This window comes from Silurus aristotelis (assembly GCF_946808225.1).
Source record: "Silurus aristotelis genome assembly, chromosome: 6".
In the NCBI taxonomy this organism is placed as follows: domain Eukaryota; kingdom Metazoa; phylum Chordata; class Actinopteri; order Siluriformes; family Siluridae; genus Silurus; species Silurus aristotelis.
The window spans coordinates 29743763-29887941 of record NC_139579.1 but is presented as its reverse complement, the minus strand read 5'-3'; the positions used below and the strand labels follow the sequence as shown (position 1 = coordinate 29887941).

Below are 144179 nucleotides of genomic sequence, written 5' to 3'. Positions count from 1 at the left end.
ATGGACAAATATAGATGCTGAATGCAAATGTATGTTTATTATTAGTGAAACCAAACTCAACATGGAGCATGAAGACAAACTATTCTTGTAAATGTTTTAAAATAATTGTGGTGTTCTCAATTACGTATATTATCAGGACATTACACGGAACTTTTGCGATGTTTCCACACGGACGGTTTTAATTGCCGGGGATGTGCATCATGGCGGATTTGGTGCTTGATTTGCGACTTGGTGCATCGGTAACAAATTTTTAGTGTTTACAATTAATTTCTTAGTGGTATTTTTCATCATTTTTGAATATCTGAGTAAAGAAAGTATGTCGTAATTAATATGTGTGTTTGGTTGAAGGTTTTATTTTTATAATAATTTATTTATATATGTAATAAAAAATGACAAAGAAATGTGCGCTGCATTAATTGTGCATTAATAAAAAAAAAGTGTGCATTTATATGAATTTGCGTTTTGACAACCCTTGTATTTACATGTATGGAATTTGGCAGAAACTCTTATCTAGAGCGACTTGATCTCATTCTGTGCAGTTATGGGTTAAGAGCCCTGCTTAAGGACCTGGCAGTGGCAGCTTGGTGGTGGTGGGATTTGAACTCATGACCTTCTGAAGTCCAATATCTTAAAATACTGAGCTACATTTTCCCAAAAATATACTGTGTTTAATGTACCTGGAGCATCAACTACAAATTCATAGATGAAAATATTATATTACAGTGCGCCGAAATACGATTTGTAGTACATTATGAAACTCAGATTTTGTTATGCACATGCGTGAAAACGCTGCCACCTCTTGTGACTTTACGACAATGTAGTTTTATGTACAGCTTCATGAATTTCTCTTAAAAGGAGAAAATCCTGAGAATAGAGGATGGACGGGTGGAAGGAATGAAGACAGTTATCCCCTGTTTATATATAAACGTATAAACAAATAAAACACGAAAAATGGACGCCACCCCAAAAATGCTATTTTATGTATACAGTACTGTACTGTATTAACATGTTACTTCATTTTACAATTAATAATTATATTTTTATTAAAATTTTTCATCATTTTAACATAAAACTCCATAAAAACAAATCCCTATACTTAATCAATTTAATTTGTGCCAATTTAATTGATTACTCAATTAAATCAATATAAAAAAGTGAATTGCATTCATTTGATTTATTACATTTTATTTTATTGTATTTTATTGTAATAAAATATTAGATTAAAATTATTTGTTTATTAATTATTATTTAACCAAGCATTTTATTTTTAACTTGTTTAAAAATGTAAACTGTTAATGTTCACAATCTTTCTAAGGAGTCTCCAGAGGCAGCATTCTGTTCCTTGTACAACTGTTATATAACCCAGACATTAGGGTTGAACAAGCCAGTGCACTCTTAGTGCCAGTCCCAAGCCTGGATAAATGGGGAAGGTTGCGTTAGGAAGGGCATCCAGCCTAAAACAAATATCCAAATCAAAATATGTGGATCAGAAATCAGAATTTCATACCGGATTGATCGAGGCCCGCCAACAGGTATTGTTAGCCAACAGGGTACTGGTGGAAATTGGGCTACTGTTGGCCGAAGGAGGAAGTGAAAGCAGCTATTTTTAAGAAGAGTGAAAAGATTCCAATTAGGAAAAGTGGTAAGTTGGTTGGCCCAGATGACATACCGGTAGAAGCATGAAAAAGTTTAGAAGACATAGCAGTGGAGTTTTTAACCAGGTTGTACAAGATTTTGGAAGGTAAGAGGATGCCTGAGTAATGGAGAAGGAGTGTGCTGGTACCGGGAGATGTGCGGACCTGCAGTAACTACAGGGGAATAAAGTTGATCAGTCACAACATGAAGTTATGGGAAAGAGTAGTGGAAGCCAGGTTGAGAGAAGAGGTGACCATCTGTTTGCAGCAGTATGGTTTCATGCTGAGGAAGAGCATCACAGACGCATTATTTGCTTCGAGAAGTATGTAAGTATCATGTTGATGAAGAAGTATAGAGAAGGTCAGAAGGAGTTGCATTGTGTGTTTGTGGATTTATAGAAAGCGTACGACAGGGTGGAGAGAGGAGTTGTGGTATTGTATGAGTAAGTCAGGTGTGGCAGAGAAGTATGTGAGGGTGGTGTAGGACATGTATGAGGACAGTGTGACAGCAGTGAAGAGTGCAGTAGGAATGACAGACTGGTGGAGGTGGAGGTTGGACTGCATCAAGGATTCCTTTTTGCAGGGGTGATGGACAGGTTGATGGACGAGGTCAGACAGGAGTCTCCATTGACTATGATGTTTGTAGATGAAATTGTGATTTGTGGTGAGAGTAGTGAGCAGGTAGAGAAGAGCCTGGAGAGGTGGAGATATGCGCTGGAGAGAAGGGGAATGAAAGTCAGTAGGAGTAAGACAGAGTACATGTGTGTGAATGAGAGGGAGGGCAGTGGAGGGGTGCGGTTGCAGGGAGAAGAGGTGGAGAAGGTGGAGGGTTTCAGTTACCTGGGATCAACAGTGCAAAGTAATGGAGAGTGTGTTAGAGAAGTAAAGAAAAGAGTGCAGGCAGGGTGGAGTGGGTGGAGAAGAGTGATAGCAGGAGTGATTTGTGATAGAAGAGTGTCTGTGAGAGTGAAAGGGAAAGTTTATTGGACTGTGGTGAGACATGAGATGTTGTATGGATTAGAGACAGTGGCATTGAGTAAAAGACAGGAGGTGGAGCTGGAGGTAGCAGAGCTGAAGATGTAGGACTTCTGATCAGAACATTATGAGTTTAAATCCCAGCACTACAAAGTTGCCACTTTTGGGCCCTTGAGCAAGACTCCTAATTGTCAGCTGCATAGTTGCATAATGAAATAGCTGTAACCTGCAACTTACAACAAAGATGTTGATTTTTAGTTATTCAAGGCTAATACACTTCTTATAAACTGCTTTAGATTCTAGTCCTAAGATATCTGGACTATATACACTACTGCTGTTAAAAACAACAACAAAACAAAACAATAGAAACCCATATAGATGTAATGCCTATAATGGAAGTTGTATTGGTTTTAGTGTATGGTCTCTGGTCAATGGTACATTTATTGCTTCTACTGGTTATGTGTTATTGGGGACCAATAGAGCACCTTTGACAGCTTAAATGAAACCAGACATAAAGGAAACCTGGTGTTAATGGTTTTAATGGTTAATTGGATAGATTGGAATGGAATTTGTAAAGAAAACAGTTAGAATTTCTGTGATGGTTTCCACTGGTCTTTTTGGGAGATTGGGAATAACAGAAAAATAATCCCTAGTCAAGTTTTATTTCTGAAATAGCTTGAGGTTGAGGTAAAGACAGGCATGATGTGTTTTATGAGTTCTATGTGCTCTATGTCTTGGAGGTTTCATTTACCAACACTTGGCAATAAGCTCTTCTGATTCTGATCCTGGAGAACCCTCTGTTTTTTCAGACTCGGCTAATTCACACACTCCTCAGATAATTACCAGCCTGGGCTGGAGACAGGTTGTTCACCAGGACCAGGGGTAGGAAATTAAAACAGGCAAATGTAGAATTGGAACACTAGATGGCGTCATTGTTAAAGTGTGCACCGCAATCACGTTCCCTAATACCTCCAAACAAAAAAAGATGCTATTTAAATATGTTGTCAAACCATAACAACTATCAAAATCACACATTAGCTCCTGGTCTGCTGTTCACATAAATAAGCTTCTCCTAATTTAAAACTTGATCACATCTTATGTGATTGGAAAGAGTTGTTCATCACAGGATTTGTTTTTGTTTTTCATAGTTTCCTTAGCTGATTATAGGCTAACACCTGGATGCTAGGCTAACAGAGTCTTACAACAGCATCAGAACTGCAACAAAAAAAGTAAAGTTTGTTGGGTAATGAAACTCTAACATTACTAAATCTTAAGTGAACTGTTTTGGAAAAAAATACCATGACTTTAACTTAGTAAGTAAATCTATAACCTATAAAATCTGAGACTATATATCTGATAAACAGACATAACTACTATACAGATAAACATACAGATATAAGCGATAAACAGAATAAACTGATGTACATATATACAATTTACAGATTTATTTTATATACAGATAACCTGTACATATATAAATTATATTTAAATATAACTGAAATACATATATATAATATAAACAGATAACATAGAGAGATACAAACATAAGTGACATACATACATATACAACATATACAGATATAACTTGTATACAGGTGTATATATATAGATATAATATATACATATAAAAATAACATATACAGATATAATGGATAGACATAATTAACAAAGATATAACTGATATACAGGTATATACAGAAATAGTTTATATATAGATATAACATATATAACAAAAATATAACTGATTTAGATATATAACACAAATTTCAAACAATTTTAACTGATACACAGGTATAACATATACAGATAAACCTTATATGCATATATAACTGATATACACCATAAACAGGTATAATATTTACAGATTAAACTGATGTACAGATATACAATTTACAGATTTCTTTTATATACAGATAACCTGTATATATATATATATATATATATATATATATATATATATATATATATATATATATATATATATATATATATATAAAACATATATCACAAAGATATAATTGATTTAGATATATAACACAAAGATACAACTTATATACAAATTTCAAACAATTTGAACTTATACACAGGAAAAACATATACAGATAAACCTTATATACATACTGTATATAACTGATATACAACATAAACAGGTATAAGATTTACAGATAAAACCGATGTACAGATATAAGACCTTTAACAGTTTTAAAGTTATAGTTAAAATCACATGCACAGATGTTTAAAATGTCATTTTCATGATGCAAATGAATAAACGTGTAATTAAAGATGGTTTATGAGTAAATAGTGAGCCATGTCCCTGTACACATCCAGCAGTGAGGATTTCAGAAGATTGTGTTTTAATATGAATGTCTTCTTCTTCTTCTTCCTCAGTGGAAATGGAAACTGTCGGACTGCACCTCGGGTATGGAGAAGGTTCAGTGGATTTCATGACACGGAGGTGTCTCACGCGCGCGCACGCGGCGGCTTCGGTGCCCGCGCGCACACCCGCTTCCCTCCTCCATTTCGTGACGTCACGAGCGACTCAGCCGCGGCGGCAGTCCGGTGAGTGAACCCGCTCAGCGCGTCTCCGCTCTGCCGCACTTCACCGCCGAACACCGCACCGACTGCGGGCTGCATGTGCGCTTAAAGGTGAGATCAGACCGCAAATCCGATCTGAGGATGGAGCAACGAGCACGCGCAATTTGAGCACAAGATTGCTTATTCTATAATCAAATTTAACATTTTGTTTTTATTACTATTATTATTATTATTTTTATTATTATTATTATTATTATTATTATTACTATATGGATCAGATTGGAGTCTGATTATTGGCTTTGCTGAATTCACATATTTCCACACAATTGCCGTTTAGTTTACTTTTTTTAAGTCTGATGTTTTGTTGTTAGGCAACAATTATTTTTTGTTTTTGTTTTATTAGAAGTAGTATTATAATCGTTTAGATTAGATTTGAGTCTGATTATTGGATTGGATCCTTCTTTTTTTCTTCATCTTCTAATTATTATTATTGTTATAGTTGTTAAAGATTTTTATTATCGATATTGTATTTTTTTTATGAGCAGTGTTTAAAATTTTAGTCTGATTATTGGATTGGATCCATGTTATTATTATTTTTATTCTGTATAGATTAGATTGGAGTCTGATTATTGGACGACGATGATGATGATGATGATGATGATGACGACGAAGATGATTGTTGTTGTTTAAGATTTATATTAGTGATTATTTTTATTAGCAGTATTATTATCGTTTAGATTGGGTCTGATTACTGGATTGGATTGTTTTTACTATTTATACTTTTGATTTTTGCTAGCAATAGTATTCTCATTAGTAGCATTTAGATAGATAGATAGATAGATAGATAGATAGATAGATAGATAGATAGATAGATAGATAGATAGATAGATAGATTAAAATAGATTAGTTTTGAGTATGCTTAATTAGATTCTTCTTCTTCTTAATATTATTATTATTATTATTATTATTATTATTATTATTATTATTATTATTATAGCCCACTGTTTTGTTCCAGATGTATCCATGTTGACCCAGGTAGTTCCTAACCCATTCTTTCTTCACCACAGGACACATCTTCCACTCCATCTCTTTTCCCCTTCTCCTCTCTTTTGGATGTCATTACGATGGGACTACTTGATGCTCTTAGAGATTTCAGTTTGCTGACATGGCTGAGGGAAGAGAGGCAGTCCAGGAGGTTGATTCTGTTCATCGTTTTTATTGCTTTGCTACTGGATAACATGTTGTTGACGGTGGTGGGTGAGTAGATTCAAATGTCTGCTTTCACACCTGGAACACGGAGATAAACGCTTTTGGTCTGGGGATAAACTCTTTAGTCCGTGATAAACCCTTTAGTCGCATGTTAATCTCATTAACGGCCTGGGTAGTGGGCGAGACGGTGAAGCACACACACCACAGGTTCCAGTCCTCCAGAGACATGTCTCTTCTGATAAGTGTCACAATGAATCAGCTGGGTTTTATTTACAGAGACCAGGCAATGGTTTGGTCATTTAGGTAGAAATAGGAGGCTGATAAAGCAAACACATGGGCAATCATTATTATGATCATAGTCATGAAATGGATTTATCTTTAACAGTACTGTGATAGTGTGATGGTTTAGGTTGCTAAAGCTTTCGTCTTTCACTTAAATCAATAAAATCAATATAAAAATGGATGCAAAATGCATTATAAAGAAGGATTAGCACCAGTATTAGTATCAGGCAATGGAAACATCTGCTTCCTGAATAACAGAACATTTCTTTATACAGTTTCTGCGTGAAGAAAGGAGATAGATAGATAGATAGATAGATAGATAGATAGATAGATAGATAGATAGATAGATAGATAGATAGATAGATAGATAGATAGATAGATAGATAGATAGATAGATAGATAGATCTAAAAATATAAATATAAAAATGCATGTGAACACTTAATAAACACCAGCAACGTCATGGCACCAACGGAGGAAACATCTTTTAAGAGAACAGTGTTCAATCCTCCAGTAGTGGTTTCCAATATTTATTTGACAAATCCATTTCTCTAAAGTGGTGGCAATCTCAGTGTAATGGCCCGGACTATATAAATCAGTTTAGTTACTATTCACACATTAATAATTATTTGTAAGAATTTGTAAGAATTGATTTTAATTTTTAATTTAGTTTGCATACATATACATGTAATTAGTACATGGTTAGTAGCTGTGTTTATGTCGCTTGAGTTTATTGCTCTACTTTGCCCCTCCTAGTTGAATAAACTAGACCTTTTATTTAGAAAAAAACACTATGAAGAATACAATTTTAAATACTTTACAATAGATTAAATTCAATGCACGGACCACAACAGAAGCGTCATTGCACATTAATAAAGGTTCTTCTGGTTGATCTTTATCTTATGATGTCTGCAGAATGGGCTTGGTCACTCACATACTGACCTCTGTCTCCATCTTCAAGCCTCACTAAATGCTTTAATAAGATTTTAAAGCATGTGAACATTTTCAAGAGATTTAGAAGTGATGTGTTAGTCAGTGCTCTACAATCCTCAATCCTCCTGTACTGTTCCACAGACTTGCAGCATCTGTGGGAAAACAAAATGAGCTCATTCTGTTGCCTCATTGTGGCTCAACACACAATATACGCGAAGTTCTATACTCTAGAAACGCACCCATTTGTAGATGGTAAGAAATCTGTCCTTTGTGGCTTCTCTGTTACTAATAGTGTGGTCACAGTAGGTCATTTAAATAAAGGTACAGTTTTTTCTCAGTTTGTTTGGAGCGTTTCTCGAACCATTCTTAATATTTGCAAACCAGTGAGTGCATTTTCTCTAATCAATTTGTACAAACACTTTGGATTTCTTGCGAAGAAATTCAAAATCCTAAATTCCTCTATCAAAACTGAGTATTTGTGTCAATGAACATCTCATTCCCATCAGAATGAAAAGTCCTTTTGTCATTGTGCACAACGAGATAATCAAAATATTTAGGCGTGTTCTCAGTATGATGCACAGTTTTAGGATTTTCATGATATAAACTGTGGTTTGGGTCACAGTGACTGAAAATGCACAAAATTTGACTTCCTTCTGTTTGGCGTCTATGAATTTCAGCAGCACAAATTAATTTATTTGATTGTATATTTGATTTATATTGATTGCAAGAGACCAAACAGCATTCACGCTTTTACTGTAATATAGAAGTGTTCGTTCGTTTCTTAGTTGTTCATCCATTTTTAAATGATCATTCTATGTTTTGCTCTGTCTGTATTCGCTCTCCAATTGAAGGTCCACGAGATTCACCGTTGACCTGTTTAAGAGAACGAGTTGATTATTGGTTGATGCCGTTCAATCGCCTTCATTAGTGACGTTTGAGATTCATCTGGACATTTCAACAAAAAATGTTTTCAGATGACAACTGGTTAAACTATTTTGCATTCAATGAATTATGAACTGATGCTGAGATGTTCTGGGGTTAAAACAATATCAGGTGAAACCAGTATAATATATTTTGATCAACATGGAACGTAAACAACTGATCATGTAGGAAACAGCAGACACTCGTACACAATCGATTAAATGATGTACGAAAGCATTCGCAATTTGATCAAAGCAACAAGAAATGTTCTTATGATGAGTGAATGATGTGGAGGTTCAACAAGTAGTTTTGAGAATTAAATTTTTCTGATCTGCTCCTAAGCAACTGAGAAAAACTGTAAAAGTATACAATTTAGGGCATGTTGGTTACGGATTCTGCAATAGTTTAGGAGTTACTGGAAGTGCAGGACCAGAAAATACACACTGAACAACATTGCTACATAAAATGTCCAATTAATAACACCAAAAAAATGAAAGGAACTTTGGGTTTTCACCAATGTGCTGCTTTTGTTCAATTCAAGAAGTAACAGTAAAAATATAAACATCTATAATGAAAATAAAAATTTTGAATATGTGCAAGATGTATGTAAGGCACATCATATGTCAAAGAAAATAAACAAGTACGTACATTGTGTGTACCTGAGTGCTTAATACAATAAAGAGACATCAATGTCCTAACGCTGTAGTGTAGCGTTATTCGGGTGAGGGTTGTAGGAAAAAAGCCCTGAATCTGCTGGTCCTGGTGTAAATGTTCCTGTATCGCCTTCTGAATGGAAAGAGGTTAAACAACATATGGTAATCAAAAGCACTGCTTTGCTGCACAGAGACTGAATTGATCATATTAACCCTTAAAAGGTGTACTGTTCGTCAAAATGGCTCTTTCTGATTCTTTTTTTTTATCTGGGATGCCAGTTTTTTTTTTTTTACCTCAATACAAACCTGTAAATATTCTCTAAGAATTACGGACAAACAGAACCAGTTGTATTTTTTATCACGTTTGTAAAAGAAATATTTTTGACATTGGATATTTGACTAGTGATAGCTGAAGGGTTTAGTGTCTCATCTAATTAATAAAATATTGTAAATACAAATTTCAGCAAGGCCCTCAACCCTTAATGCTGTACCCAGTCATATGTAAATGTAAATATTAACGACATACTAGAAAAAGAAGAAGAAGAAGAAGAAGAAAAAGAGAAGGAAGATAAAGAGGGCTTTATTTATTACATATACATGATGCTACAGTGAATTGGAGTAAATTGGAGACCACTCTTTACAGCTGGAGTTGTTTCCATATCAATAATCCAAGGATCCATAAATGTATTGAGCAACTCAAGGTGTAACTATGGTGATGGCTTTGGACTGTAATGAATATAAACTAATACAATGGCCCACAGGTTGCATGAACAATCCTGCATTTGTGCGCCCATCACTGAACAGCAACACCTCGACAATGCTAGAACTGTAATGAACTGCCATTCTGTGTTGAGGATGAGGATGGGTTACCTTCATTAGGGTTTAACTAATAAGGAAGAAACCAATAGGCACTAAACTTGTACATTCTAACTTTCTAACCTGTTTATCTCTGTAAAGTTGCTTTTGGATATTGTCCATTGTTTAAAGTGCTCAACATTATCTTCTCCACACCAGGTATAATTCTGAGATTCACATGATTCTGATGTGATTAGACGGTTTGTATTCCATCCCTGGCTAGTTAAAACGCATTATACTGGAACAAACAAATTATCTACTGAATGAGATTTTGGATTAGGAGGCAGATTTGAGCATCTTTGCAATCACTGCTGGTTTTGTTATGCCCTTAACCCTATTCCCCCCCCCCTCCTCCTCCTCCTCCTCTCCTCTGTTGCTTGGCAGTACCCATCATCCCCAGCTACCTGTACACTGTGGATGATGAAGCTTCCACTGCAGTCAGGAACCATTCAGCATCTTCTCAATCTCCATCCGGAACCTTCCAGACCATCGTCTCGCTTTATGATAACTCTACTCGCCTGACCAATCTCATCCCACAGGTCAGCACCCCAGGCGTGACCTTGCCCCCGACCCCGACCCCCTCGACCAATGTTTCGGACTGCCCCAAAGCAGACAATCAGCTCCTGAACGAGAACGTAAAAGTGGGGCTCCTGTTTGCCTCAAAGGCCACCGTGCAGCTCATCACCAACCCGATTATAGGACCTCTCACCAACAAGTGAGCAACTCACACACTTATTCACTCCCTCTCACACACACACATGCACACACACACAAACAAATTTCAATGTCATCTTTGGATGATCTCATCAACAGGTAAGCAATCTATAAAAACACACAGTCACTGTATCTCACACATTGTTATCTTAGGATTTCTTACCGACAAGTGAGCAGCTAATGCTAATGCTTATATATATATATATATATATATATAATATCCTTCCATAGGTGTGTGTTATATTATTTAATTGCAATGTGCTTTTAAATAAAATTTGATTAGATTGGACTGAGACTCACATTTGGGGCATTTGGCAGATGCTCTTATATAGAGCGACTTACATTTACCTTATACATACAATTGAGCATCTATGGGTTTGGGGGCCTTCTTCAGGGGCCCTTGAGTGGCAGCGATTTGGACTCCTGACGTTTGCAGCCAAAGTTCAATGCCTTACTCACTAATCTCCCACCAGTGTTATTGTCAATGTGCAAAGTTCAGAGCCAACTAAGTAATGGATACGGATATTGTGTTTTGAAAAATGCAAATAACATGGTATTGGAATATAGAAGTGCACTGTGCAGAGAAATGAGGTCAAAATGCCCAGTGACCTTCAGAGATACAGAGATTACATAGTAATTATAAAGTAATATGCAAAGAGACAGGGTAATGATTTTAAGTTGCTGAATTGCAAAGAGAGAAGTGATAACAGATGCTGGACATCTGATTGGAAGGTCATCGGTTCAAATCCTCCCACCACCAAATTGAAACTGCTGGATGCTTGAGCTTGCTCCTAAATCCTCAATTGATCAGAGGTATAACAGAGAAAAATGATGTAAGATGATCCGGATAAGGGAGTATGCCAAATGCTGTACATGTGCAGATATTACAATTGTTATGAACGCTCACACTGTAATGCCTCCTGCCTTTGCAGAATTGGCTACCAGATCCCCATGTTCGCCGGGTTCTGCATCATGTTCCTCTCAACAATCAGTGAGTGGTAAACAATTCTGTATCGACGAGATCACATGTTGTCTTAAATTGTGTAAAGCTGCTTTGAGACAGTGTCCTTTGTGAAAAGCGCTATGGAAATGAACTTGAACTTAAATTTTCCTTTACCATTATAATGAACGCTTGTGTAAAACCTCATGTAATATCATACATGCCTATGCAGTCGAAGGTAAAAACTGTTCTGCTGCCTGGGACATTTATTTATATTCCTGGCATTGGTTGGCAAACCAACACTGAAATTTCTATATTGGTCACTTTATTGAACTCTTTCTATCCTCATGAGTGCGATCTGTTTCATGACGACTCTCATCCACAAATGTTACTAAATGGTTTTATGAGGTAAAAAAATCATGTCAACTATATTATGGCCTCTGGATCTCACTCTGATATCGAACTTGAACACTTACAGGAGATTTTTGAGTGATGATAATTCTTATATCCAAAGGACTTAACGCTTAATTAACGCACTACAGTTTTTTCCTTTAATTTGTCACCGGTCTATATGACACACAAACTATACCCAAGGCAAAGCTCTTAGAGTGACACCTCATATCTGTCTAAATTATGATCATGTTTTAGTGTTTGCCTTCTCGTCGAGCTACCTGCTGTTGTTCCTGGCCAGGTCTATGCAGGGAGTTGGCTCTTCTTGTTCCTCTGTGGCAGGTACGTGACTATTTAAAAGCTTCATAAACCTGTTTTTTGTATATTTATACATGACTATCTTATTTTGAATGTAAAAAGGCTGGATAATAATCTATTTCAATGATGATTGGCCCCAGGACTTACAACCTATAAAAAATAGTCAATTATGCTTTATTAAACCTTATAATACACAAGATGAGTGTCAGCACATGAACTACTTCGTGTGTGTGTGTGTGTGTGTGTGTGTGTGTGTGTGTGTGTGTGTGTGTGTGTGTGTGTGTGTGTGTGTGCAGGTATGGGAATGCTGGCAAGTGTGTATACAAATGATGAGGAGAGAGGAAATGCAATCGGCATAGCACTGGGAGGACTTGCTATGGGAGTACTTGGTCTGTATCTCTTAAGATTTATAGTTTGTATGTGTGTAAGTGTGTACCGCAAAAAACTGTCTGAATATAAGAAACGAATGCATGATTTTAAGAGATAAAAACTAGAAAGTTACAATATCTGCTAGTGCAGTAAGATAATTACACTTGGTAAGATTTCTTGAAATAAGAAAAGAAATCTAGGCTTTAGAAAAGAACAAAATGCATTAAAAATAAACATTAAAACACTTATTCCGAGCAGTCAGTTTAGTCTAACTACCTTAAAACTAGCTTGTTAATTCATTTTTTTTTTTTTTTAAGTTTGCTTTTCTTAATTTGTGCGAAAAGATCCTAAAATTTTGCATTTCTTAAAATAAAATAAAAAAAATAGCAATTGTCATTATATATTCTGTTTTAATTTGAGACAAAGCATTTAAACTAAAAACAAGATTACTATTAAAATCAAGATCACGCACACATTCAAAAATTATTTCTTCAAATGAAGACACGGAAGCACACAGTGGTTATGATGCAAAAACAAATCAAAATCATTACTCGCTGCTTCTCAAAATACTTATTGCAACATAAAACAATATAAAATGTATTTTTTTTCTTTACTGAACTCTGACAGATATTTAACATGAGAAACTGAACTTAAACTACAAAACAACAAGAGTACTTTGTATAAAGAACACAATTCCTAAAAAATAGAAATAATCCTGAACAATGTTTGGAAAGAGTGTGGTGACTTAATACTGCTGAGTCATCATTTATAATTTGTTATTAGGTTGTAAAATAAATGTGTTGGCGTAGACGTAAAACAAGCATTTGGAATAAATGAAGTCCTAAGTGTAATTATTGAGCATTTTGTACTTAAAAGTTTTAAAAGATCATTTTAATTAAGCTCAATTTCTATCAAAATAACTGTAGGCTTTACCAACTAAATAAGAAAAAAATATAAATAATCTTAAAACAATCATAATAATATTACACAATCTGCTCTTGCATATGATTTGATTTGAATTTTATTCTTAAAATAAGTTCAATAAGAATTTAATGGCTAGAAATAAAATTTTGCAGATTGTAAGTGTTTTTGCGGTGTCTTATGGAAACAGATCCAGAATGTCCTAGATTTCAAATGAATAATACTTTTTGTATGAGTAATCATTTTACATATGTGTGTATGTGTGTATGTGTGTGAGACAGTTGGCCCACCGTTTGGCAGTGTGATGTATGAGTTTGTGGGAAAGACAGCTCCTTTCCTGGTCCTGGCAGTTCTCGCCGTCCTGGATGGAGGTGAGTTCAAAGTCCATTGAAGACAGTTATCATTTTTTGCTTATAAGAAACAATTTTCCTGATTATTGATGCTAAGCACATTTGTTTTACACAAAATTCACTGAAATACTTTACCATGCATTATTATTATATTACATTTAGTAATAAACCAGTGTCAAGTAAGTCAATGCTTTTTTACATCATATATTAATTTGTCAGTATTAAAATATATATAAAAATCACAATCATAAAAAAAACATGGATATCAATTTCCAGATGAATCCTGTTTTCTTTTCTTTCAATTCCCTCCCTGAAACCATCGTTTGTAAGGGGCAATATTTAGAACAGACAAAATAGCCTTCGCAGCCAGAGCAGAATTGTGTTTCTTCTTGTAATTAGATATTAAGTAATTTGTTTGGTTTTTTTTGCCATCAGCTCTGCAGCTGTTTGTGCTTCAGCCTTCTAAAGTTGAACCAGAGGTGAGTAATGAACACAATAATTATTAGATAGATAGATAGATAGATAGATAGATAGATAGATAGATAGATAGATAGATAGATAGATAGATAGATAGATAGATAGATAGATAGATAGACAGACAGACAGACAGACAGACAGACAGACAGACAGACAGACAGACAGACAGACAGACAGACAGACAGACAGACACACACACACACACACACACACACACACACACACAGACAGACAGACAGACAGACAGACAGACAGACAGACAGACAGACAGACAGACAGACAGACAGACACACACACACACACACACACAGACAGACAGACAGACAGACAGACAGACAGACAGACAGACAGACAGACAGACAGACAGACAGACAGACAGACAGACAGACAGACAGATCTAACAGCAGCACAGAGAGTTAGATGCATAATTCAAAATGAGATTATGGACAAAAGTCACCATATGTGTTTTTTGAACATCCTATTCCACGTTTCCCTTCTGCTGTTAGAATAATCTCTACTCTTCTGGAAAGATGCTCCACTAGGTTTTGGAGTGTGCTTGTGGAGATTTGTGCTCATTTAGCCACAAGCGCCCTCCAGTTCTCTCTTTAATACACTTGTGCATGTGCTGCATAAACGCTAGCGGAGGGTCTTTAAGACCACTAGGGGATCTTGGCTTTGTGATTTTTTGAGCATTGTGGAGATCAATGATGCTGGCAGAAGTGTGTTCCTTTTCTTCTTGTTTTTATATATATATTTTATCCATATGAGTTGCAATGCCAGCTATGTACTATAGTCATAAATTATGGTTGGAGTAAACCATTACACAACAAGATCAAAGATAAACAAGGACAAAGAAGAAGAGCATGGTGAACTCTCAGCTCCTCCGCTGGCCTTCGTTAGCCGTCACAGCATATGGCAGACAATTGACAATGTGTAATTTGTGATGGCTTACATCCACAGATGAGCAGCGTGGTGGGGGGATGTGGGGGGTGGTAGTGTGTTGCAGGTGTAATAAGCGTGTGCTGGGTAATTATCTCCGGTCGCCAGGTGATGCTGTCAGTGTGGCATTTCCAAAGAGCGCAAGTTTCATAATGAAACTTGCAATACAAATGAATGAGAATTTAGAAACGGGAATTGAATTAAATAAATTGAGGGTTTACAAACAATTATTTAAGGGCTGATTATTACCTTGGGCCAAAGCAATTTTAGCCAAATTGATACAGAACCCGTGGCGTTCTGGGGGTCTCGAAAGTTCTCGATTTACATCGCTGAAAAATGTGTGTGCAATTTTTGAAGAATAGTAATTATATAGCATTTTTTAAAGTTATGTCAGTAATGATATAAAAAGAAAAGCAAATTATTCAATTTAAATATATGATCAGACAACAGAAAGTCATTTCTGCCATTATTATACGTATCTCTGTTGAGTTTCACACATTGTAACATTTGGTATACTAAATAATACAATAAATGAGAATTCAGATTGTAAGATGAGTATTTTTGGATTTATAAAGATAATTAAGCATACAGTATTCCTGAAGAATTTCCCCAGGCTACTTAACAATAAATAATGCTGAATAAGCAACCTGATCATGCAAATTAGTTTCATTGGCTTGGGTAAGAAAGATTTATGATTCTGTTCAATCTATTTAGATTTTTATTTGATCAAAAAATCACTTGTATATTATTGAATGCCATGCCATTTTTATCTTTTATTCTCAGAGTCAGAAGGGTACGTCGCTCATGACCCTCATGAGAGATCCTTATATCCTTATTGCAGCAGGTCAGTAAAATATTATCACAAATAATAACAGAAAATCAGCAATCATTTTGAAGACACTGGGATTTTATTTAGCAATTTTGCGGTTGTAATTAAAGTGTAACTGTTGTATTTATACTAAAACTTTTACAGCTTCTATGCAAATTCTACAGCAATTCTACAAAATGTTATGTTTTATTTTAAATTCTTATAGTTTCATTTCACTTTAATTGTACTGTAAGCAACAATTACCCTTTGGAAACAATAAATTATTCTGATTCTGAAAACACACAAGATGTGATCGTAATAGTATTTAGCTAATCTGTTTGATTTGTGTCTTTCAGCTCATTCTGTATTTTTAAGTAGAGAACTGAGACTAAACTGAGACTGAGACCATCTGAAAAATGTTGAGTTCTACAATAAATGTAACCCTAGCTATAAATTCACAGCCCACGAGTGTCCCCCCTTGGCGCTGGCCCTGATGAGCGTAAAGTGGGTGTGGTTTATGCAAATTAGCTATACATAAAAGTAAATTGGGATACATAAATTATACGTATAATAGTTTTTTTTTTTTTTTTACAAGCATGTTTCAGTACATAACCTTGCTTAGGTTTGTGTGTGTGTGTGTGTGTGTGTGTGTGTGTGTGTGTGTGTGTGTGTGTGTGTGTGTGTGTGTGTGTGTGTGTGTGTGTGTGTGTGTGTGTGTGTGTGTGTGTAAAAATACATCCATTACAAGTCTGTATCTCAGTTATGTGGCTTAACACAACATTTATTGTGAGGGCTGAATAGGTGTGAAAGGTTGAAGCAGGATATTATTGCAGTGGAGTGTGTGTGCGAGTGTGTGAGATTGTGAGGTGGGGGGTGATGCATGATAAAAGGGGTCACTGAGTAACTGAAGGATGATTGATGGATGAATGCATGACAGTGTACATGTAAGAGAGACAGAAATAGAAGGATTTGGAGAGAGAGAGAGAGAGAGAGAGAGAGAGAGAGAGAGAGAGAGAGAGAGAGAGAGAGAGAGAGTGTGTGAAGTGGCAGAAAAGCACATCTGTGTCACACGCTTTTTCCTCCACTTGAATTGCAGCTCTCACGAGCCGAGGGCCAGATAATACTGGGTATTATGTGTGGCGAAAGAAATCATGGAGGAAGGGAGGAGGGCAGGAAGACAAAAGAAGGATGTGTCTTCAGAAGACAAGTGTCTAACTCTGTGTGTGTGCTTTTGGTGTGTGTGTGTGTGTGTGTGTGTGTGTGTGTGTGTGTGTGTGTGTGTGTGTGTGTGTGTGTGTGTGTGTGTGTGTGTGTGTGTGTGTGTGTGTGTGTGTGTGTGATTGCTTGTGTCTTTCAGGGTCTATTTGTTTCGCTAACATGGCCATTGCAATGCTGGAGCCTGCCCTGCCAATCTGGATGATGGAAACTATGTGTGCCAGAAAATGGCAGCTAGGTAGAAACACACACACACACACACACACACACACACACACACACACACACACACACACACACACACACACACACACACACGAACACACACATGCACAATTCTGCAAGGATATGATCTGTGTGTTGACAAGACACATAAAAACAGAAAGGAATATGTGCAAAATAATATTTGAAGATATAAAAAAAACACAGAAAATAACAGAGATTTTTCATAAATTAATAATATTTATCTTATAAATTACTATACTAATAGCATTCATTTTATGAAACACTGTGTGGCTTACTGTAACCTTATACACCAAGTTATTGTAATAATACTTAATACATTTTCTATACTTTTTTACTTATTTACATTTTTTTATCCTTATTTTCTATTTATGTTTAAATGTTGCACAGTCGTATAAAGCATTTCACTGCATGTCGTTCTCCGTATGTATGTGTATGTGGCAAATTAAATTAGAATTTGAAATAATAATATATAATAAAGAATATATATTTTTTTCAATAATTTAATTTATTTTGGATTTGGATTTTAATAATACTTTTTTTTTTTTGGTCTAGATGTTACCAAATTATTTTCGATTTTTCATTTTCCAAATGTAAGGTTATTTTATTTTATTTGTATGACTGCCCTTATTTCTGAATAGTTTTATTTTAAATTATTTTATGTTCAATTTATAAGGTGACAAGTTCTAAAAAGTTGTGCTTCGGTACGTTTCCACTTTTTCATTCCACTTTAAAGCAGAATGTTTCAGTTTTCCTTTTCATATTATTGTTTCTGATGACTATAAAAGCAGTTTAGTTTGTCGGAGGGGGGGGGGGGTTATAAGGGGGTTATTTACATTATATATAATGTAAAACCGGCGAACGCTGTGTAGGACTGAAAAGTCTTTTAAAATGTTGTGTTGTTTTGCTGGCTCAGTGGCAGGCTTGTTAGTGTAAGGTTGTGTTGATTATCCGAAGATGTGTGAGTGTTTGTGTGTCTGATAATAGGAAGAGATAGAGTGAGAGATGGGTGGTGGTTGTTTATAGGGTTGTGGGGTATCAGAAGCACAGCAGGATATTGGAGTGCCACTAGCTGAGAGCAGGGAATGAGAGAGGCGGAGAGGTAGAGAGAGATAGAGAGAGAGTGAGAGAGAGAGAGGGAGAGAGAGAGGCAGCGAGAGAGCAGCTTCATTACTGCGCCTAAGAGACGGCCAACAGGTCTGAGATCAGACTGATAAAGCACTGTCTTATCACAACGCTCTGTTTCTCTTCATCCTGCTCTGTATGTCTGTCTGTCACTTCTCTCTCTTTCTTTCTCTCTCTCTCTCTCTCTCTCTCTCTCTCTCTCTCTCTCTCTCTCTCTCTCTCTCTCTCTCTCTCTCAGGTGTCGCCTTTTTGCCAGCCAGCATCTCATACCTGATCGGGACGAATATCTTCGCTGTTCTGGCTAACAAAATGGGGAGGTATGGAGGAAATTAATCTTTCTCTTCTCGTCTTATCTTCTGCACCCTGCTATCTGTTTCCGCAGCCACCATTCAGCAGCTGAAATTAGTTTTGCCTCAGCTTTTTCAATATTTGTTTTTTAATAAAGACCAAGGAACAGTGCAAATCTGTATTGATGCTGTTTTCCAGTAAATATACCGGTAATATCATCATTTGCTTTGTACTTTACATTTAAGGGGTATCATACTGATAGATTACGCTGGGACTCATGATTAGTCAAACCAAATATACACACACACGGACGCCTGACCATAAGTATGGCATGTGCTTTTTGAACATCCCAGTCCTCATATAGTCCTCATTTGCTCTTATAATTTATCCACCCTTCTGGGAAGATCTTCCACCAGATATAAATTGAGGAAGAACCACATTTACATTTATAGCATTTGGCAGATATTCTTATCCAAATAGACTTAAAACTAAGCAGTTCTTCTTTTCTTCCTGCAACTGCACCACTCCACTGGCCTCCCTCTCATTCACACACATGTACTCTGTCTTATTCCTACTGACTTTCATTCCCCTTCTCTCCAGCATGTACCTCCACCTCTCCAGGCTCTTCTCCACCTGCTCCCTATTCTTACCACAAATCACAATATCATATGCAAACATCATAGTCCACGGAGACTCCTGTCTGACCTCGTCCGTCAACCTGTCCATCACCACTGCAAACAGGAAAGGGCTCAGAGGCGATCCTTGATGCAGTCCAACCTCCAACATATATAAATCATGTATGGAGATGAGTTAATGAGGTTGTTTTGTAGTTGTTTGAAGTACTTTTTAAAGCCCTTTAGATGCCCCAGTGTACAGAACATGTAAATGCTGCCTGGAAAAATAAACAGTCTCTCTTAGTTTGCCCTCTGTTGTTATTCTGTCATCTCTTTCCATAGCTATGTCTGATCTTTGTGTGTGTGTGTGGGGGGGGGAGGGGGGGGGGGGTTAAAAGTTTTAGCCCCCTCTGGCTAAACATAACAGGCTTTGGAGTGCAAGCTGGTATGTTCAGCTGCATCCTCAGCGCAATCGTTAGGCTTTATATGTCTTCCTACGTTGCCATTACTTTCTTTTTCGCAATTCGCATTTTATTTTGATCTTTATTTTCTTTTAATTTAATTCACTAGTTTTTTATTTTATTATCTTTCCCTCTCTTCTTCTCTAGATGGCTGTGCTCTCTGATAGGAATGCTGCTGGTTGGGGTCAGCATTATCTGTGTAAGTAGAAGAACACCTCGTTTAGGATAACAAGCATTTCTCGTTTTTCTTTTTTTCTGGAAATAATATCCAGCTTGAAAAAATAGACCTTCTAGACATTATAAGAATTTACATTTAGGGCATTTGGCAGATGCCCTGTATCCTGATAACGTCATTTATACTGCAGAGTTAAGGGTCTTTTCCAAAGCCCCAGCAGTGGCAGCTTGCAGGAACTTGGATTAAACTCACGACCTTCCGAACAAAAGTCCAATATCTTATTCACAGAGACACTGCTTCCCTTCAGAATGTTTTCCTACAACCTTTTCTGGCAATGGGTCTTTACCCCCTTAGCAACCACACCCACATACATACACACATACATCTGTAATAGTGTCAAAACGGTATTTTCCTAACAATTGTGAGGAAAAGGACTGTTCTTTTTTTCCAAGGCAGGAAACACCCCTAAACCAAACATGATTCATGATGGAATGGGTCCATAAACATAAGCAGACTCTCTCTCTCTCTGCCTGGGCCACTTCCTGTCAGATAAAACATCAGGCCTTTCCATTAAAACAACTTATTGAATTAGTTACTGTATAAATGTGCGTGGGGGGGGTTTAAACAGGCCTGGGAAAAACAACACAAATCTAAGTGTTATTAAGGACAGAAAATCCCAGCATGTATCTGTCTTTTTCTCTCTTTCCAAATCACTCTAAGATGGCATTCATTGTGCATTTGTTGCTTCACAGGTGCCTTTTGCGAAAGACATCTACGGACTCATCCTGCCGAACTTCGGCGTCGGTTTTGCGATTGGTGAGCAAGACCATGTTTCACTTCCTTTCAACAGCAGCTTTGGAATTTTGTTCCAGCCGCATTGCAAATCTTCATTCAGCTGCTCCCTTTAGGGGTTGCCACAACCGATCATCCGTCTCCATACCATCCAGTCTTCTACATCTGCATCTTACAAAATAACCACCCGCATGTCTTCCCTCACCACATCCATAAACCTCCTCCTTGGCCTTCCTCTCTATCCTGCACATGTCCAAACCATCTCAATTGTTCCTCTATCATCTTGTCTCCAAATCATCCTAGCGTTACTTCACAAAGTGTCGGTGAAAGGAATAATGCATCCATGTGTGTGTGTGTGTGTGTGTGTGTGTGTGTGTGTGTGTGTGTGTGTGTGTGTGTGTGTGAGAGAGAGAGAGATTGGGCTGTATTCAAGTAATAGTAGGGAGTTACTGTTAGAGGAAATGTGTGTGTTTCCTGTGAGTGTCACAATTTGTGTCAGCCATATTGGTTGCTGGGCAATGGCGTCTCTAGCAGACTGTGACCTTGACTTAACAGAGGTTTAATGTCTACATACACAAGTCCAAGTGCCTCTATTTCCGACAGCTATGTCTCAGCTTTTTGCAAGAATGTGTGACGTTCAGGAATGAAATGAAGTATAAAACAAATCTTTATAGGTTAGTTATAAAGTAAAAAAAAAAAATACTAAATACTAAATACTAATCTTTTACGGTTCTAGGTTTGAATTTGTCAGATTGGTGAGGTGTTATAAAGATTAGTTTGAATGCAAGCTGATTCTACTTTTTTTTGCTGCCCTGTGTGTGTGTGTGTTTGTGTGTGTGTTTTAGGCATGGTGGACTCCTCTATGATGCCAATCATGGGCTACTTGGTGGATCTGAGACACGTCTCTGTATACGGGAGCGTGTACGCCATCGCTGATGTGGCCTTCTGCATGGGCTTTGCATTCGGTGAGGAACCCGAATGTTGTTCTTTTCACTGAACGTTGTCCTTTTCAAAAGCTGACTCATGGTGTAGGAGAAGCTCTAGATAAAAGAAGGAGTCTCCAGTTTGAGGGATTGTTTACTTTTAGATTTGCAGCTTCTCAGTTAAATAACAATCTGCCTGGTGAGGGAATGGCTGTTTATAGTTGATGTTTAACAACATAAAATGTAGAAAATTAGAATAGAATATGTCTATACTATTCTCTATTATTATACTGTCAGCATCAGTCAAATCTGTAGTATAAGAGGAAGAAAACGTGATGATACCAGAGGCTTATCAGTGTGTTTTTTGTCACAGGCCCATCCGCTGGGGGCGCTATCGCACGCAGTATCGGCTTCCCATGGCTCATGACCATCATCGGCGTGGTGGACATCCTGTTCGCTCCACTTTGCTTCTTCCTCCGAAACCCTCCAGCAAACGAGGAGAAAATGGTCAGAGTCGTTATGCTTATTATCACTGGCTATGAACCTTGTTTGAGTTAAGAACTACTCAAGTACACATTGACCATTAATGCAATTGTGCTGAACAATTCACATAGTTCTTTTGACCTGCTGTATAGCAAACTACACACGTTTTCAATGGGGTTCTAGGTGTTCGAAACACAACACATGGCTTTGCATTATAATGTATGCAAATAATTTAATATTGTATTTTTTTTATTTTTTATCACAGCATAGAGATTTTTTTAGAGTTACAAAATAACCCTGAAAAACTATTGATACTACAAACAGATCATATGGTTGGCCAAAAAGATGTGGTGTATATGTATGGTTTTAGAAATGTGCCTATAAAAAATATAGTTATAATTCTGTGTGCATGCAGAGAGACACGGATATTCAACCTAGCCATTAGCTAGTAAAGGTTCTAGCTAATGGCTAGTCTGTCTGTCGAAAATATAGTATATTGCTTAACTTCAAGCATTTCGCAAGTTTGCCACATATGGCTGGAAAAGAAATGTACTAGAAAATGTATGACTCCAGCTAATGGTAAAAAATTGCTAGCAACACTGATCACTGATTTAAAACTATATAATGTTTTGTAGTTGCTAGCAAACCTGGCTAATGCTTTTAAATACATTAAGCTTGCCTAATGTTAGCTCATTACAGATCTAAATTAGGTTTATCTAAATGAACTGTAGCGGTGATATTTATTGAAGAGATCACAGAAAAGAATGCTATCGTTCAATCGTGAAATATAAATTTATAAACACTTAAAGCACATGCTGTTGGTATGAAAACAGGATATCTGTTAGGATAACTGGACCTTCTACTGTGATGTGTTTGAAGAATCGCATGGTTTATGACGTCTGAAGACATGATATATCTTTATTTGGGATAATTTTTTTTAATAATACAATTAAATTTATTTAAAAATATAAATGATAAAATCTTACTTAATTTTTAAAAAAAGTTCTCCATCCTGATTTGAAGCCTCTTGTGTAATTGAATATGATAAAAAAATATAATATAAATATAAATATAAGCATAATAGATTTGAGCAAAAAAAAAAAAAAAAAAAAGATTGCCCAGATTGCCCTTCAGCACAGATCAAAGAGCGATGCTGATTGGAACGAACGCAAATACACACCGTGATCAAAGCTCTGCGTTCTGTGTTCTTTTTCAACAAGGGCTTTTTACGATGAACATTTACGACCACACGCACATAAACAGGGTTACACACATTTCACACAAACCTACAGCCTCGTCTCCTGGATCCACAATGCAGAAAACTAAAATATTCCTATGCAAAGAAAATTTGTAAATAAATAAAAAAAAAATGTTTGTTGTTTTTGAGAGACACGTGCATGTTCCTTTTGTTTCTATGCAACAAACTAAGTCATTTAATAGTACACAGATTTACTTTGACCAATATAAATGACCAGATGTTACACTTTATAGTCATTGAGAAATCCTGCCTTAGCTCGAAGAACAGCTTTACACACTCTCACCATCTTCTTGCCATACCTCGTGTAAAATTTGCCAAAGACGTTTTTTACTAGTTGGAGGTTTCTTTCAGACCTTGTGATCCAGTTCATCCCAAAGCAGATCAATAGGATTTAGGTGCAGAGACTGGGCAGGTCATTCCATTATAGATAACACTCCAGATCACTGACAGAGCTCAGAATTGCGCTTCAGAATTGCGGGGAGTTGAAGTATGGTAGCCTTGTTAGTTTCATTATTCTTTTCACCTGGAATAAGTGTCCAACCTTCCCTGATCTAAAACAACCGCACACCATTACACTTTCACCTCCATGTTTAATTATGAGGGTGAGGCAGTCTGCTAACATCTTTTCTTCTCTTCTCCATCTTAAACAAGTTCTTCTGTAACAGACAAAAATGTAAATGCAAAATACAAACTCAGTAGAATTGGACAGTAATTGACTGAGAATGTTTATTAAATTATGGCAAAACTTGACACTTTTGGCTCTAACAGAAGAACTTATAACAGGAGAGAGGATTATAAGTTCAAATTCCATGAGTTCCGATCCGAAGTTCAACATCCATCCAATCATTTCCCACACCATTACTGGTGTGCATTTTTTCTTTTTAAGATCATAGACCTCTCAAATGTCTGCATCTAAAATTTTATGTAATTTCTATCACATGAATGACTCTCTTTTCTGTCCATCTCTCTCTCTCTCTCTCTCTCTCTCTCTCTCTCTCTCTCTCTCTCTCTCTCTCTCTTTCACTCTCACTCTCTTTCTCAGGCCATCCTGATGGATGTCAGTTGTTCAATGAGGACGCGTTCGTACTCCACCCACGGCTCCAGCTATCAGATGGAAGACGACATGGACTTGGACAGTCCAGAGTAGACGCCTTTACTCTTTCTCAGACCTAAACCTTTGACCCCATGACCCTTAGCCGTGTATGTGCCCTTCTAGAGTTTATTTTGCTGTATTTAAAAAATAAGAATAGGGACTGTAACAAATCCCACTGGTTCCACGCTGGAAGTGAGAGAGACAGGCAAAAGTTCACCAAGCAGAGCTTTATATATTTACTTCCCTCACCCACAGTCTCACGGTTCGGGACGCCTTTGCAGCTTGACGTCCGCTGGTGCCCACTCCGCCCGCCTTCTTCTTCCGCTACTCACCCGTATTACTCGCGGATTGGCACGCTTTCACTTTCTAGCGCCCGCCCGAGTTTTCCTCGCGGACTGGCAAGCCTTTCCCTGGCGTCCGCCCGAGTGCACTCGCTGGCTGCCACGTCTTTCACCTGCGCCCGCCTGCGCTCAGTCAATGTCCGGCGAACCTTCTGCTCTTCTCTGCTTGGTGGCTCTTACTCAAAGGCTGGTGCCTCGCTCCTCTTTTCTGCCGTCGCCGGACTGAAATTAGGCGCACTGGTTAGTCTCATCAGCTGCAGCACTGGTTAGTTTTATCAGCTGCATGTCAGTAAAGCCGAAGAGGGAAAATGAAAGAGGGAGAGAAGCTGCCTGTCCCTGCGTACACCACCATCTGGACTTCTCTGGAGAGGCGTGGCAGATGGTGGAGTGCCCGTTTTCGCCTGTCCCATCTCGCCGAACAGGTTGCAGGTGGGGCCGCAGTGTCTGTCTCCCTGGCGTTATACACCTCTTCCAGCACGGGTTTCGGCACCACTGTAACATATTACACTGGTTCCACACTGGAAGTTAGAGAGACAGGCAAAATTTTACCAAGCAGAGCTTTTTATTCACTTTCGCTTTCACTCCAGCGCTTTCCTATTCAGTAATCACGCCGGGAGTCACCCACAGTCTCACGTTTCGGGACACCATTGCAGCTTGACGTCCGCCGGCACCCACTCGCAGATCAGCATGCTTTCACTTTCTACCGAGTTTTCCTTGTTATCAACCTCCGGCGTCAGTCTCACTCCCAAATTGGCACGCTTTTATTTTCTAGCGCCTGCCCAAGCTTTTCTGCCTTCCTGCCTTCCACCCGAGTGCACTCACGGGACGGGAAATCTTTCACCTGCGCCCGCCCGCCCGCGCTTAGTCTCCATTCGGCGACCCTTCCGCTTTTCTCTGCTTGGTGGCTCTCTCCCTAAGTCTGGTGTCTTGCTTTATTGGGGCCGCCGGACTGAAACAGAGCGCACTTATTAGTCTCATCAGTTGCAGGTGTTTCTTACCGCTTGTTCCGCCCGGCTCCTCCCGCCACTCGCTCACTGCTGGCACAGGGACTTTTACCAGAACCATGTGGCTGAGTTTTGGAGGATAACCTCCCTAAACACTTAACATTGTTCGTTCTGCTGAAACCAAAGCCATATGTTGTCATTGTCCTTTAAAATTCGGGTGAAAGTGGCACGTCGATGCAACCCAAAAGCCTTAGCTACAAGCTCAGTGGGGCCATTCATTTGGAAACAGGGTCTTTAAAGCCACCAGCACGGATGAAAGAAATGGAATAAAAAGATGCTTAAAGAATGTTTTTAAAGAACAACATAAATCAAAGATTTCCATATTGTCGTGAAGAAAGTTTACTTAAATTATTATAAATCATCGTGCTGCTGCTGCAGTGTGTAGTTGTTGGTAGACCAAAAACTTGCTATATATTATGTTATGGTATATTATTATACAACATGTTATAAGGTTATTATTTTAGGATTTTTATTCCCCCACCTGCAGTTCATTAAATTCTCATATAACCACTAAACTTCACTAAATCTTCTTTAGCCATTAGAGTTTTGTGATCTTGTGATCTTGTACAATTATATTGTATTATATCGGATTACAGTTTAATGATATTTTGCGGGTTTACAAAGATGACTCATTGAAAACAGGCCACACTGTACATAGACATTTTGACATTTTCTCATAATTTGACAATTCTATTCATCATTCGAGGTTATTTGGTTGTAAAATCCCTGATTGTGGCTTTAAAACATGAAACTGAGGGTCACCTGTGCTCCGTCAGCAGCATACAATATAATCGCTTTAACAATCATTCGAAATTCTACACTAGGATAGACGTTAAACTATGTGTTCATGCTGTGTTGCTGTTGAGTTTTTTTTGTTTTGTTTTTGCAGGAGAGGATGTTTGATAAGAAAATTTTCGGGTGCGGATAAAAACGAATCATATTTTCACCTTGAAATGGCCTTACAAAGTTTCCTTTATATAACTGGAGGTGACTGTTCAACAAAGACCACATGCCAGATTCATTCCTTTTTTTTTAATACAACATGCTGAACGTTGAGCATAAACATGAGTAAATTGTGTGATGATGTCTGTAGTCAGTCTGAAGTTCATGTGAAGTTTACATTCAGTGTTGCCTCAAAGCCGAACTTGCTTGCGCACTGTTCCTGTCATGTTCCTGTTTAGTTCTGAAGGAGCTATGATTGAAGACGTCGATGTTGTATTATTTATTAATTATGATGGCAGATACAGGGTGGTGCAAGGACATTTTAGAACTAGGAGTTGGTGGTCCTGGGGAGTCGTTGATTGTTTGGAGCCAGTGAGATTTTGCTTGGAAGTTCTTGCTATTAATTATAATGGAGCAGATGAGCGGTGCAGAATGAGCGTTCGCTGTAAAGCCTTTCATAAGAATGGTGACAGTGCGAGTCCTGCGTAAAGGGAATTTCGGCACCATTACTAGTAAGGACGTCACGATCGCGTTCCGTTTGCTCATTTTGAAGAAACAGGTTCATCCTTAAAAATGAGGTTCCCAAGTGCTGGTAAATAACCCACACACCAGAGACTATCGAGGCTGTTCGAACTGCCGTCATAAGGAGTCTTTGCTGCTCCGTTTTACAGCCGCCATGTTGTAATCGCACGAGCAGACGGGACACGATTATGACGTCCTAACTGGTAATGAAGATTTTATAGCGATCGCTCCTTGTGCACCTTTTCAATGCTTCAATATATCTAAGGTCAAGGGGTTTGAAACGAGCACACACTGGTTTCAAACGAGCCCCTGGATCGAAAATCCTAGTTCCAAAATTTCCCGTTTCTCTGCGCCACACTTCAAAATCATTAAAACAACCAATTAATCAATCGATTAGTCTGGAAAATGTCCCAGAAAGAGCACAATATAGCTCCTCGTTAGGAATGAGTTGTATTTGTACTATAATTGTATCTAAGGTTTTTTTTTTTTTTTTTTTGCAAATTCCGTCATTAAAAAAAACTAAACGAAAAAATTAAAGTCTAGTGCGCAGGAGAACGTTTCCATCATTTTTAGTCCGGACCAACAATAAACACACTGCTGTAGAGGATATTGTTATAGTGCCTCAGTTGAATTAGATAATATTCTGATTTCTAAAATGTATATAGTATATATCTATATTTTAGTAAACACGTAGAAGAAATAGTAATGAAAGATGTCTATTGTAAGTCCTGCAATCTTTTTCTTTCTTTGTCTTTAATAGGGACCTTATGTTGAGGTTTGTACTCCTAAAAGCCATATCACATAGTTGTTTTAGATTCTGTTGCTGCTTTATTACTTCATGAGTTTCTGATGGAAGGATCTGGATAGCAGGTGGTCTGGAAAGCAGACTCTGTGATGCGGTTATAGCTTCAAGAGTACGTCTAACATCTTGTAATCGGATCTGTAGTGTTATGAAGCGTGCAGCGTTAAAGCGGCGTGCGTGCACGACTGCCATACACACGGGGCAGTTCGAGCAAATGGGTAACGCAGTTAAATTATACGTTAGAACAACTGGATTGATTTCTACAACTCTGAGATCGTTGTGAAATGAGGCCGTTGTTTCTACCGCCAGCCTTGTAGTGAATATGTAATTAGTTTTGCCTATAAACGCAATCTTACTGGCATATTGTACATTGAGCCACACAAAAAAACTAAAATTCCTTTCAACACAAATTTAAGAACGGGATGTATGTTTCTGTTTAGATTCGTTTTAATTTTTTTGCTCTCGTTCAACAATATTAGCATCTCGAAATGAACTAAGCAGAATCTGCTACAGGCCACACAGAACCGTCTAATTATAAGACGTATCGGTACAGTGATCCGATCCTCTCAGAAGCCTAAATATCATTTAGAGTCTAACTGCTAAAAAGTCATTATGACAATTTCCAAACAGGCCTGGGAATTCACATGAAGTACGTTCACAATAGGGCTGAATATCCAAATGTCTTTTTTTTTCAGATCCGCAGGCATAATTTCTGAGGGCATCGGTGCTTGTGGTATATGTAGGATAGGAATCCAAGTGTACTCCAAACACGGGAATATCAATTATTTCCTGGGTCAGAAATGAGCAAGGTTAGCTTTTCATCGGGGTTTAATTCAATGATAATGTTATATTACCATATTTGGTCAGTAATACAGGTAGCCCCCGAGTTACGATGGTTCAACTTAGGAATTTTCAATCGTAATATTTACACGACACCTTGGGACCCTGCCTGGATGTACACATCTCCCGCCTTGTGAGATGCCTTACTCTTTTACCAGAGTTCGACAGAGCTCACCTGGAGCTTATACATTTCGGTAGTGTAAATTGTTCTGTTTTGCTTAATAATGTACTGTAAATATTACCAAATTACAGTATACAGCCCCATCACCATTCTTTAAGACTCCTAGGTAGACTAGGCCATGTCTCGACTTACCATATTTTCAGGTTACGATGGGGTCACTGTAGCACATCTCTATCGTATGGCAGGGACTACCTGTACTCCAAACACCAGGAATATAAATTATTTTCTAGAGACAGTATCGACCATTTGACTAAATCAAATCGTTAGCTTTTTGGGTGGTTTCAATTCAATAATAATGCTACATTACCATATTTGCTCAGTAATACATTTGTTGTCACAATTCACAATGCAGTAAGCTACATAGTGACTTTCAACCCTCGATCTGTTCCCTCTCTCCTGCGTGACGTTTTAGCGATTGCAGGTCACACCCTGTATGAAAAATATGACGCCTTGTTGAAGTGGTTGCCAGATTCTCGTGATTATAGTATCGCATAGAAGTTTGTTCTGCTCGCATACATGCTACGTTCCTGCAGAACATCCCTGTCCAACAGACATTTCAAACTCTGTCATTTTTTTTCTTGTTCCGAGATGTGTTGCGTGGTGGAGATCACGTGCGTACGTGCCAATGTCAAGTGTGTGCCTTTATTCATGTGTTTACTGTGTGTGTGTGTGTGTGTGTGTGTGTGCAAGTAAAAGTATCTCCTCAAGGCCATGAGAGGACAGTTTTGTATCCCGTAGAAAGGTCCTGTAGTCAGGATTCGAAATCATAAGACTGTAACACTATCGGTGTGTGTGTGTGTGTGTGTGTGTGTGTGTGTGTGTGTATGTAGTTGTTGGGACTACAGACAAAAAGAAATAAAAAAAATCAATGTTGAATATTGAGTACGCTTTGTGTGAGTGTGTTTGAGTGGACTATTCTTCTTAGGTGTGAAAAACATCTTTATGGGTTCTTGTGCAGCACATGAGCTACTGCATTGTGTGTGTTAGGTTGAACGGATTTATCCGTCGCTCTTACTGTTTTTGCTTTGGAGCGTTTCTTAGTTCAGAAATGAAATTCTCAAAACTTCTTGTTCAACCTCCACATGATGTGGTCACTTGCTTCAAATACAAATTGCAAATGCTTTTCCATTCATTTAATTGATTGGAAACAAGTGTCTGCTGTTTCCTACTTTAGCAAGTGTTTGTCAATTTGATCAAAATGTATTATACTGGTTATGGTGTCGAATCTAATATGAACTCGGATGTTAAGCTAATTTATTGCTCAGAAGCTCCTGATTCCAGAACTTTAAATGACTGTATGAGACTGTAGAAGGAAACACACTCCAGTGCTCGTGATTTTTTACTCACTGGTGCTTGCATTGTGTTTTTTATGATTTGTATTCACACTCGTGTGTCTCAAAATTTGAATGGGTTCCCCTTTGAGTCTGGTTTCTCTTAAGGTTTCTTCCTCATACCATCTTGGGAGTTTTTCCTTGCCACAGTCACCCTGTAAAGCTTCTTTAAGACAATGTTTATTGTGGAAAACACTATAAATATAAACTCACATGAATAGTCTTAACCCCAGAACATCTCGAGATCAGATCATCGCATAAGTCATTGAAAGCAAAATGTTTAAACCAGTTATCATCTGTCAATCTTACATTTCTATTTAAATTTTTTTTTTTTAATTGATCATTTGTGCAGATGAATCTTGAATGTCACTAATAAAGGAGAGTGTGTATGCCATCAGATCAGCCAATGATCAGCTAGTTCTCTAAAATAGGTCAAAGGCGAATCTCGTGAACCTTCAATTGGTGAGAGTATACATACAAAACAAAACACGGAATTCTGTCTGGTCTCTTGGCATTAAAATACTGTACATAGATTAATGTGTACATTTGTGCTGTTGAAATTTATACTGTAGAAAATTCTTCAGAAGAAATTCAGCCCTGTGCATTTTCAATCAGTGTAATCCAAACATCGGGAAATTCTGGATCTGTGTACCAGCGGATTATCTGCTTGGTGAACAATGACAAAAAGGGCTCGGTATTCTGGTGGAAACGAGATGTTCATTGACTTACTTTTTACAAGATGAACTAAGGATTTTGAGAAAAGTACAGGCTTTTGCAAGAAATACATTGTATTGTGCTATTTGTACAAATTGTTTTGAGAAATCCACAACTATTAAGGATGATTTGAGAAATGCCTAAAAGAAACTAAAAAAAAAAACACACACACCCTGGGGGTGATCATCTTTCGAAAGCACGCATTAACATTTCCGATGGTGATGCAACTTTCTTCCTGCGCCCAGAAATTCTATTGATTTTCAATATGAACAGTTTATTCTCAAGTAAACGGGTCCGAGTATGGAAGCCTTGCATTTGCGATGATTGATCGACACGCCGATCTCATCTACAGCTCAATAAACTGCACGGGTTGCCAGCTGCTCTCCGATCAATACGCGTGTCCACTTTGTTTTCGGTGAACACTTGGAGCATTTTGGAGAACAACTCGACTTGCATTTAAATCGAGTCAATAGCGATCGCCACATCCGATTTTCCCTCGCTTGAGGATTGGCATGGTGGCCGACAAACAAAAAAGCAGCCGACAAAACTGAATTACTGTGGCGTTTAGTGCTAATGCGTGTCTGGAATGAAGATCGTCATATAAGAAATAAAACCGGAAAAACGGTTGTTGCGATGCAGCTTGAGGAATAATGGAGTCACCATCACTTAGAAGTTAATACATTCTTAATAACATTATGTCCACCAAAGGCTTTTATTCGCAAGTTGCTGGCGATTAAACGAATAACAAAGGACAAAATATACTTCTTAACCATTTCAAGGTTCCCTGATATGCAGATGTGAAACTTCTACAAGCTAGTTTCTGTTGTCGCTCACGTTATAATAGCTACAAACAGCCGTTTTTTTTTTTTGCTTACTACCATTTCTGTTCTTTTGAAAATCGTTTTAGCAAAAGAACAGACATTTACAGCATTTGGCAGGCACCCTTTTCAGAGCAAATTACATTTATCTTATTCATACAACGGCTATGGGGTTAAGAGCAATGCCCAGTGGGCCCTGGAGTGGTAGCTTGGTGTAGCTGGGATTTGAACTCATGACCTTCAGAGCCAAAGTCCAATGCCTTAACCAATTAGCTACCTACGAAGGGCTAACCTCTCCCACCTGAAAAGTGTACACTTGAATCAAAATCAAAAACGTCTTCGTATCTGTAAGTCAACACGTAGTAAAACAAGCACATTAATATAACCTTTTTAATAAATGAATGAACAGCTTCTGACCAATCAGAATCAACATGAATGCTGCATTGTTATTACATAGCAAGAATGAATTCATAGAATTAATCAAAATGCTAATTGCTTTGTGCACCTTTCAGTAACGGACAAACAACTATGACTAGGACTGAATAAATCTAGTCTGGTTTTATCTAAATAAATCCAGTATGAGTGTAAATGAACCCAGTATGATCATCTGAAAGAATCATTCCTCAAAACTGGTAACATGGCTAGTATACAGTTAGCATTAGCATATAACTAAAAGCATCCAGAATTCATTTTAATGTGAATGCTAATTCCTGTCTGCTAGCCACACCGCCAGTTTTGTCCAAATTATTCGTTTTTGTTTTTAGAAGGACCAGGACATTAAGAGCAAACTAACTTTTTTTTGTAAATAATTTATTTTGTATCTCAAGTGCATAAGCAAATATGATGTCAGTGTTTAAAGTTCCTGCATCACGATACAAAGCTGTGCAGTACTTCAGCAGCGGTCCCTAAAACCACATTTAAAACATTAAACCTTTTTTTTTTTTTATCTGGAAGCAAAGACGACAATAATAGTAATGAAAATAAACCACTGTGTGTTAAGTTAGGGTCGAGTTTGCAGCGGCCATCTTTGTTTCATGCTATTTACAATAGCGGCGTGTTTTTTTTACACAGGAACTTTGTCAGATTTTCTTTTTTTCGTCCCCTGTTCTCCATATCAAATTTTATCGTTTTAGATTTCATATCGAACCCATATTCGCAGCCAGAAACATCCGGAAACGTGTGGACACACAAATCAAGTTTGAAGAAACAGACATGAAGACGAAATCTGATTAAAACTGGCTGTGTAAGAAACACGACTCTGCTTCTGATGAGGACAACGACTCTTGCAAAAATGTTTCACCACAATAAGCTGAGCCAAATACGATCTTTACTGTGAGGAACACTGAAGAGAAATTGAGATTGAGCCTCTGGTGTGTGTGTGTGTGTGTGTGTGTGTGTGTGGAGCACAAGGTCACTGTTTCTGCCAATAAGCTATAAGACATAAAAACAAAAAGAAAACAAGAACGACAAAGCTTTCAGGAACGTTTTTTAGTTAGCCCCAGGCTAAAACAGGTCACATAAGTGTGTGTGTGTGTGCGCGCGCACTGAATTCTCTGCTCTGTTCACCGACACCGTAGTTGACCTATGAAGATATTGAGCGAAAGCCTACAGCAGAGAAGCGTCATAAGTGCTGAAACGGAAGTGGGAACTGCCCTCCTTATTACCCAGGTGTAACTACAAACCATTCAGCATCCCTACACACTCTCAGGAGTCTTTACATGCTTCATATGTGTGTTTAAAACGATATCCACAAACAGTTTCAGTCCTCCAGGTCGTCTTAAACGACGAGGTGAAACATTTCTTCACTCGTCTCAAAGAGCTCCTTCACCTCTGAGTTTATACTTCATTCAAATACAAGTGGTGGTGTGAGAAAACCAGCTGAGGCTTAGTGTTCGGTAAGCAGCCTGCAAAGAACGAAAGAATGAAAGCGAGAATGAAAGAAAGACAAAGAGAAGAGAAGAAAGACAAAACAAAGGCAGAGAAAGAAAGAAAGAAAGGGAAACAAAGGGAAAGAAAGAAAGAAAGAAAGAAAGAAAGAAAGAAAGAAAGAAAGAAAGAAAGAAAGAAAGAAAGAAAGAAAGAAAGAAAGAAAAGAAAGAAAAGAAAGAAAAGAAAGAAAAGAAATAAACAACAGAAAGAAAGAAAGAAAGAAAGAAAGAAAGAAAGAAAGAAAGAAAGAAAGAAAGAAAGAAAGAAAGAAAAAGAAAAATGTAGATTTAACACAATTGTCACCTGACAGAACTATAACTAGAAGTCAGATGATGTGGGTGGATCCATCAGTCTACAGCAAGACATCGCTGGCCTCTGAACTACACCCATGTTTAACCAGTCGTAACAACCAGGACAGTGTATTGTACAGAATTTTATGGCTGGAAAGAACAGCACAAAAAAAAAAAAAAAAAAAAAAAAGATTTGTGATTAACACCTCAGGATTGATTAACTCATTGTTGTTCTTTCTTTCTTTTTTTTTAAATCCTTAGTCTACTACTATTGAACTGAAGTAATTCTTTAATATGTAATTTTTCTTTACTTCTTTGGAAAATACATTCATTAGCATGATCTGAAATCAACTTCAAAAATTAATCGCAGAATGAAATTTAAAGAAAAACAACAAAAACCTTAATGCTCATCAACCAAATGCTTGTCCAATTAGAAAGACGGAACTTAAGCCTAGAAAGTTCAAGTAATTAATAAAAATAATTCCAAACGACAAATACCATATAATTTGGTTGGTTACAAATTGTCTTTTTTTGACAATGTTCATATTTTGAATGTGCAAACTAGCTACAGTAGGAATGTCCTGAAAAGACAAAGAAAAAAAAATATTTCATCAAAATATATTATTAGTTGATGCACATGATATCACCATAATAACCAACAGAACACGACATAAAACAGTGGTGATTTGTCACATTTAGTTTGGCATTAAAATACAACAAAACTGAACATCAACAACAACAACAAAAAAATAATAATGGTCCCCCCCAAAAAAAGGCATCACCTTTATCCTTTGTAAGTGAACATAAACAGCCATATTAAAAGGATACAGATAAATAAAGGAACAAATCATTTAGAACAATTCAAAATATGGAAATTAAGTACAATAAAAAAGTGCTCAAGTTTAAAGAAGATTGAAAAAAAAAAAAGAAATTGGAGAAAGTAAAAACACAACATAGCAGGATAGGGAGGCTGGAGCTCCACGTGGAACTGATATCGAAGGTTACATTCTAGTACTTGGCTAAATCCTACTAAAGCAGACAAAAGCAAAAGGTGCAAAGCTCACAAGAAAGCATCCTGGAGTTCTTTAATCTCAAATATTACTATTAACACTGATGCTACAAAAATGGGAGACTCCCCTTTACAAAGCCAAAGCAGGAAAGCTCGGTGGGATCTACATCAATATTGATCAATTCCAATACTGACCTAAAAGTTTAATATTTAAAACATTGCATTGATGTACTTGACTGACTTGCTTGGGACTGAAGGTTGACAAAAAAGATAAATATGGAAAAATCCCCCAGATCAATTTCTGTGTACCTTGCAAAATAACTTATTTTTGCAAACCTCACACTCATAATTTATCCCAGTCCCATCCCAGACAGTCCCATCCAGTCCCCCGAAATCCTCCAATTAAATGCTGCCAGTGTCAGTGATGTTTAGGACTTCCGTTTTCTAACGCGTTAATGCTTCCACACACAGTTGCTCCTCACTAATGTCATTTAAATTTTGCACATCCACTGGGCTACAAATGTCACTGTCGTACACTTCGGCAGCCATCAAGTCCTCCTCCAGAACCTCTACTTTGGTCTTGGGGAAGCAGTGCTGTTCGGAAGGCGAGGTGCTCTCCAAGGACTCTAGGTCCTCTATGCCAGCGCGGTAGTGGATCATAAGCAGAGTCAAAGCCTGAAGCCGTTCACCAGACTTGGTTAGAGCTGAGGTGACGAGGGCTTTGTGACGGGGATCGGTGGCTTCCCTCTCTTCAGATATCAAGTTGTTGTTGTGCTCCAGCTCTTGGTCGATTTCCTGCTGGAGCTTATCCAGCATCAGTTCCAGCTTTTGCGAGCGTTCATCCGTAGGAAGACCACGGTACAGATCCCGACCGATCTCCTTCACGGCAATAAACACACTATCATCTAACCCTCCCTCTTTGCGAGCCAGCTTTGTGCCACCACTGGCTGTGGGTTGTTTTGAAGGACTAGCCCCTGTGTACGTCTCGGTGTCGCTGCTCTCGTTGTCCGAGGTGTTGGGAGTGTGTTTTGGGGAAGGTTCTGGCACTCCAGAGCAGACCTCTGCTTGTTCTGCTATTCTGGCTTTGGGAACCTGCCTTAGGTTGAGCAGTCGGGAGCTGGTGTTAATGATGTGCCGTGTGAGACCAGTGGTCGCCCGGTTGATGGTAGATTTCGCTTCGGGGTCTACGCTTCGTCGGTCGGGAATCGCAAGACAGAAAGGATACTCGGAAAGACATTTCTCCTGGCACTTCTTGTGGCAGACGTAGGCACAGGTGATGCACTGGGATGCCGCCTTGGTCCAAACTTTCTTTTTGCAGTAATCGCACCAGGTGGGATTCTGAAACTGCGTGTCCTGAAAGTTGTGGCGAACCTCGAGATGCATGGAGCTGTAATTTAGGTCATACCGAGTTAGTGTCGGCATATGGTCCCGTTCTCGCTCACGTTCTTTTATCTCTTCTTCTTGCAAACTTACTTCCCTCTCAAGAACTCCGCTGGACTGGTCTGAATCGCCCTCTCCCAGGTAGGTGAAGTTTAAAGTGATGTCTCCGTAGCACAGTTTCTCGTTGAAGCCCTTGTGTGTGCTCAAACTTCGAAGTGCGGTACGGCTGACGCTAGCCCTCGGTTCAGGGGCGCACAACCGGAAGGTGCTCTGGTATTCCGCAGATGAAATGCACATGCATTCCAACGCTATATGTTCTAAATGCAAGCTAACATGGCCCAAGCATAAGAGACTGCCTAGCTTAAAAGGATCTTTGCACCAGAGTGCTACATTAAGATATTTATGGTGGCTTTCCACATCAAAGACTACAGAAGACTTGCTCCAGTGCCCGTATCTGTTGCGGAACATAGCCTCAGCTGACTCCCAGTGGCCCTGCTCATCCATACTATCTTTAAGGCTAGAGGCACTCTCGACAACCTTGTCTTTAATCAAATCTTGCTTACTGGAGATAGGATTTGTTGAAAGTTCTTCACTGGACTCTACAGGTTTGTTTACAAGCTTTGGCTCTTGAGTTTTCGTAGGACTTCTTTCAGATGCTTGTTTCTCTCCATTGCTTGAAGCAGGTGGAGATTTCTCTTGGGTTTTCTCCACTACAGAGTCACTTCCTTCTAGGTTTTGGGATTCACAGATTGTAGAAGGAGATGTCACTTTTATATGGGGCCTAGGAGGGACAGGCGGACGGACAGGTGGTGGAGGCGGTGGCACTGTAGGCCTCTGCGGTGGTTCAGATGATTCTGAACTCTTGAGCGGTGAGGGCTTTGGTGACTCTTTTTGTTGAAGTTTGAGCGGCGATTGAAGACCTGCCAAATTGAGTTTGCGATTGAGAATTGGCGAGATTGTACCCAAGGGCTTGGAGGCCAGATTGGCCACAGTTTTTTTAGGGCTTTGGTTTACAGAGAGTAAAGTATCATCTTTAGCTTCTGCAATAGCTGGGGCTCCAGCTAGTTTGGACTCCACTATCAGTTCCTCAAACTCTGAGTCATTGTCTTTGCTATCAGTTATGTCCATAGTGGGAATGTGTGCTGGGTCCTCCTCATAACCCCCAGCCACAGGGTATGTAGGTTCTTCCAAGGGACCCAGAGTGTCTTGGAGAGGTCCCAAACCCATGGTAGGCACATGGTGTTTGACTGGTCTCTCATACAGGACAACTATTCGATCTCCAGCTTGTTTCAGTAGCTTTAGCACTTGGACAGAGGATGCCACTTTGACTCCTATACAAACATGGAGAGAGAGATATATAATGTGACCAGAGTTCCTGATTGCAGTCAATAAAGATCCATTTAAAAGTTCATGGCAAGCTAAACAAAAAAATATGTACACACTACATAATTTATTTTCACTCTGCTCTGGCATTTTGAAGCACAAATCCTGATATTTTGACACCAACCTCCGATTGCAATCAAGCGATCTCCTTTCTGCAGGTCAGCCTGGGCAGCAGGGGAGTTTGGAGTCACTGTCTCGATGCTTACATGCACTACGTCACCTTCAGTCGCTGGGACATTTCGGAACGTCATTCCCACACTACCGTTAGGACCCTTAATGACCTCGGTCTAGAAAACAAAAAGCATAAAAGGCAAGATTTACTACATTAATAATATTTTCTGGCATATGTTCTAAATTTTCCAAATCAATGGAAATGTTCATTAAATAACCATGTCTGATTTATGACACCAAAATTAGCCACAGAACTGACGGCGATTGATAAATCCGCTTCAGCCATACATTCTTTTGTTCAAAACCCTTCAAGAAAAGCTAAATTGACTAACAAGAAAATGTAACAATTTAACCATTATATGGCCAAGATGTTTTGAATGCAATATTTAAACCATGTAACGATTAGTCAGTGTGAAACTTTAAATAAATATACTAAATCAGATCTAATTTAACACCTTGAGTGTGGTGTAACGCACAAGAATTGGACAGTAAATTACTGGAAGAATGTTCTGTGGACAGATGAGTCCAAATATGACATTTTTGTCTCTAAAAGAAGAATGTCTGTAAGACAGAAAATGGGTAGGTGATGTTAGGTAGGTGGCATCACCCCCATAGTCAAACATGGAGGTGGAAGTTTAATGGTTTTAGCTTGTTTTAAAGCAGGGAAGGTTGGAGACTTGATCCTGGTGAAAGGAACCAACATGGCAACCATTCCATAATTCAACACCATGCAATTGCATCTGGACTGCGGCTCATTGGAACCAACTTCACCGTACAACAAGATGATGAGCAGAAGTGTACATGTAAGCATTATTTTGAGAGCAAACAGTTGTCTGGAATGTTATCTATCATGGAATGGCCTGGTTCGCAATGTCAGAATGTAATCTCAAACTAGTGAAGAACACTTTCGGCAAGTTTTACAAGAGGCACGGCAAAAGTATTTAAGCCAAGTGTTTGTAGAAATGAACTGTCCGGATGTCAGGAGTGTGTAAAGCTGTTATTCATGCTAAGGGAGGATTTTTCAATAAACATCAAGTGTAACATCTAAACATTTATACATTTGTTTGGTCAAAGTTAATCTTCATACCATTAAACTACTTAGTTTGTTGCATAGAAACAAAAACGTGTTTTAAAAACCTACATTTTGGAAAGCAGTCCATTTACAGTCCATTTCCCCACTTTATGAACTTTTGTGGATACGAACAAACCGGTCCTCAAAGTGAAATTTGTCCCGAGTCGGAAAAATTCAAAACGGAGGAGAGTGACAGCTAGCTAGTCGACCGTAACGAGTCTACATGATGCGCACTGGACCAATGCATTATTATTATTTTTTTTTTACGATAATTTTGTCATTTTTTTTATTTTTTTATTACTTGATAGAAATTATATTTGGATTTATTTTAGTATATTTTATTGTTTATTTGATGGTATTTATAGCTCTTACATCAGGAGATATGCGTAGTCGATAAACACGGTAACAACTTATAAACAAAATCATGGACGAATGATATTTCGGAACGCAACTCGTTTGTAAGGTGGGGAGCGTCTGCATATGTACACACACACACACACACACACACACACACACACAATACCATGAAAGCCAAATAAGCCTCTATTAATTATTACATATGTTCTAGTTGACAAGACAACCTCAGGGTTTAGAAGGTGAATATCCATTAGACAAATGCCTAGTCTAATTACCCTTCAGAAAGAACTATAGGGTCTGACTGACTTAGTTTGGCTACAGGTCCATCCTATATATTTGGTCACAAGCACAAAGATTTAAAAGATCTAAAAAGTGTTTTGCTATATTTGAGAAACTATGATTTAATTGGACTCTGATTATAGTGATCTTTAAAAGGTGTTTAACTGCAAAATAGCGCTTAAAAAAAAAAAAAAAGCAAGGACGATTATTAAACTATGCGTGTTCATATTTACACATGCCGTTAAGACCAAAAGGGAAATTCAAAAAATCTGTGATATCGCACAATAAAAATGATCAAATGTAATGCATGTTCTTTAATGAACTGAATACAAAACTAAACTTGGAAGTGCTTTCTGTCTGATGCTCGAGTACTAGATGACAGTTTTTGTTTTAAGACATCACAGTAGACCTACGTGACGGCCCCAGTAGTTACAAACCCACGGGCGGGTGGACAAGTTTCTTTCTTTCAAACGGCAAATACTGAATAATAATTATGGTGGGAAGATCCAAACCGTGAAAGGCACTCGCCAGTCAATGGAAAACAGTCACATACTAAAATCAATCATACCAATAAAACAAAACAATGAAGGCAGGAGTCACAGAAAGAGCTCTACAATTACTGCAAATTCTTCTGTGTGGGTTTTAAGCACTGTGGTTTGTCAAAGAGTCCATAATGCACCTGCAGACACTGCTAACCTGCTCCGGCTTTCAAAAGTCCCACTTCTAACAATGCCAATCACGCTGAAACACAGGTGGAAATGCACGTGTGAACAATTTAGAAGTTGGGAATGACTTAAGCCAAGTAATAGGTGAGAGTGCATCTATATCAGGAGCTTTAATAATTTTTTATACGCTTTATACTAAACTAAATCTCAAATAAATGCCATACATTTCTAAATATTTTTGTCCGATTCTCCTCTCTCTTACTTTCGTTTCTTGTTTGCGAGGCACCCTTGGAGGGCGCGAATAGAAGTGTTTCTCTTGAAGCCTGCTTCGAGATGGATGACTGTAATTTTGTTGCTGTCATTTGTTATAATCTTGAGAAGGGCACTGATCAAGTTAAACAGGGAATGAAAAACCGGGCAATCTATGCACGCTGGCAAGCAGTGAGCAGAACGGGCAAGCCTCTGATGAATGATTTTAAGAACCTAAAAAAAAAAATATATATAAAAAAATCTTACGTTTTCCCAAACCTCACTGAACCAAAAAACAAGAAACGCTACCTTGTTGCCGCTTTGTCACTAAAGAACTATTGGAGATGTGTACACGTTTAATATCCGTACCCTCGGCAAATATGAGCAAAGCAGATTACTACCGTTTGTAATTACTGTTTAACCTTTTGATCTTTCATAATAGAAAGTAACATTAATGGAAATATACTTCATATGCACTGATCATTAGCTGCTGTCTATTGTGGAACATGAAGGGTTCCAGCGACTCATGCCCCACCTGGATTTCCACTACACAAGTGGTTCTCAAAGTGTGGGGCGCTCTAGTGGGGGACAAAGACATGACAGGAGGGGTGCAATGAACGGCAAGATTTATATATATTTATTTTTTGTGTTCTTCCTTAATTTTCCTTTAGGATTTTGTCTATAAAAATCACGGACGGTACAGGGTCAACCGGCAGCCGGAAAACTGTGCGTCCCAATTCATCCAAGTTATGCAAAGCGGCGTTTGTGTGGCATGGGAGTACCACAGTGATGCACGAGCATGTAAGCATGTAAAAAGAAAACACATTGGTGTCACGGATGAAGGTAAAAAAACAGCACGGTGAGCAAAAACTGTATATTTATATTTTATATAGATTTTTAAGCCTGGTTGTCAACTTGCTGTGTGCAAAATACAATATAAATTCTGATTTACACAAATTGCTTACCCTTGCATACACAAGTACTGTTTCTTTGTTGTTGTCGTTTTTTTTTTTTTTTTTTTTTTTTTTTTACAGACTACCGTTATAAGCTTTAAAAAGTCTAAAGTAATAATAGTTAAACTCAAAATGTGGCTTTTGCATTTTTTTTCGTACACTTTTATACATAACTGCGATATAAGGACGCCATGCCAAAAAAAAGATATATATTTTTTATTATTGACGTAAATCATCCCCCCACACTTTAAACACACACACAAAAAACTTTTGCAAGAATATAGTGAGATGAATTGTGTGTAAATTGGAAGAAATACAGTACACCATCACATTTATAGTGAGTACATGTACTGCACAGTACACAGATCTGTAGTAGCGTAGCTTATGCGTAGTGTCTCTGCTTGTTCATTTGTTGAAGTGTCCCATCACGTCAAAAAGAGGCCGAGTTAAAGATACGCATCACCGCATTCTTTACTTTCATTGGCACTGTGGCTAAACACAATCACTCATCTCGATCCACTCCACCACCATTTATCTATTTATTATTATTTATACTCGCACCTTTATATTACAGTAGAATGTTTACATGCTGTCTTTGCACCTTTGTATTACAGTAGAATGTTTACATGCTGTCTTTGCACCTTTGTATTACAGTAGAATGTTTACATGCTGTCTTTGCACCTTTGTATTACAGTAGAATGTTTACATGCTGTCTTTGCACCTCCTTGCTGCTGTTTTTTTGCACTACATTGTTCTGTTCTGTTTGTATTCTATCCTGGGTAGAGGTTTTACATTTCTCCTTGCACAGTACTGTATAATCAAGTATACAGTAGGTTTACTAGTCGGCGCTATACTTGTTTTTTGCCTTGTCTTGTGTTGTCTGTCTGCACTGTCTGTCTGTACTGTTTTTTGTTTGCACCAGGTTGCACTCGATGCACTTTATGTTTGTGTTGTAGCTCTATTCTGTTGTTGTTTAGTGTAGCACCAGGGTCCCGGAGGAACGTTGTTTCTTTTTTACTGTGTACCACTGTGTATAGTAAAAATGACAAAAGCCTCTTGACTTGACTTGACTAAATCTTGTGTGGTCTATATCTATATATATTTATATAATTATATAACTTATCCGCAAGAGACTGGGAAAATCAGCTAAACAATTAAATTATGTGGCAAACGCAATTTCGCGATAAACCACAAAGATTCGAACAGCTGTAAGGCGGAGGATTACTGTATAGTTACAATAAGCAAAACGTCGCATAAAAAACAAAAAATAAAAAGTAATGGGGTCAATAATTATCCAACTAATCAATTATTAAAATAATTTGTTTTTTTTAAGAGGAATTGTACATGTACTGTAAACTCAATGAAGGTTTCGAATTACTTGTCATTAATGATTTATTTACAACTTTAAATCAATAATACAATAAATAGTTTTTCAAATATTTACTTTTACCGTTACCGCAATGTTACTCCGAACTTTCGAACGATCAGATTTTTTTGCGAGTTACTCATAGTTCCAAATGAAAAATTGCCAAATCTTGAGCTCGCGAGTCTCGAGGTTCCACTGTATATGTATAAATGTGTGTATATATAATTTTTAAAACAAATGATCAAATACATTTTTACAGCCTTCTTTGGTCATATTTACTAAGGATGCCAATATAAGCAGAGTTCATTATAAGCAGTGAGATACAAATTTAGTTACATTTCTATGTTTTAGTACTAGAACACATGAACATCACCATCCAAATACCTCTCAGAAATTAACACACAAATTTGCAATAAAAATTAAACAAATACATGTTTCATGGTCATAATTGATCAGTGAAATCTCACATATGTATTTCAGTTTCATGAAAATCCCCAATGAATCAGACACATTGATGCCCAATTGCTGTTTATTATAACCTCCACGCTTCCTTGAAAATTTGGGTACTGATGTAGGTGAGATCAGGAGGTCTGGGGTTTAATCAGCGTTCTAATTCATTCCAAAGGTGTTAAAAAGAGTTAAAGTCTGAGCTCTATAGCAGGAGATCTTCCACTCCAACCCATGCAAAGTGTATCTTCATGGAGCTGGCTTTGGGCACAGGGACATTGTGATGCTGGAACAGGTTTGAGTCTCCTAGTTCCTCCAAAAATCTAAAGATTGCAATTGGATTTTATTACTTGGTTCCTTTGCTAAATAAAAAAAAAATTGATCCTGTTCAACTGCATTGTTCTCATTTGTACAATATAATGCAATTATATAAAAAAAATAAAATAAATGGTGGCACTGTTTCTCATGTAGTCGAGGAAAAGTGGGATAAAAAAGCTATAATCCATGCAGCACTTTCATCCGAGACCGCTTCTACCCATCTCCAGCACGTTTCATTCGCTCACAGCTACTAGATCAAAGTCAGGTGTGTGAACATGGACAAACAACACAACATGTGCTTTTACAGTTACATATTGGTGCAATTTGGTGTATAATGCACCTCAGAGAGGGTGAATTTGTCCGGCTAAGTCACGCTTGCTGGGCAATTCTGGAGCAAGCTTTCGGAAGAGAGTGAGGACTGTGTATTCAGACTGTGTATTTCACATATTCTGACCGTCATCTAGCTTAAACGAGGGGCTCCGTAACCAGGGTTCGTCTCAAACAAAGGAGCAGTTTAGTAACCATTAGGGGTGTAACGGTACCCAAATTTCACGGTTCGGTACGTATCTTGGTTAAGTCACGGTTCGGGTCAATTTCGGTACGGTTAGGGGGAAGAAATACAAAACTTGACATTGCTTGTATTTTTTTTTTTTTTTTTTTTTTATTAACTCAGTTTACTAACATTTGTGAACAAACACGACCGCTTCGTTTAGTTAAATATTTAATTCCAGAACACACACACACACACACACACACACACACACACACACACACACACACAGAGACATACACACAGAGACATACACACAACCTGACACACAGCCTGCACACACAAATCTATTCAGGCTGTGAGAAACAGAAATGATTTGACAGATATTTTCCTGACACAAGAACAAAGCAGAGCCACTGAACAGCAATTACAGATGATTTCAGGAGACCGAGCAGCTACAGGATAATCGCACAACCATAAATGTGCCTGGATTCTGTGTGTGTGGTGTGTGTGTATGTGTGTGTGTGTGTGTGTGTGTGTGTGTGTGTTTAGCGCAGGTAAACGGATGTTGACATTGCTCTGGCTGGTTCATGATGATGTGACCTATGCGTCAATTTACCCACACACACAAACACACACACACAAAGCACTTGTCTACATGAAACAATATATCAACAAGAAAATGTTGAATATTGACCTCGGTCAGGTGCTTTTACTGATATTAAGAACAAGCTAGAAGTGCTTTAACAAGCAAACAAGAAGTGCTTACACACACACACCCACACCCACACCATTCAGTCTTACAATTTTAGTGAGGACCTTCCAATCACCCAATCACAACACACAAACAGAGCTCATCTGCCGCTACTTTTTCATTGTAGGCATTAATGACTAGTTCTCGGTCTCTCTTTTAACCTCACCTTCTACCTTACACACACACACACACCCCCAACCCCTGTTTGGTCTTATGATTCTTGTGCAGACCTTCCATTCACACACATACAAAGTAACCACACAGCTCATCTGTCTTTAGCTTTTCACTCTTCAGAAGCATTATTTGTCTAGTTCACCATCTTTCAACTTTTTTTATTTTACCTCACACACACACACACACACACACACACACACACACACACACCCCATTTGGTCTAACAGTTCTTGTGAGGACCTTCCATTCACACACATACAAAACCACATAGCTCATCTGAATTTGTTTTTTTTATTCTTCAGAGGCATTAATGTCTAGTTCTTGGTGTCTCTCACAACATCTTACTTTCTAACCCACACAGACACACACATTTGGTCATACAATCACACACAGACACACAGACACACACACAGAGCTCATTTGCCGATTTACTTAACTGCTTTTTCACTCCTTAAAAGCCTTTCATGTATAGTTCTCCATCATTCTCACACACACACACACACACACACACACACACACACACACACACACACACACACACACACACACACACACACACACTATAAAAGAGAACACAGAACATGCTCGGATGGACTAACGTTGCCTCTAAAGCAGATGCCGAAACATCTATGGTCGTTGTGCACTCAGACAGACAGGTAGCGCAAGGTCACTGACAAATTACCCTCAAGAGAGGGATAGAAAATAGATAGAGAAATTAATAAAATGCGTCCTAGCAAGCCATCCAACACCAGCCATCCTCTCTCCCATACACTAAACAAAACTAACACACACAAAAAAACGTCACGGAACGTGTTTTTGCCCACGCCTGTGCCAGCTGTGTGCAGACGTGCTAGGTGTACGCTGTGTGTGTTCTACGTTGAAGCCCACGCTCTGCTTCGCACGCTGACAGACAGCCATTGAAGCCATTGTATGAGGACGCCAGTTGTCTTGTGTATACACCTGTTGCTCCTTTCCTTCCTCTATCTCTCTATCCCTCTCTCTCTCAAACACACACAGCTTAGGCAGAGGAGAGTGGTCATTTCAGTCAAGGCTGATAAACTCGATCGATTACGACCACACACACACACACACACACACACACGAGGAAAAACACACAAATACAAAACCTGGTACAATGACAGTGTGTGTTTGAGTATAGTGGGGTAAAGATTAAATTGTTTCCATGCGACTGTTTGGATAAAGTCAAGAACACAAAAAGCATTGTGTGAGAAACGAGCGTCAACATAAAAGGCGGATTGGCCTTGGGATCAGTAAACCAAAGCTCCAAACTAAACAAATAGCAATCAAAGAGAAAAGGATGATATTGTTGAAGAAAGAAAGAAAGAACATTAAATGGGTTTTCAACACTATGTTGGAAAATTACAAAACCCTGGAATGGAACATTTATACACCGAAGGAAGGAAAGAAGGAACATGTTGAATAGATTGATAATCAGACAATGTTGAGCGAGCGAGCGGGCGGGCGGGCGGACGGACGGACGGACGGACGGACGGACGGACGGACAGACAGACAGACAGACAGACAGACAGACAGACAGACAGACAGACAGACAGACAGACAGACAGACAGACAGACAGACAGACAGACAGACATCCCACTTTCTACATTTTTAAGCTCTAAATGGGACACTTGATTTACAATACAGCCAAAGTATGCGTTTCTGTGAAATAGAACCAGACAGCAGAGTTAAAAAAAAAAAAAAAAAAAAACCTACTTGGGAAATTATACAGAATCTATAATACATGTCCAAAATATTAGGACACCAGACTTTTAAAGCCATATGTCAATTTCCCAAAATTGGAGGAACACAACTGTACATGAAGTTTTCGAATGCAGTAGCATGAAATGTTCCCTTCACGTGAACTAGGAGACCCAAACCTGCCTTTTAGATATATATGTTTGCACAAAAGTTAATCTTGCAACTATTAAATTAACAACTTAATAGTTGTTCATTTAATAAAAGTTGAAAAAAAAAAAAAAAAGTGTCTCTCTCAAATAGAAAAAAAAACCCCATATCATCATTTTTTGTTGAGCCGTAATAAAAACAAAAACGCTTTCCGTTGCTTCCTGACCACAACTCTCCTTTCCTCGTTGTTTTCCCTCCAAATCTCTCCATTTATTTCTTTATTTGCCAGGTTTATCTGAGGGCTGAGCTGAAGAGACAAGATAACCAGTTTAAAATCGATCACAGGAGCGCGTACGCCCCGCTCACTTGTCCGGGTGTTGATGAGAAACCGCACTGACACACCGAGACAAAAGAGCAGCGCGCTGGCTCGTACTTCACCTACACAAAGCACAGTGTGTGGCGAGGAAAACTCAAATGAAAAAGCAGGCGGTACAGGAAGCTTCAATCATCTACACACACACACACACACACACACACACACACACACAGTCCAGTAAACAACCTTCACAACCAAACACACACACACACGCTCAGGTTCACTGGATGCATGTTGTAGGGCAGTGCAGGGCAGAAAACTGCTCTCGTGCTCCCTCAGTGTGCTGGACTTAATCTAATCATCTGGTACATGTCAAAGAGATTAGTGTTCAAGTATAGGGTAGGTGTCCCCCTGGGGCCCACACGCAAGCACACACACACAAAAAGGGACATACCCACAGACATTACATGAACCAAAAGACACACCAAACGATATAGGCTGTATTAGTCCTTTAGAAAGAAGAGATAAAAAATCTAGCAAAATAGAAATGAAACAAAAGGACCCTAACCACACACACACATACACACACATACACACATCTAAGGGGTCTTTACCTTTGGCATGCAAATAGAAAATAAGAGAATCGACAAAAAATAAAAATTGTCGATAGATTTCCATTTCGGCTTGAACATGCAATAATTAACACAGTTTTCTGGGAACCCTGGATTCTGGGAACCCCAGTTCCTAAATGCTTAAAATATGGATTAAATAAATATATTAAATGATTCAATTCAATTCCAATTTATTTGTATAGCACTTATAACAATGGACATTGTCCCAACGAAGCTTTATTAAAAAGGTTATAAAATATGAATTTATAATTTTAGTACCTATAATTTTGTCGCTTGCAATTTTATCACTAATGATTGAGGCGCTGGTGACTGTGGCAAGAAAAAACTCTGAGATGGTATGAGGAAGAGACCTTGAGAGGAACCAGATTCAAAGGGGAACCCATCCTCATCTGAGTGTCCATTCACTACAGTTCCATCATTTTTATGGTGTTCAACAATTCAACTTAACTCTTCAACAAAAGTGAGGTCCTGAGCGATGGTAGCACACTGTTGATATGAATAACAATCCAAATCCATCCTCAAAGTTCTTGAGTTGTTTGATATTTTATTATATAATATAATTAAAAATATAATATAATAAAAAATCTCAAACATTTAAATGTTCTGCTTACTGTACAATTTTTGTTTTTATTAAAAGTTTTAAATTTCTTATTTAACTTATTTATTCACTTATCTTTGGGCACTGGAAGCTTCTGTTCCAAAAAATAATCCTTGTAAGTACAACCCTCTCTTTTGGTTTCTGATAATATATAACTAACCTACCAAAAAAGATGGACAAAATGCAAAGTCAGCCTGCCGCCGCATTTTTCCGGTATTACTGCATGTGTGCAAGACCGAGGATTATGTCCTTATTATTTTCTGATGCTCATTTCTAAGTTTCTTTGACTAACTTATAGTCCGAAAAATACGGTAAAAATTTTTTTATATATATATATATATATATATATATATATATATATATATATATATATATATATATATATATATATATATATATATACACACACACACACACACACACACACACACACACACACACACACACACCACAATATCTTTATTATCTATATATATATAAAGCTCAAATACCACTGACTGACTCATTCACTCATCAAGAAATCTCAAAAACCACTGAACGGATTGCAATGAAATTTGGAACATACCTTCCTCTTGGGTCTTAGGTGCTTACTAAGAAAGGGTTTTGAAAAATTCGCCCTGGATCGCGGCTAACTCGCGAAAAACGCGATTTCTCACGCATTGTAAACTCTTCGAAATAACAGCACGGATCCTCATAAAACTTACTACATTGTTTCTTATTAGATGTTAGATGCACGATAAAAAATGTTTTCAAAGTAGTTTGCCCTGTATCCGTACTAAAAAAGGGGTAGTATGTTATTTGTTGACGTTACTTTCTGATCTCTGATCATCCAGTCCTGCTCAGTGCTTACTGCTTATTGCCATATTGCTTAGCGTTCTGCCTTCCGTAGCGAAGCACGGGTACTTTCAGCTAGTATATAATAAAACCGTCCGTGTGGAAACATGGCAAAAAGTTCTGTTTCGTATTTTATGCTCTATTTTGAGTCCGGTTTCACTACTAATAAACATACATTTGCATAAGCATCCATATTTGTCCATACCCAAGTTGATTAAAGTATTAAAAACCTTGAAAAGTGTTAAATTATGAAACATTTAGAACAGATAAAAATGTGCGATTAAGTTGCACTTAATCACTAAAATCAATAAAAACTTCACATTCATGCGATTAAGCACAATTACATTTTTAAAATGATTGACAGCTCTAATATACATATATTATATTAGACATAAGAAAAAAAATAACAATAAATAAATCCCCTAACAAGTTTATTAAAAACAAACAAAACAAAAATAATAAATAAATAAAAAAACATGAAGTATGCTGTTTACATGACTGCACGAACAGCCTAATAATTATTAAGTAATCATAATAATAATGATTATTATCATTTGAATAATCAGACTATTAGTGTGCATGTAAACTCACTCCATGTAACAGCTACAACACTGTAAATTAGTGTCTGGAAAGAGAGATACTTCGGCTTCATCCTCTACAGTAAGTGAATAAACCTTGATGCTAGCCATGAACAGGAAGTGCAACTTTGTGCGAGTAGGAAGTCGATTAATTCGCGTCATTTCAGGTGCCTGGTCCAAGTCAGACGTGCCACACTGACTGATGTCATCGCTGCCCTTTCCTTTTGGTGCCTAATTGAATCCCAAGCTCTTCTCTACTAATCTTTTTTTATTAATTTATTCTTTTTATAAAGATTCTTTTTTTTTTTTTTTAAGAAAAAAAATTAATGCTGAATGGACCCAAGTCGCCTATTAATGAATTAATTTGATGTTTTTTTCCCAGAAAAATAAATAAATAAAAATAAAGCCTGTGATTAGATTTTTCTCAAACGTCCATTCACCAGTAGCCGGAGATAAAGAAGAGCTCGAAAACCAATTCAAAGGCAGGAACACGGGTCTCACTGCCCACGATTTGAATTTTTATGTTGGTGCTCCTCTTTGTGACAGGAAAGAACTCTTTTCAGGGAGCGTCGCTCAAAAGCCGGGTCGTTATGGAGACCAAAAAAAAAAAAAAAAACCCACCACATCACCCCCTTCTCATTTATGTTCGGAGGTTGGAGAGCTCCTTTAGCCGCCGGTCCGTTTTTTTAGAGGCCGCATTGTTCCTTGTGTTCATCTGCATATGGTAGCTGGAGCAAACAGGGGGATGAGCTGGAGGGGGGGGCAGAGAGGTGTAGGTGGAATATTAGAGCTCCTGCTATCAGCACTCCTAAGCACTTCGCAAAAGGACAGGAGAAGGACACTCCATTTCCTTATCGCAGTGACATTTTGTTTCTGTTTCGGGGCGTCTTAAGCTCCCTCTTGCCGGTACTTAAAATCAGGGTTGTACCTGAGAGAGAGAGAGAGAGAAATCTCGGTTGCTTTCTACAACCAGAATCTAATCGACAGGTGGCATTTCGCTTCAAAAAATGATTGGCAACACCGAAACATTCAGAACGGGTAAGAACGTTGCTCCGGAATCACGAAGAAGATAAGAGTATAGCGTTACAGTACAGTGAAAACGTCCCAGAGATTACTGTATAACTCAAGAGGACACAGGAATGAAAAAAATCATGATAACCAAGTGGTCCGAGAGAAAATTTACACTTCAATCCAATGTTCAAGAAAAAAAAAATAAAAAGAACTCGGAAAAACCCGGGTGCAACTGGAAATTCGCAGTTGGAGTCTCAGGCGACATGTAATTTCCCATCGTAATTGTGGAAAGAAAGAAGAAAAGATGCTAAATGCTTGTCACATGGACTTTACAGCTCAATTCTTTCTTCTTATATCCCAGAAATGTTAGGAAGCTGGGGTCAGAGCACAGGGTCAGCCATGATACAGCACTTCAGGGTTACTGATCTTAACGTTGGGGGTTCAAATCCCGGTATCACCAAGCTGCCAATCTTGGGGCTGACCCTGCACTCTGACCTCAGTAATGTATATGTGCGGAGCATAAAGCACCTTTCTTTTCATCCATCCTTGATTATCTTTCCTTCCATCCTTCCTCCAATTCCTTCCCATCCAGGCAGCTTACAGAACACTAACGAATAACTGGTTTCCTCGTGCCACCAGTCACATCCAAACGAACCATGAACCCGGAAGCCAAGATGCTCTTGAGATGAGTGAAGAAATGTTTCACCTTGCCTTTTAAAATGACCTGGACCTTTTTAAATGGCAGAGCTCCAGGCACACTTTTATATCTTCTTTTCCCTGAGTACAGTCAAGTGGCTTTATTGTCATTTTATTTCAACCATATACACTTGGTGCCGTACATGATGACCCAAAACAACATTCCTCCAGGACTTACATGCTATAAAAGACAACATAGAAGAACATAGCTGAGATAAAACAGCGCTAAGCCTACGCAGATCTACACATACACCACAGTGGATGGCCAACCAGGACCCAATGCTCACATGCAATAATGTTTTCCTCTTAACCCTCAGGCTTTTAACCCAGAGATATCATAACTTTTCCACAAAATGTGGGTGCTGGTTCTCTTTTTTGTTGGAAAGATTGGCAACCCCTCCTTTACACTATAGATAGAATAAGATATATCAGGCACTGGACTGACCCATCTCTCACTAAATACTCAGGATTTCAATGTCAAATTGGTTTCTGGTTCTACTACTGAGTACAACACATATCCATCTCCATAGACACAACGAGCTTCCACGCTACGCCATAAAGGTGTACCATCGTACAACCACACGATCACGGTCCAGCCATCACGGTGCCCATCATGGTGTCCATCACGGTGCCCATCATGGTGCCCATCCTGCCCAACACACCTCAATCAATCAGAGCTCCAGCTGCTTCCTGCCTCCCCCTTTTCCCATCCTTCTTTCTATTCCAGAAGCAGATCCGAGACCCCCCTGCCCATGCGCTCCCAAAAAGCAATAAAGTGCATAAAAATGAGATTTACTTCCAGCACACTTCAGTCTGGATCAAACAATAAGAGGGCAGAGAGAGACCAGCTGCCTGTCGAAGAAATCAGCCATAAACAGCAATCAGCTAAAAATACAGCTCGCTCCTCACGTGCCCCTGAAACTCAGTTATCCGCCCACTTTCATCGCCTCACACAGCAGCCTGGAACAAAGGTTTGTGACAGTAACTGTAGGAATAACTTAAGTGTACCAATTTATAGCAAGTACTTCTTAGTGTACTGGTCTGGGTGTGTACTGGGAGGTTAAAAAATAAATAAATAAATAAATGAACGCCGTAAGACGTCAAAAATCGCACTCTGGTTTTAATTTCTGTTCGATTAGGGTGTCAATAAAATAAATCTAATTAACGCAATACACTATTATATTGATTATAGAATAAATAATTCAACTTAATTGATTAAATAAAATTTAATAAATGGAAAAATTCAATTAAAAATTCCTGATTTGTTAGACACCATTTGGGTAATACAGAGGTGTGTGTGTGTGTGTGTGTGTGTGTGTGTGTGTGTGTGTGTGTGTGTGTGTGTTTTTATTTTTTTTACATTTAACATTGAATTTTTTTTAAAGCTATGTTCTACTTAACTTGTTCTACTTATTTCAGCAACCTTGTCTGCATTCAAGAAACACACAAGATGGTTTATACGTTAAATTAATTTGTTTATAAATAAGTTAATTCAATCAATGCTTCATTTATTCACTTTTCTGTCAGGAATTTCTCCTTGAATTTCCCTCTTGAAGCTGGACATAAAAACGCAAAAAAAAAAAATCCATATCGCTTGACTGTCTTAAAAAACATCGGTAACAAAAGGAAGTTGCTGCGATTTGATGCATGTGCGAAAACAGATTTTGTTCTGCACATATGCGCACTTGCTGCCACTTCCTTTCGCCGCCGACGTTTTCACGACAGTCGAGCGATATGGATTCTTTTGCGTTTAAATTGTGCTTCCAGTACAGATCCAGTAGCAACAGTAAAACAAAGCGTAAAGAGTAAACAAACTTGCGGTCTGCCACTAAACATGTTTGTGAGTAAACACAGATGTTCCGGACGTAAAAAAACTAAAGATTTTTTTTAAATATTCCACTTTTAAATGCAAGTGGAATCGTTCTCACTTTGAACTAATTTGAAATTTTGCAGTTACATAAATATACAAATGTCTGTACAAGCACGAGTCTAGTCATGAGTCAGTCTGCAGTGTTTCATTGTGTCAAGTGGCTTTATTGTAATTATATTGCATTTTAAGGAAAAAAATAAGGTCGTTTTGAATCTAATGGCTGCAATAGGCCTCAAATGGAATGCTGTCCCATGTGTGTCTGATGCAAAATTCTAGCTGCTTAACAGTTCTGGGATTCCTTTGTTGTGTTTTTCATTTTATGACGTGCAAAATTCAGTTCAGCACTCGGCTGCCCGCATCAGATTTCAAACGCTGATGCTAGCCTACAAAGCTAAAGAAACGGACCAGCTTTACCTCATAGCACTTCTCACCCCACCTCTATCCTCTCACACTGCTCGACTGGTCCCACCATCGTTCAGGCTACAAAAACGACATGCTTTAACTTGATGTCTGAACAGCCAAGTTTATAGCAGTCTTCAAACCCCGTCTAAAAACTACCACTTCCAGAGGTCCTTGGATTAGCGATTCCTTCTGTGTAGAAGTCCAACATCTTATCCAATGAGCTACCACTTCCTTGTTTGAGCAGGGGATTTGAATTTTTACTCAAGCACAGTAATGGCGTACATCATCCACCATCTCACAAGAGCATGTGAGCCGGAATCAGTATTGTGTGTATGTGTGTGTGTGTGTGTGTGTGTGTGTGTGTGTGTGTGTGTGGTAGTGTTATATGTACGGCTGTGTTTCCGGGCCTTGATTCGGTTGGTGTGCGCGTTACATCAGGAGCGATGTTAACAGAACTGGACGTTTCAGATGAATGGATCCATCTTCAGCCACTCAGATGTACATACAAAGCTTACTCATGCTGACATTCACCCAGTAAGTAGGCCTGGCTGCAGTTTCAGCTCCTCCACACTGTAACCCAAGCACAGCATCAGTCACATGTAGTACTGATCTAATAAGCTGAAGGCATCAGAAATGATTGAGAAATGTTTTTTCGAGGAAGCAGGAGACTGTTTTTGTGCAACATAAAATACATTGTAAAAATAGTACTATTTAAATATTATTCGAACACACACACACACACACACACACACACACACACACACACACACACACACACACACACACACACACACACACACACACACACATATCCCAAGGGTACAATCAATACCAGTTAAACAACTCCCCCTTAACGACCATAAATATTTACTCGTCACGCTTCTGTTTTGTTTTTTTGTCTTGAGATGTCGTCACATGTTGCCATTGTGTGCTGTTGCTGAAGGACAAACAAACTGTAACTCGGGGAATGCCAGTAATAGTCATCACGTGTCCCATCATGCACCTAACCAGCTGTTGTATCAGCGATAAAAGAGATAGGGAAAAGGGAATCAATACCCTCAGAACACACACACGCACACGACAGATAAATAGCCCCAGAGCTATTAGACAATTAGACCTCCGACAAGACAAACGCATTCTAGCTCAAATACCATGTTCACAACAAACATTTGGGTTTTAGGCCAACCATTTCTTTTATACACACATGCTCATGATAAAAATTTTTTTTTTTTTTTTTAAAGTGTGCGCGCGCATGCACGCAACTGTCCAACATTAAAGGTGAAAAGATCACCACCACAGAGGCGGATTCCCACATCACAGTCACGAACATCTCTTCTCAGAAAGTCCATATTTCTCTCTCTCTCTCTCTCACACACACACACACACACACACACACACACACACACACACACACACACACACACACACAGAGAGAGAGAGAGAGAGAGAGAGAGAGAGAGAGAGATCTCTTGCAGGATGGTCCTGTGGTCATGATTTGATTTTTATTAAAAAAATAACTAATAAAAAAAATTTAAAACAATTGTATGTGTGTGTATATATATATATATATATACACACGTATATATATACACGTATATATATACACACACGTATATATATATATACACATACAGTGCCTTGCGAAAGTATTCGGCCCCCTTGAACTTTGCGACCTTTTGCCACATTTCAGGCTTCAATCATAAAGATATAAAACTAATTTTTTGTGAAGAATCAACAACAAGTGGGACAGAATCATGCAGTGGAACGAAATTTATTGGATATTTCAAACTTTTTTAACAAATAAAAAACTGAAAAATTGGGCGTGCAAAATTATTCAGCCCCTTTACTTTCAGTGCAGCAAACTCTCTCCAGAAGTTCAGTGAATGATCCAATGTTGACCTAAATGACTAATGATGATAAATAGAATCCACCTGTGTGTAATCAAGTCTCCGTATAAATGCACCTGCACTGTGATAGTCTCAGAGGTCCGTTTATAGCGCAGGGAGAATCATGAAGAACAAGGAACACACCAGGCAGGTCCGAGATACTGTTGTGGAGAAGTTTAAAGCCGGATTTGGATACAAAACAATTTCCCAAGCTTTAAACATCCCAAGGAGCACTGTGCAAGCGATAATATTGAAATGGAAGGAGTATCAGACCACTGCAAATCTACCAAGACCTGGCCGTCCCTCTAAACTTTCAGCTCATACAAGGAGAAGACTGATCAGAGATGCAGCCAAGAGGCCCATGATCACTCTGGATGAACTGCAGAGATCTACAGCTGAGGTGGGAGACTCTGTCCATAGAATAACAATCAGTCGTATACTGCACAAATCTGGCCTTTATGGAAGAGTGGCAAGACGAAAGCCATTTCTTAAAGATATCCATAAAAAGTGTCTGGGAGACACTGGGAGACACACCAAACATGTGGAAGAAGGTGCTCTGGTCAGATGAAACCAAAATCGAACTTTTTGGCAACAATGCAAAACGTTATGGTTGGCATAAAAGCAACACAGCTCATCACCCTGAACACACCATCCCCACTGTCAAACATGGTGGTGGCAGCATCATGGTTTGGGCCTGCTTTTCTTCAGCATGGACAGGGAAGATGGCTAAAATTGATGGGAAGATGGATGGAGCCAAATACAGGACCATTCTGGAAGAAAACCTGATGGAGTCTGCAAAAGACCTGAGACTGGGACGGAGATTTGTCTTCCAACAAGACAATGATCCAAAACATAAAGCAAAATCTACAATGGAATGGTTCACAAATAAACATATCCAGGTGTTAGAATGGCCAAGTCAAAGTCCAGACCTGAATCCAATCGAGACTCTGTGGAAAGAACTGAAAACTGCTGTTCACAAATGCTCTCCATCCAACCTCACTGAGCTCGAGCTGTTTTGCAAGGAGGAATGGGCAAAAAATTCAGTCTCTCGATGTGCAAAACTGATAGAGACATACCCCAAGTGACTTACAGCTGTAATCGCAGCAAAAGGTGGCGCTACAAAAGTATTAACTTAAGGGAGCTGAATAATTTTGCACACCCAATTTTTCAGTTTTTTATTTGTTAAAAAAGTTTTAAATATCCAATACATTTCGTTCCACTTCATGATTGTGTCCCACTTGTTGTTGATTCTTCACAAAAAAATTAGTTTTATATCTTTATGTTTGAAGCCTGAAATGTGGCAAAAGGTCGCAAAGTTCAAGGGGGCCGAATACTTTCGCAAGGCACTGTATTATATATATATATTATATATATATACACACACACACGCACACACACACACGCACACACACACGCACACACACACAGTGAAACCTTGACGCTCGTGGGAGTTACGTTTTATGACCCCTCACGAGTAGCAAAAAATCACAAGGTTTTGACTTTCATTGTTCCTTTTTCAAGGGAACTGTACATGTACTATAGTATAAACTTAACAAAAAATTTAAAATACTTCTCAAATATATTATTTACTACTTTAAATCAATAATAAAATATTTTTTCAAGCATTTTTATGTAATTTATTAGCACAAACTAGTTTCCTGGTGTTTTAGTGGTTAGGATTCGGTGCTCTCACCGCTGCGGCCCGGGTTTAATCACCGGTCAGGGAATCGACCCCAGCCATTAGGGTTGCACAAGCCAGTGCACTCTCAGTGCCGGTCCCAAGCCCGGATAAATGGGAAGGGTTGTGTTAGGAAGGCAACAAGCGTAAAAACGTGCCAAATCAAACATGGGGATCATGAATACGGATGATCTGCTGTGGTGAACCCTAATAGGAGAAGCCGAAAGAAAGTTTTATTAGCACAAACTAAAAATTGTCAGATTTTTCGCGAGTTGCTCTTAATCCGGTTCCAAGTGAAAAGTCGCCAACTATCAAGGTCGTGAGTGTCGAGGTTTCGCTGTATATTTTTTTTCCATATACAAATATTACTGGGGATGTGCAAAAAGATGAAATAAAACCAGACGTTCTTTCCCTGTTGAGTCTGCAGGAATTTACAGCTCTACCTCTGCCATGTTAATCCGTATTCTATGTGACTCTCAGGACAGTAGCGTCACGATACGTCATATTCACGTAGCGGCGGCGGTGCTGAGAGAACGCGCTCGAGAAACTGTTCAGCGAGGAGAAATCGATCTACATAATCAAATATGGTCACAAATTGTTACTAATGTTAATTTGATAATAATACATTTAATAATAATACATTTAAAGTTGGACTTTTATGCCGATGCACCGATGCGAATCACTGAATCTGAATCTTACCATCCCTAGTGTGTGTCTGTGTGTATCTGCAGTTACACGCCTGAAGAGTGTCCACTTTTTCCCCCCCTGGATGAAAGACTTGCATCCAGGATTAATAACTGAAGTAACCATTCGAGAAAAACAATGTCTCACACACACACACACACACACACACACACACACACACTGTAGAGCCAATCAGACTAATGGCAGTTGTAAAAAGAGGGCATCAGTCACTCATTAGAGCAGCTGTGTAAATACACTGTGTGTGTGTGTGTGTGTGTGTGTGTGTGTGTGTGTGTGTGTCAGTAATACACGCCATCAATGCTGTAGTAGCAAGACCTAATTTTAAGACTGCTAAATTACAGAGCCTGAAAAAGAATACGTGCGCATGCGTGTTCAGCAGTGTTTGTGTTGCTAATAGTACATTGTAATGAAAAGAGGTGTGGTGTGGTGTGGTGTGGTGTGGTGTGTGTGTGTGTGTGTGTGTGTGTGTGTGCGCGTGCATGAGTTTAAATCCCAGCCACGCCAAGCTGCCAGTTTTGGGCCCCTGAGCAAGGCCCTTAACCCCATAGCTCCTCAGTCGTATGAATGAGAAGTCGCTCTGGATAAGTGCGTCTGCCGAAAGCTATAACTGTCAACTTAATAGTGAAAAAGATCAAAAGCAACAGATCACTGATGAGATGAAAACATGGAAACATTAACCAGGTGAAGAGAAAGAATCGTCTGTATGAGGACAAAAAGCAAAAGACTCAAATCCCAGCGATGCGGTCTTTACATGTTAGTGTACGTGTGGACTAAAAAACAGGAGACAGGGCGGAGCAAACAACAATAAATGAAATGAGAAAATAGAGAGAAAGTACGAAAAAAATGTGACGGAAAATAAAGTACAATGTTGAGAAAGAGGGGGCTAATTTTTACTTGTTGGGGGAGGAGTCGAACAAGTAGGAGACAAAGCAAAAAAAAAAATAATTGAAGAAAACGAGAGCATGATATAGACAGCATAAAGTAGAAAGTGAAAGAAACAGAGAGATGAGAGAGGAGAGAGAACATGAAGGAGAAAGAGAGAGATGGAGAAAAAAACACATAAAAGAGAGATAAAGAAAGAGAAGAGAGTGCAGGAGACAAAAAGAGCGTGAATGAAAAAGAGAGGAAGAGAGATAGATGGGAGAGGAGAGGGACAAAAAAAAAAAGAGAAAAAGAGATGGAGAAAGAAAAAGGACAGAGAGATGAGACAGTTGAGGGTGAAAGAGCGAGAGAGAGATGGAAAAAGAAAAAGGTCAGACAGATGAGATAGGAAAAAGAGAAAGAGAAAGAAAGAGACAGAGACATGAGAGTGAGAGTGAGAGTGAGAGCATGAACAACAGAGTGCACATGAAATGAGAGAATGGGGAGAGCGAGAGAAAGAGAATAGAAAGAAAACAAAAAAAACGAGATAGAAAGAGAATGACCTTTTCCAGATGGTGCAGGTTGTAATCCTGTGTTTGAGGCCCTGCTGAGGACTCTGATTCCCCTACACTGTAAGAGTGTGATAAAACACACACACACACACACACACACACACACACACACACACTGTGTATTTGTACATATTATATCTTTCACACACCTGGAAAATAAATATTTCACCTGCACTTGAATGTACATGCCATACCATGAGTTTACACCAGCCGACTCCATGATGACATGCAGCTCTACGCTGATCACACACGCACACACACACACACACACACACACGTACACGTAAACCAAGTCATCTGGCTGACTCATTGTCCAGGTTATTACATGCACCGAAACACACATTGATGATCTGTAATATGCACAAATCCCATTGTGATGGCTTTAATTAAACACTGAGAAGCTCAGTGTGTGTGTGTGTGTGTGTGAGCTCGATTGGCCATCACCAGTCTAACCTGAACATTCCCGTTCAATCCCGTTCAGGTCATCTGATCCAGGTAGCTTATTGCTCAACATGACACCAGACGTGTCTCTCACACACACACACACACACACACACACACACACACACACACACACACACACACACACACACACACACACACACACACACACACACCTTTCACTACACATAAGATGACACAATGGCTGGCGTTCAACCTTTGAGTGGTGATGCCCCCTGCTGGACACAAAAGGCTCAACATGAACCCAAGTATCCTTAAAGCTACAGTTCTTATTAGAAATGTGCATCTCCATAACTGAGGCAGATGTGATTCGCATCTCGATACGATACTTTAAAAGATACATATGAAGCAGCTACAGATGCGATTCACCCCAATTACGTTGCCACGCGATCCCATTTCGATTCAATACAATATGATTCAATGCAATTCGATGTAATGTAATAAAAATATATGATGCTCTGCAGTTCAATATGGTACTGATAGTTCATTTTTATTTCTTTGGTAGACAGACAGCAAATCATAAGTTTACTGAAAGTGCCTTCTAACACATGGCCCCTTTCACAAACAGGCCTTTTTAGTGGTGAGAAAAAAAGAAAAGAAAAAGATGATATAAAACCAGACATACTTTTCCTGTTGTGTCTGCAGGAAGATGCAGCTCTACCTCTGCCATGTTAATCTGTATTCTATGTAACTCTCGGGACACACCTCAGTCTCCATAATCTTATCACCGCTTTTTAGAAAAACAGCTAAGCGGAGCTAAAGAGTCACAAGAACGTCTCATGTAGCGATCGCCTGCGAGCTTTATAGTCGTAACAAAAAATAAAATAAATAAACTACGGCTCACAATCAGACCCTGACGTACATACCTAATCCAGAATCGGATTTTCAGTCTGTAATTGAACAAGAACAGCAGCAGCAACAATAACAACAGCAGGACGAAATTCTCCCTCCCTCACATCCAAATACACAGTTCTTTGGAGACGTTCTTGGCGAGCGAGTCCTGTGTAGCGTAGTGAGACTAACCCTAACCCTCCCGCTGTAACCGAATGAAGCATGGTGATGGGTGTGTGTGCTTTAGATCTAGCTTTTCCGGTAGAAATAAGGAATTAAACCCTTGACGTCATGAAGATTCTTACTCGAAATAAAAACTTTCAGAAACGTATACAAAAATTTAAATGTAACATTCATTTCTGCAAGGTTAAGGGCCTCGCTCAAGCACCAGTAGGAGCTTGGTGGTGCTGGGGCTTAAACTTCTCACCTTCTGTTAGTAACCCAGAGCCTTAACCACTGAGCAACAAAAGCAGGGCAAAACCAAGTGTCTGATTAATGATTAATGAATATTTACTGTCCAAGTTTGGCTTATTCAGAAACAGTTAAATAAGCAGGAAAAAAAACAAAAACAAAAAAACAGACCTATTAAAAATGACATTTAAATTATTAATGGAAGAGAGAGAGAGAGAGAGAGAGAGAGAGAGTGAGAGAGAGAGAGAGAGAGAGAGAGAGAGAGAGAGAGAGAGAGAGAGAGAAAGTAAAAACAGGGAAGACAGAGAGAGATTAAGTGAATGCAACTTCCTCTTAATTGCAGTAATTAGTAAATGTTTTCCGTTTTCCATCGAGCTAAAAATGTCAGTGAGAGGAAACGCTATAAAACATCACATTATTGACTTGGTTCAGTTTATTTCTATAGAACTTTTCACAAAAGGCATTGTTTTAAAGCAGCGTTACAGAACTTAACAACTGGTGTTTGACAGCGAGCGGACGAGTCGTACTTTTCAATCCAATGAACAGTGAAGCAAAACTTTAAAATAACCTGAATCTATAAATCAGCTTTATTTATGTACAGAGGTAGACTGATCTAACCTAGTCAAATAGGCAGACATACATACATATAGACAAATAGCTAGATAGACTGACAGAAAACAAAGACAGACAGACAGACGTGCAGGCAGTCAAATAGACAGGCATTTATACATACATACAGACAGACAGGCAGGCAGTCAAATAGACAGACATACATACAGATAAATAGATAAAATATATAAATAGAAAGAGAGGCAAGCAGACAGACATACATACAGACATGTTGACAGACAAATAGATAGACTGACAGAAAACAAATAGATCAACAGAAAGAGAGGCAAGCAGACAGACAGAGACAAAGAGGCAGTCAAATAGACATACATACAGACAGACACGTTGACAGACAGACGAGCAGGCAGTCAAATAGACAGACATACATGCATACAGACACTTTGACAGACAAATAGATAGATAGACTGACAGAAAACAGATAGATAAACAGAAAAAGAGGCAAGCAGACAGACATACAGACAAACAGACAGACATACATACAGACAAATAGCTAGATAGACTGACAGAAAACAGATAGACAGACGTGCAGGCAGTCAAATAGACAGGCATATATACATACAGACAGACAGACAGACAGACACGTTGACAGACAGACCGGCAGGCAGTCAAATAGACAGACATACATACAGACATGTTGACAGACAACAAATAAATCAACAGAAAGAGAGGCAAGCAGACAGACAGGCAGTCAAATAGACAGACAGACAGACAGACAGACAGACAGACAGACAGACAGACAGATGAGCAGGCAGTCAAATAGACAGACATACATACATACAGACACTTTGACAGACAAACAGACAGATAAACAGAAAGAGAGGCAAGCAGACAGACAGACAAATAGACAGACTAACAGAAAACAGACCAACAGAAAGTGAGGCAAGCAGACAGACAAATAGACAGACATACATACAGACAGACTGATAGAAAACAGATAGATAAACAGTAAGAGAGGCAAGCAGACAGACAGACAGACAGACAGACAAATAGACAGACATACATACAGACAGACTGATAGAAAACAGATAGATAAACAGTAAGAGAGGCAAGCAGACAGACAGACAGTCAAATAGACAGACATACATACAGACAGACAGACAAATAGATCAACAGAAAGCGAGGCAAGCAGACAGACAGCGAGGCAAGCAGACAGACAAACAGACAATCACTTTATTTATCTAAGAAGAAAATAAAAGTATTACAGCAGCACACAAACGTTTACTAAATAAAATTTACAGTACAGATAAAAGTGTCTGAATATTCTCAGTCATTCAGGTGCAGTAATCTGGAAGTTAAATGATGTCGTTCTGATCTAAACAAATACAAGTCCAGCTAATGTGACTCAACTTGCAGATAACCTGCAGCTGGATGAAAGCTGGTCTTTCAGTAGACTTTTTTACTCTCTGTGCTGGAAGTGGTAGCTCAGTACAGACATTGGACTTCTAATCAATTCCCATCACACCATCAAGTTGCACCTCCTGAGTTCTTTAGAAAGGCCCTAAAACATTTACTGCTTAGTTGTGAACACGTGGTTCTGGTAAAAGAGTCTGTAATAAATAAATATATCCACCCACTAACAGGTGCCATGATGAAGAGAAAATCATTGTTATTCACTTCACTGCTCATAATGGTATAATGTTATACCTGGTCAGTGTAATAAACTAATGTATTGTTATAATACCAAATTTGAGGGTTACATCCAACAGACAGAACAGTTGGATTAAAAAAAAAAAAAAGACGATTTTCCAAACTGATAAATACTATGTGGGCGTGGCCTAACCACTTTCCCAAGCCCACATGATTGACATCCCTTTTGTCCAAGATGCCGAGCCTGCTACGCCTCAACCGCAACTAAATACAGACGGCTGCATAATATACTGTGCAGGTTTGCTTTCCTTCCATCATTCCATCCTCCAGACACCATGTTGTAAAAATAAATGATCGGGTTTTTTTGACGACAGTAAAACACAAGCTGCACATTGGCTACTCTCAAATACAAGTTTCATTTCTGTAGTTTTGTCCTTTAAGATTATACTAAACTGGTTGCTGAAATGCGAGCACTCACTTTAAGATACTGTATAAACACACTGAACTGATGGATTCTGATAAGATGTCCTAAAGATGCTAATTCAGCAATAAAATCATGACCCGCTTCACCACGGTGAGGAAAAGTATTTGCCTGGTCCTGTATCCACTCCCGTTCTCCACCAGAGGGCACCATTTGTCTTTTTTCTTTCCATCTTTCCTTTAAATCGACCGTAGTGCAAAAACAGTTTACGCATTCCTGAAAATGCTTCCAATCAAAATCCCCATCACCCCAGAAGGATTCATTCCCAATGCTTCATCATTCATCATCAAATACAGGTCCTTCTCTGGACTAAGCAAGTACAGATGGCCTCCGAGTTACGATGGTTTGACTTTTCCGAGCTTGTTCTTGTACAAATGTACATTTCGTACACACCACGTTCACTGTATAGTTTATACATTACGATGTGGCTCCGTTTTCCTCATTTCAGTACTGTAAATAGTGAAATTATTAACGAATTAGAGTATATTACTCCATACTAAGACTTCTGGGTATCTGATACCATGTCCCTGGGGTCATCGCCATCGTAAGTCGGGGACAACCTGTACCAAGAATCAAGAAGAATCAATCCATTTCTGATTGAATGTGGGGAAATAAAATTATTCAATTTGATCTATTAAACGTCTCTCCTTAACTCAAGCTCAATTATGGTCATAAAAAAAACAGCTATTTACCTCTTTTTCTATGGAAGAGATGCCCGCTGCCCTCTGTTGACCCGTGGTGACCTTTAATTTTGAAGGACCATGGCAAATATATAAAAAAAAAAATAATTTTGAAAAAAAAAAAATCAGAAAAATAAACAGCATCTTTTACGTCTCTCATTAGAAGCCGCTGAAAAGCCGTATTAATCGTTCAACATTACACACTTGAGTCATGTTTTCTCATTATTTAGTTTTAAAAAATATTATGGAATCATAAATGAAGAGAGCCAGAGAGTAATATAATGTTAATATAAAGAATCGATGTCAGAAAATTCAATCTGAAGAATAATATAAATATTCTTCATTACGGTTGGCGTAATGAAGGGTAAAAAAAAAAAAAAATTTCTTTTATATATATATATATATATATATATATATATATATATATATATAAAACACCTGCATGTGTCATACGTTTCTGCACATTATATTCACTGTTTTAATTTCAGAATTATGCAAACTCAATGTGCAAGTGAACTTTGACAACCAAAATTAATTAATTAATTAATTAATTAATTAATTAAAAACAGAATTCCTTAATCCGTATCCTAATGAACCAGTATCAGGGTTTATTTATTGATGGAAACTCTGGCACTGGGCTTCTACCAAACTCCGAAAGGTAATTCAGGTTTCCTCCTACACATCTAAAAACGACTGTGAAGGAAAGAAAAGGAATCGTGAATGAAACAGGAAGTGAGATAACGTACCCTTTTGATGGAGCTGCGAGTTTTTTCCTTCCATTCGTGGCTGCTGATCTCCAGAGTGCAGTGGACATACGTCTCCCGGTCGTACGAGCCCAAAATAAACAACCTAAAAAGTTGGAAAGAGAAAGCAAAAGTGTACAACGTGTAAATAAACAAGCAAACGAGTAAATAAATCACCCCCAGAACTGCAAAGAAGCAAAAAAAAAAAAAAAAGCCTGGAGTTTTTTTTTTTTTACTCAAATCTGAGATCCTTTCATTTCATGACGTAAATACGTATATCTTCAGTGCACTCAAGAACTGCAATAATGAAAATGGGTGTCCTGCTGGTGTTTACATGTTTGTGGGTTTTAAAACAGCAGTGAAAAATGTTCTAGCATCTTCTACTGGTTTCTGTGAATGCAATGTTGAGCATCTGGCGCCCCCTAGTGTTGTTTTCTAAATGTATTATTGCATACAATACAAACAAGTACACAGAACAAGACAGACAGAAAAACAGACACCGAGCAAGACAGACTGACAGATAAAACAAAACAGACAGATAAAGAACAGATAGACAAACAGATGAACAGATACACAGAGAGATATAGTAGACGGCAGACACACAAACATGGAACAGGACAGACAGACAGACAGACAGACAGACAGACAGACAGACAGACAGACATAGAACGAGACAGACACACACACACAGAAAGACATAGATAATGTACAAGACAGACAGACAAACATAGAACAAGAGGCACGATTGAGATGGTTTGGACGTGTTCAGAGGAGGGACATGGTATATATCAGTAGGAGAATGCTGAGGATGGAGCCACCAGGAAGGAGGAAAAGAGGAAGACCAAAGAGGAGGTTTGTGGATATGGTGAGGGAAGACATGCAGGTATTTGGTTTGAAAGAGGCAGATGTAGAGGACAGCGGGGGGGGGAATGGAGACGGATGATCCACTGTGGCGCCCTCTACTGGGAGCAGCCGAAAGAATAAGATTCTTATTACTAAATTATTTGATTCAAGTATCTGCTTAAATGCAATAAATGTCTTCTAATTCTCTGTTTTAAGTAAGGACACACACACACACACACACACAAAACAAGTGCGTATCATATTTGGGTCAGGCTTCTAATAGCCAGACTAACTGCATTATGCACGAGCAGATCTTTTTGAATGGCATGCTATTCTATAACCAGTTACACACACCAGACTCGTGTGTGTGTGTGTGTAGAAAATTAAATGTTTCTAAAAAGGAAACAAATTACCTGATTTTTTTTATTGTGTATATTTAGTATGGCTCTTTAATAATAATAATAAAAGGTATTTGTGTCCGATTATTCGATTAATCGGAATAATAAATAAATAATCTAAATTAATCTAAAGCTACAGACAACACGCTCGGTGCTGCTCCACACTTACCTGCTACATTCAACGAGTTTCACGCGGAGACGTCCCTCCACCAGCCGCTCGTCTTGGACCGAGAAGTCTGGCGTCGGCTCAGGCGTCGGCTGCACTTGGAACGGAAAGAATGGTTTGTACCTGTAAAGCAAAACAGTGACTGTGTTAATTACAAAACAAAATGGTGGACAAAAGGATCATTCGAGGAGAATTACACTATACAGTATGATCAAAATCATCAGTATAGCTTTGTTTGCTAAATGTAGCTGATGATTCAGCAATTTCTATGTTCTAATGCTTTATAAGGTTTGTCCTGGCGAACCGTCTGGAGCATCTTCTGAGATGTACTCTGGGGATGAAGTGTACCAAAATACGTGCCAATTGCACGAAATGTGTTGAAGTAGCTAAAAAAAATAATAATAAATCCAAAGCAGAAATCTAGGCAGAAATCTGCATCGTTCGGTGCGCTGTACTCAACTGGGCTAAATGATGAGAAAGACAAAGGTGAAGACTACACGGGGCCCGGATCCCTGATAATTAAAAAAAAATCCTGATATTACATTACCTCTACAGATAATTATTTCTGAAATTAGGTTGAGGTTCCGCCATTTTGACACAAAACACATACAAATAATCAGCCTTCATGCTAATCCAGGTGGCACTATCTCATAATAAAAGTGTGTTTTTCACCTGCTGAACTATTTGTAAAGATATAAAACTGCTGCAGCCTTTACACTGTATTGTATTTGGTCCAGATTGGTCTTCTCAGGGTTTCCATATAACCACACACACTCAAACCCGATCTCCCAAACCCCGAGGCTCTCAAACCCTGAGTTCTCAAACCCCCGAGCTCCCAAACCCAGAGCTCCCAAACCCCGAGCTCCCAAACCCAGTTCTCAAACCCCGAGCTCCCAAACCCCGAGCTCCCAAACCCCGAGCTCCCAAACCCCGAGCTCCCAAACCCCGAGTTCTCAAACCCCGAGTTCTCAAACCCCGAGCTCCCAAACCCCGAGCTCCCAAACCCCGAGTTCCCAAACCCAGTTCTCAAACCCCGAGTTCTCAAACCCCGAGCTCCCAAACCCCGAGTTCTCAAACCCCGAGCTCCCAAACCCCGAGTTCTCAAACCCCGAGCTCCCAAACCCCGAGTTCTCAAACCCCGAGCTCCCAAACCCCGAGTTCTCAAACCCCGAGCTCCCAAACCCCAAGTTCTCAAACCCCGAGCTCCCAAATTTAGTTCTCAGACCCCGAGTTCTCAAACCCCGAGCTCCCAAACCCCAAGTTCCCAAACTCAGTTCCTCAAACCCCGAGTTCTCAAACCCCGAGCTCCCAAACCCCAAGTTCCCAAACTCAGTTCCTCAAACCCCGAGCTCCCAAACCCCAAGTTCCCAAACTCAGTTCCTCAAACCCCGAGCTCCCAAACCCCAAGTTCCCAAACCCCGAGCTCCCAAACCCCAAGTTCTCAAACCCCAATTTCTCAAACCCCGAGCTCCCAAACCCCAAGTTCTCAAACCCCGAGTTCTCAAACCCAAAGCTCCCAAACCCAGAGTTCTCAATCCTGAAGCAAGCTTGGAATGGTACAGTTTTGAAATATACTCTACCGTCTACCATCTCTGTAAATCTCAAGTTCCCACCCAGCATGTCACATTCATGTGTGTGTATTGTTTTGTCAATCAAAGCTGTCACTTGTGAATAGGAGAGATCTCGTTCCCATTTAGAGACAATAGACACAATACAACACACAGTCTGTACACACAGTACAACACACACAGTCTGTACACACAGTACAACACACAGTACAACACACACACAGTCAGTACACACAGTACAGTACAACGCACAATACAACACACACAGTCTGTACACACAGTACAACACACACAGTCTGTACACACAGTACAACACACACAGTCTGTACACACAGTACAACACACACAGTCTGTACACACAGTACAACACACACAGTCTGTACACACACAGTACAACACACAATACAACACACAATACAACACACACAGTACAACACACACAGTACAACACACACACAGTACAACACACACAGTCTGTACACACAGTATAACACACAATACAACACACACAGTCTGTACACACAGTACAGTACAACGCACAATACAACACACACAGTCTGTACACACAGTACAGTACAACACACAAAACAACACACACAGTCTGTACACACAGTACAACACACATAGTCTGTACACACAGTACAGTACAACGCACAATACAACACACACAGTCTGTACACACAGTACAACACAGTACAACACACACAGTCTGTACACACAGTACAACACACAATACAACACACACAGTCTGTACACACAGTACAACACACACAGTCTGTACACACAGTACAACACACAATACAACACACACAGTACAACACACACAGTACGTACACACAGTACAACACACACAGTACAGTACAACACACAATGTCTGTACACACAGTACAGTACAACACACAATACAACACACACAGTCTGTACACACAGTACAGTACAACACACACAGTACAACACAATACAACACACACAGTACAACACAGTACAACACACAGTCTGTACACACAGTACAACACACAATACAACACACACAGTACAACACACACAGTCTGTACACACAGTACAACACACACAGTCTGTACACACAGTCTGTACACACAGTACAGTACAACACACAATAAAACACACAGTACAACACAGTACAACACACACACACAGTCTGTACACACAGTACAACACACAATACAACACACACAGTCTGTACACACAGTACAACACACAATACAACACACACAGTCTGTACACACAGTACAACACACAATACAACACACACAGTCTGTACACACAGTACAGTACAACACACAATAAAACACACAGTACAACACACACACAGTCTGTACACACAGTACAGTACAACGCACAATAAAACACACACAGTCTGTACACACAGTACAACACACACAATACAACACACACAGTCTGTACACACAGTACAACACACACAGTACAACACACACAGTCTGTACACACAGTCTGTACACACAGTCTGTACACACAGTCTGTACACACAGTCTGTACACACACAGTCTGTACACACACAGTCTGTACACACAGTACAACACACAGTACAACACACAGTACAACACACAATACAACACACAATACAACACACAATACAACACACAGTCTGTACACACAGTACAGTACAAAACACAATGTCTGTACACACAGTACAACACACAATACAACACACACAGTCTGACTGTATTGTGAAGCACAATGCGACCGCAGAGTAACAGGCATCTCTTGGACTTTTATTAAACATGATTGATTATGCAACTAATCCACACAGCAAAACTGTGTACCTGTACTGAATTATACAGAAAAGGTCATTCTTCCTGTTTTAGGCTTCTTTTGTGTTAAACCTAGAAAGCTTTACAATTCTTGCAAATAGGACACACACACACACACACACACATTTTCATGCATTCTTAAAGCAGGAAATAATCACAGGTCCTAATCTGGAACTGCCTCGTGTTTAAACTATCCTTAATGTATTGGATTTTGTAATGATTTCCTCACACATAAAAATTGTTGTCGTGTCATTTGTACGGATTTTTTCCCCCGTAACTAATACGATCATAAGGGTAAGAAAGAGACAAATGGAGAAAAAAGTGAGAAAAGATGGATAGAATAAGAGGCAAGAAGAGACAGAGTGAGATGTAAGAGAGACAGATGGAGTAAGAGGTAAGAGAGAGTGAGATGAGACAGACAGAGTAAGAGGTGAGAGGAGACAGAGTGAGATAAGACAGAGTAAGAGGAAAGGAGAGAGTAAGATGAGACAGACGGAGTAAGAGGTAAGAGGAGCTAGAGTGAGATGTAGGGCTGGAGTGTGTGTGTGTGTGTGTGTGTGTGTGTGTGTGTGTGTGTGTGTGTGTGTGTGTGTGTGTGTGTCACTACAGTGACAAATCGTCCAGAACAACCCCTAACTGTATCTGCCACATGGCATGGCTGCATTTCAAACAAAGTGCCCCGGGGGTGAAGTCGACTCTATCTGCAGGTGTTCCAGAGTGTGGAAGCAGGGCAGCAGGGCAGGAGGGCAGGAGGACAGACACATGAGTCTTGATTAGAGAAAAAGAGAGAGCTGTAATTCGGGCAGCAGGGGGCGATATGGCTCAGTGGTCCTGTGTAGGACAGAGCAACCTGAGACACTGGGTGTGATATGAGACGGAGTCCAGGTTAAATATATGGTCAAAGTGAACACACACACACACACAATTGTATTTTTTGTGTGTATATATACACACATACATACACACACAAAATACAATTGTGGGTGGATGGATGGATGGATGGATGGATGGATGGATGGATAGAGAAAAATAAAAGAGGTGTAAAAGGTACAGGGCTTTCGGTTCGGTTCATGCAATGCAATTTAATATAAATAATAAATGTACACCCCCCCCACACACACACACACACACACACACACACACACACACACACACACACACACACACACACACACACGTATTAACCATCATAGGGGATGTTAGTGTTCTTGTGGAGTTTTGTGCTCTTTCGGCTACACGTAATGTACAGGTGCTGATGTACGAGGTGAGGTGAGGTGAGAAGGCCTGGGGTGCACTCAGCATTCAAAAAATCTACAAATGCATCGCTACTTCTATAACTCTCATAATTTAACAATTGTGACACAAACCACGTTTGCAGACTGACATTTGCCAGATGATTCATAATCGGAGCCTGGAGTGGCCGATGTTGCCTGGAAACGGTGTCCTTGGGTGCTCGTTACAGTCTACTTCAAAATCACAAGACTATTTTGGAGAGAAAAAGCAGACTTGTGTTAGAGAAGAGAAGCAGAGATGCAGGAAAAGCATAGACACGCACACAGCGACTCGACATTTCTCCTCGTTGTGTGTTAATATTAACAGTAAAATCTGAATTGTAAACTTATCTTCAGGTTGCTCCGGAGCGCAGTTTAATGTGGGCTTTTTATTAAAAACTCTAGAGATTACAAGCAAAGAACCCTGGGAATAGCCATATGGTTAGAGTGTGTATGTGTGTGTGTGCTGTGAAATAGGTAAGAAGAGAGTGAGAGGTGAGAGAGACTGATGGAGTAAGATGAGAAAAGACAGACGGAGAACGAGGTGATAGAGGCAGATGGAGAACGGGGTGAGAAGAGGCAGATGGAGAATGAGGAAAAAAACAGATTTGCTATTTATTTATTTATTTATTCGGTTCTTCATATGTACCCTGATAAATGATTTGTGACACTTGAGCATCCATCCAAACCACAAAAACAAAACTATACTCTCTCACAAGATCTACACATGATCAGAGTTTCCCCAGAGTGCAGTCCGACCTCAAATCAGCACAGTCCCACATAAACACAAGGCCTAAATAAAGTCACTTTCTGTACAACATTGAATAGTTGTATATTTGTGATTAGGTCGAAGTCTGTTAACGGTAAAGGCTCTGATTTACTGATCATACGGTTGGTGGGGGTTCAAGCCCCAGCACCATCAACTGCTTGTTCAGATTGCGCAAAGCAATTTAACCCTCTCTGCTAGAGGGGCACTGCACCATAAGAGCTTTAAAACTACATTTAAGCACTTCATAATTCATAAGCTGGCCATAATGTGTTCAGTAATGTACACTGTTTGGACAAAAGTTTGTGGACACCTCACAGTCAGGCACTGATGAAGGTGAGGTGAGGAGGCCAGTCAGCGTTTACATTCACCCCAAAGGTATTCAAGGGTTAAGGTTAGAGCTTTATAGAAGGAGATCTTCCACTCCAATCCATGTACAGCAGAACTTCATGGAGCTGTCTGGAATTGGGTCTCGTAGTTCAAGTGAAGGAAGAATGTCATTCTACCAGATCCAAAGACATCTGATAAAATTGTGTGCCTCCAACTTTGTGGTAACAGGGCAATGGATGTCCCAAAACTTTTGACACTATAGTGTAAGTGACAAATATTTACAATTCAATTCCTAGAGCATCGTCGGAGGTGTCTCACTAGCCTAGCAACTAACATGTCGATAAAACCTGAAAGCATTTTCATGAGATTCCAAGTCATTAAAAGGGATTAATAATTGACAGTTGCAGCGGCTACACGTCCAAATTACAAGCGTCGATCGCATGTGCGAGCGCTCTGATATTCAATACAACCACAGAGATCAGCTTACATCCTGAACACACACCCCGCTATCTACCTTCGCATCATCTCACATGACTCGCACAGAAACGTGAGCCAAGATCAACACATCCCCTGCGTGGCCACAAGGGGGAGCTGGTGGGCACGGTCATGAAATCTTGAAGCGGATTTCTGGAGGAAGAAAAATCGATCGCCTGCAAAGTATTGCCAGAAAGTAGTGTGTGGAGTCGTTTTTCTTTTTCTCCCTCTCAACCATTCCGTTATTGCATAAAGTGCTATCGAGTTACGCAAAAAGTTTCCTGTTTAAGATCGTTAGAAAGTTGAACAGGGCCATTTAGCTCTATTGCTTCAGAGCAAACGAGAGAGAAGGAAAGAATATACTTATCAATACTTACATATCATTACATATATACGATAATTATACCACAATACACTTCAGATAAGCTGCTTTGAGACAATGTCTGTTGTGAAAAGCGCTATACAAATAAACTTGACTTGACTTGACTAGATATCAGGAAAATGGTAAAAAATTAATTATTTATAATAAAAAAAAAAAAACTATTTATTTATATATAATTGTTAGTAGATGTGCTATACTTTTATTATTTATCACGTGACCAACATTTTATACGTAGATCGATTTCTCCTCGCGGAACCGTTCCTCGAGCGGGTTCTCTCAGCACCGCTGCTGCTACGTGAAAATGACGCATCACAACACTACGGAGACAAGAGGCGTGTCCTGAGATTCACACAGAATACAGATTAACATGGCAGAGGTAGAGCTGTAACTTCCTGCAGACAGAACAGGAAAAGAACATCTGGTTTTATTTCATGGTTTTTTTGCACTATAAAGGCAAATGGAATGGAAATCTGATCGCGCTGCATCGTAATAAAAGGTAATCATATGGCATCGCATTGGTAGCTGCTTCATTTGTATCTTTAATGTATTGTATCGTTGGCATCGAGATACAAATTGCATCAGGCTCAGTTATGAAAATGCACATAACTGAATTTTCTCATGATAACGATTTTATATTTCCATATCACCCAGCTCTAACATTTTCTACACGTTGCGATATATCTGTGGGTAAACACTTTAACACTTAATTGATATCTATAATTATAATTATATGAACAAAAGTACCAGGACACCTGACTTTTGTTTTTCCACAATTTTACCACAAGGTCGGAGACTTACAATTGTACAGAATGTTTTTGGATGCGATCTGCTGCTTTTAGAGAAAAGTGTACCACAGGGTGGAGAGAGAAGTTGTGGTATTGAAGTATGTGAGGGTGGTGCAGGATATGAATGAGGACAGTGTGACAGCAGTGAAGTGTGCAGTAGGAACGACAGACTGGTTCAAGGTGAAGGTGGGACTGAATCGGCAAGGATCGGCTCTGAGCCCTTTCCTGTTTGCAGTGGTGATGGACAGGTTAATGGACAAGGTCAGACAGAAGTTTCCGTGGACTATGATGTTTGCAGATGATATTGTAATTTGTGGTGAGAGTAGGGAGCAGGTTGAGAAGAGCCTGGAGAGGTGGAAGTACACGCTGGAAAAAAGGAGAATGAAAGTCAGTAGGAGTAAGACAGAGTACATGTGTGTGAATGGGAGGGAGGGCAGTGGAGTGGTGCGGTCGCAGGGAGAAGAAGCGGAGAAGGAGGAGGAGTTCAGGTACCTGGGGTCAACAGTGCAAAGTAATGGAGAGTGTGTGAGAAGTGAAGAAAAGAGTGCAGGCAGGGTGGAGTGGGTGGAGAAGAGTGATAGCAGGAGTGATTTGTGATAGAAGAGTATCTGTGAGAGTGAAAGGGAAAGTTTATAGGACTGTGGTGAGACCTGAGATGTTGTATGGTTTAGAGACAGTGGCATTGAGTAAAAGGCAGGAGGTGGAGCTGGAGGTAGCAGAGCTGAAGATGTTGAGATTTTTGTTGGGAGTGACGACGATGTACAGGATTAAAAATGAGTTTATTACAGGGACAGCGCATGTAGGACATTTTGGAGACAAGGTGAGGGAGGTGCGATTAAGATGCTTTGGACATGTGCAGAGGAGGGACATGGGGTATATCAGTAGGAGAATGCTGAGGATGGAGCTTCCAGGAATGACAAAAAAAGGAAGACCAAGAAGGAGGTTTATGGATGTGGTGCGGGAAGACATGCAGGTAGTTGGTTTAAAAGAAGCAGATGTAGAGGACAGAAGAAAAAGAAGATTACAAAGTGTGGGATTAGGCAGGGGAGATGTTACTGAGTACATTGTTGGGGGAGGTGGCATTATCAGGTTCTATTACTGGGCATGTGTTACTAAGGGGGTATTATTAGTGTGGGCAGTATTGGTGGATATTACAGGGCGTGTTAAGCACTGTGTACTCTGTGTACAAAGTAAATAAGCTCACAACAGACCCTGTGCATACTGAGGTTTGTCACCTTGCCTGGTATATGCTATATAAATGGGCGCCTCATGGTTACACACTCATTAACACTGCAATGTGTTCAAATATTAAAATCATACACACGTTTACAAACCCATTCGAATCTGAGAGCCAGCTGACAGCCTCGGTGTGCACAGGGATGAGTGAAAGCTCAAACACAACACACCAGCTGTCAGGTGAGCACCAGCGATTACGCAAGACTTATTTAGCAGTGTGTGTGTGTGTGTGTGTGCACTTAGTTCTGTGTTTAAATCCGAGGTTGCATGCTGCTGTCAAATCAATGTATTAAACTGCAATCCCAAGTCTTAGTAACACACACACACACACACACACACACACACACACACACACACACACACACACACACACACACACACACACACACACACACACACACACACACACACACACACACACACACACACACACACACACACACACACACACCCCTCTTATGTAATTACTGACAGCTGGAGTATTACCTTCACTAATCTCCATGAATCCAATTTATTTTACACTCCTCTTTTTTTAAACACACTTAACCAGACATATATGACCTTAGACACTAAGTTATGGATGGATGGATTGATTGAGACAGACAGAGACAGATAGAAAGACAGAGACAGACAGACAGACCAATAGTGCTGAGCAGTGGGCATATATAAGCACTACTGTAATTTCCGGACTATAAAGCGCACCCTTATATAAACCGCACCCACTGAATTTTACAAATATTTTTATTTTTAACATAAATAAGCTGCACCTGTCTATAAGCCTACTCTGTCTACACTAATGTACTTTACACAGGCTTTAACGAAAGACACGTTACACACGGTGTAACGGGTGAAATATGTTGCGCTTCCTTTAGGAGCATAGCGGTATTTTGGGAATAGCCTGCCACTGGATTCTTCCGGTTTTACTGCATGTGTGTAAGACTGAGGATTATGTCCTTATTATTTTCTGATGCTAATTTCTAAGTTTCTTTGACTAACCCGTAACGCTGTTGCCAAGAAAAATAAAAAAGCACGAGTTTTGGAAACCTGTCTGTGCTTATATGATTTCTGTTGTAACTGGAGTTAGCGAGCTCTCCCTTCACCCAGACTCAACGCGCTACAACAACTTGTATCTAAACAGTAGCCGACCAAGAAAGTCATTGTTCACTGTCTTCCTCCTTCCTTTCACAACTACTGTATTTCTCTGGGGAGTTTCTTTTGGCATCGTCGTGTGTTTAAAAAAAAAAAGTTTTTTCTCCTGATGCCGTGCAGCTCAGAACAGAGATGAGGTGCGTTTTTTCGTTTCTGTTCGGAAATTTCATTGGTCTAATGTTATAGGGTTCAGTTTTTTTGTCTTGAAGTTTGTGAAACCGGGAAAAACCCCAGGTAAAATTCTCAACGTAGGAAAAAAGTAGCGGCTTATAGTCCGAAAAATACGGTAGTTTAGGCCTGTCAAGAAACTCTGTAGAGAGCATTAGAAACACAGCACTGCCATGCTAAAATATTTACTCACGTCCATGCAAAAACAAAGAAAAAATCAGTCATCATCAATTAAAATAGCAAACAGGTGCTAAAAGTGATCGTCCAGAAATCAGACTCCTGGAAAAATGCTTCACTAGATTTTATAGGATGCTTGTGGACATTTGTGCTTTAATTACCCACAAAACAAGTCAGGTAGTGATGTAGGTGAGGTGAGGCGACCTGGAGTGCAGTCAGTGTTCACATTCATCCCTAATATGGTTGAGGTCAGAGCTTTAGAGCAGGTCAGTCAAGATCCACTCCAACCCGTGTATATGTTCATGGAGCTGGCTTTGTGCACAAAAGCATTGTCATGCTGGAAAAGGTTTGGGATTTGTAGTATATTATATACACACACACACATACACACATGCTATATATTCATTTTAGGGATGTAAAAATTAACAGGTTAATGAAAAATACGTTTAACAGCACTAATTTTATGAACACGCCATTAATGCAGCGCTCATTTCTGTTTGACCATTTTTATTACTAATATAAGTAAGAAAAGAAAAAAAAAAAAGAGGAGATTTGTATTTATTTGTATAATTAATTAAAAAACAGACAAAAATAAAACAACCTGAATCTCGGTGAATATCTTTTTTCTCAGAGACAGAACTAAATATATATAGAAAGCTCAACATGTTTACTAAACAAATATTGTCTATTTCTGTTATCGATATGAAAATTAGAAGAGGTACACTTTCCCCGGTATCACCTTGTTAACAGTCCGTGTGGAAACATAGCAAAAGTTCTGATGATTTACGTCATTTGAAACAACATAATTACTATAAAACATTTACAAGAATATTATATTTATATATATAATGTATGTATAATATATATATATAATGTATGTATAATATATATATATATATATATATATATATATATATATATATATATATATATATATATATATATATATATATATATACATATATATATATATATACACACACACACACACACACACACACACACACACACACACACACACGTATATATGTATACATACACACATCTCATTGTTATTTACTGAAAAAGATTAGTTACAGACCTCCATGTTTAAGTTTAAAAAAAAAAGGGCAGCATTCTATTTTATTTTTTTTACATGCAGCTAATAGCATTACATTTATTTCCCCCTCACAATACCATATCTGCCTGGAAAAACATACAAAAGCAAATTGTGTGTGTTCAGAAGTAGGTCACTTGAGGCCTAAGCGGAAACAAACGTAGAACAAAAGCGCTCAGGTCGATAAATCCGACACCGTGATCCTGTTGGTTAAAAGCTGCCCTAGCCTCCTTTACCCTAATGATACTCCTTCACACCGTTCTCTAAAGCGCTCGCTCTCTTTTACACTCACACCAGACATGACCTCATCAACTGGAAACCAAGCTGCTCCACCCTTGTAGTGAGAATCGGCTTTTATCTCCCTCACACACGTCTTGGCTTTAATTATTTATGAATTCCTTGTGTAGTGATCGGTTGTCATCTACTAATTCAGCTACAATAACAAAAGACGCGAATTTGAACGTGACACGAAGGATGAAAAATAGGGGTGTTTCGATACTTTTGCCTCTCCTTTCGTCCGTGATGGTTCGGTTTCTATCCATCTCTCGCTGCTCTTATCTTATCTGGGTGTCCTGTTTTGTTTACTCGTGTGCCTTTCCGTACGACATAATTACATTATCTGATCGGAAAATGAAACCGAGGGCTTGTTCTAAACCTCCTCACGTCTGGTCGCAAACGAACAAAATAATATTTAATGATTGAGTTTAACTCGTACAGAACAGTTTATGCGTTAGAAGAATGCAGCACAGAGAAGTGCAATGGAAAACGACAATAGCAATGTAACAGCAGTTCTAAATAAATAAATAACTCAAAAAAGAATACATATAAAGAAAATTGTTTAAAAAAAAAAAAAAACCCAACACACATTTCAATCTCCATGAGTATATGCTGGGAGGGAGTAGAAGATTTGGTCCTGCGATAGAATGCTAAATTCAATACTATTGGACACCATTGGGATGAATGTGAACATTGACTGAGCAAATGCAGACTAATTGTACAATAGGATGTTAAAAAAAAGCACAATCTTAGGATCGGGTGTCCACGAACTTTTGCCTATAAATTGTAGATTTACCTCCTTAGATTTACATTGGCAAGTTACAGATGACCGATTCCTATTCAGCGGCAGTGTTTAGTTACCAAGGAATGGCACAACAAGCAACTTGAGATTCTCATATTTCGACTTAAACTTTAGTGTTTAAAGCTCAAAAAAGGTCCTTTCAACTACAGTCTCACAGAAAAATAAAGGTTGAAAAGATGTAGCTGAGATCACTGGCACCTCCGGTGGTTGAGGGGGGAATTACCCTTAATTGTGGCCATTTGACAATCTTTAGACTCCACTTTTGCAATATTTGCAGCACTTGGAGCTCGGAGTTGAACTCCCACTCCCCCCCCCCAAGGGTCCAACATCTTAAGCATTTAGTTACACCTTCTCCACCAGACAACATACAGTATGGATCTCAAAATCAATTCCAGAACTATCAGCATCCTGGTCTTGGGTTTGTATCCGTCTCCCATTGTGTCGAGATAAAGTGAGAGAGAACAATCGTGAACCCTTCTTGCTTTACTGAGTAAAGATTAAACCTCCTGGATAGTTCTTCAGAGCTCCGAGTTCAATTCCTATGACTTCCAGAGTGCCACTTTTCAACCAAACACCACAGATCACAAAATCAATTACAAGACAATCAGCCTGTAGCCGTTTTCACTGCATAACTCTAGTACTCAGTAAATTAGTTAGGGTTCTCTCTTACTTTATCTCTATATAATGGGAAATAGATACAGGCCAAAGACCAGGGTGCTGATTGTCCTAGAACTGATTTTGTGTGACCCTCTGGCAGTCCTGGGAATTGAACTCGGAGCTTTGCGATTACTGTAAAACTGGAGTCTAGAGGTTGTCAAGTGGCCACAGTTAAGGAAAAACAGCCACGAGGTTAATCGTACTATAAAATGTCACTTGGCTCCTTTAAAGGCTTCCTATTCATTTCAGTCACATGAGGCACCAGTGCTAGAATGCAAATATTCAGAGTATTTTTATTTATTTTTTTCATATTTGTGACACTTGATTCATCCACATCATCGAGCGAAGTTGCCAGTTATTGCAAAAGCTTGGTCAATTAATTCATCAATTAATCAATCAAACATGTTTTCACAGCACTGTACGTCCTTTCAATTGTTTTTTTGTTTTTTTCACAATTCCTCTGAACACGATGCGAGACATTTGTCGAAGGGACAAAACAAAACCCGTTAATGCGGACACCTGACCGTAAGTTCGCCATGTCCGTTTTGAACCTCTCGTTCCATATCGAGACCTCGTTTGCTGTTATTTTACCCTTCACTCTTCTTTTAAGATGTTCAACAAAATTTTTTGTGGAGATTTGTGCTCATTCGCATACAAGTTTGTTAAAGTCAGGTAGTGATGTAGGTGAGGAGGACTGGGATGCAGTCAGGGTAGAAGTTCATTCCAAAGGTTTTTAATAGAGTTGGAGCTCTGTAGCAGGAGATCTTTCACTCCAAGTTATGTAGAGCAGATCTTCATTTAGCTCGCTTTGTGCACAGGGGTATCGTCAAGCTGGAACACGTTTGGGTCTTCGAGTTCAAGTGAAGGGAAAATTTCATGATATCCAAAAGACCTCCTATACAATTGTGCCTTCAACTTTGTGGTAACAGTTGAAGAAAGAACCGCAGGCCAGCACAACTCAGATTCTGGATCTATTTAGCAAGAGATCGAAAGTGACTCGGAAAGAGAATTTATTTTTATATCACAGACACAAAGACAACTGGAGTGGCTGCGTTTCAAAATATAAGCAGTGACTTAACTGACGTTCTGCATTTAAACCCATGAGAGCGGCAGGAAACAGGAAGTGTTTTCTAGTGTGGTTGACACTTAAAGAGCGTGATGTTCGTGCTTTAGAGCGATAAGCGAGATTAAACAGCAGGGTGTAAATCAGGAAGAACGGTGCGTCTCCTAAACAACGAGCCGGCCGTCTGTACAGAGTTCACTGCAGGCCAGTTGGGATTCGGCTCGATCGGGATGAAGGAGGTTTTTGACCCCAGTCAAAACGTCACTGTGGGTCAATTAATGTGGACATGGTGGTGCAGGGAAACGAGAAAATGTTGGAACCAGAGGTGTCGCTAATAGTTTGGAACCCTGTGGGAGTTCATTTAGAAGCCCTTGCAGAAGGAAAGTAGAAAAACTAGTCTCGGAGACTAAAATTGTGTTTACTTTTCCACTCTCCGTTTTTTTGGGACGAACACACCAAGGAAAGAAAACGGACAAAAGAATAGATTTTTGCTCCGTGTTTGGACTCCCGGGCTGAAGGTTGTAAAAGCGGCTTTGGGTTTTCCCGCAGAAAGACACGCTGAGAATGAGAAAATGCTTGCAAATGTATAATCAAGACACCGGTATTAATTTGTAGACGGACAGCGTATTTTTTTTTTTGCACGAAGCGTTCGGTCACAGGACATGAGACGCCTTTCTTCCGGTTTGTGCTTCAGTGCTTTACTAGAAACCTTTGGGTCATTACACAGCAAACGGAGGTCTGCTGATGAGCCCGAAATTAGAAAAGTGTGTTGTCTTGAGGCACATTTCCTTTTGTTGTTGAGTGTGAGTGTGTGTGTGTGTGTGTGTGTGTGTGTGTGTGTGAGTGTGTGTGTGTGCGCGTGTGTGTGATCCGCTGATGGCTGATAACTTCTGTTTGGGGTTACACTATAAACTGAATCTTTAATATCTTAAGGACAAAAAAAAGTCACAAGCTGTTTGGGGTTTTAAATGAAACTGCAGAAAATATATCAATGTGACTGTGTTTTGATGATCACGAGTGTGTGCGTGTGTGTGTGTGTGTGTGTGTATGTATAAGCTCACAGAGTGCAGCACCAATCTCATGACAAGTTGACAAATATCTGCAGCGTCAGTGAGCGAGCTGATGGCTGCAAAACTCCGTGTGTGTGTGTGTGTGTGTGTGTGTGTGTGTGTGTGTGTGTGTGTCCTCTGAAACTCTCAAGTGCCACTGGTTCAGTATACGGCATAATTGAAGTCAGAACTTAAATGCTGAATCAGGGTGTGTGTGTGTGTGTGTGTGTGTGTGTGTGTGTGTGTGTGTGTATCAGAAATAGAAGCAGGTTGCAGTTACACTACAATCCACTGAGCTCATATTATCTGGAATTAACAGTGATCTCATACACAAGGTCATAGTGATAGAGAAAGAAAGGGAACTATGCTGGAGTTTTTTTTTAACCAAAAGATGTATAGTCTGGCAAAAAAAAGTGAAAAATGCGATTTGGCTGTGATAAGAATAACTGAAATTCTCATACGTTTTTGAAATATTTCATACACTGTTTAATACCAGCCCTGAAAAAAAGTCATGAGATTCCATGGAGACTAGGAGATGAGCTGAATCCTATTTTTATGCTGTTTTGGTCCTAGATACACAAATACACTCTTTGACCTAACTAAGAACGCTTCAAAAAGTACACAAAGACTGATCCTCGTTTGATCATCAGGCATGGGCCCCGAAAGGATGGGGTTCCTTTAGAATCTGGTTTATCTAAAGGTTCCATCGTAGTGTTTCAGGAAGGGTTTGTTTGTTTTTCCATCGCTTTCACCACAGGCTCAATCATTAGAGATAAACAAAAACCAGTAATTTATTATTTATTTATTTAAAGTGTGTGCATTTTATATTATCTATCTATCTATCTATCTATCTATCTATCTATCTATCTATCTATCTATCTATCTATCCATCCATACACACACACACACACACACACACACACACACACACACAAACACAGAGAGATACAGGAGGTGGTAGCTCAGTAAATAAGATGTTTTACTTCTGATCGAAAGGTTGTGAGTTCAAATCCCAACACCACCAAGCTGCCACCACTGGGCCCTCGAACAAGGTCCTTAACCCTCAAACTGCTCTGATATCTGCTCCTGCTAAATGCCATAAATGTAAATATATAAGTCGAAACATGGCAAAACATAGCATTTTAACATAGCATAGCTATTCGAGGGCGGAGTCAGACATGTTCTGTTCCAGTGTCTGGTGACGCCCATAAAAAGAAGAGAGACAGGAAAAATTGGGCTTTGAAACACCAAAACAGAAGGAAAAAAAAAAAAAGAACTCTGTTGACGCAAGTAAGTCACCTCACAAGGAGGAAGATGCATAGATCCAGGCAACGTTCTAACGCTGTTGTAAGATTGAAAAAATCCTAAGTTGACCAAATACTAAAGTGTACTTGTCTGCACACACTCAATGCCCAGAGCCTTTATATTTACAGGTGCATCTCAATAAATTTGAATATCGTGGAAAAATGTATTTAATTCAGTAATTCAACTCAAATTCTGAAACTCGTGTATTAAATAAATTCAATGCACACAGACTGAAGTAGTTTAAGTCTTCAGTTCTTTTAATTTTGATGATTTTGGCTCTGAAATACAGTAAATTACTGTAAAGTAAATGACAATATTCTAATTTATTGAGATGCACCTGCATTTGTTGTTTACTTCAACATCATCTGCACATTTTTCACTGCCGGTGCCTTGACGATTATTTGCAGTACATATATTTACATATTTATCTGCACTTGTCAGTTTGCACAATGTTTCTATTTGCAATTCTGGTCGAGACTAAACTGCATTTCATTACTGTGTACCTGCACTACGCAATGACGAAGTTATTAAACATGACCAAAAAAAGCTTCATTGCTCATCACTTTTATGTTTAATGTGTTATACAGTATCTCACAAAAGTAAGTACACCCCTCACATTTGAGCAACCATTTAGCATAGAGTTATTTTTAGAGGACAGTTAATCCTGGGGGTGTACTTACTTTTGTATGATACTCGGCTTGACTAGCAAGATTTTTCCATCTACACTCCATCTACAGAAAAGACCTGTAGCATGCTTGGGAGCACCACACAATCGTTTCAGAACGTTTTGAGAACGTGACGCCTCGTGTTGACTCCAAAACATACAGAAGGACACCTGAGGTGACACCTTTTTCCTCGTGATAAAATGCGACTGTACGTTGCAAAATTCAAATTGGAATTGAAATTTCCACCACAGAGTCATGTGAGAAAGTCGTACCAACGCTGAGGGAAGTGGTGACTCGGTGGTCAATCTGCCATGTCTGGGTTCAACTTTAACGGTTGTATCCCGTCTCAAATGTAAGTCGTGTCGGATAATAGCATCAGCCCAATGTACATTTATACTGGTACCTCAGGAAGAAGGTTTTATTTCTTATATACCACAATCATTAACTATCATTAATTCATTTAGAAAGATTGACATTTTTCATACTCTCATAGTTCGACACTGTTTCAACACCAACACTCCAGCTAGAAAAAAAAAGCTAGAACAGTGAATCGATCATTAGTAATTGATTCATGCTAAGCTCCAAAGAAGAAAGCAAGACTGATAACAAGCACGATCCGTTTTTTCTTCATCGTGTGTTCATTCGCTCAGCTAAATAGCCAATCAGAGTTCTCTTTCTCGCAGACGAGCTCCGCCACCGATTTGACGTGCAGAATCGACCGTAAAAACAGCTTACTCCGTCCAATCAGAGCTAACAGTGCAAAAAAAACTAAAGCTGACCTACGCTGAAAACTCCCCTAACGTTCCTTGACGTTTGCCTGTCAGTTTGTCGTGTACGAGGCTTTAAATTCTTATTGTTCGTTCTTAAATCGAGCCTTATACATTTCAGCTTTCGTAGAGAGAATGAGAATAACCTCAGGAGAGAGAACTTCCTGAAACTGTTTTGTTAGAGAGCCTTCAACCAGCGGTAGTTTAGGCTACAGGTAGACACGAGGTCCAAAATCAAAACTAGCGCTCTGATTGGAGAGGTGCATGTTGCTCAATGATTTCTGTATCATGTCCCATCTACCTCTAATCATGGGTCCTAGTAAGTTAAAGCGCTGGTCACGAGTATCCGGAACAAATTACAGATGAGTTCAGAAGTAATACTGTAATATCATCCTAGTGTCTCAAAGCCACAGACTGGAAAAGAAAATCTGCTTTACGAGTAGCTAAAGTACAGATTTAGAGCTTAGATTGGACTCGGACATATGTTCCAAGGTGTGTTTTGAAGAAACGTTAAGCTATTAGACAAAGTTTTAAATGGTATTTTTCCCTTTTTCTTTTCTCCGTCCCAACAAAGACGACATTAGATTTCAACGTTTACAAGCCACCTTGTTTTACATATCTATAATAAAGTATGTTGCATGGTTGGAGCTACACCTGGTATTGCTGTAAGTCAGCTAAAGTGGTGTAGTGTAGCATTTCCTCATCCGATTACGCTGCTCGCTGTGTGCACCGCCACGCCCTACTACCAGCCTGTTTACCCTGAGGGTTTTATTGTCTATAAACCAAAACGAAGGCGTGCGATTTGGAACTGCAGGTGACCCAGCGGTCATGTGATCAGAGAAAAAGTGAAATTACCAGAAAAAAGATTAATGAAATGAGTGTGTAAGCCGGCCCACAGCAGGCCTCGGGACCTCACACATCCATCAGTCTGGCTGCATGTCGCTCTTAATGCCCGCATTTACTACCACCGGTGCAGTCTACAGTCTGGCGGCGCAGATAACCATTAACAAAGTTCATTCCTGTTAAAGACCACTTAAAGCTCCTGAGGCGCTAATAATAGACTCTGGGATGAAGCTGAGGATGATCAAGCACTTCGATTTTTCAACGCTTCAGAAGCATTCAGGTAGAGATGTAAAATAAAATAGCGTAGGGGCGCTTTCAGGGGGGAGGTGAGCGGAGTTACAAGTCTTACATTTACATTTGCGGCATTTGGCAGACGCCCTTATCCAGAGCGACTTACAACTGAGCAGGGGAGGGTTTTAGGGCTTTTGCTCAAGGGCCCAGAAGTGGCAGCTTTTTGGTGGTGGGATTTGAACCTGTGATCCAAAGCCCAATGCCTTAACCACTGAGCTACCAATGCTTACAATGACAACTAGTAGAGAAGGTAGAAATACATACATACGTACATACATATATACACACATACATATATACACACACACACACACACAGCACAGACCAAAAGTTTGGACACACCTGCTCATTCAAAGAGTTTTCTTTATTTACATTACTATGAAAATTGTAGAGTCACACTGAAGGCATCAAAACTATGAATTAACACATGGAATTATATACATAACAAAAAAGTGAACTGAAAATATGTCATATTGTAGGTTCTTCAAAGTAGGCATCAAGAGAATGCCAAGAGTGTGCAAAGCAGTAATCTAAGCAAAAGGTGGCTACTTTGAAGAACCTACAATATGACATATTTTCAGTTGTTTCACACTTTTTTGTTATGTTTATAATTCCACGTGTTAATTCATAGTTTTGATGCCTTCAGTGTGAATCTACAATTTTCATAGTCATGAAAATAAAGAAAACTCTTTGAATGAGAAGGTGTGTCCAAACTTTTGGTCTGTACTGTGTATATATATATATATATATATATATATATATATATATATATATATATATATATATATGCGCAATATCAGGATTATATATACACTTTGGAATTATATGATTTTTTTTTTCTCTACAAAGTATATATATTAATAAGGAATTTACATGATCATTTACATTTAACAGGCGAATTTTATATCTTCAAAATAATGGGTAAAACGTGATCCTTGGACTTTCTTGTGGCGGAAAACCTTATTACAGCTTTACCTGTAATTTTTACAACTGACACCGAAGAGAATGTTATGTAAAAATCTCCACAGAAAAAAAAAAAAAAAAAAACATTTCCTGTTGTTTCCATTCAACTTCCATGCAGGTCCCTGTGAATTGCTATAAAAACAATGATGTAATAGAACAAGTGTGTGTTGCTACACACTACAGGGTCAAAAGTATGTGGGAAGATTCTGGGAAGGTGTTTTATAGGGTTGAGTTCAGAGCTCTATAGCAGGAGATCTTCCACTCCAACTCCTCTAAACTACATCTTCAAGGAACTGGTTTAGTGCACAGGGGTAGCGTCATGCTGGAACAGGGTTAAATCTCCTAGTTTAAGTGAAGGGAAAATTTCCCTGTATACTGGTGTGCCTCCAGGTTTGTAGTAACAGTCTGATGAAGAACCACGTGTGGCTGGTAAAGTCTGGTGTCCCAATTTTTTTAGTCATAATGTATATAAACCAGGCAAATATACAGAAAAAATATAATAGCATTGTTGTTCACATTATATTATTGCTAATACTAAAACATGCCTAAATAATTATTTATACAATTAGAAAAAAAAAATCCAAAAGGCTTGATTATATATATTATTGATATATATATATATATATATATATATATATATATATATATATATATATATATATAATAAAAAAAGAAAAGAAAAGAAAAGAAAAAGAGCAAACGGATGCGATGGACTCATCGAAATTCAACACAAAATCAAGTTACATTAAATATTCCAACTGTGACTCAAAAGACACATTAAATAAGAATTAAAACGACAACGTTGCCATGTAATGCGAATGCACACAGTAGCCGAGGCGGATGCAAACACAGGCTGAGATCCAAATCGGTAGATAGAACTGAAAACGTAGAATGTGCAAAACAACAATACGTGAGCAAAACGTGAACAACAAACCCAAACGTGTTCAAAATCTAGGAAACATTAAATAAGTTACTTTGGCTTGTGTGTGTAAATGAGGGTTTTTTTTTAAATAGTGTGTGAAAGTAGTGTAGAATGAAAGCAGGAGTTTGTAGGTATGTATTAGCAGTTGGAGCAGTTGCTTTATGTTTGCATGCTGTATACTATAAGGAACTGGAGTTTCTACGTGACTGAGAGCTGACAAAATACAAATAAATGCCCTTTAGCATAAACAAATATCTACGGTTTTGCTTGTACTTCTCACCTACGATGATATCCCTGTGTGCAAACGATTTTAACTATTTTAAACCGTAAAATATATTCTCAAAGCCAGAACCACGTGTTCGAATGGTTTTTCGGGAACCTACAATTGATTACAAAACAATAAAAAGACTTCCTGAGAAGAAAAAAAAAAGCTTTTCTGGTTAACAGGAAACCAGCTCCGGCACAGTGTGTGTGTGAAAAATGGGGTTTGACAGTGTAAAAGTACTGTTCTACTGCCCTGCTGTACCCTTAACACACTCACGCAAAGTCAATACAGAGGCGAACGGCGAGAGGATAGAGATACAATACTAAATACATCCCCAGGGCTGAGTCCAACCCGCTCAATATTTCTATAAATGAATTTACTGGAACAATAACTCCACCTTAACCGCACGGAAGTTACGTTTCTATGATGTGGAGAGCAGCTGGCACAGCACAGACCACATGAAAACATCTGGGCTTTCAGGAAACCACAACAAACACCACCGGGTCGCAATCAAGATGAATATACTGCTTTCAATAATAATAATTTTGATGTCAACCAACCAGACAGATTAAATGATGAGCAAAATAAAAAATGTCTGATAAATTAGATGTATTGGAAAATTTGTAGCATATTGTAAATATTTCTAACAAGGCATCAGGAAATTTTTGGGTAAACAATTACACATTTATATTATGAATATATTGAGAATATTTATAATACTCAGGAGGTGGAAACATTTAATTATGACTCAAATTTTGTATTATTGCATTAATTAATAATTAAATATTCAAGTATTTAAAGAGTTCATATGCAATACAATTCATCATAAACTGCTTTTAATCGGTTAAAATGAAAAATCTCGAATCTCCATCACTGTGACTAAATTTGCCACCGTTTTTATTTAGAATGTTCCGGATCTTTTCCATTTAAAGCCAGTCAGAGAACACAAAACGGTATAAATGGAATGTTTTAGATGCAGAAAAGATTTTAGCGTTTTTTTAGCAAATACTACTACGATATTTTGTTAAGTTTTAATTCCTACCAAAACACACTACCAGGTCTAAAAACCAATGTTGCAGTTGTGAACGATCACGATCGGATAGTCATGCTTAGTAGTAGCTACTTAATAGTAAAAACCTGCGTTTTTAGCAAACATTACTGCTACTAATCATGACTACATGATTGTGACCCGATTGCAATGTTCACAGGTTTCTTTGAACCTGTTAATGTGTGTTGTTGAAACAATTTTCTTCACTTACAGGTCACTATACAGTTAACCGCCGATAATTCGCGGTTCGGAAAAATTTTGTTTGGAACCTAACTAACAGCAAGTTGTGGATTACCATAAAATTTGCGCAGCGAGACCAAATATTCAGGAACGTTAACATTTTAAACTTAAAATCCATAAAAACTATTTTTAAAGCACATTATTGTATTAAAGTGACAATGTCTAGGTGAATTCATTAAGGTACCGGAGGGGCTGCGTCCAAAATTCGCCGATGTTCGGGAACTCTTCGAACGTAACCCCCACGAGTTCCGGGGGACCACTGTATTAGAAAACACCTGATCTGTTGTAACACCTTGTTTAATGCCTACAGCTCATTTTTTTTCCCCCTCCAAACCAGCTGATTCAATCCAATTTTATTCAGAAAGTGTATCTAGCAAACACAAGCAACATTTGATAGCTTATTACACCACATGAACAACCTGACCATATGATTCCACATATAGTCCGCATTTTCTGTTATAAGAACCTCTACTCTTCTGGGAAGATGTTCCACTAGATTTTGTGGTGTGCTTGTGGAAATTTGTGCTCAAGCGTATAAAATCAGGTACTGATATAGTTGAGGTGAGGAGGCCTGTGGTGCACAGCGTTCACATTCATCCCAATAGGGTTGGAGCTCTATAGCAGGGGATCGTAAACTCAACAGGTGTTTCAATACTTTTAGCAATATAACAAGTCAAGATTGAGTGGTTAAACAGGTGGAATTAGGTGTGGATCTTGTATGACTGGAATGAAAACCTGCAACCACACATAGGTTTTAAACTTGAAGTGGCACAGGAACCTAAAGCGAAGGAAATGCAAACAAACAAACCTCTACAATCAAAATTTAAATTTCATACAGAACATCACTGGTCAGTTTTTTTTGTAATATTAGTTTTGCGGATTATAAACCATTATTTGTTATGAAACTTCTAAATCCATATTACCGTCTCCTTTGGGTTGCATTGATGCTGATGTCTGTGATGAGAGGAAAAGTACAAGCAAGCATGTGGTAACACTTATCATAATATGAAGTGAGTAAAAGGTCAGATGACTATTATAGTCTGATAAATATTTAATTGCAGCTGTAGACATAGACGGCTATTAAAACCTAATTGTCACATCAAGACACAGTTTAGCACCAAGTGCTTAAAGGTAAAGTCACTGAGTTTAGCAGTAAATAGTAGAAGGTAGTAGAGATTTCTGAAAAGGCAAATACAGCCCATCCCTTGAGTTACCTGCCAAGGGCAAGAGGAGGAGCGTTCAACACAAGTACAGCTGACTTCTTGTCTAGCATGTTTGAATCTAAGATTTTTCTTGTTCTATTCAACGAACGAAGAGCACCACAGAGAACAATGTTTGTCCTCTAAGCAAATATTTTATTAAAAAACAAAAATAATGTGAAAATGTAACAAATGGTGCAATGGGTACCCTCCCAGACCCCGGGGTCCCTGATACGATCCTGAACTAAATACAATTCATGTGGAGTGTTTAGAATGAAGGAAACTGGAGGAAAGCCAATGTCACCCAAAAAACATGGAGGTAGATGTTTTAATACTAAGCCTTGTACCCAGTGTTTCCAGAATACCCTCCAAATCCCACCATCACCCTGACTGATATGATCCAAGACAAACAAACCCACTGACCTCTGACGCAGACCTGAACACAAAATCACTAACACCAATAATGTCGAATTTATTAACATCCTTTCAACGACTTTACAATCCAGACACTCAGAAAGGAACAGCTTAAACCATTGAGAAACCAGTTCCAGTTATTATTCACAAAATCCTGAACCACACAAAGAACTAGGTTTTAGAGTTCAGACTCAGGAGCTTTGCTCTCCACATACCCACTTTATTCTCACAAAACAAAGTTTAGAACACAATCAAAAAACTCCCAAAGTTTGCTCCAAGTGTGATCTCAGACAAACATACCCACTGACCTCTGACACAGACCTGCCTCAGACCAGCACTGCTGACCAAACTTTGATCAATGTAAACTAGATTATCAGTGGAATGGAATGAGCCTGGGATGATGGACACCAAAAGACAATCCAAAATCCACTGTTCTATATAAAATCTTCCCTGAAAGATTGAGATATAGATATGATATACAGAGAATAAATAGAGTGACTCCAGGCTAGCTATAAGAGCTTCAGAAAAGAAAAACAACCCAGTTGGTGATGAAGAAATCGATGTATACACACAAACAAACACACAGATGTCTGCAATACATTTTACCCTGTAAGATGACTAAGCAAAATCATACATGGTCCATTTTCCCTATACATTTCTTTAGTCTCCACATTTCAAGTGAACCTATGTATGGGCACGTTTGTACATGTTCATATATCTGCTTAGGAATGAGTGTTTGAGAAACTACTCCATCAGGGTTCTCCCATATCCGAGCTTACTGTCTAATTAACAATACTAATTTGATACCGACCTCCACGCCAGACTCGTGCTCTCTGCAGGCTCTCTGTAGCCAAGTCATTTGGCAGGTTTTAAGCTTTAAAGCAATTTATTTGCTTTGTTTGGGTGTAAAATCTGCAATAAGACATCACATTCACGCCACAAAACACAGCAGAAGAGAGATACACTGCAATACGCTACCACACAGACTTCGATATTGGATCAAATCTCTGACTGTATACGTCACTAGCAGGTTTACAGGAATATATTGTGGATAAATTGCTTTTTATTATTTACATCAGCGCACCAGTGACTGATGGTCAGAAAGTCGAGTATATCCAAGTCGAACAAGGAACCCTATCGTGCAGTTTTTATTTACCAAAGAAAAACAATAGAATCATCAACATAGTTCAGTTGTGTGTGTTCAGGAAAATGTAGTTTAGTATTTCCTGAGGGAATCTTCAGTGTTCATTCTTGAAAAGTCCTCGTCACTTTGCGGTTTCCCAAATCAACAAGCTGCATTTTTTCTTAACTTTAAAATAAATACAAATATTTAAAAAGAAGAAGAAAGAAAGAAAAGGATAAGCAAGAATGAGTGTTATAGTGAATAGCGCTTTACTGTAAGCAATTAACTAGAGAACTAACTTGCTTCGTGGAAATTCTATAACGTAGTCTAGGAGGGGGGTAGCTTAGTGCTTAAGGCATTCAACTTTGGATCTGAAGGTTGTGAGTTCAAATCCCAGCCACACCAAGCTGCCATGCCTCTCCCGGGCCTCTGAGCAGGGCTCTTAACCCCTTGGCTGCTCAGTTATAATCAGTGAGAAAAATATAAGCCGTGAATTAAATGGAATAAAAGTATAACACGTCATTCTTTAATAAAGAAAAGTGGACTCCAAATTGCTGATCTAAGTATAATAATTAACCCACTGGCAGTTATGCATGTAAAATGAACATGGCATGAAACCGCATACCTCATGGGCCCTAACACCCTTATTTTCACAAGAGGTTGCCGCTCATTCCAAAGCTCTCGTGAAGAGGCGTGATATCGGGGCTCAGAGAGGGAAACAAACCCTGAGGATCTATTCAAACATCCAAACAAGATGTGTAGCCTGATTTCTGCTTTAAACAGAAGTGAGGAGATATTATTCCCAGATAGCATTTTTGCTAATGCTTTTTTTTTTTTTTGCATAAAACAACCCAGGGGTATAAATCACTGAATGATTCTTGGTAGGAAGAATAAAGAGAAGCAATTTTGAGAAGAATGAAACGAAACAAACAAATCGCACCTGACTAACCAGGCAAGCCAGAGGACGGGTTCCCGGGGACACAAAATCACTTTAAATGCCATTATGTAGAATTTAACCACATCCTTTTAACGATTTCACAATCTAGCCTCTTAAAAAGGAGCATCTTGAACCATTCAGGAGAACTCAAACCCTTAATTTGAGTAATTTCCTTTCACAGAGTTCCATGTAGATCCCATTCATAAAATCTAGAATCCTAAAAGAACTAAGGAGGACATAATTACATTGGTGGTACATCCAAACTCAGCAGCTTTGCTCTTGATCTAAGAAACTCTTTATAGATTAGGTTTCCCTCTCAACCAAACTTAAACAGTTCCATACTTTGGCTTGCACCTTTGAGGAAAGCTTTAAAAGTTCTTCCTCTGAAACTACTCAGAAAAGCTATATTTTTTACAATGAACCTTCTAATAGATTCTTATTCAAATCTGGTTACTTTTAAGAAAAAACTTGTCTGTCAGGAAGATGCAGGTCCACCAGGAAGACTTTCCAGAGGACCTCCCCTGACTTCAAGGGTGTATCATTGGACCTTTATTCTTTTATCTGTAGCATTTACTTTAAAGCTAATCAAAGATACATCCCATGCACAATACAAAGAAAAGTAAAAAAAAAAAAAAAAAAAAAAAACACACTAATGGTACCAAACCCTAAAAATATCATATCTGAGAGTGCTGCCTTTGGAAAACATAGTCTGCTGTGATGAATCTTGATTTCTGCAGAATTTGGTAACAGTATACCAATGGACACATCCTGCAGAGTGTCAACAATTCGGGTTGGTGGAGGTGTTGTAATGGTGTGAGGAATGCAATCTCTGCAAACTTCAGGCCTGAAAAAGCTAAATCAATAAATTATCGAATCCGACTGAAAACCTTCAGAATGATGTAGAAAGCGACAGCTTAAAAATGCAACTGAAAATATCTTAATAGAAGCTCAAAGGAATGTTGGCAACATTATTGTGGAGCACCAATGTCAAGAAGGACTGCTGATTTTGGCAGCAGAGGGGAGGCCCTGGCCTGTTTATCTACCGTAGCTGAAAAAGTGCAAAGGGAGGTTATGAGTTACGACAGCTTGGATGAAATAAAGTCAATGCGCTCGGTTACTTTCCTCTGTGCAGAAGTTACGTAATAAGGAAGTTTTGGTGTGTGTCAACTTTACACGTTTAGAAAGTGTTAAACTGTAGCTTCCAGCATTTCAGTGAACTTTACATTAATGGCATTAGGCAGACAAGCCTTTTTCAGAGCGACTTACAGTTTTACAGCTGTGCAATTAAAGGTTAAGGGCTTTGTTCAAGGGGCCAGACGTGGCAGTTGACCGCCTTAACAAGACCCTTAACTCTTAATTGCTTGAAAATTGGACTGATACCAAATACAGAACCTTAATTGGTACATTTATTGAATTGGGTACTGGACATTTATTGGTACCTTTTTTTGCAGCAGCAGCATGTGTGTAGATACATTATACATGTATCAGTTATACAGTGGAACCCCGCTGTACGAGCATAATTCGTTCTTGAAAATTGGTCGTAGGTCCAGTTGCTCGTACGCTCGAACTGATTTTCCCCATTAGAATGAATGTAAAAGTGATTTAATCCGTTTCGAGATCTCATCCGATCGCTTCTTTCTGCACTTATAAAGTATTTGTAGCCTGTTTTAACAAACAAATACACCGCAAATTACCGTAATATAAACATAATTTTACACTTATTCATGTGGTAGTGGTTGATCGCGAGTGTGAGATGCGCACCACGCTCATAACCTCCACAGTTTCCATGGTAATTCTATTTACTTTCGTTTTCACAGCACCATCACTGATTATATTGGGAGAAACTCTTCAAGATTTCTAGTAAAATAAAAATAAAACTAAAAAAAGGTATGTTTTTGCTGCACTGAACAATGAGAGCGACTGAGTGATACGTCCTCAACTAAGCGACTGATGCGACCCTCCGCCGAAAACGTGAACCGGCAGCGTGGGTTTGCTCGTGCCTTCGAAATTTGCTCGTGAAACAGGGTAAAATTTTGCGAGCAAGTTTGCTCGTATCTGCGTTTGCTCATACTATAGGTTGCTCGTACAACGGGGTTTTACTGTACGACGAAGCAAGAGAAGGTCCAGAAGTGGCACCTGGGCCCATGAGAAAGGCTCTTGACCCCTTAATTGCTTGAATATTGGACTGAAACCTTGATTGGTACCTTTATTGGCTTGAGTACTGGACGTTTATTGGTACCTTATTTTTGCAGTGTGTGTGTAGATAGATTATACATGTATCAGTTATACGGCAAAGCAAGAGAAGGTCCAGAAGTGGCAGCTGGGCCCTTGAGAAAGGCCCTTGACCCCTTAATTGCTTGAATACTGGACTAAAATTGGGACTTTTATTTCCAAGACTGCAATATAATATCTGCGTATTGTTATAATGAATCATCTCTAATAATTCTGTCTGTGCATTGATTATTTAGGGGCACACACACACACACACACACACACACACACACACACTCCTTGCCTTCTATGCATCTTGAGAACATGTGCACCTAATGGGATCATTCCATGTGAGAAAGGAGTGTATGAGAAAAGTAAAAAGTGGCATGTTGAAGGACCTGATCTTGTAGTTGGGAAGCGTGTGCTTCTTCTTGATGACCCTCTTGAGCTGGTTGACGATGATGGAGGTGAGCTGGGGCAGGGGTCTGCCCTCGAACTGCGACTTGACCTCGAAGTCGACCAGCGGGTCCTCGACGAAGGCGAACGACCAGTGCGTGAAGGGCAGCCGGCTGAAGCGCAGGCGCAGGCGCCCGGCCACGCGGCGCATCTTCACGAACAGGTAGGCGGACTTGCCGAACAGCAGATCGACGTCGACGGCGAGGTGGAAGCCGCCCGCGTACTCGAGGTCCACCTCGAAGCCGAGCTCCTCGGGCATGCCGCCTTCGTCCAGCGCCACGGGCCGCACGAGGCGCGCCGTCTTGAAGACGGGCACCGAGTCGCCGAGCGACACGTCGCGCAGACTGAGCCCCTCGAGCAGGCGGCCCGCCGTGCGCGTCTGCAGCAGCTCCTCGAACTCCACGCGGATCTTCTTGGTGACCCAGTGGCGGACCAGCGGCGTGTCGCGCAGCTCGCGGAACAGGAACAGGAAGATCGCGTTGAGGAAGCCGCACGTCTCCGGTTCAGATGGGAGAGAAGAAGAAAGAGGAGGAGGAGGATGGTGCGTTGCAGAAGAGGAAGACGATGGAGAGAAAGGAGGCCCAGGACACGCACCGTCCGTGGGCTGCTTGGACGCGTCTGGTGGCTGCGGATTTGTAAAGTAATCCTTCAGAACCGGATCCGGCACCGCTTTGACGTACTGCACGGTCCGCGCCACGGGCTCCGGGTTTCTCCGGTACAGGAGTGCGAGCTGTAACAGCACGGTTATCACCGCCCCCGTAAACGCTGAAATTAAAATCAAGTAAATCATTTTCTCTTTTTTATATTAATTAATGATAATTCCGATTCTCTCCGCCGCCTGGTCAATACGACATAAGGCGGAATTGAACCACAAAAGCGAGTTCCACCTGGCCGCTCATAAAGCTGCCATATCATCCGCCTGCGCTTTCCCAGGCCTGACCACAAATCCCACACGGAAGGACACCTAGGGCACTATGTAGTGCTATTCCACACACATTAATAGTGCTCCCTTTGAAGGAAGCCATTCTCTATACAAGACTAAGCCCTGGGCTCTTTAGGCTGCATGTAATTGGACGGCAGGACGCCTACGTCATCCATTCGACGACTAGACGCGGTTTACATGTGGCGTCCCAATCCCAAATCTTATTTAAAGATGTAATGTTCGATTTATTTTATTTAGTTTTATATTATTTCGTTTTGTTTTAATTATTTTTTTATAATGTCCATAGGAATATAAAACGTGTGGATATATATTATTTTAAACCATAAACTCTGAGCAAGTTCAAAACAAACAAAAACAAACACCCCATGTAAACAAACTTCCGGTCCGGAATGACGTTTTAGTTTGGATTGGACTTCCGGTTAGGAATTGTATAATCACTCCAAAGGGGCCATTGTAGAGGACGTTTTGATTGCAGGTCATTTATACACAGTACCAATGAATAGTTTGGAAACACAATCTCTTTCAATTATTTTTCTTTTTTTGTGTGTTATTATTATTTACAGTATTGTACATTAATACTGAAGGACATCCAGATTAGGAAAGAACAGAGCCAAGAGAACAGAGTTCATTTGTGACATTTATTGCCTTCTTAATGTGCTTTAGACCTCATCAGTTGTCTTGTGTAGAGCAAAGGTTTAGAACAGAGTCTTCTTCTTTTTTCGGCTTCCTCTATCATGGGGTGCCACAGCGGATCATCCGTCTCCATACCCCCTGTCCTCTACATCTGCCTCTTTCACACCAACTACCTGCATGTCTTCCCTCACCACATCCATAAACCTCCTCCTTGGTCTTCCTCTTTTCCTCCTTTCTGGCGACTTCATCCTCAGCATTCTCCTACTGATATATCCCATGTCCCTCCTCTGCACATGTCCAAACCATCTTAATCTCACCCTCCTCACCTTGTCTTCCTCATATTTATATATATATAAATGCTGCCCAAACCTTTACCTCAGAAACCTCTTTTTTTTTTTCTTTTTCGTCCACAGACTTCTCCACGTTGGTGTACTTTCAGCCCCGGATACAATCAGACAGATACGTCTTCTAACTTCTGAAAACACACTAGAGTGTGATATACTGTAGGTCTAAATATAGCATCAAGCCTTTGCAACCAGTTAAAAATGAATGAGCGCTTTCGTGTAACATAAATATTAACGTTAATGTAATATTAGATGTAATGTATTATACTGTGTTGAAAAGCTAATGGATGTAGCAAGCAGATGGGAATCATTTGTTCATGTCGAGAATTTTTCCTGTCAGCAAAATTATATTGGACCAATGTTTTGCTTGTTTTGTTTGGCAGGGGAAGGCTCAACTGGAAATTCCTTGTGTATTGGGCCAATATTGGCAATAGAGCCAATTTCAAAACAGCTCTGCCAACATGGACTGAGGTTGGCACAGAAGAACAGCTGACTTTCAAGCCAACATTCATGGATTTAAAAGTGGCTTAAAGTCCATCGGGTCTGGGGGCCAAACATTTGCCGGACAGACAATGCTGTTAATCCAACATTATCTTCAAATTAAAGCACTTTTTGGGACACTAGTTCAGGTTACCTGCAGCATTCTAATTTTCCCAAAAGGTCTACGTTGCTTTTTTACACACAAGCAGACTGCTTCATCCTCACAGTCAAACATGGAGGTGGAGGGTTAATGGTTTGGGGTTGTTTTGGAGCAGGGAAGGTTGGAAACTTCCCTGCGAATTCCAGGTTAAAGAAACCATCACGGCTGCCGTTCCATTCTTCAACATACACCATGCATTTGTACATTGGATTCAACTTCACCATACAACAAGACAATGACCAGATGCGTACGTCCGAGCTCTGTAAGCATTATTTAGAGAGGAAACGGTGGGCTGGATTGATGGCTGCTTAGTCACTGCACTTAAAACCTAATGAACTGCTCTGGGAAGAACGGGAGGTCAGAAAGAAATCTCCAACTAGTGAAGAACACCTTTGGCAGGTTTTACAGGAGGCACAGCAAAATATTTCAGCTGAACCTTTAGAGAAAGGAACTTGCCGAGAGTGTGTAAATCTGTTATTCATGATGAAGAAGGATATTTCACTTAGAATAAAGTGGAACATCTGGACATTTATATTCAAAGTAATCATTATAATATCAAATGACCTGGTGTGTTGCATAGAATCAAACAGGCATGTGTCTCTCAAAAGCCTTAAAAGACTAGGAATTTTAACAGGAACTGCAGCCTTACTGAAAGATTATTATTAGACATTTAAATAGTGATGGCATATAAGATTGCACACAATTTGATTAGTAAATATTGAGTCAGAAAGTTTGATTTGGAAGGTTTCTCTGCTACTAAATGAATTTTCGAAACTATGGTGCTTGCAGTTCTTGAAACAAAAAAAACAAAGTATAAATAAAAAGAAATGATTAATTCCAGCTCAAGTGTAACAATAAAGCTTCATGACAAAATAAAGTGGCAGATACAAGATTCACCTGATATAAAACACAATCTTGATATGAGCCTACACTATATCAACAGTTTGTGGACACCTGATCATAAGATTGGTATCTGCTTTTTTGAACGTCCAATTCCACATTTAATCCTTCGTAGCTGTTATAATAATCTCCACTCTTCTGGATTGTTGTTCCACTACATTTTGGAGATTTGGGCTCATTCAGACACAAGGGTGTAAACCATATCTTCATGGAGCTGGCTTTGTGTATAGGAACATTGTCATGCTGGAACAGGTCTGAAGGTTCATGTTCATGTGAGGGAAATATTTCATGGTACCGCATCGAAAGAAGTCATATACAACTGTGCTTCCAACATTTTGACAAAAGTTTTTTAGGAGGAACCATATATGGCTGGAAAGGCCGGATGTTCTAATACTTTTGGCAACTCAAGTTTGAGTGGTTAAACAACAGGAATTAGGTGTGGAAATTGTATGCTCTAGAATATTTCTCATTCACAAGACTGCTTAATTGTGTGCCTCCAACTTTTGGGGGGGAGAAAGTACATAGGGCTGTAAAAGTGTGTCCCAATACTTTTGTCCCTATAGTGTATTACACTCATGGTCCACTTCACTGATGCACTTTATAGGTGTATATTTTCAACATGTCCCTATAGTATAGCTCATCAGCTCTCCTATAACATGTCTAGATCTAAAAAGGAACACATCAGGACCACATATACCACACAAAAGCACTTTATAAAAAACACTCATGCAGAGTATCACCTCTTAAGCTGAATGAATTTGAGTTGCATGAATTGATTGAAGTGTAGTGGTTGCAAAGTGCCAGAAGTTGCACTGAATTGCCCATCCCTGTTCTGAAACATCAGGAAAGACCTGTCTTTGGCTTTGAATGTCCTTAAAGGTTGGGCATTATACACCAAAACAGAAATGAGGTGGAGCAAAATATGATGTATTAGATATGGTAAAGAACATAGTAATGCTTTAACAGTCAAATATTCGGACAACTGTAGTAGTGTTCTTGCAGACAGACAGACAGACAGACAGACAGATAGATCATCTGTCTCCATACTACTCTGTCCTCTACATCTGGCTTTTTTAAACCAAATCAGTGTTATTCACTTAATCGGTCATAATGTTATACCCTGACCGGTGTATAAAATAAAAAATACTCGTCAGCAATTTGTGCAAAACAGCAAAAGGAAAAACAAGGTTTGTTGTTAGGCTCTAGGTTACTGATCAGAAGGTTGGGGGTTCAAGCCCCAGGTTCGCCAAGCTGCCACTTTTGGGCCCCTTGAGAAAAGCCCTTAACCCTCTGTGCTCCAGGGGGCAGTGTATCATGGCTGATCCTGCGCTCTGACCCCAGCGTCCTAACCTATATGAGAAGAACATATTTTATGGGTGAGAGCCGTGTATGCTTCGGTACCTTTTCCCAGATAGCAATAAGAGTAAAAAGTGTATGTGTGTGTGGGTGACTTTGCAAATGCAGCTTGTTGTGTAAATGTTTGTGATGTAGCGTAGAGAGACCCTGACGATCTTCACAGCCATCGTCACTTGCAAACCAAAATGGTGCCGTTCCCAAACCAGGAAGTGATGCAGCTGCTCAGGAAGGTCCCCCTGTAGAACGTTGTGAGGACCTGCGGTGGGAGCTGGGCCTTCCTTAGCATTCTCAAGAACACCAAGGAATCTTTGGGATGAATGTGAATGCTGACTGCACCCTTAGGCCTCTTCACATCACCCACATCAGTACGTGGCTTTACTAACACTCTTGTGGCTGAATATTAACAAATCTCTAAAAGCACACTCCAAAAATCTAGTGGAACATCTTTCCAGAACAGTGGAGGGAATTATAAGAGTACATTGGGAATACACGTGGAATGCGATGGTTAAAAAAACACTTTCTGTACTTGTGACCTGGTGTCCACAAACTTTTGGCAAAACAGTGTCAAAATCTTTGCGTTGGTTTGTGTTTCCTGTAAAAACAAAATGATCCGCCTTCTTCCCACTATGATATTTGCCTTTTATTTTTTAATTGATCATAATTTGAGATTTATGTTTAAATTCAAATACAGAAGTGCACAACTTTACAAAATGGCGCCATCTATTGGTACAAACCGTGAAATGCTCTTTCATCTTGTTAAGTGAGCAGAATGAATTTAGATCATTTTGATTCTTGATTTTTTTTTTTTAAATGCTTTCTAACTGCATTTACTCACTTTTATTTCAGGAAAAGCTTTTTTAAATATTACAAAACAATATACACAGTACACAGTACAGCTCATAGAGCAAAGTCTAACTTAGTCGAACCTAAAAAAAAAAGGCATTATTAATCGATTCAAATCTAAATCTCCAAAATATAAATTCATCAGTCGTGCTTTTCACACCATAGCCTTCAGTGGTATCCTGCCTGAATTAATCTTCCTTTTAAAACCATCATTTGTGACTCCACGGCTCTAGAAACCATCACAGACAGACAGTGAAAATGTCATTACTAAAGCAATAAACACAGTTGAACACTTCTCTTTTCACTGCAGCCGCAGCTGCACCTCCCACATACATCATTTCCAGCAGAAGCTTTAATAATAACCTCATAATGACCCTGAACTTTCCATGACTTTTTGTGCATTTTTCTGTGCATTATGCTTTTCCTGGGAATTTAAAATGAAGGCAAATAGTGTGCTTTTGTGCGAATTCTACAGGAAAGAAAACGCAAAAATATAAAAAAGTGTATCTGTGTCGAAAACCATTTCTTTTCCTCGGGTGTCACCAACTTGCAAACTGAGGAGAGAAATAAGGGAGAGAGAAACTCGTGGGAAAAGAAAGTAAAAGAATTGAGGAGAGAGAAAAAGTAATACGGAGAGAGAGAAATAATGGAGAGAGAAAATGAAATAAGGAGAAAGAAACAGAAATGAGAAAGAGAGAAAGTAATGGGGAGAGAGAAAAATAATTGAGGAGAGAGGGAGAAATAATAGAAACAATGAAATAAGGAGAGAGAGAGAGAGAGAGAGAGAGAGAGAGAGAGAGAGAGAGAGAGAGAGAGAGAGAGAGAGAAGCAATGGGAAGAAAGAGAAAAAATAAGGAGATAGAGAGAAGAAAATAAAATAAAAAGAGAGAGAAAAAGAAAGGAAAGAGAAAAAGTAATGGGGAGAGAGAGAAAGAAATAAGGTAGATTAAAGGAAATAGAGAGAGAAAAAGAAAAGAAGAGAGAGAGAAAGAAATGAGGGAGAGAGAAAAAAATAGAAAAATTGATGGTGTGAAAGAGAAATGAGGGAGAGAGAGAAGTGTGAGAGAAAGAAAAGAGAAGAGAGAAAAAGAGAATTGATGATAGAGCTAAAGAAAACATGTGATTGAAAGAAATGAGGTTAAAGAGAAAAAAATAAGGAGAGAGGAGAAAATGAACTGAGAGAGAGAAAGGAAAGAGGAGAGAGTGATAGAACTGAGAAGAGAGAGAAAGAAAAAGGTGTGAGAGAATGAGCGATGAGGAGAATGATCAAAAAAAACGAGGAGAGAAAGGAGGGAGAGGGGAAAAGAAATGGGGTGAGAGAGAAGAGAGAGAGAGAGAGAGAGAGAGAGAGAGAGAGAGAGAGAGAAATAAGAAGAAAGAAATGTGGAGGAAGAATTAAATAAGTAGAAAGAAAGAAATAAAGAAAAAATAAAGTGAGGGAGAAAAAGGAGAGAGAGAGAGAGAGAGAGAGAGAGAGAGAGAGAGAGAGAGAGAGAGAGAGAGAGAGAGAGATGATGTATGTATATCTGATCGATGTATGTGAACTCGATTGCTTTGGCCTGGCCCCGGCAGCGCCTGTCAGTGAGTGAACTCAGGCGCTAGTGAACTTAGCGTGTAGCTTTAACACCATGTCCTCTCAGGCGCCTCCAAAACCGTGGGAAAGACGAATTCCTGGAGCTGCTGGAGCTCCACTGAACTTTCGGTTTGTAAAATAATCGGTTTTAATCCCGTCCTTGAGTTTTATATACAGATTTAACTGCGATCTCGGGTTTCTATTACCCGAATGAGCTAAATAGTGACAGGCCCTGGTTTCATCCCGAATTGCTGCATGAACACTAGAAGAGTGCACTACACAGGGCACGAAGTATGGGCATCGACGCCTTGTTATGGTCCCTATACGTCTGTATTTGGGATGCGACCAACTGTTTTTGCTTCTAGCTATAGAGCAAATAAAAACGCCGTGTGTGTGTGTGTGTGTGTGTGTGTGTGTGTGTGTGTGTGTATGTATGTGTGTGTATGTATGTGTGTGTGTGTGTGTGTGTGTGTGTGTGTGTGTGTGTGAGAGAGAGAGAAAATGTAAATGCACAAGCAAAATCAAATAGCAACTCTTGTTGGCAGAGAGAGAGAGAGAGAGAGAGAGAGAGAGAGAGAAAGGAAATGTACAGAAAGTTTTGAGAGAAATAAGAAAGAAAGAAAATGTGTTTCCTCAAATATTAAAAGTTGTGGGCAGATAAAGAAATGGTAAAAAAGCAGATGTATGAAGAGAGAGAGAGAGAGAGAGAGAGATACAGTGGAATGTAGAGGAAGAGATAGAGAGATGAGAATAGCAAAAATAAATGGTGAGAGATGAGGAGAATTTGAGAAAGAAATGGGCGAGTGAGAGAGAAAGATACCAAACGAGGAAGAAGTAGTGAGTGATAGAGGGTGATAAGAAAGAGAAAGAAATCGTGAGAGATCAGGAGACTAAGAGAGATGAGGGTGCAATTAATAAATAGTGAGAAAGATGAGGAGACTGAAAGAAGGAGATAAGAAGAGAGTGAGAGAAAGATGAGGAGAGTAAGAGAGAGTGATGAGGAGAGTGAGAGGTGAGGAAAGTGAGAGTGAGAGAGAGAGATGAGAGTGAGAGAAATATTAGAAGAGTAAAATAAATTAAATAGTCAATGAAATAGTGAGAGAGAGCTGAGAGTGAGAGAAAGGTTAGGAGAGTAATAGAGAGATGTGTTATGATAAATAGGGGAATGAGAAAAAGAAATGGTGAAAGTGGAGTTAAGGAGGCAAAGAAAAGGTGAGAAATGAGAGTGATGAAGAGATTAAGAGAATGAGCAAATAAAAAAGAGAATTCAGGAGAATGATAGAAAGAAATGAGGAGAGTGGGAGAAAGAGATGAGAAGAGTGTAACACAGATGAGGAGAGTAAGGGAAAGAGATGAGTGAGAAAGAGATGAGGAGAATGAGCAAATGAAAAGAGAAATGAGGAGAGTGAGACAAAGAGATGAGGAGAGTAAGAAAGAGATTAAGAGAATTAAAAAAGAGATGAGGAGCGTGAGAGAAAGAGATGAGCATGAGAGAAAGAGATAAGGAGAGTGAGAGAAAGAGATGGGAGTGAAAAAAAGAGATGAGAGTGAGAAAAAGAGATGAGAGTGAGAGAAAGAGATTAGAAGTGTGAGAGAAATAGATGAGGAGAGTGAAAGAAAGAGATGGAGAGTTAGAGACAGAGATGAGGAGAGTGAGATAAAGAGTTGAGTGAGAGAAAGATATGAGGAGAGTGAGAGAAAAAGATGAGCAGAGTGATAGAAAGAGATGAGCATGAGAGAAAGAGATGGGTTGAGTGAGAAAAAGAGATGAGCTTGAGAAATAGATGAGGAGAGTGAAAGAAAGAGATGGAGAGTTAGAGACAGAGATGAGGAGAGTGAGAAAGTGAAGAGGCGAGTGAGATAAAGAGATGAGGAGAGTAATAAAACAGAGATGAGAGTGAGAATGAGAAGAGGATAGTGAGAGAAAGAGATGAGAACGAGAGAGGAATATAGGAAGAAAAAGATGGCTGGAGAAAGAAACAGTGTGAAAGATGGAGGAGAAGAAATGGCGAGATAGATTGATAAGCTGATATGGAGAGAGAGAGAGAGAGAGAGAGAGAGAGAGAGAGAGAGAGAGAGATGAACTGATCAGGATCTGTAGCAGGCTGTACAGATGGAAAATGGATGGATTGGAATTGAATTTATGTGCAGAAACATGCAGTTTATTGAACCACATTAATGATATAACTATTATCAGAGATGATCTGAGGGAGAAATCTTGAGAGGAACCAGACTCCAAAGGAGACCTATTTTCATCTGGCTGACACCGAATTTCCATTTGTTACAGTTCCATCATTGTTGAGGTTCTGATCATCGTAGTCCCAAACCATTGGAGAAAACTGTTCCTATTAATTGCAGTCCAAATCCATCTTCATAGTTGTTGAGATCCTCCAAAGTAACCTGAAAAGATCTTCTTTCATGGGTAGGGTGTCAGGATGAAGAAAGGTCCAGATAGAAGAAAGGGAGAAGATTGGTGGTATTGTTAGGTTATTAGATATCCTTAGAGTAATTCCAAAAAAAACCTTAGTTTAGTCCATTGTGTTTCTCCACGGACCATTTTTACTGAAGCACCACCCGTTAAACTCTGGCGTGCTCCGGACAGGTAACACAAAAGACGCTTCAGAAAGATAAATAGACAAACGGTAAGAAAACAGCGAGAAGGAGGTTCAGGCCAAAGAAAACGTTCATCATCATCATTTTTAAGTAAAACATAAAGAAAGCGGCATACAGTGCGGTTACCGTTTTTTTTAAATTAATTCTTATTTGATTATATATACCGTATTTTTCGGACTATAAGCCGCAACTTTTTTCCCACGTTTTGAACCCCGCGGCTTAAACAACGAAGCGGCTAATTTATGAATTTTTCCTGGGTTTTTCCCGGTTTTACAAACTTCAAGCCAAAAAACTGAACCCCATAACATTAGACCAATGAATTTTCTGAACAGAAACGAAAAAACGCACCTCACCTGTGTTCTGAGCTGCACGGCTTCAGGAGAAAAAAGTTTTTTTTTAAACGCACGGCGATGCCAAAAGATAAATAGATAAAAGATAATAGTCAAAGAAATTAGAAATGAGCATCAGAAAATAATAAGGACATATTCCTCTGTCTTACACACATGCAGTAAAACCGGAAAATGCAGTTGCATGCAATTCCCAAAATACCGCTATGCTCCTAAAGGAAGCACAACATATTTCACCCGTTACACCGTGTGTAACGTGTCATTCGTTAAAGCCTGTGTAAAGTTCATCAGTGTAGACAGGTGTGGCTTATTTATGTTCAAAATAAAAATATTTGTAAAATTCAGTGGGTGCGGCTTATATATGGGTGCGCTTTATAGTCTGGAAATTACGGTATTTATTTACACTTATGTATTTGCATTTTGATTTAATACGGCAACTAAATAGGTTAAGTTTTCACAAACTACTTATTTATTTTAAGGGACTTAAACACGAGGTGGTATCAAAAAGTTTCGAGACTCGCTCTGTTTACGAGAAACTATTTTATTTATCCAAGTTAACACACTGTAATCTTTAAAATAGTCACCTCGCACAGTAACACAGCGCCCCCTGTCTTCGTTCTGCGAGTTGCACTGGACCTCTGCAACGGTGTCAAAACCTTCAAACCTCCCAATGCACACAGGACGATGTCTTTTGACACTGATTTATAAGGGCGGTGCTTCCTGTGACTGTGCGTGCAGCCTTGTGCTGCCATCTGCTGGCGTGTTATAAAACTGGTTTTAAAACGTTCATACCCCCTCGTATATACTGCTATCATTACAATTATTAGAGATTTGAATGATTTGAATCTTTCTTTTTAGTTCCACCGATTTCACGGGAGGAATCGGTCTCTCGCCGTCGATCCCTTCCACCATGACGCGTATGGCGCCTCCGATACCGCAGCGTCCAATCAAGCAGAACTACCGTCCGGCCTACAGCTCTTTTCCGCCCTCTTACAGCCCCTTCAGCAGCTCTCCGTACGGAAGCTACAGCCCGTACAGCTACGGCGGTTTGGGCTACAGTCGCCTCCCTCCCCTGGAGGACGTGCCGCCGAGCCGCTTTGTGCAGCACGCGGAGGAGAGCAGCCGAGGAGCGTTCCAGTCGGTCGAGAGCATCGTGCACGCTTTCTCCTCCGTCAGCATGATGCTGGACGCCACCTTCTCGGCCGTCTACAACAGCTTCCGAGCCGTGCTTGACGTCGCCAATCACTTCTCCCGCCTACGAGTCCATTTCACCAAAGTGCTCTCGGCCTTCGCACTCGTCCGCACGCTGCGATACCTGTACCGCCGCCTGCAGAGGATTTTGGGACTGAGGTCGGGCGCCGACGTGGACGAGCTGTGGGACGACAGTGCAGCAAGTGCCGTGGTTTCAGGAGGCAGAGGAGCCGCTGCTGGGGATTCCAGAGACGGCACAGTCAAGTCTTGGCCCATATTTCTGTTTCTGGCGGTGGTTTTCGGTGGACCGTACCTTATCTGGAAACTTCTGAGATCGGAGGAGGGTGCAGAAGAGCACGGTGGGGCTTCATCTTTATGTCTCTCTTTCTTTCTCTCTTTATTTTTTTTTCTCTTTTCTATCTTTCTTTGTACACTCCTTTTTTTGTTTTTTTCTCTTATCTAATAATTTCTTTTTTAAGAATTCCCCCAATTAATCTGCTATATTATAAAAAAATTTTAAACTATGGAAATAAAACATTAAAATAATAAATATAAGAAGGTTTTCCTTACGGTACCACCAAATTCTGAAGAAACGCCTGAAAATGAACTGAACAAATTATCAAAGATATATTTCTTTTTTTAAACAAAAAATTTTATCGATATTATTTATTTATACAATGCTTATCGAGGTAAATGGAGTGATCAAACTATTTTTATAAAAAATGTATAATACAAATGTAACATAGTGAGAACAGAGAATATTAGGACATTGGAAATCTCTGCTAGAATTATAGATTTGGGATGTGAGGTCGTACTCATCAGCTGTGTTTTGACTCTGAATTTCGCATACTGATAAAAGTAAAGGACATAAATGATTCTGCTTGTGCCCTCAGTTTTCCACTGGGTCTTAAAGTCACAATTTTAAAATTTGAAAGTCAAAATATTAAGGCCTTAAAAAGTCTTAAATTCGCTGTTTTTGGTCTTAAATAATTTTAAACAGGTGTTAATTGTCCGACGTCCATGTGATGCCCCCTCTAATGCTCATTAAAATGCTGATGCAGCACTTTAGAATGTTTTTGTTTATAACTTCAAATGAGACCAACATGCAACAGCCAATCGGCTTTCTGTTCTTGTGTGTTCTTGATGTGATATACAGTGAGGAAAATAAGTATATGAACACCCTGCTATTTTGCAAGTTCTCCCATTTAGAAATCATGGAGGGGTCTGAAATTGTCATCGTAGGTGCATGTCCACTGTAAGAGACATAATCTAAAAAAAAAAATCCAGAAATCACAATATATGATTTTTAAACTATTTATTTGTATGATACAGCTGCAAATAAGTATTTGAACACCTGTCTATCAGCTAGAATTCTGACCCTCAAAGACCTGTTAGTCCGCCTTTAAAATGTCCACCTCCACTACATTTATTATCCTAAATTAGATGCACCTGTTTGAGGTCGTTAGCTGCATAAAGACACCTGTCCACCCCATACAATCAGTAAGAATCCAACTACTAACATGGCCAAGACCGAAGAGCTGTCCAAAGACACTAGAGACAAAAATGTACACCTACACAAGGCTGGAAAGGGCTACGGGGAAATTGCCAAGCAGCTTGGTGAAAAAAGGTCCACTGTTGGAGCAATCATTAGAAAATGGAAGAAGCTAAACATGACTGTCAATCTCCCTCGGACTGGGGCTCCATGCAACAGCCCAGAACTACACGGGAGGAGCTGGTCAATGACCTGAAAAGAGCTGGGACCACCGTTTCCAAGGTTACTGTAGGTAATACACTAAGACGTCATGGTTTGAAATCATGCATGGCACGGAAGGTTCCCCTGCTTAAACCAGCACATGTCCAGGCACATCTTAAGTTTGCCAATGACCATTTGGATGATCCAGAGGAGTCATGGGAGAAAGTCATGTGGTCAGATGAGACCAAAAAAGAACTTTTGGGTTATAAATCCACTAAACGTGTTTGGAGGAAGAACAATAATGAGTACCCTCCCAAGAACACCATCCCTACTGTGAAGCATGGGGGTGGTAGCATCATGCTTTGGGGGTGTTTTTCTGCACATGGGACAGGGCGACTGCACTGTATTAAGAAGAGGATGACCGGGGCAATGTATTGCGAGATTTTGGGGAACAACCTCCTTCCCTCAGTTAGAGCATTGAAGATGGGTCGAGGCTGGGTCTTCCAACATGACAATGACCTGAAGCACACAGCCAGGATAACCAAGGAGTGGCTCTGTAAGAAGCATATCAAGGTTCTGGCGTGGCCTAGCCAGTCTCCAGACCTAAACCCAATAGAGAATCTTTGGAGGGAGCTCAAACTCCATGTTTCTTAGCAACAGGCCAGAAACCTGACTGATCTAGAGAAGATCTGTGTGGAGGAGTGGGCCAAAATCCCTCCTGCAGTGTGTGAAAACCTGGTGAAAAACTACAGGAAACGTTTGACCTCTGTAATTGCAAACAAAGGCTACTGTACCGAATATTAACATTGACTTTCTCAGGTGTTCACATACTTATTTGCAGCTGTATCATACAAATAAATAGTTAAAAAATCATACATTGTGATTTCTGGATTTTTTTTTTTTAGATTATGTCTCTCACAGTGGACATGCACTTACGATGACAATTTCAGACCCCTCCATGATTTCTAAGTGGGAGAACTTGCAAAATAGCAGGGTGTTCAAATACTTATTTTCCTCACTGTAGATCTTACATTTTAATCTTGATGTTCTTGATAAGGTCTTAACAAGTCGTAGATTTTAAATGTGGTGTTTGTGTGTTTAGGCACCAACTGGGCAAGTGGTGAAGACGACCACGTGGTAGCCAGAGCTGAGTACGACTTCACTGCTGCGTCTGAGGAGGAGATCTCTTTCCAGGCTGGAGATATGCTGAACCTGGCTCTAAAGGGTAATGAACCCACCTTCATACACAGAAAATCAAATGCTGCTGCAATAAATCACAAATCTTTGAAATTTATAACCACATTCATGGGGGCATGGGGCAGACGCCCTTCTCTAGGGCGATTTATAAGGACCCAGCAGTGGGAGAATGCAAAATGGGTGAGCGTAAGGATTCAAACAAGTTTGACCAATTGTGATGTCTAGACGACTGGGTCAGAGCAGTGGTGAACCGGCGACAGGGTCGAGGCTCATTGATGCACGTGGGGAGCGAAGGCTGGCCTGTGTGGTCTGATTCATCAAACGAGCTCCTGTAGCTCAAACTGCTTAAGAAGTTCATGCTGTTGATGCTCGAAGGGTCATGACTGTTTTGGCAGCAAAATGGGGACCAACACTATATTATGCTGGTGGTCATAATGTTATGCCTGATTGGTGTATATAGAGATCTATATAGAGATTCCACCCTATCCCAAGGGATTTGAGATTGTTCCTCCATACAGATGACTCCACAAGCTTCAAAATGTCAAGGTCCATGCTTATGGACTCTCCTCATCAGTTCATCCCATAGGATTTCTATAGGGTTCAATCAGAGGACTGAGATGATTATGAACAATAAAGACAATTTTTCACAACCTCAGGGAACTGTACTCTCAGCAAAAAGGTAGACCCGGGTTCACATTTCTCCGGTACTGAGAATTAACCAAATGTTGTACACCTTTCTTTCCTCCTATTCCCTACCAATTTGTCAATGCTGACAGTTTTTTTTTTTTTTTTTAAGGAAATTATGTTTTACTTTGTGTCGTGAAATGTTTTGAAGAAAGTCAGTCCATATTGTCACTTATTGATATATTATACAGCTACTTGCAAGACTATTCCCACATTACAAAAAAGCTTGGATGATACTTGCTGATAACCGATTAAAAGATTTTAATAAAAAGACATGAAAATGTGCTGTAGGAAATAAGTATGAACATATTGATTAATAAATATAATTATATAATTAATAAATTATGAGTAATAAATACCTTATAGCGTGCACAAATAAACAAATAAAACAGCATGTGGTGATTCGCCTCTAGAGGCCACTCTCGTAATGCCAGCAGCCCGGAAAAACTATCGGTATGGATTTTTGCCCATAGTCAACAGCCGATTAATTGATCTACCTCTATTACAAAGTTAAGCAACAGCCTTACATCAGACTGACACAGAAATCTCCTTCTATACATGCTAAAGAAACATTTCCTGAAGGTCATTGTGCATGAGCTGTTGTATGATGTATGGAAATGTTAAGGAACTACTGTCAGATCAGATCAACCTTTTGACCAATCAGAATTAAGTTGGATTTAAGTATAAAGTCTTTGATGTACTCAAGATGTGTTTATACTCATAATCTGGTGGTGCTAATTAAAGATCCATACTTTACTTTGGACTATGACAATTAATGGTGCACTAAATACATTTGACCGTGCTGCACCGTGCTTACGACAGAACTCAAAGTGCATTTGTTATATTTAACGCATTCACATTCATAAGCCTGACTCTTGTCACGTTCTGCACCTCCAGAGCAACAGCCAAGGGTGCGTGGGTGGCTGCTGGCCAGCGTGGATGGTCAGACTACAGGCCTCGTCCCCGCCAACTACGTCAAAATCCTGGGGAGGAGGAGGGGCAGGAGGCAAGCTGAGCTAGAAAGGTTGGCACAGCTCCAGCAGTCAGCGCCGGTTCAAGTTACTGCCACTGTGCCATCTTCAGCCGCAGCTTCAGCAGATCAACCAGATCACGAGAAGCTGCTGGAGAGTGTGTATGCTGAAAACCCAGTATGTACAAACACAGCAGTGATGATGAGCAGCTCAAACAGTGCACTAGAAACTCCCGAAAAACTTGACTTATAAAAGTTTGTGTGTGTGTGTGTGTGTGTGTATGTATATATATATTCTCCAGAATTGATACGAATCTTCTCATGTGTGATTTTCATCCACCTGCTTTTACGCGTTTTAAATCCAATAATAGAAATGGCAAAAAAACGAGGTGGTTACACGGATAAGTAGAAGATGTGACGATCAAAACGTCGACTGGAGCACTTTCAATGACTTTTGGTCGTTTCGTTTATAAAAAGTTACTAAACGTTTATACGGAATTGGAAATGAATTTATTAAAAAGTAGAAAGGGGGGGGGGGTTACATAGCTGCTGATATTATGTTTAAAGGTTTGATTGGGATATTTTGATTCGAAATTAAAAGGATTAAAAACATTTACCAATATAAATAAATAAATAATGCCCTGTTTATTTCATGAAACGTGGAGAATCTGCTAAGGAAAACCATTTAATGAAAAAAAAAAAAAAGTGGTAGGGATGATTTAAAGGAGCGGTTTGTACATTTTCACGCTATTTGCTGCTTGTGATCGCAATGTACCTTGCATTCGCAATCCTGTTTGACCAAAAAGCCCCCGGTTGAAATCGGTATAAAATGTTAACGACGAGCAGCAAATCTGAGCAGTTCCGCCCGGGTGGGTGGAGCTTGTTTCTGGACCAGAAAAAAAAAAATATAGACTTAATGTCTGAAAAAAGAGCCAACTCAAATAAAAGCAGGAGTGAATTCAATCTATTATATTGTATCCATGGAATATTTTTTTATCTGGATGTAAAAAAAATTTCATACTGCACCTTTGAATTTTACGCTACGCCTGGGGGTGGAGCTTGTTTCTGGCCCAGAAAAAAAACAAAAAAAAAAAACAACCCACAGTAGATCTAAGACCTGAAATAAAAAAAAAACAATTCCAGTGAAATCAGGACCAAAAGCAGAATCTGTGTTATGGTTTGGGTTATTGATGTTAATCAGCTGTTTATTGAATAAGCAGCTGATTCCCCCCCCCCCCCCCCCCCACAATACGTGTAGAATGCGTGTCGTTCCCCCCCCCCCCCCCCCCCGAAAGGTTAAACAGTTATAAAGGTCAGAGGCGTTTTTACACGCAAGCGTAATGTATCGCATCTTATAGTTTTGTCATCAAGCTGGAGTTAAAGAATTTACTGTTCATTTCGTGACGTTATTAACGGATTTCAGCTACAATTTTGTTCGAATTTTTGAATTATCGACGAACGTCATACGTAAATAGGCCTGAATGAGTCCTTCAGCAAATTGTATTGCTTTTATCTGTTTCTTCTTCATGTGTGTGTGTGTGTGTGTGTGTTACTGTCGTTAAATAATTATTAGGGAACACGCAACTGTGTACATAGAAACATTATTTTCATTAAAATATTTTCAGACTGATATCTACTGGCTTCTTGTGATTTAATTCCAACACCAGACTCTAAAGAGAGCCTTCCACATTAACCTCCACTCTTCTGGGGAGATGTTCCTCTAGATTTTGTGGAGATTTGTGCTCATTCAGCTACAAGTCTGTTAGTAAATTCAGGTACTGATGTAGGTGAGATGAGGAGGCCTGGGGTGCAGTCAGGAGTTTACACTAATCCCGTTGGTGTTCAATATTGTTGGAGCTCTAGCAGATTTTCAACTTCAACCCAGGAAACGCAGATCTTCATGGAGCTGGATTTGTGCACAGGGGCATTGTCATGCTGGAATGTATTTGGGTGTCCTAATTCAAGTGAAGTCACACTAACACACACCAGAGTTTAATTACTATATTATTATAATAATTCATTCATTTTTCTAAATTAAGAAACCACCATACTATATAGTTCTTTGTTGCAAATTGCTTATCGTTTAATATATTTCTCTTTTTTTTTTTTAAACATGCTCGTATATTGAATACACTGATCACGAGGAAACGGTGTTCGTTATGTCAAGATCAAGAGCATTTTGTTATGTCGAGAAAATTAAGTCGTGTTCACGAGAAAGCAAGAAGGAAAATAAATTATAAAGCATGACCCCTTAAAACTTCCGTAGGATTATTTAATGATATAATATCCAATCATTCAAAGCACATATTATACATTGTATTCGAAATAAAGAATTAATTTGTTTTAATATGGTACGAGAAATCAAGCTGTTGCTCATAGTGTTTAACTGATTACATGACATGGCGCATGAATACATTATTCAGTTGTTGTGATGCGGTCAAAGCGGTATCGAGAGCCACTCGGCCAATCAGATTTCAGAACAGAATATTATTTAGTAATTTGTAAATAGAATATTTATTTAAATGTTTTACTTTGCGATAAAATAATTGTTAAGTAAAACAAAAACGCGCCACTATAAATTTCGTCATCTTTTCTAGCAAACCGGAAGAACTCTGCGATGTCACCATGACAACGAGGACGCCGTCGGGCACCTGCTGCACTGCGGCACCGGAAGCGCGACAGGAGCAGGAGCGGCTGATCTGCTCAGAGAGGAGCGCGTCCGCGTGTTGTAGCGTTTACAATAAAATCTGTAAAATAAATATATGTAAATATTATGTGTTTCCTGCGTATGAATGACGCAATTGAATACCGTGAGTGATTTAATGCAACATCCGGGCTATAATAGCTAAGCTTTGTCTCATATATACATATATATACAAATACATACATATACATGTGCATCAATATGGAGTTGTTTCTGAATTAAAGCATCAAATCCAATCAAAGAGGACAATAATATGACCGTGGAGAGAAGAAACACCAAATAAAACGTAAGAAAAGCTTTATATTATTTCCAATGTGCTGTTTCTGTTGCATTATATCTTAAGAAAAAATATCAGTACAGGTTGCAGTATAATAGTATATCACAGTATATTGTATAATAGTCAAGTCAAGTCAAGTTTCTTTCTGTAGCTTCACAACAGACATTGTCTCAAAGCAGCTTTACAGAAATCAAGAGTTAAGGTGAACGGTGTGCATTTATCCCTGATGAGCAGCCGTGGTGACTGTGGCAAGGAAAAACTCCCTTAGATGTTATTAGGAAGAAACCTTGAGAGGAACCAGACTCAAAAGGGGAACCCATCCTCATTTGGGTGACGTCAAGAGTTTGATCATAAATCTTTCAACAATACAGAACACTGAAGAGTGAGAACTAACATGAGTACTGGAGTAGAAGATTATGAGTAAATGTTCTTTCTACAGTCTTTGGTATAAAAGTAGGAGCTACTGAGCTCAACATTTGTGATCATCACAGATTCAGCAACAGCTTCTCCATGCCAGAGCCTTTAAACACTCCCGGAGGTCCAATGTCAAAACTCCACACATGTAGTGGGATCCAATAAGAATATTTTTAGTTCTTCTGTGAAACAAATATCTATGTATTTTTTTTATTCATGTTTATTTATATAGCACTTTTCACACTGGACATTCTCCGAAAGCAGCTTTAAAGAATGTAAAAATGAACCCGTCCTCATTTGCGTGACACCAAGATTGTGATTATAAATCATTAAAACGTTACAAATACTGGAGAGTGAGAAAAATCCTGAGCACCGGAGTGTGTAATTATGATTAATGTCCTTATTACAGTCTTATTTTTGTAGCCAGAAGCTTCTGAGCAATAAAATAGCTCAACATCTGAGATCATTATAAATTCAACACTAACAGGTTTATGCTAGAGCTTTAAAATGTTTAATATTGGAGGAACAGCATATGTGGAATATTTTCTGGTTGTTCATCTTATCCTATTTAAAATGTAAGATATCTTCATTGTGTGTACAACTGTACAAATGTTATACGCAGTGTGTGTGTGTGTGTGTATATATATATATATATATATATATATATATATATATATATATATATATATATATATAATGTGTGTATAAGTATATGTATGTGTAGAGAGAGAGCTCTGATTTCAACTCTACTGAACACCTTTATGATTAATGTGAATGCTGGCTGCACCCCCGTTCTCCTCACCTCACCTACATCATTACCTGACTTTACTAACAGCCTTGTAGCTGATGAACACAAATCTCCACAAACACACTCGAAAATCTAGTGGAACATCTTCCCAGAAGAGTGAAGGGAATTATACGTGTTTGAAAACACTCTGCATAGCTTTTATACAGTTGTATGTACATATCTCATATTGTAAATGTATATTTTTTATTTCTCTACTTACATTGTGCCTAAAACACATCTGGTTCTAATTAAATTTTCTCGATCGATCTGTCTGTCTGTCTGTCTGTCTGTCTGTCTGTCTGTCTGTCTGTCTGTCTGTCTGTCTGTGTCTAGCTAGCTAGCTAGCTCTATTTATCTACAGTGGGGACACCTGTCCACAACATCAAACCGTCAGACTCCAAACTCCACTATGGCCAAGACCAAAGAGCTGTCAAAGGACACCAGAAACTAAATTGTAGACCTGCACCAGGCCGGGAAGACTGAATCTGCAATAGGTAAGCAGCTTGGTGTGAAGAAATAAACTCTGGGAGCAATTATTAGAAAATAGAAGACATACAAGACCACTGATAATCTCCCTCGATTTGGGGCTCCACGCAAGATCTCACCCCGTGGGGTCAAAATGATCACAAGAACGGTGAGCAAAAATAACAGAACCACACGGGGGGACCTAGTGAATGACCTGCAGAGAGCTGAGACCAAAGTAACAAAGGCTACCATCAGTAACACACTCTGCCACCAGGGACTCAAATCCAGCAGTGTCAGACGTGTCCCCCTGCTTAAGCCAGTACATGTCCGGACCCGTCTGAGGTTTGCTAGAGAGCATTTGGATGATCCAGAAGAGGATTGGGAGAATGTCATATGGTCAGATGAAACCAAAATAGATCCTCTTGGTAAAAACTCAACTTGTCGTGTTTGGAGGAGACAAGTTGCATAGTTTATTATTTATTATAGTTGCATCCAAAGAACACCATACCTACTGTGAAGCATGGGGGTGGACACATCATGCTTTGGGGCTGTTTTTCTGCAAAGGGACCAGGACGACTGATCCGTGTAAAGGAAAGAATGAATGGGGCCATGTATCATGAGATTTTGAGTAAAAACCTCCTTCCATCAGCAAGGGCATTGAAGATGAAACGTGGCTGGGTCTTTCAGCATGACAATGATCCCAAACACACCGCCCGAACAACGAAAGAGTGGCTTTGTAAGAAGCATTTCAAGGTCTTGGAGTGGCCTAGCCAGTCTCCAGATCTCAACCCCATAAAAAATCTTTGGAGGGAGTTGAAAATCCGTGTTGCCCAGCGACAGTCCCAAAACATCACTGCTCTAGAGGAGATCTGTATGGAAGAATAGACCAAACTACCAGCAAAAGTGTGTAAAAACCTTGTGGAGACTTACAGAAAACGTTTGATCTCAGTCATTGCCAACAAAGGGTATATAACAAAGTATTGAGATGAACTTTTCTTATTGACCAAATACTTATTTTCCACCATAGTTTGCAAATAAATTCTTTAAAAATCAGACAATGTGATTTTCTGGATTTTTTGTTTTCCTATTTTGTCTCTCATAGTTGAAGTGTAGCTATGATGACAATTACAGGCTTCTCTTATCTTTTTAAATGGGAGAACTTGCACAATTGGTGGCTGACTAAATACTTTTTTGCCTCTATCTATCTATCTATCTATCTATCTATCTATCTATCTATCTATCTATCTATCTATCTATCTATCTATCTATCTATCTATCTATCTATCTATAGTCTATCTATCTATCTATCTATCTATCTATCTATCTATCTATCTATCTATCTATCTATCTATCTATCTATCTATCTATCTATCTATCTATCTATCTATCAAAAAACAGATTTGTGAATAAAAATTGGATTAAGAAAATGAAACGTATCTAGTAGCAATATCTTTGCTATGACACTTGAAATTGAGCTCCAGCAAATCCCATTTCTCTGCATCCTCTACGAAATGTTTCTGCAGTTCGATCGGAGGCCACGTGTGGCAAACTCAGTAGACCGGACATGATTTGAAAGGCAAGCACTGATCTATATAAAGGCTGAAAATGCAGGGAGGAGCAAACACCAAGCCATGAGGTCAAAGGAACTGCCTGCAAAGCTCCGAGAATTGATTGTGTCAAAATCTGGGGAAGGCTACAAAATGTTGGCTGCACTGAATTTTCCTATAACACAGGACCTCCATAAATCTTAAGTGGAAAAAGTTTGGAGCCCAGAAGTCTTCAGAGAAAAAGCTAAATAATGTAATCATAGTATGATCTCCTGCTCACTTTTAACCCATGTTTTGGCTGATTTCTTACAAATATTTGCAGAACTAATTGTAAATTTGATCCTATAATCCGAAAGACTCATTTGATATTCATGCACATGTCTCTGTTCTGTTTTGTCCTTTTTTTTTTATGTGCTCTTCCCTCATGTTTTCTTATTTCCTTTCCTTAAAATATTGAATTTTCTTATCTCACATTTTCCTGTACTGTTTTGTTACAAAACAGTTGTTTTGTTTGCATTTACAAATGTAACAAATAGCAAAGTTGCCTTTATATATACAGGTAGACCCCCCCCGACTTACGACATAGATAGGGACTGAAAAAACGGTCGTAAGTCCATCAGGTCCTCTATGATGCGTTCCGACGCAGACGTAAAAAGGCACTGTAAACACATTGACACACAATATATAATGTGTGTGTAAATACATAAAGTGTGTGTATATGTAGCATGTGTAATTAATATGAAGTCAACAAAGTGGAAAAAAAAAAAGAATAATATGAGCTAAGAAACTTCAAAGGCAAAATCACAGACAGACGTGACAAAACAGACGACTCGATAAGACAGACTTAATACATAAATAAATAACTCAGACCCCTGGTAGAATAAATATGTTTGAAATTGTACTTTAAGATGTCTGCAAAATATATGACAAACATAAATAAATAAAAATCATGAATCCTGTATCCCAGGACAAGTTTAAGGATAATTTATGGATGGAAGGATAGATGGATGGATGGAATTGATTAATTAATTAATATCATAAATCCTGTATCACTGGCAGGTTAATGGATAATTTATGGTTGTATTATGATCGGTAGGTAGGTAGACAATCAGACATACAGAGAGACAATGAGATGAACTGTGTAGATGATAGTGTAAGCAGATGACGTGTGTAAAGTGTGTTGGTGGCGTTGTTTTTGAGTAAACTGTAATATTATGAATTCTGCATGTATTGATTTCCACTTGAACCATTTTCACTCTGTTGTTTTTCAGATCATGAATCGCCTCTGTAACATGAACAACAATTTCCCATATGATAACAGTCTCCTGGTGTTAGACATGGTTCTGCGGTCACTCTGGGGAACCACGCAGCCAATTAACTGGGAGAACGTCGCCCGCTTAGTTCCTGGTTTCACTCCTAAAGAGGTAATTAAGTAGCAAACGGTGGTCAGAATAGAAAACAGACAGGCCGTGTCATGGGGGTGGGAATGTAGGAAAAACTCACGGTGTGACAATTAGACCTTTTTCCAAACTACTATTTTCTTTACGAACACTTTCCAAGACTTGCCACTAAAATGTTTAATACACTAAGTTTGATCTATTTTTAATCTTAATTTACTCATTCACAAAACCGTTTTGCTTTCATTTGACATTTTTAGCAACTTTCAGAAATTATTGATTCCCTATTATAGTAACATCCTGGGGATCATCAGATTAGCGTATAAAATTTGACATCCTGACAAGTAGGTCATCATAGCAGAAGCAAAACAAAACATAAAAACAAAGGTATTATGTGGTCAGTCAGATTTGAGAGAATATAGACGGCTTAATCTACATAAAAATATGAATCAAAATGTTTATTAATAAAGTCTTAGTTTAATTACGTTCAGTTTAAACAGGCTCCTAGTTACTAGATTGGATTATAGGAGTGAATTCATGTTGTATTAATGTTATCCTATTATGTTATAAAATCTTGTGAGGCTGTTTGTAATGAAAGAAATAAAAATAATATGGTTAAAGGACTTGTAGTGAAATAGTGCAGTGCTAAATGACACTATAAATGAAAAGGGAACGGTTGATACAGGTACCTTCATTCATATTAATGCATAATTAGGCTTTTACATCTTTCAGAAAGCACAGATGTACTGTGATTAAGTCTTACCTACATGCTACAAATTCAAAAAGCAATCACACTCAACCTACTGTATAGGCTACTCTCTGCACTAACTCATATTAACCGGAAAAAGGGCAGTTTAGAGTCAACAACATTCTGTACCGTGTAAAAAATTCAAAAATTTACTGTCAAGCATGGAGCAGTATGATACCTGCCCCAATGGATCTCTATTAGCATTTGATGCAGTTCTTATTCCTGACCACCAGGTGCAATAATTACTCCATAAATGTTGAGCGGTGCCTTGAACGTGTTGTTTCATGACTGTGCAACATCTGGAATAGGGAGCAAATCACTGGACAGTGGTCTTATGTTGGACAAATGACTACATTTAGACACATTTTAGTCACTGGTCATTTTTAAATAGAGGTCATTAGTATTTTGACGTAATTTAAAATGTGAGTAAGGATTGTTTGATTAGATATGTTCTAAAAGGCTGTGGTAATCAATGGACGTTATTAACGTAATCGTTTGAGGATCAATAGCTGCTATTAAACAAACCAAAAGGTTACATACTACAGTATCGTTACAGATTTGTTTTTTTTTGTTTTTTTAGTGTGCACGCAGGTTTGATGAGCTAAAAAGCACTGGCAGTTTTCCCCTAGTAGACGAGCAGTGTAACGCTCTGACTGGAGCCAGTGGTTCTCCATCTGAACCGCTCTCTGCTTACATCCGATCCACATTATTGGACCTTACAGGGGAGACAGGGGAGTCAGGGGAACCACGGACCAACCAGAGCACACTTTCAGTGTCAGGTAAGGCAAAGGAATCCCCAATTAAATATTCAGATTAAAAAAATACAACTATTGCATATGGTCCTAAATTGTTTAACCTAAATCTTTATATAGAACACATGAAGGACAACTTATAATATATAACATATAATTGTCCTCTTCAGAGACACATGTAAAACCATTAACTTAAATTAAATTAACATTAATTTTAAAACCTGTATAATTCATTACTTGATGCAAAAGCTTCCAGGCTTCTATTTATTTTAATGTGTCAAGTGGGTCCCAAGTTTGTTTCAGTTATGTTAATGCTAACAGTTAGTATTTATAGCTTTGCATTATTATCATTAGCAGCATTGTAAAAGTAGCTCCAGCGCAAAACAAGACAAAAACAAAAAACTAGCAGGTCCTTGCTCATTTAATACAATAAAAGTAGGAAACATGGTTACTTCATCACAATATTCTTTCACCTCTTTCATGAGGTAACAACTTTAGAGTATTCGATAGGGTAAACCAAGCAAACTGAGCTAAGTCAGTGATGGTAATAAATACAGCAGAACTGGTATAGTAATGTTAAATTGGTAATAATTCACTGGGAATAATCCTAAAATCCCACTCATGTTCACCTGGGACCAATGCAAGCTATGTTACTAGGAGTTAACTAGATGACTAGCTGTAAGTGTTATTATTGTGCAGTTCCACGCAGGCAGAAAATCATAACAATGATCAGTAACGTGTCTGAGAGGTTTTCACGTGTGAAATTGTTGGGGTTTTTTTTTTCTAGGAATGAATGTGACCCCTGTTGTGCATGGAGCAAGTTTTGAGACTGAAAAGACAGCGAGCACAGATTACGAAGAGAAGAAAGACAGAGGAAAGAGGTAAAACTATACTGAAGATGTTCATTCATTCCATTGAATGTTAACTGCAGTTGGAGTTCAAGGAAGTCACAGCGATACTCTAAATTAGAAATATATATACATATAATGTATACATATAATATATATATATATATATATATATATATATATATATATATATATATATATATATATATATATATATATATATATATATATATACATACACATACACACACACACACACACACACACACATATATATATATACAGTGAGGAAAATAAGTATTTGAACACCCTGCTATTTTGCAAGTTCTCCCACTTAGAAATCATGGAGGGGTCTGAAATTGTCATCGTAGGTGCATGTCCACTGTGAGAGACATAATCTAAAAAAAAAAAATTCAGAAATCACAATGTATGATTTTTTTTTAACTATTTATTTGTATGATACAGCTGCAAATAAGTATTTGAACACCTGAGAAAGTCAATGTTAATATTTGGTACAGTAGCCTTTGTTTGCAATTACAGAGGTCAAACGTTTCCTGTAGTTTTTCACCAGGTTTGCACACACTGCAGGAGGGATTTTGGCCCACTCCTCCACACAGATCTTCTCTGGATCAGTCAGGTTTCTGGCCTGTCGCTGGGAAACACAGAGTTTGAGCTCCCTCCAAAGATTCTCTATTGGGTTTAGGTCTGGAGACTGGCTAGGCCACGCCAGAACCTTGATATGCTTCTTACAGAGCCACTCCTTGGTTATTCTGGCTGTGTGCTTCAGGTCATTGTCATGTTGGAAGACCCAGCCTCGACCCATCTTCAATGCTCTAACTGAGGGAAGGAGGTTGTTCCCCAAAATCTCACAATACATGGCCCCGGTCATCCTCTCCTTAATACAGTGCAGTCACCCTGTCCCATGTGCAGAAAAACACCCCCAAAGCATGATGCTACCACCCCCATGCTTCACAGTAGGGATGGTGTTCTTGGGATGGTACTCATCATTCTTCTTCCTCCAAACACGTTTAGTGGAATTATGACCCAAAAGTTCTATTTTGGTCTCATCTGACCACATGACTTTCTCCCATGACTCCTCTGGATCATCCAAATGGTCATTAGCAAACTTAAGACGTGCCTGGACATGTGCTGGTTTAAGCAGGGAAATCTTCCGTGCCATGCATGATTTCAAACCATGACGTCTTAGTGTATTACCAACAGTAACCTTGGAAACGGTGGTCCCAGCTCTTTTCAGGTCATTGACCAGCTCCACCCGTGTAGTTCTGGGCTGATTTCTCACCCTCCTTAGGATCATTGAGACCCCACGAGGTGAGATCTTGCATGGAGCCCCAGTCCGAGGGAGATTGACAGTCATGTTTAGCTTCTTCCATTTTCTAATGATTGCTCCAACAGTGGACCTTTTTTCACCAAGCTGCTTGGCAATTTCCCCGTAGCCCTTTCCAGCCTTGTGGAGGTGACCTCAAAATGACCTCAAACAGGTGCATCTAATTTAGGATAATAAATGTAGTGGAGGTGGACATTTTAAAGGCGGACTAACAGGTCTTTGAGGGTCAGAATTCTAGCTGATAGACAGGTGTTCAAATACTTATTTGCAGCTGTATCATACAAATAAATAGTTTAAAAATCATATATTGTGATTTCTGGATTTATTTTTTTTAGATAATGTCTCTCACAGTGGACATGCACCTACGATGACAATTTCAGACCCCTCCATGATTTCTAAGTGGAAGAACTTGCAAAATAGCAGGGTGTTCAATACTTATTTTCCTCACTGTATATATATATATATATATATATATATATATATATATATATATATATATATATATATATATATATATATATATATATATATATTAACCTGTGATTGCAACTTAATCTCACATTATTATCTGTTCTAAATGTACCTTAAATCTATAATTTTCCAGTTTTTAATAGTCTAATCAATGTGGGCATGGATAAATGGGAATGCTTTATGCAAATTTATGTTTATTATAAGTGTAATCAAACTCAACATAGAGCATGAAGACAAAATATTCTTGTAAAATTTTCAAAAAAAGTCATTATTTTGTTTTAAATTACATAAATCATCAGGACAACAAACGGAACCAACACAACCAAGCTTGTTTCCACGTGGACAGGATTGAAGGATGTGTGCATCATGGCGGATTTTGGTGCTTGATTTGAGACTTGGCCCATCAGTAAAACAAATGTTTAGTGATTAAAAATTATTTTTCTGTGGGTTTTTTTATATTTATTATCCGGGTAAAGAAGGGAAATCATGAATAAATGTGTGTTGCGTTGAAGGTTTTAATTTCGCCTCTTTCATATTTATTTAATTACTAAAAAAAAAAAAAAAAAAGGTCACAGAAATGCAGGCTGCATTAATCATGTGTTAATAAAAAAAAATAATAATAATAATAAAATATAGACACAAGAGGAATTTAATGCGCTGGAGGAAAAAACATTAAAATAAGAAATATGACCAAAAAACCTCCACAAATACTGTAAATATCACCAACAGCTTCAGTATTAATAGAGATGCCACAGATGCATAATTCACACAGATTTTCTTCTTTCTCATTCTCCAATAATATAATATACAGTACATTACAATATAATATACATTACTATTCCTTTCAATACATGTAATTTAATCACACAGGATCTAGATCACATTCTAGATCTGTATATAAAATAACTAACAATTTAACCAGTATTTTTATATGTCCAGTCAGTTTTGCACTGCAAAAGAAATTACAGCTTGTCAATGCTGGCAAATGAACCTGGTATGAATAGGGTAGACAATGGCTAGGTGTGTGCTACACCATTGGGGTTTTTTTGGTACACTTAGCGGTTGAAATTTTATCTTTTAAATTACAGTTTTTCATTAGAATGATATGAATATTAAATGTCAAGAACCTATTTTCACAAATTACATAATGCATCTTTAACTGCTGCTCTTGGTTTCCTTATCTCAGCCCTATCATGGTGATCCACGTGTGCGATGAAGCAAAGAACCTGAAGCAGGATTTTGAGTGTCCGCGTGACCTGTTGATCAGAGAAATGCGCTACTTCGCAGAGTACCTCTCCATGGACGCCCAGCGCTGGGAGGAGGTGGACATCTCGGTGCACTGCGACGTCGAGATCTTCGACTGGCTCATGAACTACGTCAAAAGAAACTCCTCAGAAGATCAACCAGGGAAACATGTGGACAAGCCAACTCTGGGTGAGATATGTACCGAGCCTCATAACAGTGTTTTTTGGTGTATAAAAGTTTAAAAGCCAGATTTGGGTGTTTTGTGAGTGTTTGGTGTGTGTGGTTTTGAACGATGACCTTTTCTTTCATGTGTGGTGTGTGGAGTGATGGTGGACAAAGGAGTTGTGTTGTTGGTTGTGATGTGCTCGTTTGGTTATGGGGTGTCGTGTTTGGTGTTTGGTTTCAGAGCCCAGCAACGTCATCTCTATCCTGATCTCATCCGAGTTCTTGAAGATGGATGCTTTAGTAAGTGTGGTTAATTTAGTCGCCGTGTGTGTGTGTGTGTGTGTGTGTGTGTGTGTGTGTGTGTGTGTGTGTGTGTGTGTGTGTGTGTGTGTGTGTGTGTGTGTGTGTGCACTTAAAACCTCAATCAAAGATTGCTAACATGTCAGTTTGTTCAGTAAACACAAGAGGAGACAAAGTTCCTCAAAAACCGACCTAGAACTCACTGCTATGTTTAATATTGAAAGTAAGAGCATCTCCACACTTAAAATACGAAGAGAAGTCAACAGCCATGTAGCCTTAGGACAACCACTTATCAATAAAGCTCATTGGTGGAAAAAGAGTCAAGTCAAGTTTATTTCTATTGCGCTTTATACAATAGACGTCTCAAAGCTGTTTTACAGAATTTAACAGTTAAGGTGAATGGTGTGTATTTATCCCTGATGAGCAGCCGTGGTGACTGTGGCAAGGAAAAACTCCCTTAGATGTTATGAGGCAGAAACCTTGAGAGGAACCAGACTCAAAAGGGAAACCCATCCTCATAAGGGTGACACTAAGAGTGTGGTTATAAATTTTTTAAACAATGCAGAACACCGGAGAGTGAGAACTAACATGAGCTCCGGAGTGTGTGATTATAAGTAATGTCCTTTCTACAGTCTTATACAGTCAGTTGACGTTATGGAACCAGGAGCCACTGAGAAGCTCAACATTTGAGATCATCATAGATCCAACACCAGCTTCTCCAGCCTTTAAACACTCAGAGGTCCAATGTCCAAACTCTACATAAAGTGGAATCCAAAAGAGGTTCTGTTTGCTAGAGATCATAAAGATTGGACTCTGGACCAATGGAAATGGGTCATGGGGTCTAATGAGTCCACATTTACCCTGTTCCAAAGTGATTTGTGCATCAAAAAGCAGAGATAAGCCGATGAAGAGATTCACCCATCATCGGTTCCTATCGTAAAAGCCTGTGGGGGCAGTGTTGTGATCTGGGGTTGCTTAGGTACATCAGGGGTTAGCAATGTTATGTGACCCAAAAAAAAGAGTTCAGCTGACTACTTGAATGACCAGGTTTTTCCATTAGTAGATTTTTTTTTCTTTCCTGAGGGAATTACCAGTATACAAGTATATAAAACACTAAATATGGTATCTTTTCTGGTATCTTCTACAATGACAATTCTAGGATTGATCAGGCTTAAATTGTGAGAGTGCTTCCATGAGCATTAGTCGTTTTTTTTTTTTTTCTCCAGAATCCAGACCTTAACCCCATTGAGAATTTTTGGAATGTGCTGGAGAATACTACACAGCGGTCCAGTCCTCCCATCTTAAATACAATCTTGCCGAGAAACGAATGCACTCTAATAAACATTTTGACATTACATAGGCTTATTGAAACGGCGTGCTGTAATCGAAGCAAAAGGCCAATTCCAATTGAATGTTAGTGTGTGGGATTTTTTTTTTTGGCCAGGCAGTGTAGATAGATGTTTTAGGAAAATTTGGTAAGATTTTAAAATAAAAACAAAAACATTTTTTCAAATCTTTTTTTTTTTTTTTTTTGTATTAGGAATTGCTTTTGAAATTGCTATTAGCTTAGCTATGCAAATTCTTAACAGATGACAATGTGGTGACATTACCATTATTTCCCACAGATCCTGTAAATTAGTTCATTTCCCTGCAGCTTAGCTAAAATCAGTTGGTGGAAACATTTCGTTTTTGTGTTTCCATTGGTTGGGCTACAAATATGACAAATCTAATCGAGATCCCAAAATCCTACTCATGCTTACCTGATGTTTACAAAGGCAAGCTAGTTTACTAGCTGTTGACTGGCTGGCTAGCTATGTGCTAGCATTTATATAGAGTATATGTACACACTACAGTGATGGCTAAAGCAGGTAAAAGAATGAAACTACTGCTCAGATACATAGATGAGTTACCAATGCAGGTATACAGACATCCAGATCAGTCTGAGTTTCTTATTGCAGATACCCACTGTAGCCTGTTGCTCTTTTATATTGGCTTTGAGACCCTACTGTGCCTTGCTGCTACAAAATGTAAACGTATAGCACTATTTTAAGGCTATTTTAATAGTTTGTACACAAATTAATAATTATATTGTAGATTTCTTTGGTTTCAAATGACTAAGTACCTCATACAACCTAATAATCAGCTGGTATTTATCTATTGAAGAAAAACAACAGGAAACGGTTCCCGATTGAGGTTTTAAGATTCAGTACATTATTAGCAATAGTTATGTGAGGATGCTTTAGTAGGTGTATTTCAGTCTTGTAGGCGTAGCGCTGGGTGTCTGCGTGGTGTATTCAACATGCTGCATGACCTGTGATATACAAATAATCATATCAAGCAAAATAAAGTTCACGTGGTCCCAGATTAGTGACGGGTTTCATTCGTTTTGAACGAGTCGTCTTAAAGAGTGATCTGTTCATTTTCTGCTGGACGTGTATGAGCAAAGCATCGCAAAATCTTGGGTTATGCACAGGAAACAGAATTGAGTAGTTTATCTCGAGTCCTCTGGTCCTCTAGGGTTTTAGATTTATACCGATTGGCCAGGCAGAGGGATCGAGCTGGGAAGGATGTGCTGCAAGTTAGAGCAGTAAAGGATGGAAATGGAAATGTGTTGACTAGTGAGGAGAGTGTGTTGAGAAGGTGGAGGGAGTATTTTGAGCAGCTGATGAATGAGGAAAACCAGAGAGAGAGAAGTTTGGATGATGTGGAGCTGGTGAAGCAGGATGTAGATAGGATTAGTAAGGAGGAAGTGAGAGCAGCGATTAAAAGGATGAAGAATGGAAAGTCGGTTGGACCAGATGACATACCGGTAGAAGCGTGGAGATGTTTAGGAGAGATGGCAGTGGAGTTTTTAACCAGGATTTTGGAAGGTGAGAAGATGCCTGAGGAATGGAGAAGTGTGCTGGTACCGATCTTTAAGCATAAGGGAGATGTGCAGACCTGCAGTAACTACAGGGGAATTAAGTTGATCAGTCACACCATGAAGATATGGGAAAGAGTAGTGGAAGCCAGGCTGAGAGAAGAGGTGACCATCTGTGAGCAACAGTATGGTTTCATGCCGAGGAAGAGCACCACAGATGCCTTATTTGCTTTGAGGATGTTGATGGAGAAGTATAGAGAAGGACAGTGTGACGGCAGTGAAGTGTGCAGTAGGTACGACAGACTGGTTCAGGGTGAAGGTTGGTCTGCATCAAGGATCGGCCCTAAGCCCTTTTCTGTTTGCAGTGGTGATGGACAGGTTGACGGATGAGGTCAGACAGGGGTCTCCCTGGACTATGATGTTTGCGGATGATATTGTGATTTGTGGTGAGAGTAGGGAGCAGGTTGAGAAGAGCCTGGAGAGCTGGAGATATGCGCTGGAGAGAAGGGGAATGAAAGTCAGTAGGAGTAAGACAGAGTACATGTGTCTGAATGAGAGGGAGGGCAGTGGAGTGGTGCGGTTGCAGGGAGAAGAGCTGGAGAAGGTGGAGGAGTTCAGGTACCTGGGGTCAACAGTGCAAAGTAATGGAGAGTGTGTTAGAGAAGTAAATAAAAGAGTGCAGGCAGGGTGGAGTGGTCAGAGAAGAGTGACAGGAGTGATTTCTGATAGAAGAATATCTGCAAGAATGAAAGGGAAAGTTTATAGGACTGTGGTGAGACCTGAGATGTTGTATGGATTAGAGACAGTGGCATTGAGTAAAAGACAGGAGGCGGAGCTGGAGGTAGCAGAGCTGAAGATGTTAAGGTTTTCGTTGGGAGTGACGAGGATGGAAAAGATTAGAAATTAGTTTATTAGAGGGACAGCGCATGTAGGATGTTTTGGTGACAAGGTGAGGGAGGCGAGATTGAGATGGTTTGGACATGTGCAGAGAAGGGACATTAATTATATTGGCAGAAGAATGCTGAGGATGGAGCCACCAGGTAGGAGGAAAAGAGGAAGACCAAGGAGGAGGTTCATGGATGTGGTGAGGGAAGACACGCAGGTAGTTGGTGTAAAAGAGGCAGATGTAAAGGACAGGGTGGTATGGAGACGGATGATCCGCTGTGGCGCCCCCTAATGGGAGCAGCCGAAAGAAGAAGAAGAAGAAGAAGAAGAAGAAGAAGAAGAAGAAGAAGATCTCGAGTCCTCTGGTCTGAGTCGTTCCTTTTTTCTGACTCCCATCGACGCTACACAATGTAATAGATCAGGGTTTTTTTGGTCTTGACATTATTGTTACAATAATTATAGAAGTCACGTGATAAAAGAACTAACGACACGGACCAGAAGATTCGAGGGGTGAGCTATTCATTCTGTTTAGCATTTTAAAATTTTTTATACACATTTCCAAATTTTACCGTAATAATTGAAACTATAGTCAAAGTTGGTTTGAGATGGTTTGGACACGTGCAGAGGAGGGACATGGGGTATATCGGTAGGAGAATGCTCAGGATGGAGTCACCAGGAAGGAGGAAAAGAGGAAGACCAAGGAGGAGGATTATGGATGTGGTGAGGGAAGACATGCAGGTAGTTGGTTTGAAAGAGGCAGATGTAGAGGACAGGGGGCGTATGGAAACAGATGATCTGCTGTGGCGACCCCTAATGGGAGAAGCCAAAAGAAGAAGAAGATGATAGTCAAAGTTGGTGTATGTAGATGTTTTAGGGGGATCTGCTTATTGAAAATTTAACATTTTATTTTACTTCTGATCAAAGTAATGAAAGAAACTAAATTATTATAAAAAAAAAAAAAAATATATATATATATATATATATATATATATATATATATATATATATATATATATATATATATATATTGTTTATTTTGATGAACAAGACTTAAAGAACCAAGTCGCTAAAATTATCTTCCAGTCTCAGATCCACGACCAAGCGTTCTAATCTCATGTGAAGGTGAAGAACAAGTTCAGGCCCCAATCAATCGTCCTCTCAAATAAATTGCACCACTTGAAGAGTTTTTATCTGTTAAAAAATAATGCAGTTTTTAAAAGAAATGAGCCCCAACCCAAGGTGTGCACTCATTTAGTAGCAAAAAGGTGAAAACTACCACCAATTAGAAAATGGTTTGGTTTTGGGATGTTGTTATCTGATAGAAAGACAGAATCACTACTTATTGTCTGAAAGGAGGATTCAGTTAATCTCCAGCTGTATTTAAAAATATTAATAAACTATAACAAAATCCCTTTATTAAATAAATGTATTTAATAATGATTTATCTGATGGTTTTCTGGAAATGAAGAAAGGTGAAGGTTGAATACTGTGTCTGCAGGTGGAGGAGTGCATTCAGTACTGTCACGAACACATGAGCGCCATCGTCGCCACGCCGTGCAACATGAGCTGCATCAACAGCAACCTGGCCTCACGCATCGCCCTGCTGTTTACGCACAACCAGGCAGATGACATCAAGGACAAAAAGGACAAGTTTAAGAGGTCATCCTTTTTCTTTTTTTTTTTTTTCTTTTTTTTTTTTTATGAAATGTGCATAAATCAGATAAGAAGACAAACATGGTCCTTTTCTATGCTGTGATATGCATCTTTCAGTAAAGTGTTCCAGAAGAAGATTGAAAAGCTGTTTGATCCAGGTTTTGAAAGTCATGATTCCCCAGGAAATGCTGCTACGCTGTACAGGTCAGAGAGAAATGTTCAACCTCCCTGTAGTCCTCAAAGGCTTTTGAACACCTTATATTTTTGGGTCAAATGCATTAATGATGCTGCACTGCGGGGTCACATTGTGGGGATATATTTTGAATCTTCTCTCTTTCTTCCTATTGTCTTTCCACTAAGGTGTGGTCTTTGCCTTAAGCTTCTCACCAAAGACACAGAAAGGAAGGTCTCCTGCGTTCCGGGTAAAATCAACATCGACCATCGTGGGGATATCGTCTACACACACAGCAGGTACAAAACGCTTCTTCTACATTTTATTCTTCTTTTTTTTTTGAGCTTCAATAAGTAAAAATGACCAGTGTGGACTGGTTTGTTTACTGATGTTGTTTGTGTTCCCTCAGACAAAAGAACTGGGACGTCCATGAGTATCTAAACAGCTTATATGAAGAGCTGAAATCGTGGGTGATGGTTTACTGGAGGATCTGGGGTGCCATTAATTATCTCACCTGCTCATGCTGTAAACAGGTAACTGTATTTACTAGGGATGGTAAGATTCACAGATACCGATACATTTCTATATAATTATTCGTAGATGTGCGATTCTTTTATTATTTGAAAAGTGACCAAAGATTTGTGACCAATATTTGATATGTAAATTGATTTTCTCCTCACTAAACTGTTTCGCAAGCACATTCTCACAATGACAATTTACCCTTTTAATTAATAAATGTATTTTATGTATTTTCAGCAAATCTTTGCCATCTGACGTACTTTTGTGTGCTGTTTATTTAGTTCCCAGTTTTTGATCCTGATTTAAAAAAAATATATTATTATTATATTATATTAAATAGAAATAATGTTGAAAATGATGTATCACAATACAAGTGTATTATAAAGCAAAAAAACAAGAGTTTACCGGTGTTGACTGTCCACAATAATTATAACTTTAATTAAAGTTTTGTGGGCGGAGCTTACAGGCTTATAAAAAAAATAAAAAATTTGAATCGTATTCAAGCCCACCCATATATCTATTAGAGACGTTTTTCCCCCAATTCTTACCTAACGCATCTTTAACAAGCTGTAATTGCACTATCCATGTTTCCCTAGTATACAAATATATATTTTAGGTCATAATGTAGACATTCCTCTGCTGCAGGTTTTCCTCTGCTGTGATCTGGCCCAGTGCAGGTATCATCCTGAGGCTGTGGTTTACCCAGGCATGGGCGCCAGTCGTAGTGAGCATGGTGCCGGGATCTACCCCTGCTGCAAGCAGAGAGCTTTACGCTTTGACCCAGTCGCTATGCCAACGGTGAGATTGAAGCACATACAAATGTGTAACCAAGTTTATGATTAGCTAAAATACACTACCTTTCCCAGGTTAAGCTTGAACAGAAGCTGACATTCACAGTTAGCGAGAACCAGACCACCGTTTAAACTGTAATGATCGTGTCTACATTACATTTACATTCACATTTGCGGCGTTTAGCAGAGGCCCTTATCCAGAGCGACGTACAAAAGTGCTTTGAGTCTCTAGTAATAAATAAATCTACACTGGTACGCAAGATTACAAACTTAATATAAATATAACTCTTGAATTCTACAAACTTGGAAAGTGTGCTTATGTATAGTAGAATAATATATAAATAGAACTATATATATATATATATATATATTTTTATTTTTTTTTTTGGTTCGATATATGCAATATCTAAATTTCTGTAAGCACTGCAATCCCTTTGTGTGTGTGTGTGTGTGTGTGTGTGTGTGTGTGCGCGCGCGCGCCTCAGGGTTGTAAGATGAGGGACCACACGGTTACTGTGGCAGAACCTGGGGACTGCGAGGGCAACGTGAGCTCTGTGCAGACTCGAGTACTGAATGACCTGCTTCTCCACAGAGACGCTGTGTGCATGAGCTCCCCAACAGCACCAGACAGGTCTGAAGGATGTTCAGCTTCCAGATGCTGTTTATTTTTGTGAGCAATATTACGAATTATGATTCAGATTTTTACCTTTCTGTTTGTGCTGCGCTGCATCCGTCTCGCAGTTCTGCTGAGTCGGCAAAACAGAGCGAGCAAGCGCCCGAATGCGACATCACGCTGGACCACGCAGACCTTAACGTTCTTAGAGCCAGAGAAGTCACCGCTGTGAGTCTCCTGCTTTGTTCAATTGTCATAATCATAATCAGTTATCGCCAATGATGTAATACAATGTACACACGGATGAGAATGGGTTCTTCCTCATACCATCTCAGGAATAATTTTTTCCTTTTTCAGTCACCACTGCCTCAATCATTAGGGATAAACTAAATTATAAGAAACTAATGGGCACTAAACTACTCATTCTTTAATGCACCTTTAAAAATACACCCTTTAAAATCCTTAAATACACCTTTTTTGAAAAAAAGCTGCTTTGAGACCACGTCCATTTTCCATTGCTACAAATAAAAAAAGAATTGAATTGAATCAAAACGAAACGAATCGAATCAAATTGAATGTATATACGTGATGTTCATCCAGTTTTGCCTTCTTTCTTGTCTGTGGAAGTTTTAATATTGCAGAAAAGACCAGACTCTTCTTCTGTTCTATGGTTCTTGTTTGGTTGATCCTGTCGAAAAATCCTAGTATTCAAGCCTTCAACCTTAGGGTGTACCTCAAATGTGGAAATTACTCCATCTCACGAATCAATTTCAGACTGTTGTTCAATCAATCCTATGTTTAGGATTAGCTAAACTCATCTCTCTTTTCTCTAATCTGTTCCAGTTTTCACTGTTGAAGAACTGGAGTCTCCAACTCGTAAGCACACACACTCACACTCGGTGTATCCACTCTCATTATCACCCAGTCCGTAGTAAATGTGTTGAAAAGTAAATCCTTGAGGTATTTATCTGTCTTTAATGTTGTATAGAGACAACATCCTTTATTGTCTGAGGACGAGGACTACACTACAGGTTCAGAGGTCACAGAGGATGAAGTCGGGGATGAAGATGACACATCAAAGAAGCAAGGTGGGATGAGGTTGTAGTTAAAGATTTTAACTAGTTGGCACTGGAGCATTTAGCAGCCCAAATTTGGTCAAATTTGGAGACGCCCCAAACTAGGGCTCTTGGTGAACTTTGATTTGGACCTCCATGCCATATAAAAAAGGACCAGCTTTATGTGTCTCATTAGAGGATGAGACATAATTAAAAGATAGAGGATAATCTTCATCATCATCATGGACTATTGAGCGTAGCCTGTTCAGTCCCCTTTTTCTTTTTTTTTTTCGGAAATAAACAATTTTTTTCAAAGAAATAATTTTTCACTTTTTTATGCGCACATAAGGATTCAATTTCCGCCACAGAAAAAAAGTTTGCCTAATTCCGACTTTGTTTCTCGCAATTCTGGTTTTATTTCTCGTAATTCCGACCTCATTTTTCACAATTAAGACTTTATTCTTTGCAATTATTGCTCGCAATTATTGTTCACAATTCCTATTTTATTACTCACAATTATTTCTCGCAATTCTGACCCGACTTTTTTTTCCTTGCAGTTATTTTTCGCAGTTTCAACCTCATTCCTTTCAATTTTGACTTAATTTCTCGTAATTATTTCTTGCAATTCTGACCTGATTTTATTCTTTACAATTCTGACTTTATTTCTCGCAACAACCAAGAGGTAGCTTGAGCAATCAACTCTGCTGCCGCTTTAATGTTACAATGCAACGTGTGTACATACCAGTGGCAGACAGGAGCAAAGGCTACAGTGACTACGTCTGTTCTGTCCAGTGATGTATTTTAATATTTCCAATTTTGTGCGTCAGTGGTGCATTGAAACTTGCAACGATTTGAATTGCTAGAAATAAAGCAGAATTTCGAGAAAACTGTGAACAAAATTGAAAAAAATAAAAAGAAACCGTTTTACTAGCGCCATCTAGAGGTTATCCTTTCAACAACCTACTGCTTTACTGTTATACACTTAATTATTATTTTTAATATTTATAAGTATGCTAAGTTTTGTGGTGCCTATAAAGTTAAAGAAAAGACTACGAACATTGTGGTCTGGGGCCTATTTATTTATTTATTTATTTATTTATTTATTTATTAGTGTTTTTTTCTTAGAGTTTGCAGGCATGAAATACTTTCCTGTTTACCCTTCAGATTCATTTACAGTTGTTGTTGTTTTGTTATATTAGCTGTAAAAAAGCTAAGGAAACCAGGCAAGCCTTTAAAAAGACAAGTGTCCTCACCGAGCATACTGCACAAAGAGCGAGCCGGAGGAGAGAAGGTACGTTAAGGACGTTCAGTATTATTATTATTTTTTCTACAGTTATATCTCCAGCGATCTCTACCTCACAGCGTCATTCGTCTTTTTTTTACAGAGCACTTCGAAGGACTCGACCCCGTTCACGTATGTCTTATCAGTCACGTTAATACGATTCCAAAATTTACTAAACTCAATTTATCCAAAAAAAAAATGTGTTTAAATCATGCGATGCCAACAAATTGTTCCTTTTTTCTATATCTTTGTTTCTTCTTGTCTCTCTGGTTTCCCAGCGTGAGCATACAAAAGAGTAAATGGGACAGCACTCGCTCGATGAGGTTTAACCAGGATGCCCAGAGAGAGGAAGGTCTCTGCTCTCCCTCATCAATATACGTTTATCCTTTAATCCGCTCAGCCATGTTTTTCCTTCATTATCACTAATCTGTATGTTTTCCTGTGGTGTGGAGAAGTGAAGAGAAAAGATGCTAGATATTGTATTTAAGAAGTTCTTCAGCAGATGCGTTCACGTTTGCAGCACGCGCCGGACGCCACAATGTAGTTGTTGAGTTCATTGAGTTGGATTAGAGAAGCACTCTGCAAAATATAACTCCAGTAAAAGTGCTTTCTTCAAACGTTCATTTGAGTAAAAGTACAAAAGTATTTGCCTTTAAATGTACTTTAGTGTCCAAAGTGTTACGATTTATTGTGGCGATAATGATCCTATTAGCATTTCTGTCACTTCGCTTAATCAACTCATAAGTTTATGTGAAAAGACTCTAATGTTCCTTTTAGCACATGATTTTATTATTAATATTAATGAGTCACACAATGATTGATATCTATTACAATGATCAAGATGAGTCAAAAAATAAGGTCGCGGGTGTCGAGGCGCCTCGAGTCAGGAGTTCATCATTCATTCCTCTCAAAATGTTCTGCTTGCTGTTGAACTGATACTGAACTGTTTGTTGGTGATAACACCAAGGATACACCAAGCACCAATCATTTACATTTACATTTGCGGCATTTAACAGACGCCCTTATCCGGAGCGACGTACAAAAGTGCTTTGAGTCTCTAGTAATAAATAAATCTACACTGGTACACAAGATAACAAACCTAATATAAATATAACTCGAATTTTACAAACTTGGAAAGTGCTAATTTCAGTGTTTCAGGAAGAGGTAGGTCTTTAACGTCGCTGGAAGCTAGTCAGGGACTCTGCTGTACGGACATCTAGGGGAAGTTCATTTCACCACCTCGGTGCCAGAACAGAGAAGAGCCTTGAAGTGTACTTACCTCTCATTCTGAGAGAAGGAGGTACCAGTCGAGCAGTGCTGGAGGATCTCAGACGATATAATCACTGATGACTTGCTAAAGAGGACCGATTTTGCTAAATGTATTTGAGTAAAAAGAGATATTTGACTTTAAAATGTAGTGAAGTTAAAGTCTCCCTAAATGGAAATACTTCAGTAAAGTACAGATACGTGAAAAAGCTACTTAAGCACAGTAACAAATTACATTTACTTTGTTACTGTAAACCACAAATCCACAGTGATTACATTTATGATCACAGACTGAGCAGCTAAGGAGCAGTGGTTCTGGGATTTGAACATCTTATAGTTACCACTGCTAGAACTGTGCAACGTAAGAACTAGAAAGATCATAATTATGTTGAGTGATGTAAATGAGCGATAAAGATCTATAACAAAGAGCTCGACACTGAGAATCCTTTACGGTTGATTAATGATTGAAACTTCTGTCATCTTCAGTTTTAGCCACATTTTAATTTTAATACAAGGGCAAGTGATTTCATTTCTCTCTCTTTTTTTTCTCAGATTTGAATGACAATATCAGTATAATAATAATAATAAATATTGACAAAATTGCAAGATGACAGTGTAGGACAAAAGTACGAATGTATAACAGGTGCAATAATTCAAAATAAAAATTCAGTCGATTAAACTCAATCTCTTTCCTTTTCTCTTTCTTTCTCTGCAGACCAAAGGAGAATGGTGGAGATTATTGACCATCTCACTAAGATGCGCTTCGGTGACTTGGAACAGAGCAAGTCAAGGGACACCAAGGAGGTAAAGCAGAACTGTGTTGATTGTAAAACATGTGAAAGTCGAATACACACTGTCAGAAAGTGTCAAGAGAAAGAAGATCTTGCATAAACGTGTGTGTGTGTGTGGGTATGTGGCTGTATCCTCAGCATGCAGGAGGTATCTACGTCAGGTTGGAGGCGCAATTCAAAAGCTCCACTCAGCTGAGTAACAGACAGAACACCTCGGAAAAAACACCCCGGTATGACGCACACTCGCATGCCGCTTGTACAGATCTTTTTATATATATATTTTTTTATAGGGAATAAAACCTTTGCTCCGATAGAAATGATTTTTCTTTTAATTAGAAACAATAATACATCATAATAAACCTATGATTTAAATTAGAATGGATATTAAAAAGTGTCAGAGCAGCTGTTTCTTGAAAACAAATCAACGCTTGCGGACCAATCAGAGTTATTAATCACACAATGATTCGGTGTATGTTTAGCTACAAGGGCGTTAAAAAGTAAAGGAGTGGACGTCTAGGGTGCAGTCAGCGTTCCAGTTCATCCTAAAGAACCACAAATGGATGGAAATGTCATGTGTCCCAATACTTTTGTCCATATAGTGTGTATACAGTATAAAATGGGCTGGGAACCTTTTTTTCGCCAAAAAGACTATAAAAAAAAAATACAGGTTTTCAATAACAAAACCTTTTATGTCCACGTACAAGCTTTTTTTTTTTTTTTTTTTTTTAAAGCTATTTAAAATAAACAAACATTTTACTATTATAAAAAATAATATTAATAAATAACTTTTAAATAAATAACTTTTTTACTTGCATGTGCATGAGCGAAAAATGTTTTGTGTTTTAAAGAGTATTTGGGGGAAAATATTAATATTTTTACTATTATTAAGAAAATAACATTTCTATACCAACTTTATTTCGGCCCAAAAACAAGTCAAAATAAATAACTAAAATATGCAGCAACACAAGTTAAGTGCGTGTGAAGATTAAAGAACAGAGCTTAAACTGGGGCCTTCAAAACAATATTTCCATTGTTTTTAAACCTCTGGCTTTGCATTGTCGTGCTAATAGCTTTGTAGTCTGGTTAATAATCAGAATCGGAATCAGAATCGGGAATTTGGTTCCAGCTGTTAGTGACTCTCAAAGTACAGACATAAATAAAAACTATACATTCAGCTTGGACTATACAAGAGAAAACAGACTAAACAAGACAATACAGACAATGTGAGACCATATAGACGAGTATGAGTATTAAATAGGGATACAGATTACATGACAGATGTACATAAAGTGTGAGTGCATGGTAGTGCAAATAACAGTATTGTGCATCAGGTATGATAAAGAGTTTACTATAGAACTTTGTACAATATACAGTACAGACCAAAAGTTTGGACACGCCTTCTCATTCAAGGAGTTTTCTTTATTTTCATGACTATGAAAATTGTAGATTCACACTGAAGGCATCAAAACTATGAATGAACACATGTGGAATTATATATGGAATTATATACATAACAAAAAAGTGTGAAACAACTGAAAAATGTCATATTGTAGGTTCTTCAAAGTAGCCACCTTTTGCTTTGATTACTGCTTTGCACACTCTTGGCATTCTCTTGATGAGCTTCAAGAGGTAGTCACCTGAAATGGTCTTCCAACAGTCTTGAAGGAGTTTCCCGAGAGATGCTTGGCAATTGTTGGCCCTTTTGCCTTCACTCTGCGGTCCAGCTCACCCCTAAACCATCTCGATTGGGTTCAGGTCCGGTGACTGTGGAGGCCAGGTCATCTGGCGCAGCACCCCATCACTCTCCTTCTTGGTCAAATAGCCCTTGATGCCTTCAGTGTGACTCTACAATTTTCATAGTCATGAAAATAAAAAAAACTCTTTGAATGAGAAGGTGTGTCCAAACTCTTGGTCTGTACTGTATATCAGCCATAGTGTGTGTAACATATACAGATAATGTGATGACTGACAGTTCTGTGCAGTACTTTTAGATATGAAGCAGGGAATATAATTATGGTCAGTTGTTAATGAAGCTGATTGCTTGGGGAAAGAAACTGTTCCTGTGTCTGGCAGTTGGTGAGCTAAGTTCTGTAGCTGGGTGCGAAGGGTCAGCAGTGATAAGTGGTAAAAAAGTGGTCAGGTTAAATTTCATGCAAACGTTCAAAATCTCATCTATCAGATTTCAAAATGTCTCTTAATGTTTAATTTTTAAAAAAGGAAATACGTTCTGTGGAAACCAGACAGAGCAGAGCACCAGAGCTTTCAATAAAAGCATGTTTTTGTCCAATTGTTTTGAAACTTTCGATGTTTCTCAAAATATTTATTTTCCCCATCACCACTCGTGGTTACCCTAGGAAATGATTTGCCGTTTTAAATACTATATTTTACAGTATACTATAAAATATAATACCAGCTGAAGAGTCAGTATGCTCAAATATGCAGTTTTTCCTAAAAATGTCCTTAATTACTTTTTTTTTCTATTACGTTCTTTTCTATTTAAAATTATTTGGTTCACGGACACATCTGCAGGATTTGTAGTAGGGATGTGCATCTCCGTAATTTAGGCCGATGCGATTCACATCGTAATGCATAGACAACGATACGATACATTACAGATACATATGAAGCAGCTACTGATGCGATTCGATTCACCCATATTACAATTCGGCGCAATTCAATTTTTATTTGATTCAACACCGTGCGATTCCATGCAATACGATTCATTGGAAACAAACACGATGCCATGCAATTTAATATGGTACGGATCGTTCGCTTTTATTTCTGTGGTTCAGACAGAGAGCAAATTATCCATTTACTTAAGTGCCTTCTAACTTTTAACGCATGGCCTTTTCACAAACACGCCTTTGTAGGGCAAAAAAAAGAGATTAAATAAACCCAGACCTTTTTTTTCCTGTTGTGTTACAGCTCTACAACAGGACGTTACAGCTCTACCTCTGCCATGTTAATCTGTATTCTATGTGACTCTCAGGACACGCCTCGGCCTCCGTATAGTGTTGCAATGCCTCATTTTCACGTAGCAGCAGCGGTGCTGAGAGAACGCGCTTGAGAAACAGTTCAGCGAAGAGAAATCGATCTCAAAAATGTTTCATTTTTAAATATGTTAAAAACTATGCATCCCGATACAAATACAAACTTGTATTCGTAAGCAAAAAAAAATAGTCTATGCAGCACATAAACTTTTATTCTGATGCGAATCGCTGAATATTACCAACCCTAAACTGTACACATCTTTACAATCCACAGCATGGAAAATTTCCATTAGATTATTATGTATTAGGTTAGGCATTGTGTATCCCTACTTTTCTCCCTCTCTCTGTTTCAGATCTATTCGTAACTCATCTTTGGTCTTTCTTTAGGGCGAAGATACGCAGTGGTCAGACCAGACCAACGTGAAAGAAAAAGCAGTAGAGACAGATTTACTGATGACTGTGTAAGAAATGAGACTTTAATGATATGTTAAAAAAAAAAAAAAAAAAAAGTCCTTTCAGTGATCTTTCCTACAGCCTGCAGCTGTCCTTTTATCCAACCCTTTTGAGACAGTCGGGAGGTCTGCAGTGGCGTAACGGAGGCCAGTAAAATCATTAGTTCAGCAGAAGTTGATGAAAAATGCATTGGAAATTAATAGCATCGCAGAAGCTTTCAGAATCTTTGCCCTTTCCTTTACATATTCTGCTTCGTGGCAGCATTTTTCATTCCTCTTTCATTTTGTCAGATTGAATTCCTGTCTGTATCATCCTGTAACCCGTTATATACAGTGCACTGATGCTCATGTTCCTCATGTTCTAATCTCAGGTGAACAAAACCCGGCCAGTCCTGCTATAGTGAGCTGCACTTTTACCATCATAAACAACCACAATAAATCAAGCTTGAGAGGATTTAGATATCCTGTACAATAAAACGTGAAAGCTTGAACTCTAATGTGGCTTTATTTGTGAAGTTTATATTTTTTTTTACCTTAAATCACATGAAAAGGTGAATTCTTTTGCGAAAGGAGGAAATTGTGCTGTTTATAGGAATGGATATGATATTAATAATAATAATGACAATCTTTTTTTATATTAAGACTAATGTTCATCATTAGAGTTTATTTTATTATAAATAAAACCAATGGAATAAATATATATATATACAGTATATGTAATAAAATAATTGGCAGAATGTAATAAAATAATTGTAACATATAAATAAATACAATATTGCAGATGATGCTACATAAAAAAAACAGTGCAAACTGGCAATACAAAAAGAAAGAAAAGAAGAAGAAATGAAGTGTGTGTGTGTGTGTGTGTGTGTGTGTGTGTGTGTGTGTGTGTGTGTGTGTGTGTGTGTGTGTGTGTGTGTGTGTGTGTGTGTGTGTGTGTGTGTAAAGGCATTCACACTTTGAATGATTTCCTAAATACAGAATTCATGTAATTCTGCAATATTTGAATTCATGTAATTCAATACAGTTGCAGAACATCTGTAAAACATTGTTCTTGCTATCACAAGAGCTAAAAACAGTCGTTCTGTCACCGTCCTCTTTTACTCTCTCAAAAAGAAATGGGGAAACAGTTAAAAGCATGAACTATAAACATACTAAAGTCTCACAGATTCCTTTCATAAATGATAAATAAAAGTAACAGAAAACCACACGGTACCAACAATAGTTTTTTTCCCCTAAAAGACAACACACTTTTGTCTGTTTATTGTAAGTGATTAATCTGTTACTCTAAATGTAATATCAGTTCATTAATGAATGAATCAATTGATTCATTCATTAATTAATATAATAAGAGCTCATTCACATTCCACATCATCTAAACTACTAATACATTGATTTATAAAATGCGTTTATATCTATTCATTCATCCTTCATTCATTTTCTCCCGCTTATCCGTAATTCGGGTCGCGGGGGCAGCAGTCTAAGCAGGCCCCTGCCTTAGACTGCTGCCCAATCCTCACAGCACCGTCCCTTACGGTCCCTCCTGCAGGCGGTGAGCCCACGGGAAGGCGGCCCCACGTCACTCCGACGTCACGGACCTTGATATTTCCCTCGTAAGGGACCCCCGGAGCATAGAGGGTTAAGGGCCTTGCTCAAGGGCCCAAGAGTGGCAGCTTGGCGATACCGGGGCTCGAACCCCAGACCTTCCGATCGGCAACCCAGCGGCTTAACCGCTGGAGCCACCACTCCCCCTCGCGTTTATATCTAATAAAGGTAAATAAAATAAAAAAAGACTAATAAAATGTATTTATGCATTCTACATTACTAAACATAACAGTGTTTGGTTGTTTCAAGGCAGTTTACAGCTCAGGCCTGTTAGCATTTGGCTGTATTTAGTTCAGACTCGTTACATTACAGGAACCAATGAGATCCGTTTTTGTCCTTGCCAAGCATACGGTGAATATTGCTGTCAACTTTTTCATATGAACTTCATTTCTCCATATCTCCTATAAATCAAGGTGGTCAGAAGAAGCAGAATGTAGGCTAGTAGTGATGGGAATATCAGTGAGCCAGCTCAAGCACTGACTCTTTTGACGTAGAAAATGTCACGCAGACAAAATAGTTTGTAATATTTCGATCATTAAACAGCATTATAGTCTATTCTACATTTCTATACTCGCAGGAACTAGTTAGGAATAATTACTCTGTGTGAAATTGCTTCGATAGTGTTAGCGAATCATGAATAAATCCCTCCCATCTTAAAAAAAAAAATCTACTCATTTGTATCTGTATAGTTCTTTTAACGACTTAGCTTTGTCTCAAAACAGCTTTAAAGAAATGAACAGATTACATATAAATGTATTAATTATTCTCTATAAATGTATACCTAATGACTGAGAAGTGACTGCGGAAAGGAAGAGCTCCGTGACCTGGTGTGAAGGAGAAACTTTAAGAGGAACCAGACCCATAATCAACCTCAACAATGAATGTCCATCCATTGTAGTTCCATTACTGTTCAGTTTATAAAATGTTCACAGATGGACACTTGCATGCAAAACTGTGACAATTGTAGCCCCAAGCCATTGCAGCCAAATGTTCATACATAAAAATATCCTCTTCATTTAAAAGATTTGCATTAAAAGCCCAATTTAGAGTCTTGAATGACACTTCACTGAACTGTATAAGTCCAGACACACAATATCACTTATTTACTGCCAGCTTATGGTGTGAGAATGTTGCTATTTAGGAATACAGTGGGGGGAGCTGAGCTGTGGCAACTTTTGTTGTCCTGGCCGTCTGTCCCAGAACTTTTATATGTGGTGAACACTTTTAAAAATAATTTATTAAATACAATTGATTGCTTTTCGAACATTTGACGCTACAGAGCACCAAGCACCAGGACAGCCAGGAACAAGAAGAAGTTTCTTCCCCCAGGTAATCTATCTCATGAACACTGAAATGCTCTCCCTATTGTGCAATTAAATAAAAATATGTGCGACACCACTTCTGTACCTTCTGTGTAATATTACTCCTTATTTATATTTATTTATAAAAAGGTGCAATAACACTTTATTCCTTATCATCATTTGTATTACTTTGTTCAATTTTAATTATCATAAATAAATAAAAAACGTGCAAATGGAAGCTTCTGTCACCTAAAAATAATTCCTTGTAAATGCAAACATTCTTGGTTATTCTGATTCTGATTCTGAAATTGCTAATATTCTGAATTATTTTTCTTTTTATTAAATCCAAAGTAATAAATGAACAGACAGACAGACAGACAGACAGACAGACAGACAGACAGACAGATAGATAGATAGATAGATAGATAGATAGATAGATAGATAGATAGAT

The 144179-nt window shown here is 38.9% G+C and overlaps 4 protein-coding genes and 1 long non-coding RNA gene across 10 annotated transcripts; 4 read left to right on the top strand and 1 right to left on the bottom strand.

Moving 5' to 3' along the window:
• Positions 1-5106: 5106 nt before the first annotated feature.
• slc18a2 (solute carrier family 18 member 2) lies at positions 5107-26535 on the top strand. The gene is made up of 16 exons (XM_083544727.1): positions 5107-5255; positions 6212-6401; positions 10380-10710; positions 11642-11700; positions 12298-12381; positions 12654-12746; positions 13929-14018; positions 14433-14476; positions 16197-16257; positions 17579-17674; positions 19043-19121; positions 20315-20366; positions 21095-21158; positions 21980-22099; positions 22431-22564; positions 24841-26535. The coding sequence occupies exons 2-16, from the start codon at positions 6269-6271 to the stop codon at positions 24943-24945; spliced, it is 1545 nt and encodes a 514-aa protein (XP_083400853.1). The 5' UTR covers positions 5107-5255; positions 6212-6268; the 3' UTR covers positions 24946-26535.
• Positions 26536-35287: 8752 nt separating this feature from the next.
• pdzd8 (PDZ domain containing 8) lies at positions 35288-97109 on the bottom strand. Of its 2 annotated transcripts, XM_083544560.1 has the most exons (6): positions 96044-97083; positions 67414-67533; positions 66007-66109; positions 65273-65323; positions 38502-38664; positions 35288-38325 (listed from the first exon to the last, which is right to left on the bottom strand). In XM_083544560.1, the coding sequence occupies exons 1-6, from the start codon at positions 96889-96891 to the stop codon at positions 36059-36061; spliced, it is 3552 nt and encodes a 1183-aa protein (XP_083400686.1). In that variant the 5' UTR covers positions 96892-97083; the 3' UTR covers positions 35288-36058. The 2 variants fall into 2 exon arrangements, with proteins under 2 accessions (XP_083400686.1, XP_083400687.1); XM_083544561.1 differs by lacking the exon at positions 65273-65323 and having other exon boundaries at positions 96044-97109.
• On the top strand, positions 96758-98522 carry LOC310727964. The gene is made up of 3 exons (XR_014534138.1): positions 96758-96882; positions 98091-98180; positions 98405-98522. It is a non-coding gene; the product is annotated as an uncharacterized lncRNA (long non-coding RNA).
• Positions 98523-103302: 4780 nt separating this feature from the next.
• On the top strand, positions 103303-112703 carry pex13 (peroxisomal biogenesis factor 13). The gene is made up of 4 exons (XM_083544809.1): positions 103303-103462; positions 107152-107843; positions 110280-110402; positions 111956-112703. The coding sequence occupies exons 1-4, from the start codon at positions 103389-103391 to the stop codon at positions 112279-112281; spliced, it is 1215 nt and encodes a 404-aa protein (XP_083400935.1). The 5' UTR covers positions 103303-103388; the 3' UTR covers positions 112282-112703.
• A 1950-nt stretch (positions 112704-114653) lies between these two features.
• sanbr (SANT and BTB domain regulator of CSR) lies at positions 114654-141319 on the top strand. 5 transcript variants are annotated; one of them, XM_083544648.1, is made up of 22 exons: positions 114654-114838; positions 114957-115018; positions 119494-119646; positions 120948-121146; positions 121907-122000; positions 124970-125217; positions 125435-125493; positions 130737-130897; positions 131009-131095; positions 131252-131362; positions 131473-131596; positions 132228-132380; positions 132859-133004; positions 133115-133214; positions 133830-133862; positions 133975-134074; positions 135241-135332; positions 135427-135455; positions 135602-135675; positions 137305-137393; positions 137519-137610; positions 140758-141319. In XM_083544648.1, the coding sequence occupies exons 3-22, from the start codon at positions 119497-119499 to the stop codon at positions 140792-140794; spliced, it is 2178 nt and encodes a 725-aa protein (XP_083400774.1). In that variant the 5' UTR covers positions 114654-114838; positions 114957-115018; positions 119494-119496; the 3' UTR covers positions 140795-141319. The 5 variants fall into 5 exon arrangements, 4 of the variants coding, with proteins under 4 accessions (XP_083400774.1, XP_083400773.1, XP_083400776.1 ...); XM_083544647.1 differs by having other exon boundaries at positions 114674-115018; positions 140758-140831; positions 141194-141319; XM_083544649.1 differs by lacking the exons at positions 114654-114838; positions 114957-115018 and adding an exon at positions 118826-118911 and having other exon boundaries at positions 119384-119646.
• Positions 141320-144179: the final 2860 nt, after the last annotated feature.

What these genes read in the sequence shown, in the direction of transcription:
- slc18a2 (XM_083544727.1), top strand. Translation starts at nt 6,269, where the DNA reads ATGGGACTACTTGATGCTCTTAGAGATTTCAGTTTGCTGACATGGCTG. An exon ending in CATGTTGTTGACGGTGGTGG is followed by an intron (nt 6,402 to 10,379) that starts GTGAGTAGATTC and finishes GTTGCTTGGCAG; the next exon opens with TACCCATCATCCCCAGCTAC. An exon ending in CAGCAAACGAGGAGAAAATG is followed by an intron (nt 22,565 to 24,840) that starts GTCAGAGTCGTT and finishes TCTCTTTCTCAG; the next exon opens with GCCATCCTGATGGATGTCAG.
- pex13 (XM_083544809.1), top strand. Translation starts at nt 103,389, where the DNA reads ATGTCCTCTCAGGCGCCTCCAAAACCGTGGGAAAGACGAATTCCTGGA. An exon ending in GGAGGGTGCAGAAGAGCACG is followed by an intron (nt 107,844 to 110,279) that starts GTGGGGCTTCAT and finishes TTGTGTGTTTAG; the next exon opens with GCACCAACTGGGCAAGTGGT. An exon ending in GCTGAACCTGGCTCTAAAGG is followed by an intron (nt 110,403 to 111,955) that starts GTAATGAACCCA and finishes CTGCACCTCCAG; the next exon opens with AGCAACAGCCAAGGGTGCGT.
- pdzd8 (XM_083544560.1), bottom strand. Translation starts at nt 96,891, where the DNA reads ATGATTTACTTGATTTTAATTTCAGCGTTTACGGGGGCGGTGATAACC. An exon ending in CTTCCCAACTACAAGATCAG is followed by an intron (nt 67,534 to 96,043) that starts GTCCTTCAACAT and finishes TTTGCTTTACAG; the next exon opens with GTACAAACCATTCTTTCCGT. An exon ending in AAACTCGTTGAATGTAGCAG is followed by an intron (nt 66,110 to 67,413) that starts GTAAGTGTGGAG and finishes CCAACTTTTTAG; the next exon opens with GTTGTTTATTTTGGGCTCGT.
- sanbr (XM_083544649.1), top strand. Translation starts at nt 119,437, where the DNA reads ATGAATTCTGCATGTATTGATTTCCACTTGAACCATTTTCACTCTGTT. An exon ending in ACCCAGTCGCTATGCCAACG is followed by an intron (nt 132,381 to 132,858) that starts GTGAGATTGAAG and finishes CGCGCGCCTCAG; the next exon opens with GGTTGTAAGATGAGGGACCA. An exon ending in GAGCCAGAGAAGTCACCGCT is followed by an intron (nt 133,215 to 133,829) that starts GTGAGTCTCCTG and finishes AATCTGTTCCAG; the next exon opens with TTTTCACTGTTGAAGAACTG.